The sequence below is a fragment of the Drosophila suzukii genome, chromosome 2R, assembly GCF_043229965.1.
Source record: "Drosophila suzukii chromosome 2R, CBGP_Dsuzu_IsoJpt1.0, whole genome shotgun sequence".
Classification (NCBI taxonomy): Eukaryota; Metazoa; Arthropoda; class Insecta; order Diptera; family Drosophilidae; genus Drosophila; species Drosophila suzukii.
Window position 1 is genome coordinate 12,905,798 of NC_092081.1, and position 144,179 is coordinate 13,049,976.

Below are 144,179 nucleotides of genomic sequence, written 5' to 3' on the forward strand. Positions count from 1 at the left end.
TGACGTGAAAGGCCGTAATGACGGTGTTAAATTTCGTGAAACCAGAAATTATAAATAGTATAATAAATATCAAAACAATATGACAAATTTGGCTGCAAGAATTCAAAAAGTTCTTTGAATTAAATGGTGTTCATACTTATACTCAACCTTTCCATTTTATTTTATTCTTAGCTTATACAAAAATTAAAAAAAAATGTATCACAATTTTTGGATGTAAATATACAAGCAGAAAATGAACAATTCTCTTTATTTCGGCAGTCACACCTTTTGGCTTGAATGATATCTTTTGGTTGGGTGCACACCTTGCATAGAGCAAAAAGAAGTTTCATCAGATCTGGAGATTAACAATTTTTATTCTTTAAAAAGAAAGACCAACTGTCTATTGACGATCTTTTCTTGAAGTAATTTAACATGAGAGTATTTCAGTTTTAATCAGTTACTCTGAGTACATTATAATCGCTAATTGGGTAACTAAAAGTACTTTTTTGTCTTCCTAATTTGGAGTGCACCTTTACTTCCCTGAGGTAAATCAGAAAATATATGTAAACGATCTAGCTTACGGGTTTTGTGTTGTATTTCCCGTAATCAAGCAGCATATTTTTCCCTTAGTCGTCAAACGATGGAAAAGCAGATTAGAGCAAAAGTCGTCCGTGTTGACAAATGCATATTACAACAACGTGCAACTGGCCGTAATAAAAGCCACGTCTATTGCGCCATCTGGACCACGAGAAGTGCGGCAGCCAAAAGAGGCCAGCGTCAGTATCGAAGCAAAGCAATCGAGGGGCGAAAGGTAGGAATTTATAACACAAATGTTGTAAACATGTTCATCACTTTTTGCCGCTTTTGCTGTTGCCTTTGCTGTGGGGCTTACGAGACAAAGGCCAAAAGCAGCCACATTCAACGTGCAGTGCGGCGAGCTCACGTGTTGCTGGAACAAAACAAAACAATGCGAGCGCATTGCAGGGATGCAGCTAAAAAAAGAGTATTGTGCCCAGCAAGAATTGGTATGGGACCCATTAAGTAGGAATCGACTGGCCAATACCCCGGAATGAGTATTAATTGTGGGAACATCCGCCTTAACCCGACAACTATACCCATCCTCCAATGGCATTGGTTTCAATGAACCCTAGAAACATGTAGAACTGAAATGTATATAGATATCAAATTTTGGGAGATATTTAAACATGTTCCTAAAATAATAAACAACAATTCGGTTGAACAATGATATAAATATAAGCAAATATAAAGGTTTTATGGATACCATGTCCTGATAACTACCCCCATCCTCCAATGGCATTGGTTTCAATGAGCCCCAGGAACTTGTAGATCTGAAATGGATACAGCTTTTATATTTTGGGAGATATTTAAACATTTTCCTATAATAATTAACAGAACTTTGGTTCATGGTTGTCTAATACTATCTGCTTTGAATAATGATATAAAATATAAACAAATATAAGGGTTTTATGGATAGCATGTCCTGATAACTATACCCATCCTCCAATGGCATTGGTTTCAATGAACCCTAGGAACTTAAATGTATACAATGTAGAACTTAAAAGTATACAGCTTTCATATTTGGGGAGATATTAAAAACTTCTTCCTAAAATAATTAACAACAATTCGGTTTAAGGATGCCTAATACTATCGGCTTTGAATAATGATAAAAAATGTAAATAAATATAAAGGTTTTATGGAAGCCCCTGTGATACCTCTCACCTGATGCTGATGCTCAACACTTATATGAGACTGAGAGCTCTGTGGCGCCGGTAGCTCCAAATAATAAAAGGATGATAGTCAAAGTTTAATGACAGTTCAAATGATGTTGCCGCTGCAGCTGCTGCCTCTGCCGCAGTCGACGTTACTGCATTGCTGCATTTTCCGATTGCAGGTGTGTGTTTTTGTTGTAGTTTCATATTCGATGAGGGTATAATGATATAGTCATTAGGGATGCTATACAGGTCCACAAGGAACTATTACAAATATTTGCAGAATTCGAATGGCACAAGAAAACGAAGATATTCAAAGTTCGTATCATATTTAATCATAGAATCCATATTAAATATGAATATATATCGGAGAGAAACAATGAAAGGGTGTGGAATCTTCAGATGGATAAAAACTGAATTTCCATCCAGCTTTTTAAACATTTTTTATGCATCGCTTTGTTGTTGCTCTGTGAGCTCTGCTGCCGTTGATATTATTATGATGGTTGCAGGCAACATGATGTTGCAACATGCGCTTGAACATAATACATTTTTATGCATGATTTCTCACATTGCATGTGATGGCTGGCACTTGATGTGCCACATGGGGCGTATGCGCGACGTTCGCCGACTGAAATATGCATTTACACTTTTAAAGTTGTACACAAGCCTTTAAATAACATATAGTGTGCACACAGATGGAACCCGCTTCCTTAATCCTTCTCACCGAATGGTAATCTTGATCATCTGCGGTAAAAGACATTGTCATTAATGTCAAAAGTGGGAAAATAGCTTGAAAAACCATTCGCTGAGATCAAAGGCCAGACAAAGACATCAAATGTAAAAGCCAGATGGAGTGCTAAAATCATGCCACTTAACTACAGTGGGTGATTATTAATAAAAAGTGATTTTGATAGTAGGTATGAAGCATTTTGTGTTAATTTTTGTTTTTGAATATTTTGTTCTTGGAAATTAAGCTTTGGTTTTTGTCTTCAGCTAAAGGTAGATTTTTTATATAGGTCTCCATATACAAATACATATCTTTTTTGACACCTTTAAGAAGACCACTGTGCATTGCCCGAATAAAAGATAAACGTTCTGCCATTCGTAGACAGTGGATTCGGGGAGTGGGAATCTAATGCCCATCCAAACCAGAGGAGCTCCACTTTATCCGCCGCCCGACAACTTCATCATCATTTGTCGGCGTGCGTACCAAAAACATATGGAAAGATGACTTGGCATCCCATGTTCACCCGCCGATCATCGAGAGGATGCTGATCATGTGGGACTGGGCATTATAAATCGGCCCCGGCACTTGTGCACTATGCCGCTCAATCACTCCGCCTTGGGCTCTTTAATTGCAAAATCACATTAGCATAAATTTGTTAAAAACATTTCAAGTGAAATTATTGCACAGCCCAGACCCCGAGGGAAGCCGGGACCCACTCAATCCTCCGCCGGGCACAATGACATTAATAAGCAATTACGAGTCAGAAATAGCAACTACAAATTACTTCAAAAGGCTAAAAGCGAACGAGGCATCTGTATCTGCATTAGTATCTGCCCGTGGAGGGCAGGCTGCCAGTCGGCGTTGGAGTTATGGTGTTATAGTGCAGCCAGTTCATCATCATATCGGGGTCCCATAGCCCATACATCTTCATAGCGGAGGGACTGCGGAATGACCCCCAGTTAGCTGGCCTGCTCCGTTAGTCGTCGTCATCGTCATCATCGCCGTTGTTTCGCCCATCATGGCACTGCACTGTTATGGCTTCAAGTGGCTCCATTCATTCCATGTCCGTCCGCCTGGCATTTTCCCAGTTTTCTCGCCAGTTTTCCTCGTCGCCCTGCGCATGATGAAAAACTAAAACTGACGCCGCTCCACGACAGGCACGACAATGAGCCGACTGTTTAATGTCCGACTCCAACTCCAACTCCACCTCCAACGGCAGGAGGCACTTTTTGTCCGCCTGACAATTTCGCAAAACAAGAGCAACCTTTATTAGCACGCCAGCAAAAAAAAATGGCAATGTTAGTTGGTCTTGGCCAAGAAAAAGCGCCGCTGGCTGGAATGTCCAATAGACGAAAGGGCTGCCCAACTTATTAGACTGAATAGTGACGGCTCTGTCTGCGGGCAGGATAACCAAGGGTTATGACTAGATTAGGCTGGGACTTGGCAGCTGAAAATGGCACGAAGGCAGAGTTGAAAGTTAATTATTCCAGGCTCAAACACTGGCCAACAGATTTCAACATGATGGGCGGTTCAAAGAATTTTTATAAAATAAAGATCTCTTCCCAGCTTATATTTGCTCTTGATTTGTTGAATACTAAAGCAGTTACTTGTAAAAATTTTGACAAATTATATATATTTCTATCACTTATATATATATATTTAATTTTCCCAAATATTTATTTTGTGAGCAAGTGCTATTGGCCCAAAACTCTTAACCCAAAAAAGGGGTAAAATCTAGCAACTCATTCGGTTACACGTCTCGTATCGTAAAGTTTGCCAAACTCCAGTTCCACCCACAATGGCTCTAATTTGTTTGACTATAACTCATTCAGCCCGGACAGAGGAGAGTAATCCACCGCAGAATTGGAGACCAGTTTCCCGTTCGGGCCGCAAATATCTGCATTTATGTTGCATACATTACGCCGCATTTGGCGTTTCATGGTTGCCACAGCAGCACACTGATTATTGCTGATAATGCCCCTGCCATACGGCAGTTGCCAGAGCCAGAAACTAACCCGAAAACCGAACCGTAGTGCTTCTGCCGTATTGCCAATGCCAAAATGAAAATGGCCAGCCAAAACGGCGGTGGAAGGAGCAAACTATCGCCTCGCCCCATTGCAGTTGCATCCCTGTGTTGCATGTTGCTGCTGGTGTTGCTGCTGTTGCTGTTGCTACTGTTGCTGTTGCTGCTGGCATAGATATGAGCGACAATTAAGTGTCTGCCGCATAATGATGTCGCTGTTTTTGCAGCACTAAGCAAACAGAACTCGCTGTTGCAGTTGCCACCGCAAGTTTTTATCGGCACTAACCCAAGACCCAAGGATGGGCGAATAAAAACATAATGGCTTCATTTCGCGGTTGCGCCAAAAATGGAAATCGGAACTATTGCCTTACAGATAATGATGAGAAGAAAACGGGCTAGACAGATGGCAAAACTTAGTCTTAGAAGTCTAAGAAGACCTCTTAGAATTTGGTGGCTAAAGAAGTTTACAAAAAATCCATAATCGTTTTTAAATTTAATTTGTAAAGACAAGTTTTTAAACATTTTAAATTCTATAATACAAATTTGTTAAGTCTTGGTAAGAAATCTAGGTGAATGAAACATTTAAAGGGTGCTAGCTGTAAAAACTTTGTACCAAAAAGTGATTAATTTCTGAATTTGTGATTTTGAGAACCAACCTTTTTAAAAATTACTTTGAAGAGCAAAAACACAACCTGAAAAAAATCTTAATAGTTTATAATATGAGTTCAATGCATTTTCTTATTTATTTTTAGTTCTTGCTCTTTGAACTTAACTCAATAACTTTCTTTTGTTACAGCAGCTCTCCAGTTTTTCGGCTGACAAAAGCCCAAATGTTTGCTTTAGGAGATTCTTTAGGTCTTTTCCGAAACCGCCCCCGGAAATATGAGGACATCTGCAGATGTTCTATCTGGGGGGCCATTAAAAGTTGGAAAATATTTTGTTAACAAAAATTAAAAAGCCTCCAAGAGCGACTGAGGGCTCGCCAAGTGGGAGTCTGCCGCCGGACCGACCAATTCAATCCAAAATCCAATCTGGGCTGGGGACGATTTTTGAAGTGGCTCATATGTGGCGTTCCCACAGCAATTAAATTCGAGCCCAGGACGCGACAGGATAAGGACGACACAGGAAAAAAAGAAGTTGACATGCTTGGCAAACAAACAAACAGGAGTCGAGAAAAAAGGACACCAAAAGACAACCGCAGACATGCAGGGACAACACATCGCATATGTGGGCCGCCCGCCCCTTTTATTCCACTGCACAGCACCAGAAAAAAAAACAAAAAAAAACAAAAAGACAATCCTGGCAGGACACAGCACTCAGCTGCTCTTTCGGTTTAAAGAAGACATCGCAACGACCGCAAAAAGCAACGGAGCCACAGCCCAAAAGCCCGAACCACTTTTTTTTCACTCGTTTGTAGTCCTAGGAACAACAACTGCAAACTAAAAAGGACAACGGGCATACAAATAACATTAAGCCGGCCAAATCGGCGAGCAGACTCGTACCCACTAGGCACAGTCGGCAGAATCGGCAGGGTCCTCGCCAAAGGATATCATCGGCAGCTCGGAAGGTGAAAGCGCTCCACAGAGCCATGAAAATGACAATATACCCTGCCGTCAGCCCCCGAACCCCTGGACTCTGTCCGTGTGTGTGACACAAAACTGGCATTAGGCAAGGATTTGCGTTGATTATGGACAGCAATGGGTTTTGGCTTTAGCCATTTTCGAATGAAATGACAATGAAAGGTATCGCTCTCTTCGTTTTCCTGACAATAAGACAATAATGCCATAAAAAGAGCTTCGATTCCAGGTGAAGCCCAGTTCTGGATGCTCCGCCCCGTTGGCATTCGACTGATAAAACTAATTACATTTCATGGCTTAGGCGAAATGGTCGGGAGATTTATGCCCCGGGGTCAGCAAAGTGCGGAAATTGATAAGCCGTCGTAACGGCAGTTTGCTTAAGGGGTTCCTTCCTGCCGGCCACGAAAACTGAAGGTCAGGAAATCGAAGCAATGGAGTGGTTAATATCTGGGAAGCAATAGATGAGGGTTCATTCAAGATTGTAATCATTTTCTTGCATACCTACATATATGAGAAATTTAAGATGGTACTATTTCGACTGATTAAATATTTTAATTTTCTTGTCTTTCTAAGTATATAGGATTCTATAGTACTCTAAATCAAAATTTTCTTATATAACCAAATACATTAATACAATATCTTAAATTCAAAATAAATGTACCTACTTTTTCGATAAGAACTTTCCTTAAATTCCTTAAGTTTCAAAGGAGTTTTATAATGAACAAAAATGTGAGGGAATAAAAAAAAACCTTTTCAAGAACAAAATAAATCTGTAAAAGAATAAAGAACTTGGATAGAAAATATAAACATTTTTATTAGGCCCTAGTTCATACAATTTTCCCAAGTTCTATGTAAGTTTTCTTTGTTTTCATAATTGCCATTCCAGCTGAAACAAGTTCCAGTCGTTAAATTTCTTAATTTTTTTCTCCAGCCGCATAATTTGCCTTTTGACATTAGACATTTCCTCAAGTGTTTCCGTTGTCAGTTTGGACAGACGTTGCCATCATTTAAGCGAGCATTGAGATAAACATATTTTATTATTAATTCATTAGGCTGTTTTTTAATGGGCGGCATATTTTTTGGTCTGGCACTTTAATTGTTAATTAGTTTAATGTTCGAGACACGGCCACATGGCCCAGCACCCAAAATTGTCACTCCCCGGCCAGACTATTTATTGGACGTTCTAATTGGCGGAGTGCGTTGAATTGGAAACCACAGAAATTGGTGTGCTGCTGTTTGTGTCTGTCTGAAGTCCCCCCTCATGGCACCCACTTCCCAGGGCCATAAAAAAGCCCAGCTAATAATTAAGAGCCGCTGACTCACCCACACCACCCGCCATCCAACAACCACCACCCACCAAGCAAATGAACATAAATGGGCGCAAATGTCGCCTTGGTTTCTGGAGGGGTTCCTTCGCTTTAAGGGCGTGCTAATCGTAAAAAGAAAACACAGCCGAAATTATGAATTTGTTTGGCGTAATTTTACGCGCCCAAGACAACAGACCCGCGACCCCAAAAAAAAGGCAAAAGAGAAACCCAAGAAGACCCGAAAACCATCCAAACCGAATCGAACGGTGCTGCCAATAATGACCCAATTTGGTGCATCAAAATTTATGTTTATTCCCTAGCCTTTCCAATATTAATATGTATAAAATTAACGAGGGAGGGAAGTCGGCGACGACGACGACCGAAATCGCTGCGCATAACAGGAAAATTACTTTTTAATCTTATGAGTCATTAGAAGACGTTTTCGACTTTTCAACAATAATGCTCGGTCGAAAGTGGAAAAGTGGGAAGTGTGAAGACTACCCGATAAAGCCGAAAAAAGATGTGAACCCGAATTTAGATACAAATTTCAGAAAAAACACACCTAAGCGGCGTTGCTAAATGGGGAAACTCTTTTGTCTAATTTGGTGATGTGTGAACTTCTCTTGTGAGTCTCTGAGTGATAAGAATATGGAAATTGATCTGTTCCAGGGCGTATTAGTATAATGAAGTCTGCTTCCCGATTGCAAACGCGTTTCCAATTCGATTTGAAAAAGTAAAATAACCTTTTAGTTGCAGCTGTGTGTCCAAATCTGATGGTATGTGGCATATGTCATGTGCCCCGCACAAAACATGTCACTGCCCATTTCATCCTGGTTTCCTGCCACCTTTCCCCGCCCGAAACTCCACCATTTGGACACACAATGCCACAGAACCCGAACGAACATAAAAGAAATTAATCAGATTTTTATTTAAACGCCCTTGGAAGGGCGTCACCCAGCACACAGGGACACATCGCAATGGTATCCTGACCATTGTCCCTACCCAACTGAAACCTTTGACTCGAGTCCCCGAGCATTTTGTGTGTGCAATTTTTGTCAACATGCTCCGGCCATTGTCTTCGACCCCTTGCCCAAACTGTCAGTTTTGTCAGTTTTCTCTGGAACTGCGAGACCCATGAATGATTTTAGCAGATTTTTATATATATTCCGCCCTTCCTGCGACTATCCCTCTCACTATTGTGTTCGCAAACCCGTTGCGTTCTGCGTGCCATCCGTCGTCTCTAAGCATCCATACATCCAGCTATCTGTCCATTCCGCAACAACATCCACCGACCCATGTGGTTAGTTTGGTTTTGTCATTACAATTGTTTGCGTTCTCCACCATCCAGAGCCGGTCCTTTGTTGGATCGCACTTCGAATGGGCACAGACAAAGCATTTGGCAGTTGTGGGATGCAAGTTTTTCAGTTGCCAGTTTCCAGATTTCAGCTGAAGCGGAAATCCCAAGGAAAGTTCTCTCGAAACGCAACATTTGCTGCTCGCAGTTGTTGCGCAACTATATTGGATTAAGCATTTTTTTTAAATGCTAAGCCGAATTGGTATTTTATATAAAAGCACATAATACCATCTAATATCTTAGAATCTATTTTACTAACGTTTTTACATAGGTTTTAAGCAAAAGATATTCTGTAACATAGTCTGACACAGTGATATTTATTTTTAAAAATATTGTAACTTTACAAATTGACATGATTATTCGTAAATTAAAAAAAATTGCAATTCGCGAGTCACACAATATAAATATTTTTCTATGGATTTTCCATTTATATGTACATAACTGCAGTGAGTATATATTTTTATCAATTAATTGAATTTGTAATTAAACTAAAGTACTTAATAAAAGGTGTTCGCTCTATAAAGCTATCATTTTACCATTTAAAATTTGTCTTCTTATTATAACTGTTTTTTTGTGTGGTTTTCGTTATCCTTTCAACCGATCTCATTCACAGCCCCATCCACCGCAGACAAACTGATTGCAAATGTGTTTTTGAACCAAAAAGTTGCCAAAACGGCAGGAGAGATTTCGCCCCCAATAGATTCTCACTTATTTTACGGCATATTAGTTATGTGCCATAAACAAGATGCGGCGGTCCAAGTGGCGCCAGGAGCAAAACTGCAGCCTGAAGGAGAATGCCAGCGAAGCACAAAATTAGGGAAGCCTCCCACTCCAGGGCAACCTGGCCATCCTGGAGGTCCTCCTCCTCCACCTACCATCATCATCAACCTGCGACAACTTGCAAAACACAAACGAAATTGTTCAATGGCGCCGCAAAAATGACCAAAATGCGATGCCAGCAGACGCGCCGCCATTTTATTTGCAGCACTGCCACTTCCGGCGGCAAGTAGTCTCCGCCCCCTCCCCCTGCCCCCCAGCTGCTCAATCTCCTCTGGCCAAAAGCTGCAAATTGATGGCGACTGGCGCACATTCAAAACGCTTTCATTATTGTCATAAGCTTTTGGCCGCCTGCGATAGCGCTGAAAAATTCCTCAGCGTACTTTTCGATTTCCGCTCCGTAATATTCAAGTGATTACGATGGCCAGAAACAGGAAGCAGCAAAGTGCGCCGGCCTGGGCAAGTTTTGCGCTGACGTGCGCTGATTTCAGGACTCCCAAGGCACAGGGAGAAAATCCTGGAGGTCAGTACTGAGATCTACTTGGTCAGTTTCATCTAAGGACGCCTACACTACCTTCAAAATATTTGAAACCATTTAATTCTTGGGCTTGTGTTTATTTTACGATAATAAGAGTTACATGAAAAAGCACCTATACCCCAAAAAAATTGTGTATTTCTTAGTTTTTTGAGGGTCATTATAAAAACTTCCTTTAATTGTTAGGATTCAAAACATGACGGAATGAAGATACAATTTTTTCCAGTCAGATTACTATTCATTGCAACGGCTTAACTACGCTAAAAATGCTTTGAAACAATTTTTGTTTTGGCTATGTGTTGGTACTATGATAATATGAGTTGAAAAACTAAGCAACTAAACTTTAAAAAATGAGAATTGCTTTGTTTTTTGAAGAGGTACCTATTTGTTATTTAGCGTAGAACCATTATCATGATGACAAATACCTCTTATTGTAATGTAATTATCTAAAACGTAATTAAAGCATGCAAAAATGAGTTTTCTATACAATTTAATCAATAATTTATTCTGCTAAAAATGTATATTTTAACTAATATTATTGAAATATTTATCATAGTTCTTAAAAAGTTCATTTTGTTTTCAACTTCATAATATCCCCAAATTGTCACCGTGTAGCTAAAAGACCTTGCCGCATTATTTGTGTTGCTAAGTGTGCTGGGTTCTTGGTTCCCGATTCTCGGTTTTCGGTTTTCGGGTTCAATGACAAAGTTTACTACCACTAAGTATTTATAACTATTATTTATGTAGCCATCGCCCCCGACCCCATTTTAAATGTTCAGTGATGCGCAACGAATTTCGTAATGGTGCAATTTGGCGTTTTATGTTTGAAGTTTAGGCGAATGGCGATTTTCAGCAGTGGCAGAGGGTCCTTCGACTGTGTCCTTCTGCTTTTCCAAAACCGTTTTTTTTCCTGCCCGCTATCGGTACGTGCATAAAGTTTTCGCAAACAATTATGGCCGCCTGGCAGACGACCAAACCAACCAACCAACCGACCACCGGAAGTAAGGCGTAGGGCGGGGCAGGATCATGGCTGGAGGTCCTTCAATATTTGCGGTTTTTCATTAATTTCATGGTGTTATTTCCGCACCACCGTCTGGCTTCCGGCGCACTGTAATCGCACTCTGTCGTATCTTATTGATTTGAAAATATGTTTTATGATTCAGTTTTGGGGGAAGAAGAGCTGGTAAAAAAATCACAGAATGTAGTGTGGGCCTTTTATAGCAATCCACAAATACCTTAACTGCATTTCAGTTGGACAACCATTAATGTATAGAATATATACACAATACAGTTTAAAATGCCATTGCGAAACCAATATACTCAACACTTCGGAGCACTCGGAATGACAAAATACCAATCCGCAGTGATAAAGTTGCACAGCCAATGGCCGGCGTGAAAAATATATTGTAAAAAAACGAAATTATGCCAAGCACTTAATTGATAAAAAACATCCGACACTTTTGACAATGGCCGCCATCACGACACCTCAAATCATAACGACATAATGAATATGTGATTTTGTGCGAGTGTACGTGTGGGCGATCGCTGTGCAAAGAATGAAAATTAATTGAAATTGCATTTTGCATTCCATTGTCTTCAATTAATTTTCATTTCGCTCACTTCGAAAAGCTTGTAATTCGATTTGCTGCGAAAATGTGCGCACTGGGACATTAATTCATATACATACGTACCGTTGATAAAAGGGCAACTGAATCGTGCATGGTGTATCTTAAAGGGCCGCAATTAATTCTGTACATTATACAATTATGCTCGCTGCCGAACTTGTTTCCATTTAATCCGAACTACAAGCACATCGTTCCTCCGTTAAATGGCCTTCACCATGGCCATCGGTTTAAGCCCTGTGCATAATGGGCTCATAACTAGTTGAACTAACAGAACTCCATTATCCAGCAGCTGCAACCATTTCGCATCCACAATTTCCCAGTTTGCGACCGAGTCACCAGTAATGTATTCAAAATCTTTAATGTAATTAATGCTGTTTGTTTAATGAAAGTTGTCTGAGCCGCTTTTCGCCCAGCACATATGCCATCCCCACCCAGTCTGGTAGGGAATATTTACCAAGTTCAGCCAGGACATTGCAATATGCAAGCTTGTTGCTGCCGTTGTAGCGGACATGCAACAACATGCACCCAGGACCTTCGAATCCTTCTGCTGCTGCACCGGTTATGCCACACCACGAATCGTGATATGGGATTATCGTGAGTTCTGTGGGGCATTTACCGAATTCAAAAATGCTCAGTTAAGAACTGCACAAAAGAAAACGTTTAAAAATATTTAAAATAATATTTTTAATTCTTAAGATCAACTTACTTAACTTTTTAGGTAAAATCTGTATATACCAAGGATATATAATACAATACAATTTTGCGTCATTTCTAGCCAATAAATTAACCGAACTAAAGTTATATTTATAAAAAAAATGTTCAAAATAATAGGGATAAACTATTTAACATATCAGTTAAAGTATCATATATATAGCAATGAAGTCATGTTTTCTCTCCGTGCACTGTGTAAACAGGGCCTTATTGCACACTGCACTCGTATTCTCAGTGGGCTTCTAATCATCATCGACAACTGTGCCATAGATTTGTCCGTCTATCTGTCTGTCTGGCAGCCAGACCATCCAATTCGGGGAACAACCCTCGAAACTCCGAATGTGTGCGTGGGTTCTAATGCGCTAAAGTGCTTTTCCCGAAAAACAAGTTACACTTTGCAATTTGCACTAAATCCCACTTGGATGTGGATGTGGATGTGGATGTGGATGTGGCCAGGTCAGCCGTTCGACTGACTCCGGCTCTCGACTCCCCACTGGAGTATCCTGGCTGCATGGGCAGGCCGAGTTGTTTAGTCCTTCCTCTTCCTGTTTATGTCTGTCTGTGTGCAAATCCTTTGGCCGTTGCGTGGCAATTAAAAGGGATTTTCATGGCTAAAACGTATTTATACAACACACACTCACATACCCGACCCGACTTTCCCCCCATCTTCTCCCCTCTGACTCTTCTTCCAACTCGCTTAATATTTGATTTTTGATTTGTGGCTGTACTGTAAGGGAGCGGGGGAGTGGAGGAATATCCTTTCCCGCCCCATCCATCGTGTCCTCGTCAAGTACTCTTATTAATTACTATTGATTTTGCCTCCTGTTCGGTGTTAATGAAATTGATTCGAATGGCCGCCGACTGCAGGCCACGAAACTGTGCGAGAGCCGCAAGGAAAATCGATAAAATCGCCGCAGTGGCATAGTTTTCGGGAAAGGTGCATTGAACCCCAGAACGCCGGCATTTCCTCAGTTTTCCTGGGTTAAGCGAGAGCGTTCACAGTTTCACAGTCAACGGTTCGTCACGCTATGCCATTCAGGTGGCCAAAGGAAGAGGGGTGTGGCAGACAGCATTTAGCACTATGTGTTGGCACCGGAATGACAATGGATTGGGGAGCAGCATTTAGATATAACATAAAGAATATTTTAGTTTTGGGATGGGATATCCTAAAGGGTTCTTCCAAATTTCAAAGGGAATAAATATATATATATAATATGGTATAATAGCTTATTTTTACAGAACACGGTAAAAATATTAGAAAGGTTTCCCAAATCGAATTGTATAAGACTAAACTAATTTCAAAATCAATTTTCTGCAGGAGCTTTCTTTCTAAACATTTCATTTTAACCATATAACAAAATTAAAAGCTTAAACCTTTTTTTTAGATTTACGTTTGGCATTTCGTAGTTAAAACCGACTAAAAATATCATATTTTTTTGCCACAATCCTAGCTTTCCCTCTCGAATCACAGCTTTGTGTACCTGGCATTCAAAGCCCATTCAATCGGCTGGCCATTAATTATGTAAAGTTTGCGAGCAAATAAAACGAAAATCGACCAAACATATGACAACAAATTGCCACCTGTCCCTCGAACCTTCGCCCGTCTCTATATTTTTGAAAAGCTGGCAGCGTCAATATTGAATTTGAAATTAAAACGCCCCCGAAAATCGGCAAAAATGGAAAAGGGCAAAGGGCCTGGATGGTTGGCAACAGTTGTGCCAAATTGGCCAGCCCCGTTTTTCCACAGATATAACCCATGCCAGCAGATAAAATCTGCATGTGTTAATTACCGATGCCATGGACTGGGCCGCGGTCAAGGGTCAGAAGACCGTAGATTGGGGATGAGGGGTCACAAAGGCGGAACGGAGGCCAAAAAAATTGTCAACATGGCGGAGTTTTGGCCCTAGAAAAGCTGCCAGCACAAGCTGCCGCCCAAGCGACGCGCATTTGATTTATAAACCCCGGCGGAAGGGGCGCGTTCCACCCACTTGAATTTGCATTTACCTCCTGCAAAAACAAATAAACGTCTAATCGAGTCGGTGGTTGGGGGGAATTGGCCAGGCCAGCATCAACTGTTGCCTCTCGCCAGACAGACAGCAACAAATAATGTGACGTAACAGCTGCCTAGGGGGCGAGCGGCTAGAAAAACTGATGTCCGCCATAAACAAATAAAACTCAGTTCGGTCGAGAAATTGATTTTTTGCGCCTAATCAAAAACGAATTAATTTCGTCAGCATGTGACAAACAGCCTCCCATTGAATTGTGCGTGGTGGTTTGGATTTAGATTCGAATTTGGATGCGGATTTTTTGGCGTTTTCCCCCTCCCCGGAATAGTCCAACGATAGCCCCAATTGATTAAATTGGCATGAAATGAAATTTATGTAAGTGTCTGTTCAGTTCGGTGGTTGCAAGGTGTTCTTCTTAACGGGGGTGGCTAGTCTTTCGCCGGAAGTCCAACTTCATTTGGACCCAGCCAAGGGTTGGTACGAAACCCTCCACGGAGTTGCGGCCAGATTAAAGTGCCCACGAGAATATTTTTGCGGTGACTCTAAAAGAACACGACTCCACCAGGGGGAGCAAAAAGTCTTTAAGATTCTGGTGGAAGGAAGCAGGAGCTTTGAATGTTTTTTGGAACCCTAATGGATACTGCCCACAAAGGGAGGATTAATTGGATTGACTCATAGCAAAATCGTCAGAGGGCAGTACTCTTTTGAGACCTCCGAATGGTAGGTTTATCAAGATCTTTGATAAAACGGGTAATAGAAGTACGATAATCTAGGAAAACTTAAGGCCAGTCAATGATTTTTTATATATTTTTTCAAAGCTGCTCCTTCATCGTCATCAATGAGGTCAAAAATATATAATATAATCTTTTATATCATATGTCAAAAAGTAAGAGTTTTACCATTTCGTTATATATTTTACGCACTTAAATGTGTCACTGAAAATTCAGCGATTCGGCTGATATTTTTGACATGTTCTCACTAAAAACCCCAGAAATCATCTCCTGCAGGAAAACACTGATATAATTTGGTTTTATTGAAAGCGGATTTGAATCTGTCATCGAAACAAGGCCATACATTGTAAAATGCATTAAAAATGCCAAATACTTTTTAGCATTTCAATCGATACGCTATGCCGATTTCCCCTTCATTTGGCAGATACATTTTTAATGTGGGTCGCACGCACATTACGCATACGCCGCGTGCAGCCCAAAAAATATGACTGAGCCGCCATAATGCTGAGCAAACTTTAAATAAATGGCAGCCAGAATGTTGCAAAAGGAACGGCCGCACCAAAAACAGACAGTGGGGCACCCACTCATCCATTTGTGTGTTTCGAATACCATAAAAGGCAGTCATAAAACCCTTTCCGCAAAACGGAAATCCCGCTTCAAAACAAACGCCATTAAAAACGAGGTCATGCTCAGTGGCAGGGCCATAGGGACACATGGAGGATGTGCAGGATACTGGGGGGATGGGTAAGGATATGGAATTTCGGGAACTGGAGTGGCAGCAAGGATGAGCTGGTGTTTGGGCAATATCGCATTCAAGGACTGCCGAAAAGTCAAACAAAATTTACAGTCTCAAACTGCACAAAAATTTCAAAAGTTGGTGCCGGGGAAAAAAAAGTGTACAACAAAAATATAATATTTTAAAAGTGCTCATAGGGAGGTCGGTATAAAATATGGGCGCAAAAAGTTCAAGTTTACGAGGGGGTGGGGGGAATATATATATATATATATATATATACACATACGAGTGTGCCTTCTAAGGTATTTATTTTCATAACGCAGCACAACATAAGGAAGCAATAAATTTAAGCTGACTGACGACAGTTTGCATGTGGATGGCATGGTATAGGGGGGTTTTTTGAGGGGGCTCAGGGGACTCAGGGGCTAGGGTCCTGGCAAGGATATGCTCTGTTATGTCTGGCTTTGGCTTTGGCTTAGGCGGCCTGCTGTTACGCCCCCTTCTCGGCATGTGTCGTAGGTAAAATGCCAACAGTCGTGTCTGCACATATATCGCATAGTTATTGTTTTAAAGCTTTAGTTACTGCCTCCCCCGCCCCTCCGCCCTGCCACTTGGTCTGCGTCATTTAAATAAATTTTATGCAATTTAGTTAAGCTGCTCCTTCGCCCTGTCCCCGTCCCTTTCGCACACACTACCCCCCTCTCGCTCTGGCTGCTGCACTTCGGCTGAGTGAGTAAATGTCATTTAAATTTCTTGTGCCTTCTCGCTCGTCAGCAGCGTATGTGTGGCATTCCAATTTCTTTTCGTCCTGTATCGCACATATCCCTTTTACAATCCCCAGCACCGCTCGCAATAAAATATTTAAGAAGGGGCTGGGAGGCGGATGGGTGCAGCACTGAAAGAAATATTAGGGATAAATATTGACGATGGAATAATAAAAGAGATATTTTAGAAAAGTTTAAGAAAATGTTTTTTAAAGATTTAATTTAGCTTGTTTTTATATAATTATATAGCCCTTTATTTAATTATTTATAGAACTTAAAGGAATATTTTATTTATTTGAACTTGATTACATCTAGATCTTGAAGGAAAGTATAAATGTAGGTGTATTTATTTGAACACATCTAGATCTTGAAAGAAAGTAAAGATATAGGTATATTAAATGTATAATATAATATATTTGTAACTGGATTAACATTCAATTTATACTTAAAATAAGTTATATGTTAGCATTACATCAGCATTGACATTAAATTTAAGCCTAAAATAAGTCTAACAAATTAAAATTGCAACTGCATTGACATTGCATTTAAACAGAAAATAGGCTTAATAGCTTTAACATTTTTGATATTCAATATCTTTTTAATGTCAAAGATACAATGTTCCATTTCTAGTTATACAAAGTATTCTTTAATTTTATTCTTTAATTTTAAAACCCATAGAACATTTATTCTTTCACATTTCAACAACCTAAAAAGTATCATCTTGTTTACTCAATAGGTTCTTTCAGCCTAGTATTGACCAGGCAACCCATATGTTTGATCCTTCATCCTTTTTCTGCCTGTGCTCGAGCTCGTTACCTCCCATTTGTGTTTTGTGTTTCGTGAGTTTTTCCTTTGGTTTTTCCGCCCACCCCCCGAATCCTGTCGTATGTCACCGGCAACTTGACTGAGTTGTTAGTTTTACCGTATTTCTTGTCTCCGTTGTATCTGCTGCATATGTTGTATCTGTTGTTGCTGCTGCTGGTTCCATCACATCATAAAAACGTGTGTGCGATAGCTTTCCTCTCCAGTTTTTGTTGCCGCCGCCGCTTGTTCAGGTTATTTATGTTTGCCATGTTGCGTTTGTCAAGTTTTTGCATTTGGAACAGACGCGCTTGAAAGCATTATGACTTAATTCTTATATGGCGCTCAGACATGATATGGATCCATAATCCAGCAAGGCCATACCCGATGGGAAAAACGACACTTTAGGTTCCTATACTTTTGGGAAACATTTGAAATTACATTTTGCAACATGAAGTATTTACATGGCAAATTCAATTGTTGTCAATTCTGTTGCAAAACCAAAAACTTCCACTGCAGAAGCAGCCTATGTTGCTAATTGAATCAAACTTAATTAAAAATGTCTTGACATGGCATAAATCTCGAGGGAGTCTGCCACCTGCACAGGTGAATGAATGAAAGTGGAGAAAGGCGAGAACATATGCCAGCAGCTGTTTGGCCCTAGGGCTGCCTCAACTATTTATTTGCACAAAAAATATAGCAAATGTCAAATGTGTGTTTACACAGACCGAATGCGAACGGCAAAGGAGCTCTACGCTCTGAGCTGCCTTAAAGAAACAAGAAAGAAAATTGCTTTAGTAAATCCTAACGAAAATAAACAGAAACACACAACTTGAGTAGCAAAGCAAACAGAACCCTCCTCATACAGCCGGAAAAGGTGTGCCCAGGTGGGTTTGGGTTTGGGCTGGGGGTTTGGCTTTGGTCGGGTGCTTTTCATCTAGGGGTGGGTGGTGAGGTGCCTCGAGATCCGCATTTGCAAAAGTCAAAAAGGGTTAAGGCAAGCTCCAAGTGTTTATTATGTGTGGGTGCGAATGAGCTACCCCTTCTTCTCGTTTCCCGAGGTTTTTGCCTCAAACGTGAGCGCTCTCATATTGCCCTGCCTTATGTATGACACTTAAACATGCAAAGCTGCTTGCCAAGATGATTTATATTAGCCATGATTTCTGGCAATTTTTAGCGCTCTGCGTACACCCCGTTTGCTATTCTTCGCCAGGCGTCGGAGGTGTTGATTGTTGTTGAAATTTCTGGCGGGACAGGGCGAAATAAGTGCTGTGACATATTTCGGGCCATGATAATAAAAAGTTATTTGGTTCCCCTTCTCTCAAAAACACAGTGATTACATGCCAAGGATATTGTGCGAGTGACTCTAAGCAGCATTAGGGCAAAAAGTGAAAGGCTGACAGGAATATTTTCCCAGATAAAAGGTAAACTTCTAAAAAGAATGGCTTATATACACCAGAAATTAATAGCTGTTCAGTGCAAAAACGGCAAAACTTGGTACTCATAACTATGGCTAATGGGGGCCAAATGTTGGTCAACTTATCCTTCAGTGGAAACCATTACAGGCCGCAAAGCAAAATCGTGGGCCACGCTACGTATACGTAATGCGGTAAAAAAAGGGGCGGATGGGAGATGGCACACACAAATACCCAAACACACTTGGGCTATCAAATTAAGTAATTGCATAATTGTTTCACTAGCATTTTACTATGCCCACGGGTGGCCAAAGTGACGGAGACATCCAGCCATCTAGCCACATATACCACCCATCCACCCTTCTCCTTCTTGGCTTTTATGTGTGTGCCAAGTTTCTTTTATTTGCCTTTTGGTCGATGGCTAATCCCCGCCCCCTGCCTTTTGCTACGTGCCTGTCTTTCGGTTTTCGTGGCTCCGGCCACGCCCACTCCGCCTCGCCGCCCCTCATAAATCAGCGTCAAATCGCCGAGGACTTAGTCCGGAGCCCTGAGCTCCGTAGTTTCTAATTGTTTTGTTATAGACACATATCCGTGCGGTAGCGTGGCCCATTCGAATGCAAAATGCAAATGCCTGCAGACCGCAAATGTTGTAAATGCCCGCCGCACCTGCCAGCAATCCAGACCCCCCTCCCCCAATATGGCTCACCTGGGAGCAGGCGATTGCACCTGCGCACGGTGGGTGGAATATCTGAAACATATAATCATTATTTTTAAATGGATTATATTTATATGGATTAACTAAGTGCCCTTTGCCCGTTCATCAGAGATCATTATATGGTTTACTCAATAATATATTGGTTCCTAACTTTTTTTTAAGTTTTACTGATATACTAATATACTTCATATATTTCAAAGGTAAACTTACAGTACCAAGATATTATAAAGGTTTTTTTTTCGAACTAATTTTAGATAAAGTATTTGTTTTCAGTCAGAAAATAAATAAGCCAACATTGTTGGATGCTCCCAATATTACTGAATAATAGTCTTTAAAGAATGACATCCTACTTTTACCAAAATTGTAGGTTCAAAAATATTTATAATGTGATACAATAACACAAATTAAAGATTAATTTCTTGGGGGAACTTTAAAAATGTCATATTAAGTTTAGATTATTAAAATAACATAAACACAGGTATTATATGAGGTATTATATACAATAGATGAAATATTATTACAACTGTAATAAGTATTTGAGACCTTTTTAGCCGACTTACCCCACTGTGCTGCGGTCAGGCAACTTTGTGGTGGTCACTCAAGCCGACTAGTGTGCTCGGCGTGATAAGGCCAACAGAGCGGTCAAATATGGCGCTAACATTATTACCCTGAGCCGAAGGATGTCTGTGTTTGCTGGTCGGAATCGGATCGAGCGTGTGAATGCGGCAAGGTAAGCATAAAGCTACATATAAGGATTTACTAGAGCGGGTTGCCCTACTGTGGATATTGGTTGAAAGAAATGTAATAAAGAAACCAAGGCCCTTGGCAAACCATTTTCAAATTAAAGACATGGGCCATATATGTAGTACAAATTTATGGAACTTAATCCTGTACTCTCATAAATAACTCAATGGATTCTCCCAATTTCGTCATTCTTACTCTTTTCTTTTTGTTTTCCTCTGCACTCTATTTTTTCCCGATTTTTTGTCAGTTTTTTCATTGTCTGTTTATTTATAACCCATCCATACACTGCAAATCGAACATATATCATTCCTAATTACTGGCACTAAGCTCTGATTGATCTACTCCTCCCGAGACTGAGGACGTGCCTGTGGATCTGGATTTATAGTCGGTGGGGCAGCAGAAGCACCCGATGGAAAGAACAGCCCATTTGCCGCGCCTCGTTGCTAATTTTAATATTATTTTTGGAAATCTCATAAGAGATTTCCCCCTTTTTGCTGCGTTTTCCTTTTCATTTTTTTTTGCCTAGCTGCCTGCTTTGATGCCCCGAACTGTTGATGTCTTTATTGCAGTTGGTATGTGCTGCTGCTGTTCGCATTATAATTTCCATTCCGCCTTCATTCAGCAGCAGCTCAGCCCGCGGATCTTCATCGGATCGCTGGCATCTTCACGGGGCTTTGACTGTCTATAATTGGCTTGTCTGGCCCTCCATCTGACAAAAGGGGAACTCGTGTGCGGGTGCGGACTTTTAATCAAGATCAAGCGTGATAAATTGAAGTCTCCATGGGAATCGAGGGGCCCTGGCATTGATTGAGCAACTGCAAGTGGAGCCCTGCAACTGGAGTACTTCACTCACCGGGAAAGAAATGCAATTGGACAATTAATCACAATTTCAAAATGTTACGAACGGCAGGGAAAATGAAAGTTATTTATTTCATTTGATTATATAAATCTATAGTAAATAAACATAGCGCAAGATGATCTTGCAAGTTTTAAATAAATCTTCTTCATGTGGATCAAATACAATTAAACAAACATTATTCAGTATATAGAAAATTTACGTACTTCAGGGAAAATTTAAATTATTTATTTCAGTTGCTTAAATAAACCTATAAAAAATAAAAATAGGGCAAGATGATCTTCCAAATTCTAAGTAAACCTTCGCCTCGTGGAACAAATACAAAGCATTATCAGTACATAGAAAATCTACGTTCTTCAGGGAAAGTGAAAAATATTTATTTCAATTGCTAAAATAAATCTATTTTAAATAAGCCTAGTGCCAGATGATCTTGCTTATTCTAAACAAGAATTGGCTGGTTTTAAGTTAGTCTGTCAAAAGTTTGGCTAAATTATTTTAAAAAAATATTTTTGAGAATTGATAAAAGTGATTTCCTGTGATTTTTAAATTATCAACACGTTACTTTCCAGTAGCTGAAGAAAGGATCAAACGGCATAAAGCATAACCCGATTAAATATACTGCCGCTAAATCTCCTCAAAATGCTTTATAGGTTCATTAGCGGCATAGAATTCTCGTTTATTGCAGATCGGATCCCTGTGGGAGTGTGCTATATAAGACCCTCACTTATATTCCTCGATTCCTTGACGTATTTCGCAATCTGGCGATGCACAGGCCATAATAATGAGCCGCACATCACTCGGAATGCGTTGGAACAGAAATCAAAAACAATACTGCTGCTGCAACATAAACAAATGCGATTATAAATCGTGGGGCTCACAGCCGACAAAGAAACTCTGTGGCTCTGAAAATCCGATTGTCAGTCAGCGCCTTTTTGCATTCCAAGGCGTTTTTGAGCGTCTGAAGTGGATTCTAAGAAACATTCGCAAATGTGCGTTGTGTATTCTGCATATCAATGGCGAGAATACAAAGATATGCGACTGACTGTGTGTCAGTTCATGAAACAATGCAGTGCGGGGACACAAAGGCCCCTTGACAGGGGCTAATAGCTAGGGTCAACAATTAAACTCATTCTGTCCGTCTCGAATGACTCCCCCCCGGTACCCATTTTCCGGAGTTTAGGGACTGGGACTGTCTATCCGCGTGGCTGACAACTGCAGCGCCATCTATTTGCAATGCATTAATTTTAGATCGCCCCGGAAAATCGACCCTCGGCTTTACTTGGGGGCACTGGCAGCAGAAATTCAAATTCAAACACAGGAAAAATCAATCGCCCGCACTGTCAATGTGCCCGCATTTTCCGTTTCACTCCGTTCTGGAGCTGCTCGTTTTGTTTTCCCTCGTATTTTCATTTGATTCCATTTGATTTTATTTTGGGCACGGGCACGGGCAACCACATTTCACCTTCCTGGGGAATCGATGGCGCGCCAACTATGTAAATATTTGTCACGACCGCATGACAATATTTGTTCAGACTTTGATTCACTTTTTACGCGGACAGAACTTGATGGAGTTGTGTCCAGAGTGACAGTAACTAACTGAAGCATTTATGTTAAGGTGTCGCTTAAGCAAATATTTATCTGTCTATTAAAAATTATTATGAAAATTAATTGCGTTGCATTTCTAAATTGCCATAGAGTAAACCACAAACGTATATGTTTATTCATAATAAATATTCATTTTAATATTATTAAAACTATTTACTAATTAATATGAAGTCTGAAAGATAGAAAATAATGCTTACTAATAAATTAATATTAAATAATATTTTCTAAACATTACATCAGACAAAAAACATTTTGGATATAATTGGTTGGTTATAATGGTGAAATAATAAAAACCCGACGTTCCTAGTTTAAAGTGATTAATATTCAAGATTTTACATCTGCACTTTCTGCCGACATTGTTTTCTTATGTCTTCTCCTAGAGAGCACTATATAATGAAGTAGATCTAGAGGCCCTCACTTTTGTTTGTTGTTTTTGCGCAGTCGCTTGTTGAAATGTGTATCTTGTCCCCAGTGCACTTCCGCCCGGAATGCATCATAAAAGTATTTCAAATTAACAGTAGTAAGTCAGGCAGCAACCATAAAGAGAACTGCGAGCGGGCGGGACAAAAATTGTTGGGTAAACAAATATCGACATCAGCATGCGTGCTGGTTCTGTGATAAATATGCATTTTCCCCGCCCAACTCAAAAACACCATTCGAAACGGCAGAAGACCGCGGAACGTCAGAAATGCAGCGATGCACTTGTCCGGGAAATCTGTCACCGGTGACAAATCCCAGCGGCAGGTGATTCGAGTTTCAGTTGACGAGGGCGGGCTGAACAGCAGTGACACACCGCAACCGGCGGCATTGTCTTAATTTAATTAATTAATTCCGGTATATGATACGATATAAAAATTAATCTAAACATGTATTAGCTGGGCTTTACCACAGCATTTACATACAATTTGCTACCACAAAATAACTAACTGATTTTTTTACTTATTACATTTTAATGATTACCCCAACTTCTGAGGAAACGTTTGGAAATATATGATTTTTTGTAAATTCCTCTGACAATATAGGAGGAATTTAATTTTAGGCGGTTCTGAATTTCAAATAAATTTAACAGAACGAATACCCTTTGGACTACTATTTAAGATAAACATATATATGCTTTTTATCCAAATTAAAATTAGGTTTAGTAGGTGTAGAGGCATTTATCTAATTTTCCCCTGCTGATCTACACACAATTTCCCACATTTGAGCATCTTAAATCCAAAATTCTTCCATGTTTTCGAATGAGTCGTCGCGAACTTTGCCCCCACAGCCGCCGAAATGTCCGTGCCATTTGCCAGATCGTCAGGACTGCGCTGAGCAGAACAAAGAAATGCACTTGGAGTTCCGCCGACTGGACATCGAAGACGTGACCGACAGCGTGATGAAGGTCATGCGGATCTGCGGTCTCCGGCCTTGGGAGGTCAAGCGGAGTGCGGGGGTCATCAAGCGATCCCTCCAACACTACGAAGAGGTCGTCCAAAGGATCGATCGGATTCCTAGAAAGCGATTCGCCAAGGAAAGCTTTCTGCACGGAATGGCCTATGAGGCACAGATGTCCCGCATGGATGCCCAGATGGCCTACGCAATTGTAAAGCGGGCCTTCAAGGTAGGTCCTAAAAAATCCTATGGTTTCTATCCGATTTTTAATATTAGACAGAAATATAATGATAAAATATGATGACCTTTATGATCAAGTTCAATATCAGTTATACCTATGTAGATACGAATCGTAAAGAGGGCATTTGAGGTAGGTCCTTAAACAAAAGTAGGGTTTCAATAGGATCTTTAATTTTAACAGGGAAAAAAACTATTTGATTATCTTTTTGATTAACTACATACATGATTATTACATGATATGATCGGAATATTATAATTTCGAAACCTATTTTTAAATTGACACAAAATCCCTCCAGAAATAATTAAACTTATTCTTATGCATATACTTTAATTCTTATACCTTCCCAAGGCCTTCTACCATGGCACGGGTATGGGGGGTCGTCGCTACTACTGCCTGCAGGACAAGGTGACCCACTTGTCGGAGTGCCTTTGGTTGCATGCCGCTCGACGCACGGCGCAGATCCATGCCGCCCTGGCCGGACTCATGCACTCCGAGGAGCTGCTGTTCGAGGAGCGGATCGAGTGCGTCTATAAGAACCTATACGACGTCCTGCAGACGCGAGTTCTGTGGGCGGACAACATAACCTGCATCTGTGGTCAGGGTACGGCCCCTCAGTCGCATGTGGTCTCCAACACGGGTTCCTCGGTAACGACTCAGATGGAGGTGCTCTACGCCAGGCACAAAATGGGCGCCAGCAGTGCCCCCTCGAAGACCTCCACTCGGGCAGGGACCCAAAAGCCATCGGCGGCTGTCAGCACCGCCTCCTCGCGGCACAATCACAGCCTGAGGAGGGGCGACCAAACCGTGTCCAATAAGAGGACTCCGGTTAGCGGCAGCAGCACCACCTCGGCCAGCCAGCCCAAGTGCAACTGCCCACATTTGCGATGTTGCCGGGAATACGGAGAGGCCAGGGAATCGCCGGAGATCACGGCGGAATGCAGCCAAGGACCGTACATCTGCCGATGGTTGCCCTTCACCGAGGAGGACGAGGAGTTCCCCGAGCACCAAGTGCCATTCCCGCCCTTGGAGTTGGTGTGTCCACCCTGTCCCAAGGAGGATCTGTCCTGCGACTCAGAGTGCACCTGCACATGCCAGGTGTGCACCTGTCGGCCGGCCTTTGATGATGGGGTTGGTGAGCAGGAGGAGCAAATGGGCGAGAAGTTGTCCAAGACAGGGCTGGAGGATCAGGACACGGACTTCTGCTATGTAGGTCCCTTCCGGGGGAGCAGTGTCGAAAGGATGGCTAGGCTGAAGGAGAGGGAGAAGCTTCTTGAAGTGGAGGAGGAGCTCGAGGAGGCCGAGGAGGAGCAGGACATCCAGTGCGGCTGCACCTGCGAGTACAAGCAGCATGCCTATCCACACCTGTTCACTTACTTGACGCCCTTCAAGATCAAGAAGGAGGTGGAGGAGGTGCCCCAGCCGAAGGTGGAGAGGGTGAACCTGGTGGAGGAGGAAAGTGAAAGTGAGGATCTGCTCTCGAAACCACCACCATGTGGCGTTTCCCTGGACACCTACCGCTGCTGGGTGAAGCCCACCTCGAGCAGCCACTCCAGTCAGCAGACGAAGCCACCACTTGTTGTGGTTCTGGGGGAAAAGGCCAAGCCCAAGTTTCAAATCACGATCAAGGAACAACACCATTCCAGTCAGAAGACTTCTGCTTCACCAGCTCCTCCACTTCCCAAGGCCCCTGTGCTGCCCAACAAACCAGCTCCAACTCCGGCACCCGCAAAACCTCCGGTAGCTCCCCAAAAGGCTGAGGAACAGGATGAAAAGCTCACCAAGGAGGACATCCTGGATATCATTGGCTTACGGTTTCGATAGACGAGATCTTCTCTTAAACTGTCATCTCTAGCTGAATATGCTTTGGTTAATGTGTGTAAAATTCCTTATTAAAGTAATAAAAAATGTTATATATTCTAGTTAAGTAGGCAAGTTCATACGAATTTTATTGGTCTTTAAACAAATTGAAATGGCTCCAATTTGTATATATATGTATCTAGATATTTACTAAGTAGTTCATGGCCCGAGCAGCTTATTATAAGCTTCTTTGTTAGTTTAAGTTTTGGAAAACATTTCTAACATCATAAAAATAAAAATATACAGAAGTATAGCCCCTCACATAATTAAATTTTAACAACCTTTTTAAATTTACCCTTGGTCTTTTATGGTATGGTTGGATTACTATTCATCATAAGAAAACTTACCCCACAACTAAATATATTCTCCGATTTATTTTTATTTTAAGCCTCTTGTCACTAAATAAATATTTTTGGCTTGATTGAAAATTATAGTATTTCAAATAATAGACCTCTTAGAAGCACAAATGCATACTAGATTCACATTTAATTTGATCGGTTTCGAATCCAAAGTCCCCACATTGAGTGACAGTTCAAAGGTTGTGCTGTGGGCAAGCCCAGCTGCGCACACAAGCACTCAGTTTCCGGCACTCAACTAATGTCATGGGGAAATCGAAGTTGGCCAACGCAATTTGCTCTCGAATAGTTTTTGCCAAGTTATTTGATATTTTATTCTATATTTTATTGTCGAGGGCTTTGTTGCATATTTCTGCGTTTGGCGAGTGCGTGTTTGCGTTTGTGTTTCTGCTGTTTTCCCAACGAACTGTCAATTGATTGTCAAATTATAAAGCGAAAACGGTCAGTTGGAAAAGCGAGCAGAAGAGGGTCCCTTGAAAATGTAAACTGTTTGCTTTGTCGCCACTTTGCAACAGTATGCTGACAGGATTTAAGGGCGGGGCTGGGTTCGAATCGAACCACTTCAGCTGCGAAACTATGCGAAACATTATACAACACGCATCGCTGACAAAACGTTTTCGAAGGACCCACAATAGAAACCAGGGACTGAATCAATTCCTGATTTCTGACACACTATATTTCGCATTGTGTGTGGTAAATAATAAGGGCGGGGCCACGCCCCCTCCAATGGACAGCATTTAACATGGGCAGTAATTTAGAGAACACGATACATTCGGTTTGTATTTGCATTGTCGATAGTTGCTGCCGGTTACAAAATCTCGTTAAAACCAAATCACGTAGGAATTTCATTTTTGAAGTCAGAGCAAAGCGAGAGCTACCGGAACTTTTCCGGCTGTCGTAATTGCAGACAAATTGTGAAAAGTATTGCCTGACATGGGCGGCACAATGCGGGATTTGTTTGGCTTGACAAGGGGCGCTCGAAAGTTTTGTGACAGACGCTTTTAAACAGAAAATTGTTTGCTCATAACTTTTGACATTGCTTTGGGGACGGTGTGGTGGCATTTTGAAGCCCATCAAGTTACAACAATAAAAGGGTAAAAGCCGACGTAGGCCTCAAAAATTGTATTTTATTCGAAGCAATATATGTTTGATGGCACCAGCCACAAAAATAAAATAAAATGTCGGCCTCTAATGACTTGGAAACGTGAATCCCTGTAAGTCAAGCCGGCAATGGTAGAGTTGTACACTGGGGAAAATAGGTAAATCACTTATGATATAAGAAAAAATCTATTGGAAATTGATTTCCAATTTTAAAAATGTAAATTTGTAGTGCCGAAAACCTCTAACCAAAAAATATTTACCATATTTTAGAGTTATATAACAGTTATAGTCCCTTTTTGAAAGTCCCTTGTTATAGACTTTATTTATAACCTGCAACAGAAGCTAAAACTTTCCTATAGCCACCTCACACTTTTCTGTTTTACCACAAATCGCTAACTTTGAGTGGAGGATCCCTTTGGCTTTCATAAACTTTAAGTGAGTCTTCATTGCACAGCCCGTCCGATGGCCATAAATTTCTAGTTTACTTTGCGCCCGGTCGCAGAAGGCCATTAAAAAATTCCTGGTCGCATCGAGTGCGCCGCACTGGAGTGTCTGGAGCGCTTGTTATGACCACGGGATGATGCGCATTGCTCATTAACACGAAACTAATTAATTGCGCCATTCAGCTAAACTATCGTGTTGCGATGGGGTAGACATTACCCCGGCTCTTGATTGATCGCCCGACGTCGCCTGCATGATCTTGAAGGGCTAACGAGCCGGACCTCAAGACCCCAGTGCCCAAGAGTCGGGGAATCGGAGGAGGTTGGGCTCCGCCATTGCATTTTAAACGCTAATTTATTGTTAACTGCACCATGTTGCCGGTATGCAAAAATGTTGCCCAGCATATGCAATTAATTGTAACAAGGCCCGCTAGTCATTCGGCCAAGCGAGAAGGCTTTAACGAGGCTGAGACAGGGGTACATTTAGAGAAAAGGGTGTAAAAAGAGGGTCGTATTTGGTAAGAAAAGGCGATACGTTTACGTGCTAAATTTATAGTTCTAAAATAATATACCTATCACTTAGCCCTGAACCTAAATTCTTATAACTACTTCAAGAGATAAAACAATTGGGGATTCCCTTGACTTATTATTCATTAATTAAGTACCTAGATCTCTTAGTGGCTTCAATAAAAGTAATCGAGGTATAGAAAATATTACTCGAGCGTTTTTAGAAAACTTCCTACAAAATTTATAGCACTGACATTTTTAAATGAGGATAATTAAAATAAATTTAATCAAAAATATAGAAGCTCCGAGACTTTTAAAAATAGTTTTAAAAAACATTTATATTAATTTGTTGTTGGTAAAACAGGGAAGAAAATACTTCGCAGGTTGTTGAAAAATACATTAGGTTATATCTTATTTGCTTAGCTTTGACTTTTGATCTTGTTTTTCTCTCTGCAGGTTCAGCAACTTAAACTAAATCTGAAACGGAGACAGGGCATTTGGATTGGCAACACTTTCCAACTGCACTCGAACGCGTGTTAACCCGCTGCAATTTACGTGTTAATTTGGAGTCGTGTCTCGGCAAATGTTTGGCTGCTGCCCCCGAAAGACTTCTGGCCAGTGCCGGCAGCCTCACTTTTACCCGAGCAAATTTCGGCGAAAGTTTTGGCCAAGTTAAGTACCTGGCCAGTATGCGAAGGTGGGAGCGTAATGCATGTGTTGCCGGTAATTGCCGGTGGGCAAATGCAGCAGCTCCAGCTGGCACAATGGCATTAGGCCGGGCCAATTCCGGGGAAAGCCGCCACTTACACACACACGAGATTGATATACAAATCAAATCGGTGCCCCCTTAAAGCCGCCATTAGCGGGGGTAAACAACTCGAATTGGCCGACTACCTACTACTAAATTTGCCACAAAACTTCAACTATTCACTGGCGAAACAAACTTGAAACAAAACAACACTTTGATCGCTTCGCATTTCATAAAGCTCGGCGAAATCTCACGAATCCACTCGCCAAAATCCAGAGGCAATAAGTTCTATGGCAACTATGCAACCATCAATCAGACCAACTCGCTCGCAACTATTTTTAAAATCAATAAATACCCATAAAGTTGTTTGCGAAACTTTGGCTTCAGCAATTCTATATAAGTACTAGCATTTATCCATCCAGCAGATGAATGCGGACAGGCCAACTAGTTTTTGAATACGAAAATGCTTACCATAGTTCGGCGAATGTTTCGAAAACTTTTACGCAAAATCCGTGCCCGAAAATGGTAGCCAGAAAACCGAGACCCCAAAACCGCAAAACGCACAATGCCACGCCCCCAGCTCCAGCTACGGCCCCCTAGTTATCCATAACATCTGGCTCAGCGAAACTGCAGCTTGTTTGCGGTTTCAAGTATCTATCGGATGCAGTTGCGAGTGCGATGCCAAGATACTGTGAGCAGTACTTGCAGTTCGCTGGGCTTGTTTTTTTTTCCTTTGGCGGTAAATAGTTGAGAGTCGGGAGTTGAGAGTTGAGCATGTTGCAAAGCCTGTCGCTGCGGCCTGGCTAACACACACACCGACGACAAATCATTGGGCTTTATGACACTGGCAACATGTGTTGCCGCTCAAAATATTTAACCGCAGCAAAGCTCTTCGAAAATCAGCAGCTACATTTTGATTAATGGCAGCATTCAGCGACGTACAACTGCATGAGCGTTTTCAACTGCATGTATCCATCAGATACGTAGTTTGTCAACGACGCTTTCCACCGACATAATCATCAATTAATGCGCTATTAATAGAGGCTTTTCCCCCATTTTCAAAAAGGGGATGGGGGCCTAACACTTAGGACCCGACATGTGTTAGTGTCAACTTGATTGAGCTGGGACCCCAAAAAAAACTTAACAAAGAAATGTTGTAGAGAAATGGGCAAGTTGAAGCAGAAATACCCTCTGTATATATCAGTATAAACCATCCAAAAACTCGTTGGCTTACTAACCCTTTTAACTCAAACGTCAATCCTCCAACCCGTACCTACACTTAATTGCTGCCAAATTAGGGTGCCATTAAAAATTCAATTCATAGCCCAGTTCGATTTGAATTAATCAATCAAAACCGACATACTCTGACTTATAATCGAAAAAATTCGAAGGTCGCGCCAGCTAATTTACTGGCCATAATTAGCATGGGCCAACGAAATGTTTGGGAACATTTTACAGTATTTCAAGCTGCTGCATTTGGTAATGCGATGGGATGGGCCGTAGATAGATAATTTTCCATGGCATTGCCGGAGTGAGTGTGTGGCATATGCATTAACCCCTTGATTTCGGGCTCTTAACTGGCACGCAACGGCCTTGTTTCGATGGCTAGGGATTTCTTGGCGGAGCTTGGTGCACTGGAAAAAATATTACCGGAAAAAATCCATAAAATAAAAGAGATATGTTCGGAATATCATTTTGGATGCACATTGTTCTAATAAAAAGCAATACTATCAATAAGTCAAGAAACATTAAATACTTAAAAAAAATGGTATTGCTTTAGAAAATATAGTAATTCATAAGTTTCGACATTATAATATTAAAGATAGGTGAGTTTCTAATAAAATACGATTTCGTATTAACTTTTTTTATGGGACAATCTCAAGGATCAAAAATATAACTAAGGGACCATTTTTTAAGGTACCTTAATCCTTCAGTGTACTTGAGTATTTCTACTGCATTTTATTATCGTGGGTTACTTAAAGAAGTTTTTTTTACAGTGTTTCCCGTGCGATTACAGTTGCAGTTGCTCTTAAGTGCGGTTCTGACCCGAAGTCTTCGAAAAGAATTCTTCATAATTAACCGGGAAGGGGCTTATAAACTGGATGCTGAATACTTTGTAGCATTTGCGGGGTGATCAGTGGATGCCATCATCATCGACCTTCCCCTGATTCTGTATGCAGCCCAGCCAGCTGGGATGCCATGAACTTTGTACAAACACCGCACGCTCATCCTAAAGATGCAAAAACTTTTACATTTAACCGCATTTATGGGGCCGCTGCCAGCTGCTGCTTCTCGGGCTTGGGTTTGGGTTGGGGTTTGGGTATGGGTTTTGGGGGGCAAAAACCTTTGGAAGCTTTCGAAAAGATTTTCACCTTTTATATTAGATGCCGGGCGAAAGTTTATTGTTTTCCTCAAGTTCGCGCTAGGCAGGCGGCACTCCATTTCCAATACCGCTCGCTTTTCCATTTCCATGCGAAAGGATAAGCCAGGACCTCGGGCCAAAAGGATGTGTGGGTGTGCGATATGTAAAATTGATTTGCCAGCACACCCAGTGAGTTGCTGCCGTTTGTTTGCTTTGTTTAGGGATAATCCCATACATTAGACCTGTGTAAGGGGCTTGTGTTTTTTTTTTGTATTTTTCCTCCGCTCCTTTTTTATTCGTCCTGTGTGTTTTTTGGCTAAAAACTGATTCTCAAGGTATTTGTGCATTCCGAGAAAATTTTATAGCCATAAATGCGCCAGATTTGCGTTTACTCGTGAGGATTACGTCCCCATTCCCCCGAACGGGGAGCGAAACTTTCCGAATTCACATAAAATTAGCAAATATTACATTTGCGCCCGGGAAGAGCTCCCAAAAGGTTGAACATCCTTCTCGGCTCTCAGCTCTTGGCACTCAGCTTCTGTCTCCCGCAGCCGGACTCGAGTTTATTTTGTATATTTTATGAAAACTTTTTTATTGCCGTAAACAAAGTTTGCCACGCAACGGGGAGTTATTTAACGGATATAACTAAAAAAAAATGAAAGAAAGAGAAAGAAATCCTAGCCAGCGAAAAGAACGTCTGAGGAATAAGTCAGCCATGTGGAAAGGCTCCTTTCCTCCCGAAACCTCCAGGATCCCTACTTTTGGCCCGGCTCACATGCTCGATGGCGCTGATTGACTTGCTTTTTGGGGGCAGGAGTTGGGCGTGGCCTGCATAAATGGGTCCCAGACAATGCCGCCGATACGCACGCAGATAGGTTAATGTTAATGTGTGCGGCAGAAAGTTTCCAGTTTGGCTGTTGGCAATTTACAGTTTATCGGTTATGTCATCTAAATGGGCGCCATGCGATTTGCTTCCCATTATCATTTACCGCAGATGATAGCGGATCATGGAGGTCGGGAAAGTTGATATAACGACCTTATCAACTTGTGGGACAGAGTGGATAGAGTCCATTATCCGATGTTGGTCAGATAGAGTTGGAATGGAAAAAAATGTTAAAGATAAATTTAAATAATTTTTCTGAGTGTTTTTAAAGTATGCCTTAAATAACGTATTCCAAAAAATTTAAAGGTCTAACCACTTTGATAAATTAGGGATTGCTATTTTCTGATTTATACGCTTTAAAGACCTCCATAGCTTAGTTTAGTTTTATTTTGTTAATGCATATTAAGAAAACATAGACGCATTTTTTTCCCATATCAAAATAAATGAAGTAATTTAAGGAACCATTTTCTTCATTAAGTGTTTGATATTTCGCACCCATCAATCGGGACGCACATAATCACTCATGTGTCCACAGATCGCATCTCTGATTTATAACGACTTTAAGCAGAACATAATGCACTCAGACTTGGCATTATCTCGACTGCATTTGATGCAGCCCCGCGAGAAGAAACCAAATTAATTACAACAGTTTGTAAGACACACGCACAACAAGCTGGCACCGTCCCCCGGAAAATCCCCGCTCCCCAAAAGTCCGCGCTTATCTGACGGTTTGCTTCCTCTGTTGGCCCTTGTGGGGTGGTGTTGTTGGTGGCACCAGTTGCAGTTGCAGTTGCAGTCGCTTATGCAGTCGGATCTATAGGGTCTGGATGCTAAGGTCTGGGCCTTTGTCTTGCACTTGCCATGCATCCGTCAACACAAAGTTGTTGTTGTTTTCCGCCAGCTCACGACTCCAGCGGACACAAAGTCCTTGACTTGCATTTTTGATAAACAACGTGTCAACTTTGTCGACATAAACCATAATCTTCAGTGTCAGTTTGACTTACAACTCGTGTACTTTTCACTACTCCAGCGACTGGTAATCACGTCTGGGTCGGGACTCAGACACTGGGACTTTGGACCGGCATCCGTGGGTGGAGGTATATGGAAGGCAACCTGAAAGTGAAGTAAATTCTTCTTAGTCTGGCAGCTGCGGGAGGAGCATTAGTATTCGGTAGTAGTTTGTTTTTCGGGGACGCGGGCACTCTGCCCTTCGATTAATAAGTGGCAACTGGCAACTGGCAACGGGCAAACTGCTCCTGGAGTGGAACCTACTCCCAGATCATTAGCGTAATTAAATGTGGATGAAAAATTTCACTTAATTTAGCGTGCGTCTCTGGCCTTGCTCATAACTCGAAAAACCGAAATACAATTAATCAGACGGAGGAGGCATGTGGCCGTAGAAGTCTGGGGCATGTTTCCCCTCCCTCGACGGCACCTAGGAATTAAAGTAAGTGTCGGGCGGTCCGAACGAGAGACCCTGCCACATGACGCACGCACTTCTGGGACCCCCGACCCCCGGATTCTCCCATTTTCGCTGGCAGATACCCCCATTTCGATAGTCTGCCACTGGCGGCTACTGTTTCTGCCTCGGCCTCCGGATGACAACAGAATGTTGTCAGCTTAATTTTTTAATAACGCTAAATTTAGCCAACAGAGGGAGCAATGGAGCAACCGGGGGCAATCAACAAGTCCTGGCAGCCATGTAATTTCACTAAGTGCAAGAAGCCAGCGATGCGAGGCGTCTCCCCTCCAGAATCTGGCCCTTTTCAGGTCCCATATTTTCCGCGAGTAGTGCGAATTTATCGTCACTTGCTCGAAGCGTGACATTGAAATTGTAAATTAGCAGGGCATCGGGAGGAGATGTTCTAGGGATGAGATTGCAGGTCATTTTGGCGCCAGGGAGTCGGAAAATTATGGATGGAAATGTTTTACCGGCAGCTGTAGATTATAGTGGTATCATCATTTCGACAAGATACAACGGATTTTTCTGGTGTGCATTTAATACAGTAGTTCACTATAGAAATGTCTGTAAAATTGAAGGTAGTCATGAATAATAAGGAAGGCAAATAAGTGCATTATTAAATTTGAGAATGTTGTACATCTTTAAAATAAAGAATTTCATAATAAAATTTAATATAACTTTAACAGGACCCGCTATAAATGAAAAACTAATCGAAAAATATATAAATTTTATATATAATCGTTGGATAGACCTCGTGTTCTTTTTAGTGTTATAATAAAAATCATAAAATTTGGTTGAAGATAAATTTAATGGTCTTGGGTTGCGCCGTTTCATTAAACTATATTACATAGGTCAAATATTTCACGTTGTAATTTTCTGGTTTTTCATATAGTGTAGGAAAAACAACCAAGGATTTTTTATTTTTTTACTTTATATATTGCGCTACTTACAGTTGCAGGCGATTATAGATCGAATGGGACAGCAGCTGGGGGAATAGATTTAAATAGAGCTAATCTAGGGTCTTGCGATACGAATCGGCCCGTGTAATCCCAGCTGATGACTGATGAGATGAGAGGCGATGCGATGACGAGGCGTGCCGGGCTCAATGGATGGCTGGAAGAAGGGTCGCCGAGCGGAACCTACTGCAGACGGGACACTCGGCCGTCGGAGGCGAGTGCATTGTGCTCTGGAGTGCACTTAAAGGATTTTTTACGAGGCAGCGCGACGAAGGAGCTGAAACGAGCCAAGGCGGAATGAAAATCAACAAATGATGACAACTACCCGTCCGCAGGACCACCGGCTACAGCTACCCCCGATGATTTGGTTTTGGTCCTTCGCCGGGCTGCTCGCGTTTCGAGTGGGTTTGTCCTTTCAAAATGTTTTTCTTTTCTAGCGACTTGAGTGCTTGGCGTTCTCTACTAATTTTATTTCTGTACGCCCCTTGGTATCCCGATTCCTGTTGACAAAAATCTCAAATGTGTGCTCGACCGTGCGCCGTCTGTCTGCCATAATAACCATCCGACAATCCATCCATCCATTTATCCAGGTCCCTGCAGCGATCCCGAATGAGCAGGTAGTCCATCATTGATTCCTATTCGCGCGTGTTTAATTCCCAAATCAGCGCTTCCAGATCTTGAGATCCTCGTCCTCGAAGCGTTGTCATCCGTTTGTTTGTTTTGTGTGTTTTTTTTACTTTTATTATATCCAGGGTTTGCGATTCGCAGCGCTTTGTTCGGGGTTTTTTCGCTTTGTCTTGTTTTTGTGCGGCAGCCGCTGATCTTATCAACGTTTTGTTTCGTGAGGCATTAAAAATTTGTCATTTGTTCCCCATTGAGTCCGGGTTTTGTGTAAGCTCGATTGTCGCCCGACTTGTCATCGCATCTCCTCCATTGAGTCGGGCCAACTGTTTTTATTTTTCCTCGACGAGGGGCGGGGAAAAGGAAGCAGCTGGTGGACCTGGTCCGCTTGGCAATCGGATCGACTCTCATTGGATCTTTTGCCTTTGAGATGCGGCTGTCCGAAGCAATTTAGTAATTGCTACCTCGAGGCGAGCGAAGTATCTTAACTGCTGAGCACAATCCAATTTGGAATTTCCAACATGATTTCATATGATTTTTAACCTCGAATTCATGCTGAGTACGTTGTATTTCGGTTAGATTAGATTGATTGCAATCAAACATTACCGACACCTTATTGGGCGGCATCCAACGCAATTGTAATCGGACTATAATCCCATAACCCACACACCTCATGGCCATTCGATTCAATTCTGCTGCACTGGCATTTATTGCCGGTAGTTTACCTCGCATCTGAACCATCCAAGCCATCCCATGCCGATGCACTTCTGTATTTGCAAATACTGATTATGTTTACATGCATACATCCAATGCCCAGTGTCCAAACAATGCTGGCAACTCAATTGTCCGGCCGGCACAATGGGTCGTATGCGTAATGCCATATGAGCAATGCTCCAGATGCGTAATGAAAATTGGCGCCGTCTGCGTTCTGTTGAGTTGAGTTGAGTTCAGTTGAGTCCAGTTGAGCTGCCAGGACACAGGACTCATGTCCAGGACACAGGACTCATGTCCTGGCTTGAGTAGACAAAATCAATTTGGTTTTGCGGTTTTCGGGCTGGGCATATGGAGGCCCAAAGGGCGCAATTGTCTGCCGGGCAGGAGCAATTTGCATTCCAGGACATGCAGGTCGCAAATGAAACCGATTCGGCGAACGGAACTGCATGGACCGGTGTGACCCAGCTGCATTTTAGTATAAATGCATCAAAGTCAAAGCAAATTAGGGGGAGATAGGGCCTCTATATGGCCCCCAATTTCCAGGGGAGAAGGCCTTCGAGGGCCTCATTGAAAGTTGTCAGCTTCAGCAAAAAGTTGTCTAAATAAAACTTATGAGACTTGGAAAACAAGCCGAACCTGGAATACATTTTTAGTTATGATCCAATGACACTTTATCTTTATTTATTTGCCTTACCTATAAATAGCACAAAAAAGCAAAACTCATTTTTCTTGTAAACTTTAATAAGAGTTAGAAATCCATTATATCTTATTTTAAGATTTCTGACAATATCTTTTTAAATAAAAGCTTATATTTTCTTTATTTTTTCCCTGTGTGTTTAAGTATATTTTATGTATAATCCAAATTTTCGTGAGTATTTTCAGAACATCGTCAGGATTTTTAGACTCGGATTTCAGAGCTCAAGCTCTCAATCTGTAAGGGCATCTCGAAAGAAATGTTCCAAGGCCTTCGGAGGGCCAAACTATTATTTGCAGTTGTCAGCCAGCCACCTCCTCGACGAATTTTCTTGTGTTATTGAAAAACTTTTAGCAGCAGGCATGGTCCTGGGATGTCCGCAGAGGTCTCTCCATAGCCATGCTTCAGATTTAAATGAAGTGAAGTGAATTTAATGGTCAGCAGACATTTGTGCCTGGCCAACCAACTGTTTGCCCCGCTTGGAGGGTCTGAATTTCGCCCACATCCCTCCTCATGGATTTCCTCCTTCAGTCGAGTGGAGTTTTCCGTATCTGTGCTATATTTGCATAGTATATGTTTCAAGGGCCTGTCTGTCTGCGTGGCGCACATGGAAGTTGGTTTGGTGTAACTATCAGCGCAAATGTACTTGAAAATTGTAATGAGCTCTAAGCTCGAGCGTCAACAACAAACAGTTTCAGTTTCGACCCGTTCCGCAGGCATCCATATGCCCGGATTATAGTGGCCAGAAATGCATGGGAGTTGGGAAGGGCTAACAGTTTGCAGTTACATTTTAGAGTATTACATGGAAGTACTTTGGTTCGATTAAAGAGCGCTCAGAAGCTGTTCCGAAAATACAGAGAGTTGAATATTTTTCGATTTCACTAAATGATGAAGGCCCTTTTGCCTATTTTCCTTGTTATCGCATTATATTACACCCGAAGGAAAAGTACTACATTTAAGTAACAAGTTTCTTCTATATTTGAAAAAATCACATGACGGCGAAAGATCGTCGTGTGTGAGATACACTATTTATACTTCCATTTTCTTTTTAAATTTTTTAATTTTATCAGTAAGTTTATTTCCAAAAACGAATTGGGAATTATAAGCAGGAAGAAAACCAAATACCACTTGTAACCTCGAGATACATTATAGCAACATTAAATTCATGGAAGATGGGTTAGCAGTTATGGTTTTTAGCCTTATATTATTATGGCATATGTCTTTTTTTAAGCATAGTTAGAATTTTACAAACGCCTAAGGTATAATCTTTTTATTGGCGATAATTTTCATGTCTTCAAGTATGCAGAAAGCGGCTTAACTTTTTGTTTTGTTCAATCCCACCTCCTTATGACACTTTTCCTTAACAGGTAAGTCACTTGAGTTTAAAAAGTTATATTTATTTAATAAGGACATAGAAAAGTTAAGAAGTGAAGAGTTTTATTTTCGTTATGGATGGCTAATTGCTTCTCTAAATGTTTATTTCTTTTTGTTACCTATAAGTTACAAGGTTATTTCTGTGACATAGTTATAACGTTGTTATAACCTTGTTAATTATAATTCCAAATAAAATATACTTAAATAAATTATACCTTCCAATAAGGTTCTTCAAAACTCTGGTGTAATTAAGTAATTAAGAGCGAGTTCTTTATTTTCTCTTCCATAATACTTATAGTAGTAATCAAACTTTTAAAAACGTATACTGAGCTTAATAACTGAGTGAAATATTAACAAAAAAAATTCTGATTTTAAAAGAAGAATCTAACTAACTCTCTGTACTAACGGAGGTACACATTTGCTCAGATCTTAGTAAAGATCATAATATAAAAATCGAGAGCACACATAAAAATTTGCTTGGCCAAGATGTCCAATCATAAAAGTTTTATAACTTGAAATAAATAGTATTTTTGGCTTGTGCAAATATACCACTAATAATTACAGGACGAAATCCATTTAGCAATAAACACGAATGCCTTTTGTTAAACGTTGAAATGGAGCTACCACTCATTAGCTTCCATAAAACACAATCATTGCACCCGGGACTGGTGCTTTGAGTAGTGCATCGGGAAAAATGAAATCACGTCGCGCCACTGCAACAAATTCAAGTTAATTGAATTCCAAAGTAAGCATACTTCCAGCCGGCAGCAGTTTGGCTCTAAAAGCGAGCACACACTGTACGGCAGGAGGCATGTTCCTGCAAAAAGTCGACAGTCAGTCAGTCGAGAGTGAAGGGGTAGGCATTTAAACTAAATTTAGCCTGAAATTGCTTCCTTTTTGCTGTCGGTTGTTGGCCATTCTGCTGCCGCTGTTGCCTGACGGTTGCCACTTTGCCGACAACACAAAATTCAATTACAATTGGCAGCAAAAGCAGCAGCAGCAGCACAGCAGCGGCAAAAAAGAAAACGAAAGTCGCGCCTGAAACTCAAAAAGCCAACGAACGATCGAGCTGGCCAACAACCGGAGTGGATTGGCAACAGCAAACTGCAAACTGCGAACTGCAAGTTTAACTGAAACTGAAACCGAAACTGGAGCTAGGACCCAACCTGAAGCTGCAATCCGGTTTCTTAATGTTTTCAGCACTTGCAATTATTTCATGCCGCCATCGTTTAAAGTGTCGGAAATTTGGTTCGGTAATTAAATGAAAATCAACGGCGACCAACGCCTGGCCACCGAAAAAACCAGGTGTCTACAGTAGTTTTAATTTGGAAAATGGAATATACTCTTATAAAGTGGTAAGTCTTTTTGAAAAATATAAGTAAAATATACTTTTGTGTTCAACACTTCCTACGCTTTAAACTCTATTATATGTAAAGTTTTCAGACAGAAAATCTTTCTATAGTAAGTTTATAAAAAAACCTTCACAAAAAGCTCTCTTAATATAATATTAGTTAAATAGATAAGCATAAAAAGTCTTTTAAATTTATTTCTATGCTAATTTTACTGCATAGCCCCTGTCGAGAACGAACGTATCCAGTTAAAGCAGTGTAAGCCTTTCAGAAAAATGGTCTGTAACATGAAAAATATGAAAACTCGGTTCGTCTAGCAGCTGCCGCCAAACTAGTTCAACTTGTTGTATTCGCTTTTCGCTGGCGTAATAACATAGGCACAAATCACACAGTCCCAATGAGCAGACCTCTCTGCACGGTAATCAAAATACTTGTGGCCATAAAAACAACACAAAAACTGATATCAAAGAGTGAATGGGGGCCTAAAGCCAAGGAGAAACCATAACAAATCAAAGCTCTAATGAATATTGAGAGGCCACTAAAAGGAACACGCGGCAGGAGCCACAAATTAATATCGAAGAAATACCAAAATTCACATAATAATAAATGCAACTCGTCGGGGAGTTGGGCTAATAAAGGGCCAGTACAAGGAGTACGGGGTGAGGAGCAACTTTTCCAACAGGATAATGAAGTGGCTGTGGGCGGGGTTAGGAAGAGAACACCTGCCTAACAACTGCAGGATCGGAATGGGAATGAAAATGGGAATGCGAGCGGGCCGAATGAAGGTAATAAAAATCGTATAAATAACCAAAGCTAAAGACAACAGCGGCAGAAGGACTTACAGAACGCTTGAAATATTATACGCAACGCGGGGTGGGTAAACTTCCCGGGAACTGGAGTTGGGGAGGCTCGTTAATTTGCAATAAAATCCGATTATAACCACAAAAATGCTCCCATACAAGATATATACTCTTTGGTCGTTATACTTAACCAAACCAAAACCCTCGCACAGGTGGAAATAAAAAGCCCGGAAGTCAAAGCCAACTTGTATCAATAAGTACCAAGTGTGGGCGGGGAAGGCTTACATTGATATTAAAGCCCCGCTATAAATAAGACGCCCTCCAGGCAGGCAAAGCCCACAAATTATAGCCCAGGTTTTCAGCAACGGGGTGAGTTTTCTTCCCCAACTTCTTTTTCAAGGTAGTGGTTCTCCGCCAAACCAGACAGAATTGAGATAGCATTCGAATTTGCATTGCCTGGCCGGAACTGCAAGAGACTCCTTTCCAAAGGGCATCAATTTGCCGAACTGCTTTGGGACCTGTCGCCCTTTTCTCCAATCGACTTTCTCCCACAGGAATTTTTTTTATCTCTGCCGGGGATGAAATCCTTTGAAGGGGTGGTTACATGGTGGAATCTTAACGCCTCTTCTCACTTTTATTTTTGGAAGGAACTTTCTTCAAACAAGAAATTACGTTATTATGAAAGATACTTTCTTTATTTACTATCTTATCTTATTAGTTATTAAATATGTTCTGCATATGCAGTACTTTATTTACTATCTTATCTTATTAGTTATTAAATATGTTCTGAAATTTTCAGCTTTTACTGAAGTTTTATAAAGATTTAACTTTTATTATAAATAGATTCTTAGTTTTGGGAATAACAAATACGCAAAGGAACTAGTTTCACCAGTTTTGGGTTAACTCACCTGTTAATTCATTACTGTCTTAATGATATTCAGTTTTTATTAACTTTTAAAAGAAATATGTTTTTTTATTAATTAAGAAAATTCTTTTCGTGTGAATAGCATTGCAAGGCCCACGAAATATTAATAGTTTAGCTTAAGCTAAGTCAGTATAGATGTTAAATGATGTCTTCAACATCATATGGCTTTCCAAACTAAATTAACACTTCTTTTTAGCACCACAAAATCCTTTTTCGAAACCCAGGATTTTCTTTAGTCTCCCACCAAAACGATTGAGCTTTAATTTAGACATTACTCAAAAATATCTGCCCTTTCCGGGGCCGCGCTCTGGGCAGAAAAGTTATGTCTTCAGCTAACCCTTAGCTCGGCGTTTTTCTCCCTGCTCCACCCAACCGCAAAACAAATAAAAGTGTAAACACTGATTTGGCACGCGCCCTTCTTAGCCGAAAATTTATGCATAAAAAGGCCGAACCCGATCCGTAGCTCCAAGTCGAACCCAGCCCCATCTCCATAAGACCTCCCCCAAAAAAGCAACCCCAAACACGGTAATTACCTGAGTCCTTTGCACGCACACAACCATAACATATATCCTGTGGGCGAGTCGGATGCAGAAGTTGAAGGTGAGGCATTCCCACTAGCGGCGCTGTCTGGCAAACTTTTCCTTTATCATTATTATCGGAGCAACATGCATATGAATATGGCCCTGCCCCGGAGTCATGTCTACCTTGCCAACCCAACCCAACCCATCCCATCCTGACTCCGAATCCTGTCTGTTCGGAGGTGTTATGGCCGGCTTCCGAGAGGACTTAACCGCTTTTGTAATGCATAATTTTGTGGGCTCGCAACCCCGTATATGCATAAATAATTTGAGTATTTTCCCCGTTGAGTTTTCTGTTTTTTTTTCATACGCTCTTTTTTTGCCAGGTTAGCATGCGGAAAAATTTGTCTGCTGGCTTATTTTAAGCAAATTATGTGTAATTATTCACAAATTAACGAGCCAACATGGGAAAAGCGGTGGAAACATATTAATGTTTATTAAATGAACTGCCTGCTGTGGTGTCAGTTTATTGACTTCGCTTAGATCGCTTTTTGGCAAGCCGGGCATTTATAATAATTTCGTCATTTCCACAAACAATTTTGCATCAATTTAGTTAATTTATAGGCAGGCCTGCGTTTGCCTTAGCCTTCGAATAGCCGTTAAATGCACAAAGGACACGCAAGTCGCCAGACACAAAAGGGCCTTCCCCAGCAGCCTCTCCACTCCAATCCCGAACCAATCCAATCCGGTCCCATCCAGGTCGACGGACGACGGCAATCAGACGATAAACTTATAAATGTTGCAGACGCCGCAGAAGCCGGGGCAGCCATACATATAGTAATTATGGCTATGGGCCATATTTGCCAACCAACTTCGAGTTGGGCTCTCCGGCATAACAAAAACCAGAAAGTTTAAGCGCAGTTTGTCGTTGCCAAAGGACAACTAGAGCAACTTGATGAAGAAGTAAGCCGAAAGGGTTCAGACTGCCTTTGGAATGGGTCTGAAACCGTTTATTAACTCAGACAATAAGCAGTTCTTCTCTGTGCGAATCGCATCCACAAATTAACGGAAGCTAAATCAAGTTAGGAATGCCTTTCAAGGGATTTCGTTTAAAGAATGGTTAGCTTTATAAAAGAGCGAAGGTGTCTTGCGCATTATTCTAAGAAAAGAAAGAGGTTTGGCATATCGAACCCTGGAGTAAATTATTTCGTTTTAAAAATACGTGGTAGGAGTGGAGTAGGAATAATACGGCGTTTATTTAATTAAAGATTTGGAAATATATAATATAATAAATATAATCGGCTTAACAAGACAAAAATAAACGGTTTCTTAAAGTTAACTATTTTTTCAATACTTATTTTATCTAAATTTTCTTTACTCTTTGGGAGAAAATAGTAATGGAGTAAATAATTTAATTTTAAAAATATATTCCCGAATTAATTTGTTAGGTTTTTCAAAAATATCCATTCATTAGGTCGAACCATAAAATAAAAAGTGTTTTCAAAAGGTCAATGTATAATTATTTTGAATCTCTTATTTAAGTATTTTTGGGGTAGACTGTAAAGTTTGTAAAACTAAGACTAACTTAAGGTTTCAATAATACTTTGTATTTTTTAAATGTTCCTAAAGCTGGTGCACCTTGTAACTTAACTAGAAACAAAAACTTTTTGACAATTATAAATCTTGAAAACGATTTGTGTATTTTGCCAAATTTGTGATGACCTTTCCACTTTAAATAATCTGTCTATTAATCTTCGGGCTTGTATTAAATCATTATTTAATTGCCCACAACGAAGATTTACCAATTTCGTGGGGCATTCCACTCGGCTGGCCACCGCATTTCATCAGTGAGTTCGATTTGGCCATACATCATCATCGAAGCCGCAAGTGACGAATACCGGAAAGGAGGACGAAGGCCGGGGAGTCAGTCAGTCGGGGGAAAGCTCTTAAATAAATGACTGTGCGGTCAAAATGGAAATGAATTATGAAATATTTGCGGAGCGGACTAATGAGCCACAGCCGAGTAAAAGTAGCTGTCACATTAGCACCTTTTCGCGATGTAGACCCGAGATAAGCTAACGACAGGTCAGTAGACCCCAATGAACCCCGTCCCATCGAAGAACTGCCCAAGGGGAGGACCAGGCACACACTTTTATTTTTCACAAATGGCATAAAAAACATTGACAGGTACCGGGAAAATGATGTGATAACAAGAATATATACATTCGCAGTCACAAGCTGATGCGATTCCTGGCAAAAAAGGTCAAAAGTGCCCGGGGACATCATAAACGAGAAGGTTCCACAGTTCTACAGTTCTACTGCCAAGACGGCAAAACAATAACTGCAGGCAATTTGGCCGCTCGCAACTGTTTATTTGTCAAACATTTTTCTCTTTTTGACATCTCGACTTCCAGCGGCGAAGAACCCGGAGTCGTGGGTCCAAGTCGTAGAAGCACTGGAGTCGAAACACGCGCCGTCCTCCAACCCCGGGAATCCGCCCACTTTTTTGGGATCCAGGGACAGGGTCCGGCTAAAAGTGGGCAGCCAACTGCGACAAGTTGGGATTGGAGTTCCCTTTTTTGGGTGAGATGTCCGAAAATTGTTATCGATGTTTTTGTCATGTTTGCCTCAAATTAAAATCCCCAATAAACGGGCAAAACTGACAGTTGGGCTCACTGATATATTATTGTCCTGCCTTTTCATGCTAAGCAGGAATTGTCCTGCCTTTGGATGTCCTGTGGTCGCTTTTTAATTGGCTCTCGTGTTGTTGGCCTGGAAAATTGAAGATCAAACGTAAGCCAGCCCAAAATCCAAAGACTGTTCTTGCCAAATCAACTAAAAGAAGGAGGTTTGTGTTTGGCAAATACAAAAGGACTCGTAATACCCATCAAATATCAAGAAACCAATGTCCTAAATGTGGGTAGATACAATAGGAAAAACTAAACCCACATATTAGCCACCAAAAAAGAATGTTTTTTGCTTATTTATAGAGTGATTTATATTTTATGTAAGTTCCAGAGTAATTAGGCATAGTTATAAGGAAATACATTCCTACATTACTGTTTCTATAGCAATAGACTCCCCATAAAAGACATAAATTTAATTAAAATCCAGCATAGAGTCTTAACATTTCCAAGAACTCCCTGTTGTTGTTTAGCATTAATTTATTTTGTTTTCGTTTCGTGATAAAAACAAAACGATAATCCCCTCTGCAACTCAGTGAATGATTCATCTCGTTCGCTTGCCCAAAGCCAAGATACGACCACCAATTTGATTATGGCCATAAGTAGACAAGAAGGAAACTTTGGTGGAGTCACCAAAACTCCATAATACGAACAATCTTGACAGAGACAGCTACCAAAAAAAACATATATATATATAAATGGCCTTTGAGATTGCAGCTTCATTTACTAATTTCACTGGCTATCTTCTAATCGAGCGCAAAATAAGCAAAAACAAACGATGGCAGACGAGGAGGATGTCTGGAAAATGGCAAGGGCCATATCGGGTTGCCAAGAGCTTGGCCCGAAACTTGGGACGTTAATTATACGAGCCAAGTTCTGTGTCTACGCACTTGTAACAGAATCGGGCGGCGATGCACATTAATTAGTTTTTATGATTATTGGCGGGCATTGAAATACAATACGCGGCCATCCGAGGGGTGAATTTACATAAGTCAAGCCGAGACGGCGGCAGTATGTGGAGGATGGCAGTTGAATTTGTCAATTTCTAATGCCGGTTTATCGCACCAGGCTTATTTACGAGTTCGGATGGGGAAGTTGGCTTTCTGAGGAGAGTGAGAGGTCTTAGGCGACAGTTGGCTGGTTCCCACACACTCACACACACTGGGTGAATGGGGATCCGACTCCACTATAGACCCATAAATATACAGGAGCTTGTTGTTTTGCTGGCAAATCCATTTGGCTAAATAAATGCCATGGCTGACATAAATAAAAGACAATTAAATTAAGATAATCGTTCTGACTTTGTTGGCTCTCGGTTTAGCCTGATGCCAAAACGAATGAATTGGGAGTCCCCTGGATAGTGGCTGGCCCGCTTAATACGCTCTCACATAAACATCAAATCCCTACCCAGCAGCTTTAAATGCGCCACGAATTAATGGCAGTCTTCCAGTCGGTCTCCCATCCCGGCCAAATCCAGCTTCATCCACGTTTAAGCCCCACTCTGCGACAATTGCCATGCACTTTGATTTGGCTTTGATTTTTGCTTAATTACTCTGCCAACTCTCGTTCGCTGCTGTTTATTGCCTCGCAGTTGTTGGTTGCGATAGAAAATTAAGCAGAACAGAACTCGAGAATAAAACGCTCGATTGCCGGAGACCGCAGAGAAAAAAGTCCGGGGTATGCAACATAAAATCTAATTACGTCAGGCTCGAGATTAATGTTTCCGACAAGATTAAATTTGATTTACACTTTTATTCCTATTCGTTGGAGGAATATGCTCCATAACAATAAAACAAATCAGTTCCTAGCCATTAAATCAACTAAATCTTTTGGATTTAAATGGGAGTTCTTTCTAATAAGTAGGGTATCTGTTTAAACTGAAAACATTTTCCCATGGCCACGGAACACCCAGAAAACTTAATTATAGTGTTAAATATAAAAACCAAATCAACATCACCATTTTCGATTTCAAACTAAAATGTTATCGCCTCGCCTTTCAGGTTCCTCTTAGGCCGAGTTTGGAAAGTGAAAAATATTCAAATCATTTTCACTTTATTTATTGGAAAACTAAACATCGACCTGCATATAAAATCCGCTGGTGGGCTGGGGGTGAAATCTCTATCGACATTTTAGGCTCACACAAAATGAAAACATATTTCAGCTAATAGATTTGCATAAAACATGTCGTTGCAGTCACATAAATTTCCTCTAACCCGCCGGAGCCGAGAAAAGATAACTCAATAATTTATTTGCTTAACAAATGTAGATACAACGGCTGTTTATGTTCGAGGTAATTAATAAAATCCGTGTTTTCTGTCGCACTTCGTTCAGATTTCAGTGCCTCTCTGGCTGCAAAATGCAACTGCACTTCGCGCTGAACTAAACTGGCATTTGGCAAATCATGATTGGGCAATCCGTGTGTGTTTTTTGGGTGCAACACCTCCGGGTTCTGGCCGCTGAACTTTCGAATCTGACGTGCCGCAATGCCACAAATGCCCGACACCTAAACGATCTAACTTACAATATATACAAGTTTATACACCGAAAATAATAGAGCTCTGATTAAATTTAAAAGGTTACAAAGTGTTTTTGGTCCATTAGCAAGCAAGTTTTCATGATGTTTTTTAAATAATTTAAATAATATTTTAGGCACACTTAATATTTATTTTAGGTCCATGGTTGCTTAGTAATATAAAATCAACATTTCAATTATTTCAAATATATGTAGTGTGTTAGTGTTTTTAGAATCTACTACTGAAGAACATAACTTTCAAAAACTCTATCTCCTGGGAGGGTAATCTAGACATCTTTAGCTATCTTAAAAAATACTATATATATATATAAATATGTTATTTTAATTTTTGTGTTTCAATTTTTGTGGTTTTTTTTAACAAGAATAAGAATAATTTTTTCTTTGCCTATTAAAATGTTTTATAAAATAGGTTTCTCTGTAAGATTAGCAGAGAGTGGAAAAATGTGTGTTTGGGTCACCAGTTCTGCATATGATTTCGTTTGGGGGCAACTGGTTTGGTTTCGCCTCGGATTTTGGTTTTCTCTATTTTTTTTTTTGGGAACCGTGCAGTCGCAGTCGCCAGTTATCTACATAATTAATGCATGTCTCGGGCCACACGAAACATGCAAACAACTGGCATATTGACCCAATATCTAGGCAAAGGGCTTGACATTTGTGGAAACCCAGCTGGAAAAGGAAAAAACCGAAAACGATGAACGAAGTCAGCCAAAAGCCAGGCAACATCGCGTGCCAAAAAGCCACAGAGCTTTATTGGAATATTTATGCCTCTGCAAGTCAGGCAAATAATTAAAACGAAGCAATGCCGCAGAGCAGAAGAAAAAACCCAAATAATTATGAACGAAGACCTGGGAATGACACAAAACGCAGAGAGACAGCAAAATACATTCGGGCTGTGATTGATGATGGGTCGTGCGGATTCGAACAGAAATATATTTGTTTTAAATTTGTTATTCATTTATGTCAGGGCGAGCGAGGAAAATGTTTGCCGGACGGCACCTATCGGGTTTCATCTGTGGAGTTGGCCCCAAGGAAGGCTCCTTCGATCACGAGCGACACCCACTTGGCCAACCAAAGAATTACGAAACCCACACTTAAACTGGGAATCGAGAATCAGCGTGGCATCATCAATAAAGTGGTTTATTATATTCAAGAATTTATGAACACAATTGATAATTGCTGTCGTCTGCCTTTCTTCTCGTTTCTTCGCTTTTCCATTTACCATTTCTTCAGCCAACTGGAGAGCAATTAAAACGGTCCAAACGACGATTTCCAGAACGCTGTTTTTTATACAATTCTTTTATGCTTTTGATGACGATTTCGGCGCCTCGTCGAACGACTCGCAGGGGGGGGGGGGGCAGAGTGCTCCATAAAAATAAACCATATTCCGAAGGGTCTGAAAACTCAATTCCAATCCGAATTCAATTTTTCAACAGAGTTGTTGGCCCTGCTTTGTGACACCTCCATAAAATCAGAAATGCTGCCCTTTACCCACCGGGGAGGAAGCTCTGCTTCAATCCCATACCATACCATACCATACCATACCATCTTCCATCCACTCAACCCATCCATCCAAACTGGCGCCGATGGAAGTGAATGAGCCATATCCGCTGGCTGGCCAAGATGGTCATGCATAAGTTAGGAGCGGATCGATCGGACAACAAACACGACCAAATTGAAACAAAATTGACCCCCCGTGGTAGAAAAATTAAAATTTTATTTGTTTTGCAGGCGGCGTGACAGCCAAACACAAACGACAGGTTCACCGCGACCCCGACAAATATTAATCAAATTCGTAATACAAACAGCACGACAAACAATATAACACTTTCGAAAAATCCCAGAGCGCAAATCCAATTAATAAAATCAACATTGTTGTCGCCGTATCTGTATCTGTATCTGTATCTGTATCTATTGCTATTATTCTCCACCGGGGCTCTGGTTTCGTTCTCGGCGATTTAAATATCACAAGTGGAAATCACTGGCCCACGCTGAGCGTAGAATTCACAGTTGAATACATATTTTGTCCATTAATTCATTAAATTATGCTTTATATATTCCCCATTTGAATAAACTATTTTTTTTTGGGTAGTCAGCTTGGGGTAGCTCTATTGTTAGATTAGATTTGTAGATTTTAATTACATATGCCATTTCATCGATTTTTTTGTTTTACGTTTGAAATATCAATCAATTTATGCATTTATACGGAATATATTACTGCAAAAACCTTGATAAAAAATTATCTCTTCTAAAATTGTATACAATGCTGTTGATAAATTGGGTAAAATATATATTTTAAGGAAATTATTTATGTGGTATTCATATTTTATCAAAATAATTATATCGGAATAACTTGCTTCAAAATCAAATTTAAATTAAAGAGTGTACGAAGTCTGTGCTAAAAACTTGTAAACTCTTTTTTAATTGGCTTCTTTCCTTTTTCGGCCGACTACCAAATTTGACTCAAATTGTTATCGCTAATTTTTATATATCACCAAATTATTTAAATCATTAAGTCAAAGCAATTTTTTAATGTCACTAGCGAAATTAACAAAATTGAGCCCCGGTATTTGATTAATTAAAGGAGGAGACACACACACACATATGGCCCAGACAGACGGGCTAACACGCACACAAACAAACACACCTGTGCTCAGAACTTCGGAGTCGAGTTTGTTGGGCAAAGTTGAGCGTTGCGGGTTAATTACCATGTCAAATTCAAACAAAAACAACAAAAGCCAAGTACGCCAGCGAAAGGAGGTAGTTTATCATTATACCAACAGAAAGAGCACAAAGAACTCGGGGAACGGTAGTCAACGAAAATAATAGGCTGGCAAAAGGTTCAAGGCGGCAGTGCGTACGGCGAGGGGGCGTGGCTGGGTCAGGGGCGTGGGCGATGGAGTTGGCCTAAGTAAAACCTTTTCTTATCATAATTACGCACAAAACGCAGAGACAGGTAGACCGAGGTCTTTCGAAATATAATTGAGCAATGCGTAGGAGAGAGATGGGAAATAGGGAAACTAGAAGGAACACGGAAAAAAATATCAAGAACAATATGTTATAATATATTGATATATCATCTAGGAAAACATCACTCTACTATTTAAAAAATAAATTGTATAAAAAAAGAAAACATAAAGAACACGGGAAAAAAACTATCAAAAACAATAAATAATGTCGTATTTTTATATAATCTTGAAAAACATAATTTTACTTTTTATAAAATAAATAATATAATATAGAGAGAATAAAAAGAGTACCAAAAAAATTTCATGAACAACAGCCGTGTCATTATTTTTGTGATGTTGTCTTTACCTAAAAAACATAATATTTAATTTTTTATAAAACAATTTATACAAAATAGAGAAAACAGAAAAAACTTGAACAACATAATGTTATTTTTTAAGGATTCCTGGAAGGCTTTCATTGAAATCATAACTTTTTGTAATGCATTACTTTATTTTTTAAAATCATCCACCAGAGCTAACCACCTATGATGCAATGATGTATAATAATATCCTCATTCCTAACTTTTCCCAGTGTACCTATGAATAGAACCCAAGTTCAGACAGGGACAAATGCAAATGCCCGAAATGATCGTCTTTGGGCGCGAACCCATCTAAACGGAAGTCAAACACGGGTCGACTAAAAAGGTGGGAAGAGGGGCAGACAGGGGGGATGCACCCGCATTGCAGCTGCCTCTGTTTGCCCCGTGGGCGTGACACACGCCCAACTATCCAACAAACTGAGCCGGACTGAATTGAGCTGAACTCACCCACGCTTCGCTGGCGATTTGCGCACTTAACAGACATCCATTTATAATCGCCGGCCAGCCGTGCGGACAGCCACCATCCTCAACGAACATATATACACAATGTATATATATAAATGGATGTCCGATAGGAATGGGACCCACACCCAAGACAGAGTGCGTAGTACATTATAATGAAATTATGCATACAAAACATCGCTCATATATCAAGCGAGAGCTCGACGACGACGGCGGCCAAGTGACGCCGCGTATTAAAATAATGACTTAATTTCGTTGAGAGGCCCTCAGCGGAGAGCCCTGCAAACATTCCTGTCATTTTCCGAATGCCCCACCGCTCCTCGGATCATAAACATAAACCATATGTAGGCAGAACCACTCCACCCCCGAACTTGGCTAACAGTTGCATTTGACTTGGCGCGTTAATTGCCATTTGGCTGTCCAGCTAAGCGGCCAGTCATGGACATTTGGACATGGAGCCGAGGGCCTTATCAGCGAACATATTTCGATATTATGCACGACAATTGGGCGCGGAGAATGGCGCATAATCTAGCTGCAAAAGCGCCGGGAAAGGCCGGACTGACAGATGGATTGCCAGATTGTGGCACTTAAGCTGGCAGTTGGAGAAAGGTCACGTTATAGTGACCTGGATTCAAGAGTACACTCATAATGGTTTGTTCGATAAATAAAGCTGACTTTCAACTCAATCGGGTGATATCGCTCATTTACTAGAACACGATTTTTGAGTTAATGAATCGGAAATATTCTTTGTGCAACAATCTATAATGTGTTGATATCATTAAGTTTGACCGCTGTGCTTGAAGACATATGTATATGCGTATAATAATATAATAATATAATAATATAATAATATAATAATATAATAATATAATAATATAATAATATAATAATATAATAATATAATAATATAATAATATAATAATATAATAATATAATAATATAATAATATAATAATATAATAATATAATAATATAATAATATAATAATATAATAATATAATAATATAATATAATATGTATTAATATCTAACTCTTAACGTTTTAATAAAACTTATTTTTATAAGGGATTTCTAATGAATTGTTCTGTATGCCTATGTGGGGTATATTTAGAAAATGGGTGGGGAAGTAGACCGTAAAAAGTGGATGATACCCTAAGATAACTATTACAGTCCAAATATTTCTAAAAAAAAGCCTAAAAAGTGGATGATACCCTCAGATAACTATTACAGTCCAAATATTTATACTCTTGTGGATAAAATGAATTCCATACCTTTTTTATTGACAGATAGTGGTCAAAGCGATAATCGATTAAGTAGCCTAGAATCCCAGGCAGCTGGGTTACTGAAATGTACCAGACCTGTTGTATAGAATTCGTTAACCTTTCCAATGTTCTTTGAAGGCAACCTGAGTGAACTGCCCACACCGCGGTTGGGGTCAACACATCTTCCAGTCGAGCAGTTGTCACTTTTGGTCTGCTTGACCCATTTCATCATCTCGATTCAGCGTGGTCATTGTCGCTCTCCTCGTAGCCAGAATCCATCCATTCCATCCAGCCTGTCCGCTTCATTTTCCAGCCGAGCTTTTGGCTTTGGTCTTCGCTCTGGCACACTCAACTGACAGCTGTCATAATTAATTTTGACTCTCTGCGGTAATTAAATATTTTCGTGCAGGTTCTTCAAGTGCCAGACAATGGTCGGCAGGTCGTCGGGTGGTCGTCGTCGCTCACCGTTTTGAATTTCAGGCCAGTGCCAGCTCTGATTAGCCCTTTCAAGTGTTGCATGATGACGGAGCAGAGCTGAGGAGCTGAGGCCAGCAAGCCTCATTACCAGGGCCCGGCTTATCGGCAACAACTCAATAATCACCCAGAAACCCGACCAGCAGAAGCCCCAAACCCAAAAAACCCCATCCAATTCGAAACCCGGCCATCAGTCAAAGGTGCTTAGAACTAAATTGAAATTGCCGACGAGCGTCCGTTTGTGGCAACTTTTTCTTTGCGGCCAGCCCACAAAGTGGGTTTTACTTAAAGACCCCCCAACCTCCCACACTCGTAAAGGAGTGAGTTGGCCAACATCAGCTAACCGCATTGCATTGTTTCGAAGGGTATGGTATGGTATGGTGTGGTATGGTGTGGTCGGGGGTGGTATCGTATGGTATGGCCATATGCACGCGGCCGGAAACGACCTTGGCACGTTATCGTCGAGTTTTCATCACTTTCATATTCATACAGTTTTCGGACCTGCCCAGAACTCCAGTGCTCAGGCATGCATACCACTTGGAAATGGGAGGTGGTGAGTGGATGGGAAGGAAGTACTGAGTCTCGGACATTGTGGGCCAAAACCACGGGTATCTGTGTCAGGGAATCTCGACTGCCCACACATACTCTTCTGAGTTTTCTTTGTTACCCGGAGCACTTTTAATGGGGGAGTTCACCGTAAAACCTTCTCCCTGAAATCTGCTCGAATTTCATATTTTTCGTTGTGACAAGCCAGGCCAGTCGAGAAGGTGCCAAGCAATTGACAGCTAAGCGGGGCCAAGCGGTAACAGGATACTTTCGAGCTGGCCACAAATGAATTCAGCATTTTAGAACTTTGTTCTCGGACAGGAAGTTCCTGAGAATAGAGTGCAAAAAGGCAGACCTCACAAACTACGGAACATACACACAATTCAAATAAGTGGTTCAACTAGGCCACAATTAAAATGCCATTAATTTTTGGTACTCACCGAGTGAGAGCGAGTGTGTTACCATTTTGGGGTTTCTGGACGAACAAACCCCATTTTCCTGTTGCCAAGTTGAGCGTTTGGTAGCCATGGCACCTGTACCCCCGCCCGGACAACCAGGATACCTGTAGCTCACGGCTGTTACTCCTAACTGCCGCACGTTAGGCAAACAGTTATTGTGCTCGGTACGCAGTAGTTGGCCATTAGACTGACACTGACTGGCAACCCGGGAGGGGAAAGTGAGTGGAGGAGCCCACAACTTGTCATTAGACAAATTCAATTTTATGCCGGGACAACAACCAGCCAAACAGCCAACTGGCGACCACAACATTTTTCGGTGGGTGCTGCCATACAAATTCTATTTAATTTTCTCAGTCCCTCGCTCCTTTCGGAACCCCTTCTCCGGCGAGAAGGAACTCCACCTAATGTGCACATTGGCACGTTCGCTTTGTTGACACAACTGTACAACGCATTCTGGCGGAAGGGGTTGGGGGCTGTACGAGTTCGGGCACGGTGAAGTTTATTTCGAGTGGAATCGCCGCTTTGCCATATCTCAAAGGACATTACAATGCAGATAGACCCGGGCAACTGAGTGACTGGAACGGCGTTCGGGCGTTCGGCACTTTCAGAGCACTACCGAGATGAAGATAGAAATGCCGGCCGCAGCCATATGAGTGGGTTTAAATGCCAAAATACAGTGGGTTCAGCAAGGGTTAAACAACAGGTTCTTAACTTCAAAAGAAGCTTATGAAAATTGCAGATACTGAAAACACTGATTTTACATAAATAAATCAAACCAAATTCAAAACTCCAAAAGAAGTATAAATATTGCAGCTACCATTAGGCCATTCTATGGTTTTAAAGACACCAAATCAAAAGACAAGAATAAAAAGTTTTAAGAAATTTAAAGAAATTGAGTTTATGGTACTTTAAAACTAAACATTAAAATGTAAGCATTTATTTTAGAATTTGTTAGATCGTTTTGGCCATAAAATTAAAATCTTCGCCAAGCCTTGTTTTTCCAAAAATAGTATATGTTTTTCAAAAGTATACTATACTTAATAATTTAAACAATCTTTAACTCACAAATTTTTTTAGGCAATATCATTTAAAGGGTTTACAAATTACGAATTTTATTTTGACTAAACATATATTACCGGAAATATTTTTATCGCTTAAATAATAAAAAAAATAATTTTTAAAAGCTATATTTTATTAAACTTATAGGTTAGATTGGTTAAAAAGCATTACAATATATTTATTCGATATAATTATTGTTATCTAATGCTATCATATAGTTAAAACTATAGCCTAACAGAGGGTTTATTATAGAACTATAGCAGCCGTTGGCCATTGTATCGTTTAAAATATATAGGTTAGATTGGTTTAAAAATATCTCCAATATTTTCTGAAATGTAGACTGTTTACAGGGAATTGATATACCCAGCTCCACTGTGCGGCTTGTCAAGTCGCGAGTGTTGCTCCAGCTGACGGCTGCCTTACTGTCTGAATGTCTGACTGGCTGGCTGCCTGAATGGCTGACTGCTGCGGCAACGGGTGGCGTCCTCTTTGGTTCAGTTAGTGGCATTGTCACGACTTCTTAATGTCATTTTATCAAAGGCGAGTCGCGAGGACCCTGGCTCCAGGACCCCGGGACCCACGCCCACACATACACAGCAAACGACACAGGACACACAACACACACAGAGCACACGTGTAAGGCAGCCGCACAACGCCGCGTATACGTGATGGGGTTATTATTGCTGCCGCTGTCATTGTGTGTAGTTGTTGCTGCCGCTGTGTGTGTTCGATATGTTTATATTTGTTGCGCGGTTTTGCGTGTCCTTTTTACATGAGAGCAACGTTTACATTACCAACACAAACACAGGGACACGCACACAGACACATTATTACGACTTCATAATGTGCGTGGGTGTCACTTGTGTGTGTGTGTGATAAGCGTGTGTTCGTATCAAACGACATTTGGCGAAAATTTTATGGCGTATACCCAAAAATTGCCAAAGCCCTCGAACCTCGAACCTCAACCACCTTCTCCCCAGACCATGTCATCCCATCCCATTTTGTGTATCTTCTTTTTATTATGCGATTTGTTCAACTTCATTTTATTGCAAACACACTCGCACAGACACACCCACACAGATACAAACGCAGACAGACTGATGCTGATGTGTATTGGTATTGGTGTGTTTAAAATTTTATAGCAAACATTTTTATGCGCAATCGATCGAATGGTTTCATTACATTTTAATGAAACGGACCAGAATTTCGGCTTGACTTTGGTTCGAAAAGATATTTTTGCCAAATTGCCAGGTAAAATGCCGAAAGTTAGAGACACATAAAGGGAACTGAATGGGGTTTTCGGCGACCTCCGTTTGTCGCTCAATTTGCGTAAGTTTATTTCGACCCCCGCTTATTTGAAATTTAAATGCACTGGTCTTCCAAAGCGGGGGGAATATATATTCTTTGCAAGCCTCTGACAAATGACACTTTAATATAAACGGGCAGCAGCGCCGGCGAAGCCTTGACATGCCATTCAAGTTGAGATACTTTGCCATCTCCCAAATGCACTTAAACATTTAGTAAATGCACCATAGAAAAATCACTTTGCGTGGCACAAATTTTATATACCCCCTGTAAATGCGCACATAACATATGCAACTGACACACATTTTATGTGCTGCCTTTCCGTCATATATAAACGTATCTATATATGCGAACCTATATGAATTTATGCTATTGCCAACGACTGTCAATTCGCATAAATGTCACGTACGTCAGTTTGTCATTTGCGTAAAGGAGGTCCTGTTCGTTTCAGTTTGGCTTCGGTTCGGCTTGGTCCTGCCCTCCTCAGGATCCCCGCTGCAATTTGACTGACTGCACACGAGAGTTCTGGATACGAAAAACAGGGAGAAAAAAAAAATCCTGGCTGCCGAACGACAGCCGCAATTCCATGTCTCATATCTTATACATATGAATAACGCATACGCACTGTGTGCCGGCAAAAGTTTTCAAAGAGTTCAAATTGCTGGCATGCGTCGTACGTATATGCACAGGCGACTAATTAAAATTTTATGACGCCCCTATGGCAGTGTTGTGTGCGTGGGCAAATTCATAACAATTTTGCCAAAACGCTCTCGAGCTATTTAAATATTATATGAGCTCCGATTTTTGGACAGCCCCTGACAATTTGGCTACTTAAAAAATTTAAAGCGCTGGGGCTTCATTCTCTCACTTAGCCCGCAAGATGGTTTAGGACGTTTATTTTATTTATCAAATTTCAGAGTTCATTACACTTTTCAGCTTAGCCTTGTCGATGCCAGGCATTAAGCCGCTGATAAACGGCAATGTCTCCGCTTCAATTGTCAATTATGTTAAACAAAGTTATTAAATTACTCAAAAATAAGGCAGCCAAGCGGCAGCGTCAAGTCAATGGGATTACACATACGCAGAGTGGGCCAGGTGGATCTGGATTCTGGTTTCTGGATTCCAGCGACAAATCAATAAGCTCAGGTGTCGGGATTTTCTACTTTGAGGCTGCTGCTGCCTCCGCCCAAAAGGCAAGCTGAAAATTTCCATTTAGCATATAAAACCCGCGCTATTAACGCAGACGGAGGCTGCGGGGCCTTCAGACACAACACCGGGAATTACGCCACTCGGCAGCACTACACACTAAAATATTCAGAAAGTGGGGGGGGAGAAAGTAGCAGGACCCTGTAGACGCTTTTTAATGTACCACGGCGGTGGCACAAAGAATGTCTGCCCTCGCCATAGACATCATAAAAATTCGTTAAAAATAAAACACAAAGCGGCAAAAGCGGCAGAAGCTGGAGCAACCCGCCAACGACTTCCGTGAACTTAAGCCCGATGGTCCCCAAGTCCCGCCCTCCATTTTGTAGCTCTTGCGTTGGCCACGTTTACCGGCATTTCGCATTACGCATACGCCACCGTTTCGCCTCGGTCCGCTTTTCAACAGGAAGCTCACATTGTTTTGGCCATATTTACTGGAGTCGGCGGCTGGTCGTGCCCGGAGGCTGTTTGTGTGCCAGGCGCCATAAGTAACAAATTTTATAAATTATTTAAATTTTTATTCATGCAACGTTGTAAAGTTAAGCCCGCTGACAGTTAGCTAGTTTGGGCCCGCTGCTTTAAATTTTTTTTTGTAATTTTCCCCCACTCCTGTCTGCGTCTCTGGGTCTTTTTCCCCGGCTTGGGCCTTTTGTGACCTTGACTCGCTGGCTTTTAAATATTGATAATGTCCTTTGATCTCAGCCAAGCAGCCCTGACAAGCGGCATTTGAACCAAAAGACCGGATCCGACCTGCGTATTTATGCAAATGCAGGAAGAAGTTATGCCTAATAAAATTCTGGGGGACCGGGCAATGTCTTTTGTATAACAATGCAATACTTTTGCTCTCATATTTTCGCATGATTTATGAAAGGAGGCGTACAGCAAAGATGCGAGTCAAGCGGGGCAATAAAAAAGAATGTCGCAGTTTTATGAGCCCCGGCAAATGGCCATAAAATGTCGAGGCACATATGAGAAAATATAAATAAATCGAACGATTATTGACAATTATAATGATATATGGATGCGTACTCAAAAGTCATAAATTGGCAGACCGAAAGAAGGGTGCGCCGGAGGAGGAAGTAATAAAAGGATCCGGCTGTATTAGCCAACTGGGTAAGTGGAACTTGCGAACCGGGGTCAGTGGAGCTAAGTGGGTGTACAAGGCAGTTATAAGATGGCAAGTGGGAGGAAGCCAAATATAAGAGTTGGCCGGCATTAAAGGCCTTATGACACTGACTTTAAAGTAGGCTAAATGTGCGATGGAAGGCATAAAAGTGTTTGTTTTAGTTTCTAAAAATATTCATGTTTCTTAAAAATATTCATCTCTCAATAATAAATTGCAATTCATCGACAGACTTTCTGTCTCTCAGATTTGTATATCATAAAATTTAAAAAGTCAACTGAAGTCAACTAAAGATTAAAACTAATTGTGCGATAAAAAAATTTAAAAATTATATTAGTTTTTATAAATGTTTATACTTGTTTCTTAAAAATATTAATCTTTCAAGTGGCAAAACTTTAATAATAAATTGCCATTTATCGACGGATCCTCTGTCTCACAGATCGTATATCATAAACTGATTGCACTGCTTTAAAGTCAACTATCTGTGCGATGGAACAAATTAAAAATTTTGTTTAAGCTTCTATAAATATTCATCTCTGTTTTTTTTTAAATAATCATCTCTCAGGTGCAAAACATTAGCAATGAATATTAATTTATCGATAAGTCTTATGTCTCACAGACTTGCATATCATAATGTTATCGCACTGCTTGCTTTTTTACTGCCTACCAGCTAGTCCATAAAGTGCTATGTACATCTTAATGAAGTTTTGCACCTATTAGCAGCTATATTTTTCACATCAGTTAGAGCATGAGTTCTCTGAATAGAAACATAAAACACAAGGCCAATTTCCAAATTTAAGCCAAATGTCATAACTGTTCAAGCAGTCACCCTGCTTTGTTTCCCTGCAAACACAACATCGCATTCATAGTCCATTGAAGACGAATTCTCCTCGGGGTAATTGCCCTGCTCCACTTCCCACCCAACGGTTCCCATCTAATTATCAATTTAGTGCAATTTGCTTCCCTGGCCGAGCGAAGACGTAATTTCCATATTTGTGATGCATTTTATCTTTGGCGAGTCTCTGACTCAACAGCCTTAATTTGCTCTCGTATTTCGCCTTTCTCTGGCGGGCTTTTAAACTATTAAAAGTTGAGTTCTCTGCCACCGATAAAGACTGCTCGTCAAACCCAGCGGGTTAATTCTTAATGCAAAGCCAACTCCGGACTGTTCTTTCTGTTTGTTGCAGGCGGATAGCAAAAAGCAGTTTGTTAATAAATTAAATTCTTAATTCACTGGTCATTATGGCAGACAACTCGCATTTGTGTATGTGTCGTTAATGGCCCATCGCAGAGTTTCCCAGAAAGTTTGTTCATGAAGAATTTGCAGCTCGTTTATTAAGTTTAACTTGGTGGGCGAAAATATTTGATTATTTAATTGGTATTGGTTTAAATGGATCTGGCTGTTCGTCATAAATAAGGCTAGGTGGGGCATTAATTTTTATTTATGTATATGTTTATGAAATTTTCATGCCGACAGTGACAACAATAAAAAGTTCGCCCATATGCCACTGACAGACTTTTTAATAAACTTGATTTTTTATTCAACCCTTTTTGCATTTTTTTACTCTTGTTGGTCTTAAATTCGATGTGATAATTTGTTGTTGTTTTTGGTTTATGGCCAGCTTAATTGCAAAGTTTTTCAGCATTGGTTAACCCGATGGCGACCGTAGATTTATGAAATATTTATATGGAAATAAATAAAGAGAGCATGCATGCACATTTGGTAGATAATTTAAATCAATTGCTGAGAACTGCAATTAGCAGCCAAAGATAAAAATAAATTAAAGGCCTCCGCATAACAAATGGGCCATAATCGGGGCCACAGCGAAATCCAACTGGAATCCATTATATATGTACCGCTACGTATTTATATAGCTGCATATATATATTTTAATGGCCCAGTCCCCATAAATTATGCCGCATTTACTTTAGAGATAGAAAAAAGCGCCGCTCCATTCGATAAATGGGTTGCGGTCGAGCCTTGAATCCTTTAATTTGAACTCGGACCGCCCTCCACAGCCCGTCAACTTTGGGGCAGCAGTCGCAAAGTCAAAGGCACATTTCAAATGTCGAAAGCAAATAGAAGCGAAGTGAAAAAAGAGTCGGGCTGAGGGCATTAAAATGCATGTGTGTAGTCTGGAGAACTGGAAAAATATGGCCAAAGCAAATTGCTGACTACGCCAGAGTTGAAAACTTAACAAGTAAAAGTGTGAAAGGCTATAAAATCCCGGATACCCAGTTTTTTTAGTAATACAAATTTGTCGATAAATAAATTAGTTTACTGATAAAACAAAAAAGTAAATCCAAGGATTTTATATTTATTTTAAATGTATTTCGCTATGTTTCTTATCAATTTCATGTTTTATTTACATTAAATATATAAACATTTAATTTTACAGATATAGTTTTAATTTTATTTTTATTTTATTAAAAATTTTTTTTTTTTTTTTTTTATGTACATCATAAGAATCAGATCTAATATTTTCCACCTTGATTTAAATTTTTCAAATTAAATCACTCATTTTATTATTTATTGTTGTTTAAAGACTTAATTTTAAAAAAGCTTTTGCTATGTTAACGTAATACGAAATTTTGATTATATCCTTTAGGTGACCTCCCTCGGAAATACATTTTATGTGGTACACTTTCAAAATACCAAAATTCCGAATATTTTTTTACCCAATTGAAGTGGGTATGACCCTAATCCTTGCCTGTGGATCTACGAATAATTTAATTTTTTTTTAAGGAGAATCCTGGTATTCCATCTAACCCTTTGCTACCTACCAAAATGCGCACAGAACTTCAGCTTGGGCCCTTGGCCAACAGCGCTGCTTCTTTTTAAATAAAGAGCAGCAAAACGCAAATATCATCGAATGGAATATAATTTATGTGCTCCATTTGCAGTCGGCAGTTCGCCACTCGTACACATATGCTGCTTTCCTTTCAGATACCCCCATACCATACCATCTCTTCTCCATTTCCCCACCTCGACCTTCCCGCATTCTGGGCACTTTTGCATATGGGATCCGGGATGCCCGAAATGGAATGAAAATGGTTTGGGTTCGCAGTTAGCGATTCCCCAGTCGCATTTTGTGAATTTTTCTCGTTGCGTTCATCTTTTGGCAAGGTTGCGCCTCCGATCCATAAATATCCGCTGGGCACTTCGGTTCCCGATCCCTTGGCTAGCAAAAGTTTTGCCCCCACCATCACCACGTATTTGCCAAATTAAATCGTTAAATGCTTGTTAAAAAGTTCGACTTGCCTCTGCCTCGCAGTGTGTATCCGCATCCATATCCGATTCCGATTCCGAATTCGAATCCGAATCTCTATCTGCATCTGTATCTTTGAACCGTTTCTGGGCAACTCGCCGACGCTTATGATTTATGCCAGCGCATGTTTTGTAGTTTTTTGGGCACAGGTTGCCTGGCCCAGTCGAAGAACGTAAATAAGCAGCGGCCAAAAGGCTAAATGGCCAAAACGGCGGACTGGCCAAAAGGGTTGCGGTTCTCTGTGTTCAGCTTTCCGCTTTCAGCTCCTTTTTTATTTATTCTCATACGTTGCCGGTTCGCTGGGGGCCATTAAACAATAAATTAAACGAAAGAGAAATTAAACTAAAGTCGGATTAGTCATCGATGATTGTGGGTTCGCATGAGATGCGAAAAAAAGGATCCAGAAGTTCCTGAGAACTGCTGAACATCCTGGGGGTATAAATTTCAGGGGTTAGTCAGAGGATGGATAGGTTTTGAAGATATTTATAAAATCCAGATGGTCATAAATATGGAAACATTCCTTTAACAAGATATTTTAAGTAACGATGGACTTTAAGCAAATAAAAATAGGGAACCAAATCCTATTTGGGTGAAAGTTATATGTAAATACTTTAAAAACATCTATGTAATTATCCCAGCAAACGATCCGTTTATAACGAGCCTGCACTAAAGACTGTGTAACGATCAATAGATCAAGCCAAAACACGCCTCTATTGTATAAAATTATAATGAATGATCGGCTATAACTAATAACTTGTGCTCTTTGCCCTTCCAAATTTCATCCCCTGCATCTGCAACTAATTGCTCCACCTGCATATTTAATTGTTGGCCGAACATGGCATCTATCATCTGCAGATGATTAACGCACCGCTTCTACCCTCGATTAATACATCAAGATCCAAGCGGAACCTGCAGCAAACAAGGGAACAAGACGATGCAACAAACAAACAAAAAAACGCTGTCACAATAAATTTAAATAAATTGTTGACAAACGCCAATAAACATAAATTTTTGGTGTGCAGCAAAGCAAAGCGGAGAATTGTGATGGGGACTTTGGGTAGAGAGTTGAGAGGGCCGGAAACCGCACTGTCAATCAAAAAACGTGGAAGTGTGGAGATGCCAAGCGGGACTTATATTTGTTGCATAACCCGGCGGAGGTTAGTGTTGCATAGGGAAATAATATCCGAAATTTGGGTCACCTAGGTCAAAATTAAGCTATTAAGTCTTTGGGATAAGCAATTATCTTCTGCGTTCCGATTTAATATAAAATATTAACTTAATTACAGTTGTGTCTTTGTGTGAATGCAAATGTTGTCTAGACAAAAAGCTTTTAAAAAAATAGCAAACTCTTATAAATTGCTTAGTTTTATATAATCTAACACAGTAAAGAGAAACCCAAGTTAAACAAGCAATTTAAGGTCTATTTTATTTTAGTTTTAGTCATAAGAGTTATTTTAAGCTTAACAAATACTTTTTAGAAACTCTTTAACGTGCAATTTTATTGTAAGATCTATATAAAAAGCGGGTCTATAAACATAGTTTTCTATTTTGTAAGAATCTTATTAATTCTAATTTTAAAGTTAACATATTTTTTCACTTTTATTTTGTTTATTTTAAAAAATAGTTTTAGATATATTAAAAAATTCCAATTGCTAAATACATTTTGTTCTTACAGTTGTTTTATAAATATTAGGTAAATATATATGAAGTGAAAATGTACAGAGTCGTGAAAGCTTCTATATAATGTTATATTCTATTCAATTTTTAATGAGTGCGTTCTCAGAAAACCTGCACACTTTACGCTTGATTTCAAGAACACATGTACTACAAAAAGTGAGAAGAACGAATACTTAATTCAAGAAGATTTGCTCTTGGTTTTTTCTTTCTCTACATTTCTCAGTGTATTAATTCACATTTAAAATTAGGATTTGAATACTTTAAAAAAATTTTTTATTTTTATTATTCTTTTTTTCCCAGGAATGCTGAAACTTTGTATTTTCTATGTGCTGCAGATGGAACGCACGTGTGGCGCTGGGCGATAATTGGACGAGCTGCGTTGCGTTTGTTTATGCAAATCGGGATACGTAATAACTCAATTAGATGTTGCAACTGGCGACGGCGGGCTGGAGGGCTCCTTTAGCTCGCTGATTGCTCGAATCGAATGCGGGCAACTGGCACATTGACCGGGCGAACTGCTCACATGGCTATTGAGTGCTGGCCTGACTGCGTCGAGGGTTTTTAGCTTTATTGATGTCCCGTTGCTTTGTGGCGGACAATTGTCGTCATCGACAGCGACCTCGTCATTTAATTGTAAGTGAAACTACGCTCCGTTGTCGTATAATAGTAGATGGTATGGTATAGGAATACGCTCCATGTGTTGCCAGTATGTGGTGCGAGTTTCCCCCATTGTGCGAGGTCAACAACCAGAGAGATACGACCACCACTCGACGTTGTCATACTCCGCCAATCCAAACCAAGTACTGTCTCTAGTGCACCAATGTCTTTTTTTGTACCCCATAGCACTCTCCATACATACATTGCGTAGCAATACCATCGGAATCCTCGGCTGTTGACAAAATAAAACACACTTTAATTGATACATTTGCATTTTATTATAAATGCAGCTCTGGGACGCGGCGCTAGCAATGAATATTTATGCGGCTTTTATGGGTCAGTGCAGCGCTGTTGCAGCTGATAAATATTTGCCAGCATCTGGCAATCGATGACAGCCAGCACGAGCTCAGATATCGATTACACGCGAACAGGTGCTGGGCCAGAAATTAATTATTCAGCCTCGTTGCAATGCATTTCTGGAGTTCATTTGCCAGCCTGAATGGCAAAAAACAATTATGGGGTCTTGAAATATCAATATACGCATCATGTGATTTCAGCGAATAATTGGTTCGGAATTATAAGCTTGGAAAATGGTACACTTTCATCGGATTGGTTATGTAGGCCATTTAAATTAAGAATGACGTTTACTTAAATTAAAACTTTAGATGCAAATATGTATAATAACTGTGTATATCATAAAAAACTCACTAGTTCGAAAACAACAGAAAACTTCAGGGACCGAACATTATACTTTTTTTTTTTTTTAAAGAAATACGATGGTTGAAAAATTAGTTTTCCAATTTGGTTGTTTTTCTACACTTTAAGGACAAGAGTAATTTGAGTTTTCTGTTCCTTTTTTTGAACAAGAATTAAAATTGTGCAATTTTTTACATTCATAAGTCAATATAAAAGTAGTTTTTAAAGGAACCAAACTGTGGGTCTCTAAAAAATTCTAACATATCATTTTTATTACATATTTTTACTAACATTTTAATAATAATTTTAAAAAATGTTTAGCGAAAAACATCAAACGAAAGAAAAAGTTTGTAGACTATGGAATCCCTAACACATTAGATACATAAGATAAGTTCGGATCCTAGATTTGTTTTATCCAATCCAATATATTGGAAAACAGTAATAAATAAATGTTCGAGGTCTAGAAACAGCGGCTGTTCTTAAAAATATTTGTATCTTATTCAAACCTGCAGCAAAACACCAATCAGTGTTCGTATGTAAACATCCACATATCAGCCCAAAATCAGCGGCTTACACATTAGATCCCAGCTGGAGTTGGCGTTGAAGGTTGTGTCGACGGAGGAGGTTCTTAGTGATCTGATCTCAAGGCACCAGTCACATGACTAACCCAAAGAGTTCGTGGTCTGGGGGACACGAAAGTGGCATAGGTGGGGTCTTGAGATCACCTTGGTGGGGGAACCAGAGCTTATCGTACTCCATTTTGCGTGTGAAATTCAATAAGTTAAGGCGACTGCAGGCTGTTTAGCATAGAAAGACAGACGGAGACTAGGGTCCACGAACCCCGTCAGTCGATGCATATCTACCACTCTGTGTATATTGACTAAATTGTTTGCTGGGTGTGGCGCAAAATGCACGACAAAAGTGTTCGTGTTGTTGATTTTCAATTTCTGGCTCTGGTTGTTCGTTGTACGGCATGTTGTAGTTCAATTTATGATGCTTGTAGCGCTTGACTTTTGCGCAGGCGTTGAAAGCCCAACAAAAACTCGAAAATCAAATTGAGCTGCTACGAATATTTTTTGGGCCGTTCTCTCGGTTTGTTTGCTGTTTTATTCGATTTCGTGTTAATTTCCATTGAACACAATACGTCACAGTCGAGGGCCCAGAGTCACAGTTATGTTGGCTGTGTTTACAATTCCATTTAGTGTCCAACAACCCAGAGATTGGTCTCGCTTCCCGGCTCCATTCGATCTATTTGGGCATGACAAGTTCTGCGATCGATTTGATATGTTTACACGGCCCCGGGAAATTGATATGTCAAATAAAACAGTCGTCGGGCGAAATGTTTCCTCTATTATTGTAGAATTGGTCCGGCGGTTGGAAAAGCACAAAGCACTCTGCTCAATTCACACCGCAGACTGTGTTTTATTGCCCAAGTGGGGAAGTCGTTTCTCCGAATGGTATGTCTTAATTTGAGAACTTCCTACACAGACCAGACCAGACCCATTGACCTGATTTGCTTGCATTTATATTGGGCATTGATTTGTGGGTTCCCACAGTCGAGCAGCTGAGTTATAGATGCACCGATTTAATTTATCCAATAGATGCAACTCCTTGTCTCTAAAAATCACATTTAAATTATGTTTTCATAGTTGCAAGAATCAACAAAGGTGATAAAAATATGCAAGGAAACAAAACCAATTAAGTTTCTATCAATCACACTTTAAGCCTTGCCATATTTTGCAAGTCAGATTTTTATTTGCAAAATAGAAACACCAAATTTTAGTCAAATACATTTGCATATATAAGAAATGTAACTTTGAATTAAAAAAAAATGTTCTTGTTCTATTCGAATTAATCAAAAACTTTTAAAAACAGTTTCGTATTTCATGTATTTGTATGCAAAGCGTATAAACATTAATTTTTAAGCTTTGAAAATTACAATCTAATTGTGTTTCTACATGGAAAATAACACATTATACGGCCCAAAATCGGTAGCAATTGACTTCGCCACTCTCAACACTTCTATTGGCACTCAAATCCAATACTCTGAAATCAACCCACATTCGATGCAAAAACATAATTGCATCTGTGTCTGTCAGTATCCATTTCGCTTAATCGCTCCACAAACCTCAATTCAGCCGACGTTCTCCAATATCAAATCCATTAGCCATCGGATTGTTCTCCAATCTCCATTCACACATTCGAGAACTGCAATTGGGCTGATTCCCATTCAATCGGTGGACCGCCGAATCGGTCTCAATTGTCATAATTACACCCACTCAGATATATTCTGCAGCCGGTATCTGGGTATTATATCAATTTTGTTGTTTTGTTATTTTTTTTTTTATTATTTATATCTTTTGGATTGCTGCCGGCCAATTCTTTTGACAAGGCGCTAAGCAGCCGCGACAGCTCGCCGATTATCTCCGACAATTATTTGTTGTCTTCCGCCACGGCGCAACCTTGAAATTAAATATAATTATGAAAAGGCATTCCCATTCACACAGGCCCATCGAATGATATTTCATATAGTTAGCTCGGCGACGTGCCTCAAATGGAAAATAATTTAAGATGCCGGCGCACGCACACTTCAAAAATAAAAATCCGAGCGCCGAATCAATAATAAAACAAGGAAGAACGCTATAGTCGAGTACCTCGACTATCAGATACCCGTTACTCAGCTAAATAGAGATATGCAAGCAGCAAAGCGAGATTAAAATGCGCCACCTACCGGCGGTATACAGATTTAAGCGTTATGGGCGTTAGAGTGGGCGTGGTAAATTTTTTTTTTTAACCAATCGATAGGTATTGACGAGATCAATACATTTCAGTAAAAATTTTTGTATCTAGCATGAAAATTGTGGGCGTCACAGGTTTTCGCGGTTTGTGGGCGTTAAAGTGGGCGTGGCAAACTTTTTTTTGGGTCAATCGATAGGTATTGATGAGAACAATACATTTGAGTTAAAATTTTTATTCTAGCATCAAAATTGTAGGAGCCACAGTTTTGGGCGGTTTGTGGGCGTTAGAGTGGGCGTGGCACTGTGCTGAAACAAACTTGCGCTGCGTAAGAAGCTCAGGAATCTGCACGCCAAATCTCAATAGCCTAGCTCCCATAGTTTCCGAGATCTCAGCGTTCATCCGGACGGACAGACAGACGGACAGACGGACAGACGGACAGACGGACATGGCTAGATCGACTCGGCTAGTGATCCTGATCAAGAATATATATACTTTATGGGGTCGGAAACGCTTCCTTCTGCCTGTTACATACTTTCCGACGAATCTAGTATACCCTTTTACTCTACGAGTAACGGGTATAACCACCGAGACCCGCCCCCTTCCTCCGGTCCAGCCCACGTTTTCCAGTCAACCAGGCAACCTTTATTTATTTATTTTTTCCCCCTCATTGTATTTTTGCCCAGGCAATTATAATTAACTTCGCGGCGAGTTTTGATTTCTTCTCTGTATTTCTTTTCTCCCTTTATTTGGTTCTTCGCGTTGCCCATGGGCTGATAATTTTGTTCGCACCTGATCGCGTTACTCAAAGATCAGGTTTGTCTCCCTCACTTTACACGGAAAAAAATTATGATAATAATAATTTTGATAGTAATTTATCGATATTATTATTATAAGAAATAAAATTCATAATCATAAATCGCTTCAACGGAACCTTTTTATATTTGATATTAAAAAAGTTGACTGAAAAACTTAATAATTAAAAAAAAATAGTAGGTACACCGAAAAAAAGTCCTAGTAAAACAACTGTTCTTACATTGTTGCTACACTATTGAGTATCGATTTGTCGTCCATAAAATTAAGAATTTTTATAATAATTTATCGCTATTATTATCATATCATAAATCGTTTCAACAGAATTGTTTAATGTTTAATATGAAAATATTTGAATGGAAAACTTAGAATTTGAAAAAAAATTTAGGGGTACGTACAGGTACACCGGAAAAAATAGTCATAGACACGCAACAATAATTACATTATTTTTACACGATTGACTATCGATTTGAGGTAATACGCATCTTGTATTAAATTAATATTTTCCAAAGTATTAAATTGAAATTAACTGGAATAAAAATAATACCACAAACTCAAATTCTAGTCTTGAATTTATTCTTTAATTTCAAAACCACCTCTGGTATACTTTTAATGAAACTGGTATAAAAATATATCTTTCTCTTTTTTTTCAAAACCACCTCTGGTATACTTTTAAAAGAAGTGGTATAAAAATAAATCTTTTTCTCTTTTTTGGTGTTTTTAAACCACAAAAGAATAGAGCTAAGCCACATTTGTCTTTAGGTTTACGATTTCACTAAGTTACATATAACTATTGTAAAAGAACTTTACACTTTTTTAAAAATGAACAGTAAAAAACAATATTTTTTTCAGTGCATATGTATTCCCCATCTTTCTTTGGAGAACTGCGTGTAGATCATTAACAGAGCTAAAGATCCCAACGCAGATGTGAGAATCAGTCAGCGTCTGCGGTTGCTCAGTTTTGGTTACTTCTCAGTCGGACAGCCGGGGTTCCTTAAAGCCATTTCCCAAACAATGAAAACTTTCATTCGTCTTCGGGTTTTTACTTTTAAACTAGATCCAACGAAAGTACTTTAGGTTAAGTTAATAGGCTGGGCCTAATGGGTTAATGAGTGCCAGCCGAGGGTAATTGGAAAACCAGTTCCAGATCTTAACAACCAATGATCAATAATAAGTTTGGGCTGGGATTTTGTTAAGGTCTGGCCGAGTTGAAGAACCTAATCCCGGCGGACTTAGCTCTTAAAAGAGGGTTTCTTTCATAAAAGTAAAGCGAAAAGGGTTAACCTTTAAAATTTACAATGTCCTACGCTGGTTTTATGACAGGGCGGCCCACAAAAATGAAAGCTGTGATATAAACCCAAGAGAAAAGCCGAAAACAGCGCAACAGAACAAAAACAAACGGAGAAAGGATGACTCGAAATGAAAATAAAACACAAACCGAAGCAGAAACAGAATCTGGCAGCGAGCGAGGAAAATGGAAATGGCAGGAAAATTCAAATCACAAACTCGGTATTTATTTGCGAAGCGTAAATGATTACCACTTAAAATGTGCTCGACTGCCACCTAAAAACCAATTGTTGGAAAAAGCACAACCGAAAAGGAGTGGGTGGTGGACTGTGGGTGTCCTGAAGGACATGAGCGAAGAAGGAGTGAAAGGACCAAAGGCAACATATGTTTTTTATGCCTGAGCTGTCTAAGTGGATACGGGCGGAACGAGTGCTCAGATGGAAAACCCGGGAAGGCTGAGGAGGATGGGGCTTCTCGCTGGGCGAGAAAACTGCGGGACAGCTGCCAGAGCTTGTTAGAGTCTCCCAAAGGGGGAATTCCCTGGCACAGCGAAATATGGAATTCATTAAACGATTCGGTATATATAGAATAAATTGGATTGGAAAAGCAAATACCCTAAACAAAAGTGGAGCAAAACTTGTTTAGCTAAGAAAGTGCTGCATTTCATTTTTGATTTATCGGATTTGAGATAGGGCTGTATATCAAAGGATGGGAATTTTAGATATTGGATATTTCGGACTCGATATTTTGAACTTGGATTTAAAAAGTGATAATATTTTCTGGATTGTTCGAATATTTATTTCAAAACTATGCATCGGATATTTCGAAATAGGACTTTAAAAGCGCTTAGATTTTCTGGATACTTCAAATACATGTTTTAAAACTATGAGTTAATTTTTAAAATAGGAAACGCAAATACGCTAAACAAAAGTGGAGCACAACTTGTTTAGCTAAGAAAGTGCTGCATTTAATTTTTGATTTATCGGGTTTGAGATTGGGCAGCTTACCACAGGCCGATTCTTTGAGATATTGGATATTTCGATCTTGGTTTTCAGAAGCGCTTGGATTCTCTGGATATTTAAACAGATATTTTAAAACTTTAAATTAAAAAGTAAAAATACCCAAAACAACAGTGGGGCAAAACTTGAAAACCTCTAAAATTGGTGCACTTCATTTGTGATTTACAATCTAAGGTTTTGAGACGTTGGGTATTTTGAATTTGACAATTTGACAAGCCGATTTTTCAGATACTTAAAATAATTATTTCAAAACTATTATTTTTTTTAATAAACTCAAGTTGTAAAATTTTACATTCTAAGGATATGATATTTTAAAACATGGCTTTTAAAAAGTTTTTAAGTTTTTTTTGTAAAAACGGTTTGATGTTATGGATACTTAAAACAGTTATTTCAAAATTATGAGTACTTTTTTAAAAGGGGGTTTAAACAAATAAAATTTGTAAATTTTATATTCTGGAGACTTAAAAAACCTCAGGTTTTAAATAAATATGTTTAAATATGTCACTTTTGACGTTGTACATGTTAATATTAACTGTTGAATAAGCACTAAAAATGTAGATTTTGGTTGACCTTTAAAATACAAAAATAATTTTAAAATGTTTATTTCCCACAGAGTGTTTTAGTATTCGATCACATAACACTAAACATCGGTTACCATTTAATATTTATCCATTGTCGCCATAACTTCTTGTTCAATTTAAGACTCCGCGTGAACGAAAGAGAGAGTGGATACTGGGGGAAGTAGAACCCACAGACAAAACAAATATGTTAATGTATCTTACACCCAGCGACACGTATTGGTTTCAGTCTGCAATCGTTAGATCGCATATATGAGTGAGTTATTCCAGAGGGGAGGCAGTTTTCCGGGCTTTCCGGGGAGGTGGCTACAACAAATGGGCGGCCTGTGCCGGCGTCGCCTTTTTCCTGCCTTTTTATGGTCGTCACGGACCGCCCGCAGGACGAGGAAAAAGGATTCGCATTTGGGGGGGACACCCAACCCAGGATCCACCCACACCCGCTTTGCTGCACGCCCAGCTCGCACATTATTTTGCCACTTCTTCAGCTGAATTTGAATTAGATTTGTGCAGCGTCTGGCGCGCGTCTTGGTATCGTGTAAAATAATATATATATTTTTATTTGCCACACGCACACAGACAGAAGGAGAAAGTCCAACCCCAGGACAACCCGGCACAAAAAGTGTTTTGTTTTCCTTTCAATTTGTATTTTTATTATTTTCATTTGTATTATTTTTGTGTGCTCATGAATAAAAAAGGAGTAGGAAGCGACAGCGATAGATGGCCCCAAATTGTATGGCTTAGCCCTTTTGTGTGTTTGCCTGGCCTGTTCCTGGCCCCAAGAAAAAGTTAACAAATTTTCGCATGAATATTTCGCCTTCTTCTTGTCGAGCGAGGGTGACCAGGAGAATCGGAATCGGGGGAACCAGGACGACCCTTAGATCCCTCCCCGAACCCATGTTCCGGGCAATGTTGACATTGTTTGCTGCTGACAGCCAAGTTTTGAGGAATTTGCTTTTAATGGACAGGCCAGACAACAACGAATTCAGAAACGAGAGGAGAAAAACGGGCGTGAACTTGCCATTTAAATAAAGCGGCGGCAGCGGAAGTCTATTGATTTTTTCTCTAGCAGCCGCTGACTTGGCTTAAAGCCACAGCCACAGTCGGCTTTAATCAAAATATTTAGATAAATGGCAGGGCAACTGAATTACTGAATTACTGAATTACTTCATCAGCGCTAACAACTCAGGTTGTCGGCGGTCATCAAAGGCGGCCTTTGAAACAGTGGAACAGATCCGGAGCAGATCGGCGGCAGTTCAAAGTTCTCGGAGGCGGCTACTTTCCAATTTTCACTGTGTTACCTAATTTTAATTGTCATGCCACCTGATGGCCATGATGAGGCATCAAACTCATTCTCAGCCTCTGCCGCTCTACCTGCTTGAATATCTCTGGGCCTTCTTCTTCTTTTAAGCCCGGTTCATTGTTTATTTGGCCGTCTTTGGTGACCTTTGTTGCATTGATTGAAACTACTTACGTGCGGCGATTTCCTACTGCCACTGCGCTTTTGTGGTTTGTCGCTTGTTTAGTTCCGATACTTCCCGGAATTTAATTGCCCTTTTCTTGTGTGAATTGTCTGGCTACCAAAAAAAATATATAAGAATGCCCTGCCACTGTACTCTTTGGCGAATGGCCCACAGAGTTTTTGTTTTGGTTTGTATAGAGGTTTTACGGCCGATCAGCCAAAACAATGCCTCGGAAATTGCAAGAAATTATGGGAAAATTGCATCTTTGGAAGCATTTCAGTTGCAGATTTTGTGGCTGCGGCCGGGGAGTGATTCATGAGTTTGGCAACAATGAGCTGAGGAATGCCATTTTTGCAGTTTGTGTAAATCCTGGAGGTAAACAAATTTTTTGAGCAGATGCAGAAGAGATTTAAAATATCGTTGTGCAATGTTGCGATACATGAAGATAATAATAATTTGCAAGCTAGAGGTATTTTGTATTTTTTCATGAACTCAAATGTTTTCTGATTAAGAAATTGTTGGAGCATTCTAGTATAATTAGTTACAATAAATATCTTTACAATCACCTTCAGTAGACGCTTAATTTGAGCATTAAATTAACAATAAAAACATATTGTTGTAAAAAATATTAACCCGTTTCCTGCATCGGTTTTATATAGGTCTTTATAGTACACATTTGATTTATAGTATCTTTTACTAAAGTAAAAGTATACTAAAGTTTTTAAAGAAAATGGGTATTTATATTACTTATGTTGTTTATTGTTATTTTTACCGCAGATGTCTGTAAACCTTTTTATGTTTGACGAACGTTTAGGTAGAGGTAACTTTCATTATGGCCCAAGACCCTTTAAAGGCCATATGTGCTTTCAAATCAGATGCCTAATAGAGTTCCTGGGGCCAGGGTCATAAAGTGTCGAGCATTACTTTCGTTTCCTGCCATCGAAGTGGCAGCCTTAACCCCTAGATGCCGATGCATGTTGCCAATGCGAGTCGTAAAACCTGGGCTAGGTTCAGTACCTTTTAGTTGTTTGCACCTTGCGTTGTGAGGGGTTGGATTGGTGATGGCAAAGGGCCTACATATCAACACTCTGGAGACCCGGTCGGTTGCTATTAGCAGTACATTTCATACATTTTGTAGTGCACATAAAAATGCTCCCTTTGCTTGCTGTTTGTGTAAACTGTTGACAGGCTGCGCCACCGACGCCAGGGGTTAAGGGAAATTTTGGGTGGGAGATGGGGGCGGGGTGCTAAGCAAATGAGCTGCAGTCGTAAAAAAGACAATTGAGCTCATATATTCTACACGTTGGCCTGCGTTGACAGATCGTAAAAAGCCGTCAACTGAAAACTCCGAACCGCCTCGATGCCAAAGACTCCCACATAAATATTAAGATCCGAGACCGAAAGGCATCGTAAAAAACGCCATCAGATACCAGACAGTCAGCACTAGAGACCAAAAAACAAAAAAAAAAGAATACAAAAAAAGGGCGGAATAGGGCACCCAGAACACGAACAACCATGGCGATAATGAAGAAAACCAAAATTGATTAATCTCATTAATAAAATGCCAACCTGCATGGTCCGTGCAATCAACGGCTCTACTTTGAGTATCCCTATAAGTTGGGACAATAAAAAAGGCCATCGTAAAATATGAAAAAATTCTATGCAGTCCGCTGCATATAGAGTTAATGCATTTTATGGCCAAGCTTTTGGTTAATTTCCCCCATGAAGGGGGTTCAACTGTCACCGGGCATAAATTTCAATAAAAACCAAAAACTCGGGCATAATTTTCATAATTTCTTGTTTTTCCTTTTCAGGCCGTTTTTTATTTTTATTGCGCAATAGCTAATTAAAATTTCAATACTAAAATGTTTGCTCATTACGAGAGCTCTTATCACTGCCTCCCCATCACCGTCGTCATCAAAATCATCCAGCGGGTCTATTAAACTCAAACATTTCCTCAACTTTGACTCACAAATGAGGCTGCCCAGTTCGGCATGGATGGGGGTCTTTTAAAACAGGGCAGGTGTATTTTATTTCAGTGTATGGGCAAGCAAATGCTTTGTATCTTACCATGTTGAACTAAATTAAATAAGCGAATATAATGCACATTATACTAAATTAGATATGTGCGTAGATAGCAGGCCAACAAAACTGCTTCATTTGCTGATCAAGGTGGAGTGATTTAATTAATTGCAGCTGCCCCGTAAGCCAAATCAGTCGAAATAGTCTGATATTATGCGGGTCTACGATATCGTTGCTGATATAAGAAATTCCAAGGCAGAGAGTTGGGGATTATTAATTGTTCCACATTGTTCGGGGCTGCAGTCAAGGTCCGTAGAAAATGAAAGACAATTTAATAGAAAGTGAAAGGTATCAAAGCAAAAGATGATGATTAATATATAAAATTAACATGGATAAAAGGTGTTTAATGTGGGGGAACTTTCAACCAGCATTTGGAGTTTGTAAGCAAGAATTTCAGATTTTATTTAAGATATCAAAATATGGAATTTGGGTACAAAAAATCCACTGAAATTAAAGCAAAATGGGCTTACAAATTTCAAACACAGAATTTATGAGCCAAGAACCATCATCGATATTTCGGTTTAGGGGAAAATCACAGATAAGAAATCATCATCGTCGTTTCCGTGGCCATAAAAACTTTAGTCGTTTCCTTTTCCGCCATTCAAAAAGGAATAAAATTTACCACTTAACTGCGTTCATATTCAGTATTTAAACTTTCCAGGCCGCAGCTGGCAGAGCCATTTTCATTAGCTTAGTTAACCTCTATTATTAGCCCTAGCAAAAGCCAAAGCAAAAGCAATGACCCGAACCGCAGACATGTAAGCTCATCTTTGCCATTAAGAGCCCATCACCCACCGCCTGTATCTGAGAAATATATATATATATATATATTTATATAGTATATAACTGCCATATCAATCAATGGCCAAGTAGGTTCGCTAGCTTGGCCCCCAGATGCTTATCGGCCACTTAATAAATTTCTCTGTGGGGGAGTCTCCGAGTCTTAAGTTGAATCCGATGATGAAGCTGCTGGAGATGGCATTTCATTTTAAACGGTTTGGCTACGCGTGCTGATTTTATAACTTGCTTGGACATATCATTTTTTATGAAATCAGAAACCCAAAGCCGGCGATTTTGGGCAAGTTCATTTTGTGGCTTGACTTAGGTCCCGATAAGATCTTTACCCCCTAAAAAACAGACAAGAAACTTGTTTCCCTGGCGGATTTGTCATATAACTCATTCGATTTGATGCTGATCATAGTTTTGTCCAATGATTTTGACAGGCCTCGATAGCAAGTTCTTGAGTAGCGACCCCAACCACACGGTGTTATGCCATCGGCAATCCATGCTCCACTTTTTATGAGGCCCATAAAGTTAGTTCAGAGGCACACACTCGCACACAGGCCATATAAACATTTATGGCCTTTATTTAAATAAAAATAAGCATAGTTAAACATTTTGGGCCAGAAAATAGGATTTGTGGCACGGCGCATGCAAAATTAGCTCCGGGCCGAGCTCTCCGCTTATAAAAACTAATTATGTGGTTATGGGTTTATGCATTTTTAATACAAACAAACACAAAGTTGGGTAGGGCGTTCAAGAGTGGCGCATAAAATGTTTGATTAGACGGGACACGTTTTGTTTCCACCATAAACCGTTATATCGTTTAATAAAATGTATTAATAAATACTTGGAATGAGCTTAACGGGGCATTAGAACGGAAATCGAATCAAAGTTTTATAAGCACGCAGTTTCCCATCTCCAGAACCGAACCCCTACCCTTTTTTTATTGTTCCAGAAAAAAAAGCAAAGGGTTCAGGTTCGGCAAGTTAACACTTTATAAAGTGCAGCCCCAGGGCGGGGACAAACAACATCAGAAAATATAAAAAAAATACAAAATAAAAACCCAGAAGAAAAAGTTTTTGTGCATGTAAATAGGCTGGCCCGAAATTTGAGTAAGCAAAGTAAATGAAGTAGAAACGAGCTGGGTAACAGAAGGAGGAAAAAACACTGAGGAACTGCCCGAAAATGTTAATTACTTCCTTGTTTATTTAACATGAGAGAGTGTGAAAGGGATAGGTGTAAGGAGCGAGTGAGATGGAGCACTGCACGTGTGTACTCAAGAACTCTACTCGTATTTGTGTACTTCAGAACGCCTTTGGCAGAAAGAACTAGGATAATGAGCTGCAGTGCCGGATAGTCATCTGGGGCCCTGAGATTACCTTTCAAGATCACACTCCCTTTCAGCACTAAAATTGCATTTCAAAGGGATGTATACTTGGGTATACAACGTGAGGTATTCGCAAAGGATTTTTGTTTGATCAGTTCTTAAACTCAAAATGCAAATGGGGCCATGGGATTACCTTTCAAGATCACACGACCTTTTAGCAGTAAAATCCCATTTCAAAGGGATATATATTTGGGTATACAACGTGAGGTATTCGCAGAAAGTATTTTAAACATTAATGATTCATTAAAGAGGATATCCGTTAAGAAATCACTTTAAAAGGTCCTTGAACTCACTATATATATGAGTCAATGGGTTTATCTTTCAAAATCACACACCTTTTTAGCATTAAAATACCATTTTAAATGGATTTATCCTTAAATATAAAATATGAAGGATTCGCAAAGAGCATTTGTATTATTAATGATTCAATAACTTTATCTCTGTTGATCGGAAGATTTTCTTTAACAAATTACTTTGATCAGTCATGGGATTACCCTTCAAGATCGTACCCCCTTAATACATTAGAATACAATTTCAAAAGGATATGTTTTTGGCTTAATTCTAAGGGATGAGGTAGCTGCGGAATTTGTATTATTAATGATTGGTTAATCCCTGTAGGTCGAGCATTTTTTTGAAGAAATGACTTAAATTAGTCCTTGAACTCAAGATATATTCTATTGTATTATTACTTTAGTTATTTAATATTATTTCTTTCAGCATTGGCATTTTTTAAGTTTCTGAGTATAAGCCATATGATACTTGTTCGTATTTTCTCTGCATTATTAAATACCGTAAATATATTAAAATACTTTTCTTTATAAGTACATCGTGATTTCTGAATAAAACTACATTAAAGACTAAATATTTTAAACACAGTATGGAACGAACTGAATAAAAAGTTCTCAAGAACTTCGAATGGTAATGTCAATGTAATATATTAATTTCTGTTACCGAATGCCTGCTGAGTTCTTCACTTTTAAAGCGATTAAGTAAATTAAACACTGAATAATATTCCCCTAGAGGACCAAGGTCCTGTGGTTTTTTTCCACTCCTTTGCAGTAGTGATTAAATAATACTCCCCCAGCGAGTACCTCGTAGTCCCATCGTTATTATCCTTTCGCTGAACTAAGCCTCTTGCTGCTCGTGTTGATTGCAGTCGATTACAAAGCACTTGAGTGTAACTCTCCCGAGCGTTGACTCGTCCTCCCAATCCCACCACTCACTTCACCCTTTGTCAGACGGCATGAGTACATGGGGCCATCATTAAACTTTAGCTAAAGTCAAACAAAATTAAGAAAGCTGTGCCATCTTCGAGGGCTCTGGGCCACTCGGAACTAAGTAAAGCGAATTAAAAAGCACACGCTCAAGTTGCCAACGCACAGAAGTAGAACTAGAAGTAGTAGTGCTATAGTACGAGAAAAGCAGGAAAGACGTCTCCGATAAACATGTAAATGGAAGGCAAGGATATCCAGGGCAAGGATGGCTCTGAAACTGGAGCAGAGGAGCAGGGTCCTTTAAGGACATGCCTGGCCAGCGATGAATGAATGGAGCATGTGTGTGTGTGTGCGGTCAGTGGTAAAGATTATCGATCGGTGATTTTTTTCAATTGAATTGTCTTCAATCTTATTGGTCGTGACCAAGTCGTTGCTTTTTATGCCCTCATCCATGGCCAGAGTCCTTGATATCCTGGTATCCTGGCTGCTTTGCTTTGTTTGCTCTTTGCCTGGCTGCAACTCACAGTCAAGTCCTTCGGCACTTGCTCACGAAATTTAATAAGCACAGGACATGTTCGGTGTCGTTGCGTGCAGGGCGTCCATCAGCCAAAGGCAGCCTGGCTCATTAAACCGGTTTTTCCAGCTCGATTTTCCCAACCATCTAGAGCTCTGGCTTTAAAGCTTTCTGGCCCCACAGCGAGATATTGATTTTCGCCCTGAGTAAGATAAATAGTTCTGGCCCGAAGTGTCTCATAACGAGGGATCTCTGAGACTCCTGCGAAGCAACCAGCTAAATCCAAACACCGGGGACCCACGGGAAAAACAATTAAAAAGGGTAACCCTAAACTGGGCCATAATTTGTAAATTGTTTGAACCCACGCCAAGACAGACAATATGGCCCAGTGACAACAAAAACAATAACAAGAACAGGACACAAGTGTTACCGCTTTTTATTATTGTTTTGCGGAAAGACAACAAACAGAAATTAAAACACATGTGCATGGGAGACAGGCAAACAAACCAAAAAACACATGCAAAATACATACAGCGCGTGTGACTCCTTTGGGGTATTTTCTTTTCGGTGGAGTAAATGAACCCAGCAAGCCAAAACAAATAATTACGGCCCAGGAAAAGCAACAACAATGGGGCCAGGATAAAGCATAAATGTCGTCTGCTGTCCTTTCAGTCCTTTCAGTCCTGGTTTTCCCCACCACCCAACTTTCCCGGCTTTCCCGCCACGTTGAATAAATGCTGACAATGGACGTGAAATTATGACAAACTCACATGTTCATATACAAATATATATATATATATTTAAGGATATATCTGTGAGGCTATATATTCCCACAGCTGCTTCAGCAATTCATTTGTTGGCACTTGTGACTTTTGCGTTCTGGCCGCATTATAGAGCTTATTACGAGTATAAACGCAGGCGAAAAGGTTTCCTTTCTTAAAAAAGGTTAATTATGTTGACTAGAACAATACTTCAAAGCATGTAGCTTTGTTTCCAAGGCATCATATCGTGCTGAAATCAATTCACCTTTATTTTCCCAAAAATTTCACCCTAGTGTCATAATAAAAACATTGCTCAATTTGAACAAGTATAATTAAAAGTGACTTTAGATTATTTTTTTCACCAAAAGAACACAATCAAATATGTGAGCCAAAGCCCACTCAAGATTTTCAATCATTGTCTGGCCCAAATTGATTTTCCCCGAAGTAAAAGTAACCAAAGGAAATAAAACAGAAATAAAAGCCAAGAGACACTTTGATTTGCAAGCTGTCAGAATGAACTTATCTTCTTGGCGTCGTTGTTTATCAGCTAGAAAATGAAAACTGCCGCCTATATAATATACCTACGTATATATATATTTGGGTGTAGGTGTATAGAAAAGCCTGACCAAGCATTTCGTTTCAATTTTCCCGCTGCTCGCACAGATTTATTTGCCTATTTCTGTGCGCTCTACCGACGAAAACGTGACGAAAAGCGTTTTCCCACTTTCCCCCAAAAAAAAAAAAAAAATATATATATATAGGGAACGCCTGAATGGCTAACTGAAACCTGACATTGAGGAAATCTGAATGACTGGCCCACATTTGACACAGCAAACTTTTGCCAGGCCAGGGAAAATATTTTGCTGGACCTTTTTTATTACATTTAAATAATTTGATTGCAAGTGTAGGGTCCTAGGCGTTTAAACTTGCCCCTGAGAACTGGGCCCTTTATCGGCAAACAGTTTTCAATTCAATTTAATTCACTTTGGGCCCTGTGTGTGGGCGTCTGATACTTTTTTATTTAATTTTTTCTGCACTCTCTTTTATTTCTTGCAGCATAAAAATTTATTATCATAATAAGCGAGGAAAGGCCGATGAATCCTATATATTTTTTTTACCTCCTCCTATGCCATGTATACCATGTATGTAAGCCGACAGCAACCCTCGATGTTTTTTACGACTGTTTTGTTTTTGTTTCTGTTTTGATGGAAATTCGATATTTGCAACACGTATTGAATTTTGATCAGGCAATATGAAATATCTTTTCAGCAGGCTTTTGCCTTAGCTTCCTTGGTTCCACCGTAGAGCATTGATTTAAAGAGCTGGCTATTGATTTTTACGGGAAATGCCCCAGAAAATCGGCTGAGGGAAAGACTTTCCCCGAAGGGAATGCCACTCGACAGCAGATGCGTATCTGCAAACAATTAAGAAATTGTTAAATGAAATTTCCCAAAAATTCCTCAACTAGGGCTTCCGATTTTTCCCCAATGCCCTCCCCCCAAATGCTGTTCTCTAGATACACAAGTGTGTGGGATTGTTTCTTTGCCCGAGTCTTGTAATTCTATTAGTTACAAGTTGTGCAGTGCGAAAGAGCTTTTTGCTGTGGGAGCCACCTCAAATGAAAGCAAATTAAAAAACTTTGCAATTGCAGTTGATCGGGACTCCCCTATTTCTGTCTTTATAAATCGTTTCCCCCTGGGTTTTTATGCCGGAATGTATGGCAATCGAAATCGAGTGCAGTTGATGTGAGAAATTGAGATACCGTAGAATGGGGTTACTCGATTTGTTTCACCGGGTATACGAGTATTTACATGCAACTCTTTGGCCCTTGAGCTCGACTTGGCCTGGCATAAATGCCAAAAGCGTCATAGAAATCCACTCCAGACGCGTATGGCGTATGCTCCACTAGGTATGAGTGTGTTTCGGTTACCCTTCAAATGGAAACGGCCATCATTTAACCGCCAGACAGATAGACATGGAGACTGGGGGACTGGAAGACCGGGAAGTTGGGTTTTTGGAGGCGCTACGTATGATGATGGACCAAACTGGATGGAAAAAGGGGGGTGATTTGTATGGTACTTGCGTCGCTGCGCATTTGTGTGTCGGTTTATATATATATACTGTATAGGAAAACAAAGAAAAAAAAAGAAAAACAAAAATGATTTATCACTCGGGCCGCTTGTATCTGAGCTACGGTTTGTCCGTTGACTTTGACGGGCCGCCGACCAAAACTCCGACCAACCCCTCCTCCCTCGACGCCCCTGACAATGCGTGAGGATTACAAAACAGCAACTCATGTGCATGATGAATTAAATTAGCAAAAAGCCAGCTGGAAATGGTAGAGCAATCCCGCAAATCCACAAACCATTTATCGACACAGTTTTTGGTTTTTGTTTTAAAAAAGTTGTTCATTTCATTTGCATTGTTCGCTGGCGAAACAGAAAAATATCTTTGTTGTTTGTTGTTGTTTGTCGTAATAGTACATAGATTTTTAAATGTATATATAGTATATAAATAGTTGTATTCACAAAATTGAATTATCCATAGGGTTATACAATATCGTAGAGCTGCGTTAGAACTAAACTTAGGGCTGATCATCGTATATTACAAAATGATAAAAATAAATAACAGTTTTGGGCTTTTATACTGGTACAAGTGTCTTATGTGAGGGGTGTTTTGTGTTTTTTTTTCACCCCGATTCTTTTGAATCTCAATAGTTTCAAACTGATTTGCTTAATTAATGACGAGTAGGCGAGTGTGTGCTGAAATAAATGCTCTCTCTTTTCGTACGTTCTATAGGCAGTTGTTAAACATTTACTCGTATAATATATGCGTAGATATACGTACTTTGGGGGGCCATACATATGATGTATGGATGTATATAGAGTGTACCTCATACATAGTAGTTCTTTAATATCAGTAGTTTGCTTTACTTTACACAGTCACGTACATGCAGACACGCACATTGATATATCCATGAATGTACTATATGTACTATATATAATTAGCTATGCATATTGTGTATGTGCCACGCCAGTTTGCGAAACTTTTATTACAATTATCGTTAGTTTTGGTAAGCGTAAGTGTTTAAAATGAGCTTTCTGTTTCTGTTTCTGCTTCGGTTTCGGCCTTTGTTCATTTCACCGCCCATATTATTATTACGTTGTAGTTAACCGCGGAAAATCTTCCTGGTTCTCTCGGTTTGCTAGCTAATTATTTATGCTTTTTACATACAGGTTACAGATTACTTGACAAATGCATTTATCGATTTTACGGCTGTGGCATACAATTTACATGTGTACTTGAATGTGATTATTGAATTATCCCCATACGGTTACAAATTTGTATCTCTGTATCTATATAAAGGTGTTTCTGCTTCTGTATCTGTATCTGTACTTGTGTATATCTATGTTTGGGCAGTAAATACGGTATTGAGAGCTATTTACAAATTGATGCAGGAGAGATGCGTGGATACATGGACAGCTATTCCGGTTTGATGGCAATTACCAAGTCAATTATTGAACAATCAATTTGGGGTACACTAAGTCTCTGAGGGATGCAAATGCAGCTTGGCCCTGGGCAACTCCATTGGGTACTCGGGAATCTTTATACTCGAGGTTCTGGAGTCCAACTGATTAAAACCATATTAAAAAGTTATCACAAATTCCCCCCTCGGGCAATTCTCGGCTAGGCAAATGCCAGATGAAGACCAAAGTTCGTGCTCATGTGAGGGAGAAAACTAAGTTTTGCTGTGGTAAAGTTTTGAAACTTTGAAATGGCATTGTAGTAAGTAACATCCCTGCTTTCACTTTCTCCCTTTCTCCCCTCCTCAGCTTGGGTACACACACTTGACATGACCAAGGCCCCAACTGCATCTGTATCTTGTATCTTGGGGCTGTGCTGTGTGTTTGTTTAGTGCATCTAAAATGACTTTACACTGGATAAACAAAATGATATACGTTAAAATCTGGCTGGCTAGTCTCAACTTCCGCATCTCGTTTGTTTTTCCCCGCCTTTCCCTTAGCCTAACTCGCACATGTATTTTAGTAATTAAAATTATGCACAGGAACCAGTCCCTAAAGAAATCACTGTCACTCTCCCAGAAAGCGGTCGGTTTCGCCCCCTCTACACCAGATACGCCTGGACATGAGGTCCTTGCTGTTGGCCGGAAACGGCTGTCGGATTTTGCTGCTGTTGCTGCTGTTGCTGCTGTTGCTGCTGCTGCTGCTGGCTGGCCTTGGAGCCCAGGGTTCCGGCCTGAGCCTGTTGATGATGCAGCTGCTCCCGCTTGGGCCGCCAGGTCTGTGCCCTCTGGGCAGCCTCCATGCCCAGGGCTCCCGCTGCCGGCATCATCAGCATGTGCTGCTCGTTGTCCAATGTCGAGTAGTCCGAGTCGATGCTGGAGTATATGTGCTCCGAGGGCGGCCGCATCCCATGGTGCTGGTAGTACTGGGCATGCAGGTGATGGTTGCCATTCCCACCGGATCCCGATCCAGAGACCGATCCCTGTTGCTCACCCCGTCTCTGAGGCCTGGGACTGGGCGTGGCCGTGGTGGCCGTGGAGTAGTTCTGTTCCGCCGGCACAGAGGCGGTCACAGCCACAGATTGTGGAAGGGGACTTACCCCATCCGCCGGTCCGCAGTAGGCGGGTGGCGGGGCCTGGCGGTACAGCAGGCCAGGACTGGCCGGCTGCTTCACCCGCTCGTGGCTGTGATGGTCCAGCTCCAGCGTGTAGTTGTTGCCCCTAAAGGTGGGATAGTCCACGGGCAGGGCGTAGCGCAGCTTCTCCCAGAAGTGCCTATCCGAGCGGCGGATGCGATGGACAGCCGATGTCTTTAGGTAGGGCAGCAGCTCTATGTCACTCTCCGCCTCGAAGGCCACCTCGGGCTCCTCGATGATCACCAGTTTCTGTGGCCTCCCACGCAGGGCGTCGTGAACGGAGCGCCGGAGTTCACAGCGTGCCCACTCCGTCTGCAGGAAGTTCCGGGTCAGCAGGATGACCACTCGCCGCGAAACCCTCGTGGCCTCCAGCAGCTGGTAATGGGTGGCATCATGGGCCAGATCCCGATGCTGCAGGCAGACCCTCAGCGGAGGTCTGCCCGTCTCCAGCTGGGCAGCCAAGTGCTGGCACACGAACTCCGAATCCTTGGCGGAGTGGAGGAGCACGGCATCGTACAGCTTCTCCGACTCCTCGCAACGTGGTCCAAACACTCGAACTCCATAGTGGGCAAACAGCCAGATCCTAAGGGATTCACGGAAGGCGAAGACCATGGCAATGACCACCAGCAGGAAGACAAGAGCCAGTGCAGCAGCCAGCAGGGGAATATAGGATTCGGGAATGCCATGCTGCAGCATGGAGCCACCGGAGTAGTAATCCGTGCAGGCAGCACCCGTGGCATTGAAGTCCAGCTCCCTTTTCTCCAAAGCTCCCCCATTCGATGGGCTATCCTCCAGGCCGGAACCTCCAGTTCCCGAACTGGCTGCCATGCAGTAGATATCCTGGGCATCCTGGACTATCAGGGCATTATCCGCCACATAGGCGGTGAGGGCCTGAAGGAACTGACACCGGCAGCTCCACTGATTCCTGCCCAGGCTGATGGAGCGCAGTCTTGTGCCAAAATGGGTGGCATGCATCTGCCAGATGGGCAGAGTAACCAGACGGTTGCCATCAATCCGAATCAGCTCCAGGGCGGCCAAAGGAGCCAGTGTGGCATTCTCGATGGTTGTCAGCTGGTTGTTCTGCAGATACAGTTCCCTCAGGGAGGAAAGCTGCTCGAACTCGTAGCCATGCAGGGTGCGCAACTTGTTGTCCGCCAGGTGGAGCAACTGCAGCGAGGCCAGGCTGGCAAAGGTGCGATTCTGGATGGCCGCCACCTGACTGCCATTCACATACAGAGCTCGCAGGTTCTTTCTGCCGATGAAAGCATGATTCTTCAGCACTGGGAAGTTGTTGCCATCCAGATAGACCACACTCGAGTCCATGGGAACGCGACGTGGCAGCTCCGTGGTCTGCTGGCCACCACAATCGACCACATTGGTGGACCAGATCTGGTCGTGGTAGCAGGTGCAATTACTTGGACATGTCATTTCGCAGTCACAGGCATCGAAGTCACAGCAGTGACACAGGGCGAAGCAATGTGACTCATACCGGCAGAGGAAGTCCTGAGGACGCAGTCCACTCAAAGGACGAACTGCAGCACCGCGGGCATGTGGCATTACGCACTCAATGTTGGCCATATCCATCACCCGGGGATGCTGACGAGTGGTCAGGTTGTTAATCCTCTGCAGCCAGTCCATGGTGCAGTCACACTCAAAGGGATTACCGCCCAGGTAGAACTCGGGCAATGGCTTGGGAGCCACCACTGGAGCCACTCGCAATTGCTGCAACTGCAGCTTACTCAGCTGATTGGCATACAGATCCACTCTGGCCAGATTCGCCTTATCCACAAACGCATTGGGCTGCACATTACCAATCAGATTGTTGTTGATGAACAGTAACTCGATGGTGTTCGGTATCGACATGGGTCCAATTTCCGTGATGCGGTTGTGCGAGGCATCCAGGGTCTTTACCCGAATCTCCTCCTGTAGCTTGTAGTAGTTACCCAAGGCCTCGATGTAATTTCCATGGATATCCAGCCACTTAAGATTCGAGGGAATGAAGGCGTAATCAAACCACACCAAGTGATTCTCGGAAAGATTTAACCACAGCAGGGAAACCAGAGTGGCAAACACTCCATTGATGTCCGAAAGGAAATTCCTGTCGAGGCGAATGGCCTCCAGTTCGTAGTTCTTATCGAAGGATCCCCGTTCGATACTCTGGATGCGGTTCTTGGCCAGATTCAAGACACTCAGACGTGGCAAATCCTGGAACATGCCCACGGTGATGTTGCCAATCTGATTGTCTATCAACCGCAGACCCGTCAGCTGGTGGAGATTCTTGAAGCTCTGGTTGTCGAAGGTGCGGATTTGATTCTCCCCCAGGTCCAGAGTGCGCAACATGGCCAAATCCTGGAGGGCACGAGGAACCTCATTCAGCTGGTTGGAACTGAGGTCCAATTCCTTCAAATCCGAGCAGTTCTTGAACACAGCCGGCTCCACCACACTAATTAGATTATTATTCAGCGTGAGCTTGGACAGCACATAGAGTCCATTGAAGAGCTTGTCGTCCAGGGTGTGCAGACGATTCTCGGCGAGATTGAGGGTATGCAGATTGTACAGCGGCAGGAAGGCATTGTCCTCGATGTGACCAATGGAGTTGTTGCGCAGATTTAGGATCTGCAGGAAGTACAGCTCCTTGAAGGTGCGGTAATCGATCCGAGTCAGAGCATTATGGGCCAGATTCAGCACAATCAGCCGTATCAATCCTGCAAAAGTGGTGTTGTCCACGTGATTAGAGGTCAGCTGGTTGCCCGACAAGTCCACCACCAAAAGTTGCTCCAGTCGATGGAACAGTCCCTTAGGCAGTTCGTAGAGCTCATTCTGCTGCAGGTGGATTTCCCTCAGCTCCTTGGAGCCAGCGAAGAGTCCTTCAGGCAGGGTCTCTAGGTGGTTATTGCTCAGATTTACTATCCTCAGAGAAGCCAAGCCGGCTAAAGCTTCACCGGATAGTTCGGAGAGATTATTATAAGCCAGATTGAGGTGCTGCAGCCTCCGGAGCCGGGAAATTCCCCAGCTTTCGCTCACGGATCTCAGCTCATTGTGACTGGCGTCCAGGACCTGAAGCTCACTGCCAGCACTTCCTGTACTTCCGGCTCCGCAATTCATGTCCGCGAAGCCCAACTGCTCGGCAGTGCGAATACGATTGCGGGTGAGATTCAGCACCTGGAGATTGCCCACCGGACAGAGGAAGCCAGCGGGCAGCTGTCGCAGATTGTTGTCGCCCAGGTCCAGATCCGTGAGCTGCTTCAGGCCGCCCAGCGAGTCGGGGAAGAGCTCCAGGGCCCGCGTGGGACCCCATTCGCTGTTGTGGGTGCTCAGGCGCAGCGATTTCAACGTGGCCAATCCCTCGAAGGCATTGTTGGGCAGCTGGAACAGCTTGCACCCATCCAGACGCAGTGCCTCCAGGGTTTGCAATCTCGCAAACACGGCAACCGGCAGCGAGGATTCGAAGAGGTAGAGCTCGCTACACTGGATGGTCAGCTGACTGCTGCCATCGGCGCCCTGGAGATCGAGTCCTGGCTGCCGCTCGATCAGGCGGAGGGCGCAGTGCACCGAACTGGTGCCATTGTACGACCAGGAGCACTGGTTGGCAGGACCATTGTGCGAGGGTGAGACCGGGACTGGCGAGGCCACCGGCACATTGGACAGCAGCGAGGAGTAGTCCCCGGACAAGGAGACCGTGGCAGCGGCTCCTGTTCCGGCTCCCAACATGGCATTCGCATTCGACGACTCAACGCTCTCCTTGGGCGCCAATGAAGCTCCGGTTTGGGGCAGGAAACTCCAGGACAGCCCCAACAGGAGTAGCGGCAGGATCGCCGCCATGATGGGGTAATGTGTGTTTGGGAAGGGGGTCCTAGGGTATCTGTATCTCGCAGATACTCTAAAAGGGGTGTAGCTGGCGTTTTTCGTGGATTTATCTCTCACTCTTGGTCACCGCGAATTGACATTTTTCCGAGCCACTGTTGTTTCACTAAGCGCACATTTTAACTTGGGTGTATTTGGATTTTTGCACAACTCTCGTTTCAGCGCTATCGTGTAAAATTTCTCTTTCACTTGTTCTGTTTCTCTTCTTTTCTCTAAGATATTTTTTTTTAGTTAGTTGACTCTGCGTTTGGCGAATTGAATTGTGCGTGGCCCACACGTCCGAACCGTACGGCACTCGCACTCGAACTGTCTTCACGTTTGCCACAAACTGACGCTCGAGCCTCGAGTTTGCCGCTGCCGCTGCCACGGATGGCAAAGTATCTCGCGGATACGAGTGTTTCCACCGAGCAATGGCGCATGAGCCCTGCTCTCTGCTCTCTAAAAACGCAAAAAGAGAGTGTTTTTAGTTACCTTCTCTGCCGCTGCCTGGCGAAATGGCGCCACTGTTGCCGAGAGAATCTGAGAAAATGAGCGAGAGTATCTGTTTGAGTGAAAGAGATATTTTTGAGTGAAATGGTTGTCTGAATTTGTGAATCAAACGTAAACATTGACTGCGAGCAAACAGGAACTTGAAATTCAATTGGGAATAAAATTGCGTTTGTCAATAGGTAGTTAATATCACATAAATCAACAATTATTGCTAAATTAAATAATGTTTCTTTTAAGGGTTTTTAGTCATGACTCATTTATTTCAAAAGAGCCTTACATTTTTTTTTTGAAATTAACCCATTTAAGTAAGGTTTATTTTATAGGTGTTAGGAAGAACTTCCAGGTTTAAGAACTAGATTTGTATGTACTTAAATGTCGAAAACTGAGTATTCTTAAAATGTTTTTATAACAAATCTATAAATCTACATACTATTATTTACTATACAAAAACAGAACTCTACACATCAGAAGCATAGGCTGCTTCCATAATTTATTATGGCATTTTGTAAGAACATTAAAAGAATGTTTATCAATAAATAAAATCCATACTCATTTTTCTTATTAACCAAACATATTTAAATTATTACCCAAACAAACTTCACAAAACAATTTAAATTCCTGATTTTGGTTTACTGTGCTCTCCGCTCTCCAGCTCATTCATCTCCCGTATCTCGCATCTCGTATCTGAAAACTCTCCTCCGCTCTCTTTCACTCGATAGTTTAACCCGAGATTCTCGCAGAACCATTTCCCTTCCCCTCGAAACCCCAGAGACCCTGCTCTATACATGGAGATTGTTATTGTTACCATTAACTCACACGCGCCGCCAACAGCAATCGCCGCATGCATATCCGTCGGATACTTTTCCCAGAGTTCTGCATCTCGGCATCTTCTAATTGCCGCAGCTGCAGCAGATAATCAAGCGGCATGCCATTTTGTCAACGCTAAAAGATGTTTAACACATTGCCCCGATCGTTGCACTAGATGGATATCCACTATCCGAAAGATACGCAGAACGCACTGCAAGATGCGACTATTTATAGAGCAAGATTGTTTACACAATGGGCTGCAGTTCGTGTTTAGACAATTCGATATACTTAGGAGCAGCTAGCTGTCTAAGGCCAAGGCCGCCTGGAGAAGTTTTCGAGTGGCGAGTGGTGAATCGTTTGCCACCTCCGGAGTTGCGTACGCAAAATGTAATATTTATGAATGCTGCTGCCCTCATACCAGGCCAGCCATAAAACATTCTTTTAGGGGGTCCTATAAGATGGAACTTTTGTTTGTATGTGGAAGTTTCTCTAATGCATTTATTATTCATAAGAACTTTTTCATTAGGAGGCTGGGGCGGCACACGAGGCAGAAAAGACAATTCCTAGTGCCGCAACAAATATCCTAGGTGGTCGAAAAGGCACAAGAACCCCCAAGTTTCAACCAAACGCCACCCCCATTCTTCGGGTGTCCATCCTCTGTGACAATGAGAGCGAATGTAACTAAGTTAGTACCTTTGACTTGAGCTCGAACCTGACTCCCTGCTAAAGACACAACACACAGCACTGGCATTGTTTTTTCGAGGTGTCGGAAACTTGTTCAACTTGTTTTCATTTTACTATTTTTCCCACATCTCCTCAGATGAGTGTGGAAATGCTGGGAAGCTAGAATAGCAGCACATGTGTGTGTGAGTGGCTTCTGGGAATGCTGCAGGACACTTTGTTATCGTCCAAGGAGTGAGTCCTGTACTTACAGGGGTATTAAGTCGGAACTCAGTAGGGAAATAAGTAGTGAAGGGATAACGATTGCGTATCATTAATCCGAGAAAAATGTATTCTTGAATGTGATTCCAATGCGTTTCTATAGTAAATAAATAAATATGCAAGCAAAGGAATGGGGTTTTTAGTAGTAACAAGGAAAATGAATGCTTTAACATGATGTCAAAGATATCCTAAAGATATTTTAAATATATACAAAAATCCATATCAGTAGATACAAGTGATACGAATTTTTCAGATGCAATTCCTAATATTTAGTTGATAGTTCTTATTTTTATTTATTTTTTTAAAGTGTATTCCTAATATTTGATAGCGTAAGACAGCAAAACAAAGAGATTCCTTATAGTTCCAGGGTTATCAGGGAAGTCTATAGTTCATAAAGGCCCTTATCTCCTGCGATGCCACCAATAAAGTCATGTTTCTCTCTTGGATGTCTTAATACTTGAGGGCAATGTTCGGAATGTATTTATAATATTTATGTCTGTAGCCAGGCCAGAGGTTATCCCGCTGATATCTCTTAATTTCGAATATAGTATTTCGATTTATAGTGCGCAACTACAACCGAACAACAGTAAATTTAAATATGCATTAAATTGCGTGATAAATTGTCAGCTGATTGCTGGAAGCGCAGTCGTTGATGTATGCATAAATAATTAGAGAGCGACAATAAAATGAGTTGGCAAAGTTTAATTACTAAAGTGCGACGAGCTGGGCACAACTTTTCGATTAGTGGGTCGACCAAAGTCGATTTCCATGGACATGGACCATTCTGCAGGGTCAGTCAAAGGGGCAAATTGGCAAATTGGAATGGGGAATGAGAGATGGCAATCCCAAACAAATTGTGAAATGGCAAATGCTGCACAGACCGATATAAAATATGCCGGCTGGACACGGGATTGCTGGCCAAAAACTGAACTAAAAACAAATTTCTGGTGCCGCAGCAGCAGCTGAAATTGACAGTCTGGTCGGGGTTGGATGAGGAGGTTGGAATCCGATTTTTGGTAGGATGAAGGATCCAGGATGGAATCGAAGCGGTTGCCGGCACTGTGGAACAGCTTTGGCCTTTTATTTTCCTGTGAACCATCATGTGAGCCCTATCCGCACCGAATTGATGGAGCTTTGACAAAGGAAACTCCCCTTTGTCTCCTTTTTGTTCATTAACGGTCTCGTTTTGCAGTGCAAAAATGCAGCATGAAATGAAATCGCCCTGATTGATGAAATTCTCCAAATTGCATCTACTCGCCTTTATTGATGGGTTTTCCATGACAAACGCAACATGACAACAAACTTTGTCCAGCAAGTTAATCGGATCAATGTTGGCCAAATGCAGGTCGTTATTCGGCTCGTTTGCTCCCAAATTGGAATTAGAATGTATGCGATGGGAATGGCTGGACTTTTAAAGCGGAGGTATGTTATCGGATAAATCTGCATTTAACCTGATATTTAAGTGCGTCGAAGAAAGGGGAAAACTTACAATTGAATTACTGAAACGATGGAATAGGTATTTCACTGAGGTTTATAGGAGTTAAGTACTTCAGCTTCCAAACTAAATGGTCAGTTAACATAATAGTTATTGGATTTGGTCGTTAGGGATGGTTGTGGTTAATTAGAAAGGTATTTAAAAGCTTTATACAAATTGGCCATGAATGTTAAGAAACTGTTTAGATACTAAAAAAGTTATAAGTTATTAATGCTATCCGTTGCAAAAGAAATAAGTATTAATACTGCTAACGTATTTTTCAAAATGTTCTATATATATTTTAAAGTAAACATACTAGTGGAACCTTGTCAGTTTTACATCCTGACAACATTTTATTATCTATCTATCTAATCCCAATAAATGCTTAATCATTTCCGGAACTTTTATTTTTTTTTAGAAAACTGATATCCATAGCAGCTTCTTAAGTTCCTCTAACCCATTGTATTGGGAAAATTTTTTTGAGAATTATTACAAATTTGGAAGTAACCCGAGATCTATATCAACTTCTATATAATTAATTTGGTTTAGCCATCTCAATTCATCAAAACATACCTTTAAGAATTATTAAAAATTTGTAAGAAAACAGAGAACCATGTCAACTACTATACAATTAGTTAATTTCAGGCAACTTAAGTCCTCATACAACGTGTCATTGTAGCACAACACAACTCAGTTTTGTTGGGGCGATAGCAGGATGCCTGGATCTTGTTGTCAGCTTCCCAATACCCCCTCCCCTCCAGCTGCCGACAAGTGTGAAGATTGGGGGCTGCTGTGGAGGCCGCTGCTCACTTGTTTGCTGCTCCCATGATATAAATTGCACAGCTGAGCGGGCAGCATAATCGCATGCAATTATGCCGCACACAATCGCAACAGGCCAACCAGCCAACCAACCAAACAGCCAAACGGCCAAACGGCCAGCAAGAAGTTGGCTAAACTCGCCGGGCAACTCAACTCAACTGGGCTGGAAGTGGAAGTGGCAGTGCCAACAAGCTGGCACTAACAGGTGAGTGGGATGGGCAGAAGACTCTGAATTGGCAGGAGGAGATTGAGAGCATGAGGTTTTTTTTCGAGGAGGTATTCCATGCCCCATGCTCCGCTTTCCTCTACAATCGGGCTCCAAAACAATGCAGGCGAGAGCTGCAGTTTTTGCTGCCTCTGTTTTGTTTGTTGCACAATCTTGTCTAACTTTGTTTAGTCATCGCCCGGACTCCGGATGGCTCCTCCAGTTCAGGTTCTGAGCCAGTTTTCTGCCTTCTGTTGACTTTCGCCTCATAGTCCTGGTGCCTGGCTGATTTTTGAGGCCGCGTTCGCTTGGCCATATTTTGTTTCTTGTGCCGCTTCCCTTTTGCTCTCACTCTGATGATTGCAATTGGATGCACAAATGCTACGAGCGCGCCTCGTGTGCAGTTTTGATCTATTGATTGTTTTCGCCCATATCCATACCGAAATGCCTCCCCCTGGCTTTCCGACTTCCGACTTTCCGCCTCCGAATCATGGCCACTCCAATCCGGTCTCGAGCGTAAGCAAATATTGCATTTTGCGTTTTCCAATTAAACTTGAACAAGCGCCGAGCAATCGAAGCCGGACTAGAAGCCTTTTGTCTCCGGGGATTCCGTGCGATGACTGTGCGAATGTGTCGAATGTGAATCGAAACAGTGTTACCAAGTGTTAAACGACTCTTGGCCAAGGAGAAGGCAAAAAGGCGAGCGGAAAAGCAGTGGAAAAAGTCTGCAAAGGCTTACCAAGAGTTTTAACAGCAAATATAAGATTTTGGGAGTGTTGGTAAATCGGGTTTCGGCTCTAATCGACTGGAAGTAACGTTTTATCTAGCTAGAAATTGAGTAAAAGTAGCAAATAAATGGTAATAGATAATTGTTATATAGAGCATTTGGTGTGCACTTTTAATCTAATATTTCTAATCTAAATTTTAGAACATATTAGGTTGCTTAGATAGATTTTTAGGTCTTCCTGGAAAATTAAACGATGTGTTGTGTTGTATGTAGTACAGTCACCATGATGAAAAATATGTAGGCCTACCCAATAAAGTTTATAATATCATCCATATTAATATCTAAGAATATCTTAAAATATATATATAATAAATATATCTATGAAAATGTTCATACCGTCAAACAGTCATATAAGCAGAGAAACGGACATGGGAAGTTTGAGAAATAATATAGCTTACAGGATTGGTAGCTCTTACCATTTACATAATTTTGCAAATATAAAATAAAACGTTTTATTTTATGACTTCCGGAGTTAAGTGTTACCTATAACTATATAACTATACACCTAAGGCCGGTAAATAGTAACTTCAGTTCGAAACTTATACTGCAGTTGAATGAACTCGGTGGGAAAAGAGTTTCAGAGATACGAATCACTTGCAGCTGCCCAGTTGCAGTGTAAAACGATGGGCATAAACTAGAGCCCAGAACGACCTCCATTAAATTGCGTTCAATGATTAAAACCCCTCGACTCAACTACTCATTCAGGAAAGCCAGGCAGCACGGTTTTCCCGGGAAAGCGGCAAGTATAAGCCATAATTCTAAAAAGGCCTTAGACGAACCATCTGAACACAGTGAAAATAATAGCAATTACATACGAGTGGGCCAATAAAACCAGCAACTAGATAGGCGGACTTCAGCCAGGCGCACTCGAATCGCATTTATGGCACCACTTTAAGAGGGCGATAGGAATTGAGAAAAGGGGGTCTTTGGTAGATGGAGTGTGCCTTCAATTCGGACACGTGCAAGTCCCTCACTCTGAAGATGGACCTTGGAGTTTTCATTTAGCGACTTTCTGGCTGGCTGGTTGACCGCTTTCCCAAGAACTGTTACAAGGCGTCACTAAACTAGTTTACCGTAAACCCTGCCCCGAACTAAGTCAGCGTATAATAAATTACTCAGAATTTTCAGCCAGAGATATATAATTTCTAGTGGAATGCCGTGCACGTCCATAGCTCGTTAATTCGAAGAACTCAAAAATCATATGTGCGAGAATTTCTTATGCAGGAACAACTCCCCTCGAGGAACAAAAAGCATTCACTCGAACAAAACCCAAAAAACCGAGACAATTAAAACATATTTTTTTCGTTCCTTTTGTTTTGTGTTATATTTTTTTTCGATGGACGCCACACGTAACCTTGGCTGCATTTTAATCATCTTCTGGATTCTCCTGGGTTGAGTTGTTTGACGAATCTCAACGAGTCGGTTGCACGTGCTCGGTCTCTGCGAGCCACATCAATCAAAAATAATTTATATGAGAGCGGGCCCAAAGCTTGGCCATCTAAGATATGGCCAAGACACGTAGTTCAGCACATACCGCAGGTAATTCAAGCCCAAATGCATTGGACTTGTTCATTCAAAAGTTGTGTGTGCTTCGGAACATTTATAATTTACGAGCTCGGTTTTGGAATGGTAAGGTGTCCACAGCTAATTGATTTATGCCAGAAGAGTGTGAGCGGGAAGTCACTTCTAGAGAATTCAAATTTTTACCAGATATACCATTTATGGAATTCTAAAAGCAACCTATTGGTGGGTAGTACGTGCAATTGGGATGTCACGATTTGGTAGATAACCATTTTCAGCGCCTTTGCTCATGTCAGCTTTTCGGCTCAAAGGGTTAATACCTTTATCTTGCGGTTGCTTTAGGGCTGTACCACATTTTCTCTGGTATTTACAAAATATTTATGCCAAATGTCTGGAATATAGAACAGTAATTAGACAATCGAACAATTGAATGGCCTTAGCATCAAGGCAGGAAAATCAATAGCACCCTCTCTCTTTAGGGCACAAAAGAACTTGGTGCGTCCATTAAATTTGTCACCCGCGGCTAAGCTAAATGTCAAATAGTACTCACGGCCATTCCAGGATATATATGGTATAGACTTACACACACACTATGACTGGGGGAGAACAATAACAGCATCAATTTGACACGTACAGGCGCTAATGATGGGAATGGCCAGCCAACTGAACGATCGAATCCTGAATCCTGAATCCCGAGTCCTAGAGTCCTGAAGTCCTGTGCTGCGGACAGACCGCTCAACATGCCCACAATTGAACCACCCGGACTTGGTCCCTTTAGGAACTTTGACATCCTGCCGTTTCGAGCAGTCGAAATCCCACTCACTCATACCCCTCCGATTTTCACTGCTGTCATTTCCTGCTGGTGTGAGTTGACATTCTGAGAGTCGACGACTGCCAATTTAATTCCCATTGACAAAATGCACAATTGCCGGACACCATGCCGCTTTTCCCCCTCCCTTTCCCCCTTCAAGGAACTGAAATCGCCCTTTGTTCGCAATGTAACCGTTCTTGTAATTGTAATTTCTGCTGGTGACAGCCACAGAATCCACGCACACTTGCTATTAATTATTTTAGAAAATCGCTTGTAATAACAATAAATTCGCGCAACCCACTTTCGCAGACGTTTTCCTTTGCGCACACATCGTTTTCCGCCCACAACTGTTCAATTTTTCACGACATTCAAATATTTGCTATTTGGCATTGCCAAGGCCAATGGAGAATCGTTAGTTGTCGAATTGAGTGCAATCAAGGCAAATGTTTGCACTGGGCTTTCGACTGTCTGACATCGCGGGGAATTCCCAGCTAACCAATCCCAAAACCCATTCCCCATTTTCCCCGACCTGCCATACCAAACCACTTTCAATTTTGACGGCATATCGATTTAATAAATTTGCGTGTGGCCCTTGCGACAATTTGATTGACAACTAAGCTCGGCCCCCTCAGACAGTCGCTTGATTTGAGTTGGTTAGCCGAGTTTTTTTTTTACATTTTCCCTGGGATTCCATGGGCCAAGAGTTGGCAGATAGATATATACACACGATTGCCATTGAGATGGCATGGGGAATTGGTTTGGTTTTAAGCCACTTGGAAGGACGAAAAAAGTGAAATGAATACTTTGGAGGGCCAAAAGCCACTCTCTTGATTAGTTAGATCAAATTTTTCCCAATTGAGTGGTAGCTTGCAATGGAATTTAGGCATTTCAATTGCAGACCAACAGCTTAGCGATTCGAAATGAAAGCTTTTTTGTGTTTTACAAGAATATAAAGTAAAAAGTCAAGGCTTTTGTACGCCTATTTTGATGAATAAAATGGAAAATCTCCTCTTTTAATATATATCACTTCAAGTTAAAAGCAATTTCTTAAGACCTTTAATTTATTTATTATTTATTAAGACCATTAAAACCCTAATTTATTAATTTAGGTAGCCTACAAACCATCGTTCTATTGGTATTTTGTATATAATTTAACATAATCTAAGGTATACAAAGAATAAATACACATTTTTTTTTTTAATTTTTATATTCGATTCCCATAGTTTTGGCTTAGCCATTACTTATTTTTTGGCAGCTTGCAACCTTACATTATATTCATAAATCAAATGCTTCTGTGCGATCAAAGACCATAGACAGAAAATTGTTAACATCCGGGTAATTTAAATAAAATTCTGTTACCGTGTATCTGCATTTCCATTCAACAGACCTGGGTTTCCATGGCGGTACAAAAGATACGAATAGGCACCCGAAATAGACGGTGGCGGCAATTAAAATTAGAATTCACCAAAAGTGTATATTTAGGCGCGCTTAATTATGACCCTACCCCGGCGATCCAGGAGCATAATGAAGGTATTGAAAAGGCGTTGACATGCAACCGATAATTAAATACCGAACCCGACAATGAGACACTGGGCCAGTTCCCACATAATAGGGATTTGGCAATAAAACTCTCTTGCATATATAGTATGTAAATTCATCGGGGCTGGCGAAGGGCCCTCCCGGGACTTTTGGTGTGAACTCGGATCGGGGGTCTGAGGTCTCGAGATCTGGGACCTGGATCTGATCGCTAATGCCGTGCCCGTGCATCTTGAGCGGGACTGTGCCGTTAGTTTTCCCGAGCGGGAAAACGTGCACCCGCACATAATGTGCAAGAACAGCAACTAAAGTGTCAACTTTTTGGGCTGTAAATATCAGAAGAACCCCTCCTGGCATTTGCTTTCTAATTTGGGCACACGCTCCTCGTGAAGAGGAAACAATATATACTGAAGGGGAAGTAACCAAGGGTCGGGGGGGAAAATTCTCGCAGCATTTCCGTTTTTCACACAGGCATTTTGAAAGCAATTTTTCAAAATTGAAATTCATTTCATATGACTGTCTATGCTGCCTATGCCATATCCATTATTTTCCTATCGCACACCCGTTATCAGTGACAGCGGATCAGCGAATGAGATCGTTTAACTGCGATAATACTGGCACCGGAGGAAACCCAGCAAGTGTTGAAAATAACCCAACATTCGGGGTGACAATTGTGCGGTTCGAGGGCGGGAGAAATGCCTCTGTGCAGACTCGATTTATCCCAAAATTAGTTCTAGCTTTTGGATCACTCTATCGCAGTTGCCAGATCAAATTAATCCAGGAACAACCCCATTGTATCTGCAGATTGACTTGGCAATAAACAACACAGCCGCTACAATATTTTCCGAGCCACCGCAAACGTCTTAGTCATCCAGCAACCCTTTTAGACCAGGCCAGACCAGGCCAATCCAACTATTCAGCGACTACCAACAATATCCCATTGAAAAGAAGCCTGCTCCATCATCATCCGTATCCATCCATCCCCACTGGCCGGTCTCTTGGTAACTCCAAACAATGAACTCATAACTCAAGTGACACTTTTTAACTTGACTGCATTTCATCATGTGGTGGTGGTACGTCTTGGAGCAGACCGTCTCGGCTCTTTTCTTGTTTCGTCCAACAATATTCAAATTGAGTTTTCCAGTGCAACTGGAGATGGAGTTGGAAGAGGGAGTCCCTCCTCTCGTCTGCGACTGTAGTCATCCATCGTTGGAAAGTTTTTTTGTTGCCTGGTATTTGTTAGTTGATAAAAGGCCAGGCCATTATATGCATGGCCGGGCTGCACAATTTGAAGTGGGTAAAATTTGTATGCATGTGGCTGCCATGACAACGCCCCAACGTCCAGGGTGTCCCCAACTACTACTACTACTACTACGACCCCAACCCGTTTCCCAGCTCTAAACTCCATCACCATCTTTGCCAACTGCCTGCGACCTTTCAATTCAAACAAGAAGCAGGGATTCTTTTTCAAATTGTCATTGCTGGGCTGGGTCCTTCAAAGAATTCTTGGCTTTCTCTTTACGTTCTGCAGCGTTCCGTTCAGTTTCTGTTGTCTCATGTCGCTGGGGCTTGTCAACCTGCCGGCCCCATGGTTCCTCACTCTCACACCCCAAGTATCTTAGTGTCCCCATCTCCGATTCTGATTCTGATTCAGATTCTGATCCCCGGGAATCGAACCCACTCCACCATCCGCCCGGCAGACAAGTGCAATGAACCGCGTTTGTCTTCCTCCATTGCAGGCTGCTGCGGCGTTGATTTATGTTACATCTTCTATGGTTACATTGGCTCTCGATCCCGAAACCCCCTCTTGCCACGATTTTCGCCATTAAGCGCAGCTCATATGTTACCCGAAAGGTATATGAGTGTATAAACGGAGACCAGGGCGGAAGGGTCTCACACGTGAAATGATTTATTAGCGGTAATTGGTGTCACAGTGTTCCAAAGAAAAGGAAAGGATTCTCATCCCCCCCCACATGCCGGGTTTTCCATCCTCTGCTTTCTGGGTTGCCAGGCGCCCGTTGTTTCGAACTTCTCTTTTAATTATCTTGATTTTAAACTTATTAAAATTGACAAATGATTTTCGTAGACAACGCTGTGGTGGCTCGAAGGAAACAGGTTGTCAATGGCTGCTTCCCAGAAAGCCGAGAGTTGATAAATCACGGAATGCTGTAGCAAAGTCATCTCCTTACCTTCGATATGCCTTTTCTCAATCTTACTGGTAGTTCTTGGCCTATCATTCTGGAATTTACTTTGAGCTGGGTTTTGGACAAGCCTAGGACTGCTTGAATTGACACACCTAATCGATTGGTATGCTGATTAGATTATAATGAACAAACCCTTCTATAAAAGGGGTTCTTAGAAAAATAGATAGAATAGAATACTTAAGCAGTTGTGGAAATATTTTTTCTGTAAAATACATAGAAGTCCTGTTTTGGTAATATTATATCCATGTTATAATATAAAGAAAGATGTATATCAATATACCATTTTCCTTTAAGGTAAGTTCCCCCAACCAAGTGATTTCACTGAAGTTTGCTTTAGTGCAACTTGAACAACTTTATTTCACAACATTTACCTGAGATGTGCAAACTCAGCTAATCAACTTTTTAGGACCATTGAAATGCCCTAAGATCTCTAGTGATGTCCTGGCATGGCCTTGTGCTCCTTGAGGCACATGGTGACCTTGAAGGCCGTGTCGCAATCGTTGGTACCCTTGATGTCCTTGCAGGCATTCACCCCCGAGCTGATCTCTTCCAACCTATCCTGGATCTGCGGTATATTCTTGAGGGTATCGAGCAGGGCCTGGGCATTGAACTGGCCATTGGTGAGGTGACCCTGCTTCTCCATCAGACACTTGGTGTAGCACTTGAGGTTATCCTTGGCATTGCTCTGCATTCCGCTGGCCATGAAGTCCTTGAGGTCAGACTCGGTCACCTGGGTGGACTGCATGCACTCCTGCATCATCTGCCGGAAGTCCGAATCGCACTGAAAAAAATAAAAGAAATTAAAATCAAATATAACGTACAATTGGTCCTGTGACTGCTCCTCTTACCTGACCCACGGCCAAAAGAACAGCCAGAGCTCCACAGAATAGGGTGAATTTCATTTTGATATTTGCTTTAGTTTAAACTTTTCCGGATTCACTTGAAAACCTCGAGTGTTGGTCAATTGCTCAGAATCGGTGGCTTTTATACCAGATCAGTGCGATTTCGAATTAGAGGAAATGCAATTAAGGCAATTAAACTTTTTGCGAGATGAATCAGAATTTGATTACGCACAATACAGACAATTACGCCACAATACAATTTCCCTTTTTCGATTGTAATTATATTCCATTATCAGTCCATTTGCAGTTTTTGGGGGGGAGTTGGGCTTGAAAATCAGCAAAGTTAGTCGCAATTAGTTGCCAGGCCCCACATCGAATCAATTATTCATTTATTGTATTTAGATGCGGTCAGAGTTTGACAATTTTCGGCCTTTGTTTGAGCCATTCACACTTTCCCAATTGATTTGCATGCCATTTGTACTGGCCTGGCCATTGCCGAATCCCCAATTGATATTTTAGAAGGCTTTTAATCTCGCATAATCACAGCAATATTTCCGAGTCTGCTGACAACCAATGAAGGTCGGACTCTGAATAATTTACCGAATTAGCAAAGCTCTCGCAACCAATTTGTAACTCATAAATTTAAACATTTGCCAAGCATGAAATGGTAAATTCATAAAAGTAATACCAAAATGCATTACCATTAGTAGTGCGATTAAAATGTTTTGTAATTAGATTAGGTTGCCATTGACAAATATATTAAATAATTCGCTTTGCTGAGCCATAATCGCTTTAATCTTAAAATATCTAATGTTTTTGCTGGTCATCGCTTGAAATAATGTCAGATTAGGTGCATGCAATAGATCTTAAAATATTATTGGAACTCGTGAGTTTAATTACACTTTTAATATCATGATAGAACGTAAATGTTTTATTTATCTACAAACAATTTATTTCAACGCGACAGCTATCAATGCTTTGAAAGGTGATCTAATATATGGCCCCATTCACCTGCAGACGTTTTTAATCGAAGTTACATATTGCCCAAGTCCGCTGTGACTATCCATAACAATTAAACAACCATCAGTCCCCAACCCCCGGCCATGATACAGCAAACATTTGTTTGCCCGATGGAGACGAAGGGTGGTGCGGAAATAAAATAACTTGCATAATTCCTGGGCAAATTCAAATCAATAGACAAACAATAAGCTCGAGTTCGCAGGCCAACTGCCATTTACAGGGCTGGGGAAGCCCATGTTGACAGCACAAATAATTTATGCCTTTGTTATAAAGAGGAGAGCACCTGGCCAAGTCGAAACCGGAGCCTGTCCTGCGCCTGGCCACGCCCACTTTTGGTCCTGAGCCCCTCCATGTAGGCCTGGGTCTGGGTTTTTCGCCAAGAAACAAAAAGAGGACGATTCCAAGTCGAGGCGAAGTGGTTGACAAAAGGCCGAGCGATGAAAAACCGGAGGGAAGTCGGCGAATTGGCTGGCCTGATGCTACCATTACCACTACCACTGCTTGTCATTAGTCAGGCAGGATAAGCAAAGGACATGGCCATAAAAAGGGCAATGCGATGGCGCCCGAACAGGGACACTTGCACAGACACAAGGTGTGTCCTGTGAATGAATTGCTGAGTAACCAATAATGAAGTAAAACTGTTCAAGTCCTGAATGTGTCATTGTGGCATGGGCCAAACCAGGGGGAGAACTGGGCAGACGACAACCGAACACAATTCACTGTCAGTTGCATTGTTTTGACCTGATTTACATGCCCCAGCCAGCCAGCCAGCCAGCTAGCAGCCATCTAGCCAGCCAGCTCAACTGATATTAGGAATGAAGGCTGAAGACTGTTCGGTGGACTTTTATAAATTACAAAGGCCACCGCACAAAAGGCGATAGATGCAGGATGCCTGGCTCGGCTCCAGCTCGCTTTCCCTCTCTACACGCAAAAAAATTGTATGTTAAATTTACTAATATAATTGGTAAATGGGCACAACCAATCAAATTAATAAGTTCAGCCATGATAGATTTAGCCTTTTGTAATACGTTATCTTTAGGTTTATTATAAAAAATAGTTTAGTAACTATACAAAAATTTTAAGTGTTTCCAAACCATGAAATATAGTTACATTACTATTTTTATAGTCAATGTAAAAATAAAATGATAATTTGACAAGTCACAGAAACTAATACGTTTTATTGATTAGGTAAATATCAAATTACCATTTTCCAAAAGTTGACTTAACTTCCAGGTTGTATGAAAGTATGTGAAAGACCTTTTATAAAAAATACTTTCTTTAATGTAAGGTCTTAACTTTTCAAAGTCAGACTTGGGGGTCTTTATACATTGAACGATAGATCCAGTTGGGAATTAAAAGTAACAAATTGGAAAATATTTTATAATGTTGCTTACTTTTATATGAAGGCTTTTACGATAGGATCACTGTTTTTCATAGTTAAATTACTGTTTAAAATAGTTATAACAAAATTATTAAATCCCCTCATGCTGTAAAAGTAACTTATTTAATAGTTGCTTAGCTATTGACTGGTAAACCAATCAGAAACAAAAACATATACTATTTTGTATAGTTACAAGACTATCAGCATTGGTCAATTTGACCAAGGACACTTTTTTGTGTGTATCCTTCCCACTTTTCCTGGCTGTCCCCTGGATTTCCTCCTGCTTTTCCAGACGACAACGATGACAGGACGAAACAAAGGCCAACGTTAATGAGCCAAGAGAATGGCGCAAGCCGTAACAAACGTGGCTAAATAAAGAGCGGGGCAAATTGTAAGAAAGCAGAACTGTGTCACAATGTTTTGACAGGAGTCGGGGCAGGAGTCCTATAGGACTTCCTGGCAGAGCAGAGCAGCCTGAGAAATGGAACAGGACAACACAGGACAACTCGGCTAGTTAAGCGGCCAAAGACAAAGTTGATAAAATTAGATTTGTATGGTAAATAGTTTGTGGGATGGCTAGGATGGCTGCCTAACTCTGTATGTGTGTTTGTGTGAGGGCAAAGTTTAATAAATGTATAAAATTAATTAGCCAGTTGAATGCTCATTAACAGCTGGCAACGGGCTCAAGCTCTGACAACTCTGTTTTCGGAGCCTCCTGCTGGTTTTCGGTTCTTTAAGGCCCGGCTTTAAGCCAGGTTGGGTGAATGTGGAAGTGGAATTGGAAATGGAAATGGAAGTGGAGGGCTTTTGGGCCCGGTCAGAGGTTAGGGCAGCTGTCAAGCTGCCTCAATTAATTCCCAGCAGCAGTCAGTCAATGAAATGTGCCGCTTCCCATTTTCTAACGTCCATCTGTTTTGGCATTTTCACACCTACCGCCCGGAATTTCTCCCATCAACCACGATTTCGATCACCCGCTGAGCCGAATAATGGGGTAAAAAGGAAAAGTGAAAACCCCCAAAAACTGAATGTTGACCTTTCACAATTGCAAGCCGCATGAGTTCTTTGTTTGCTGCAACTTGCGTTTTACGGTTTTCGGGTTTTCGAATGATGCACCAGCGGTTGTGCGTTGACCACAAAAGCCAAGAGCCCAAAATTGGGATGAGAAATGGGGTAGGGCTATATACGAAATCAAAATATATTTCGGGCATTGTGGTAAAGTAATTGGATTTCGAGGCATTTATTATAATATTGGAAATTTCGATGGGGGGGTGGGGAATATTCGGGTGAATAACAAGGGCAGAGGAATGCATATAACCAGAGTGAAACCAAAGGAAATTTGAAAATAAATCCAGTAAAATGTCTGTATGCGATAACTGGTAAAGGACCTAAATCAATATCACAATGCAATTGTTAGTGTGGTTTTGAGTTCTTAAAAACAAAAAGTATTATAATAGAGGAATGTAATGACTATTAATATTTTTGTAGCTCTAAACTTTTTAAGCTGAAAGATTTAAAAAAACAGAAGTTTTAGAGGTACTAGAGTTTTGAGTCTTACTTGCCTTATCCTGAAACCTCCCATCCTATTGACAACTTTAAAACCAAGTCCTTTTTGTAAACAGATTTCAAGTGCCAAGAGTTTCACTCTGACTGCTCTATTGGATGTAAAATTTGTGTAATTTGCACTCGTCTTTATTTTGGACAGCTATAATTGGAATCGGGACTCACGGCCCTTCAGAACCAGGGCCAATCAACTCCCCCCTCACACACACTCACATTCCAAAAGCCGATGAAGGGAAAAAAATTCAAAATGCGAGAGCACTGAGTTATTGAAATTAAACATCAAATGTCACAGGCAGGCACCATCGCAGGCCAATTCGCTGTCTTCGCATTGTGGCAGTGAAAAGAGGACGAGACGCACAAAAGCACAAAGGTCCTTCCACATGCACCAGGATACCAGGATATTAGAGGAGGGGGTATCAGAAGTTCTTTTTTCGGAAAAATGGCTGGCTGACAAGTTGCCAAAGAGCGAGGAATTCGAATTTGTGTGGAAGTTTTTGGCAAAAATAAAGTCGAAGCAGACGCCGCCGAAGACAATTGCCCGAGCAAATGAAATCAAGCACAAGCAGCTCAAGGATGTAAGATGGAGGGGGCTGTCTAAATAGGGATGTGTCCCCCCTGCACACACAAATACAATTTACATGCGTACGTGTGCCAGAGGCGGGGAAAAATGGGGGCAGGCTGCACAGTGCGTCTCTGTGACATGTCCTTAGGATATTTGTATGCAAACAGGGCACAATGCGCTGAAATCGATATGCGGGCGCGCGACTCTCTTCCTCCGCCGAAGGACTCATCGAAGGACTCGGCAAAAGGAGGCTGCATCTGAACTGGCGGGCGGCTTAGACTTCCATCTCCATCTACATCTGCGTCTTGGCCTGGCAGTTGACAGCCATGTGCAACGGCGCAGTGAAATGAAAAATGGTGAGAAGGAGACGGCGACGGCGACAACGCCTGCAGCTTCGAACTCCAGCTCGCATAACAACACTGAGAAAAAATGGGTAACTACCATTAGAACAAATTTATTATACAGAAGAAATCCTCAAACAAACCAGTCCCATCGTAAGAACTCATATAAAAAGATATATAAAACATAATTAACAATAAAATTTTTGAGTTCGGATCAGCTGATCATCAAATTATCCACAGAGAGGGTCACACTGTTTCTTTTTAGATGAGTAGCTAAAGATCAGCTGGTCCAATAATTTGTAAATATAAATCAATCTATAAAAGTAGGATTCTGTGGGATAAGTTTGGCTTGCTTTAAATCATTCGATCGTCAGTTGATACAGAGTGAAGGTCACACTTTTGTGTGTAATTAAATGTTTCTCATTTTTTTATCTAACACATACTATATTACTTTGTTTACTTTTAAGATAACTTCTTAATAACATATCCAGGAAAAGATCTCCGTGACAATACATAGTTTTTTTCAGTGCAGTCCTGTGTGAGAGCCCGCGGCGACAGCGATGGCCTGCTGACAAGCCCTTCGTCGCACTTATGTGCGTGTGTTCGTCTCTATATGGACTGATGGGGAGTATGGGTGAGACTGATATGTGATATTAGTTTGATCTATTGTGATTTCATGCAGGGATGCAGCGTTCCCTGGAAATGGAATAAGCCCGCAAAAGCCAGCAGTAAATTGGTATATTGAGAATTATTAAATGGAGCTTAGAATTCGTGGTCATGAACTCAAAAGGCACAGTCAAGTGCATATTCAAAGACGTATTTCCAGTGGATGACCAACTATAATCAATCATTTTACCATTTTTATTTAATGGACCAGCCAATAAGTGAATTTAATAACAGCTGTGCAGGTTGAACCACCTAATAATGGATTTTTCACCCTGAATTCCTGACGCCTTCCATCAATTTCAATAAGGAACATGATTTTGCCATTTTCAACTGCAACACTTGGGAATTCCATAGCTTGCGTCATTTTTGGAGAGTACTTAACGCATCCCTGGTACATTCGCTGCCTGATTATATCACCAGGCGGCCCTGTTGCTTGATTTGTTATGCACACATTACCCGTCTGATTGTCTACGCCACGTACTGCTCTTTTTCCCCAAAACCCGAACCCTCCCGCATTTGTATCTCCAGCTTGGTTTTGGTCCCACTGCGAGCATCTCGTTATGCTGGTGCGTCACTGGCTTCTTTTCGATTGTGCAACATTGATAAGCAATTTTGAACGTCGTCTTTGTCCTTCCCGGGGATTTTGGGTGCGTGTGTCGCCAACACGCAGATGCCAATGCCAATTGCGAGGCCATCCCCTCCGATAGCCATCAAATTAAGGCCGCCCAAATCAATGCAGATACGGATACAGATAGTAGATATACAGATACCCAGATACTGGCTGGGGTTCTCCAAAAAGGAGACTTTGCCTTCTGCCTTCTGCCGGTACCATCTCATTGTTTTAAGAGCCTAATTGCCAGCCTGTTGTTCCGCTCCTTCTTGTGCCCCAGACAGGTGCAAAATGGTTATGAAAGGTGGCCTGTATTTAACCCCAGCTCGAGACGGCAAATGCAAATGAAAACTTTAAAATATGCCCAGCATAAACCGTAGTTGGAGTTCAGTTACATGGCTGTAAAAGATGTTTTCTTTTCGTTATACCGGGTCCCCTCTCTGGTCCTTGTTTTATTGTATTTTCGGCTGTACAGTAGCAAATTGGTTACAAACACAGCTGTCGACCCCTACGTGGTCATAAAGTACAAGACAAAGGGTTTTTTCATCCGGGCCCCAAAACGGTGAAAACGTTAGAAAGGGGCGAGGCCAGAACACGTGACCACCGACGAATAAGGCCAGGTCAATAATGCGGTAGCTAAACGTAAGGAATTTCGGGTCTGCATATGTGTGGTCAAATTAAAAGGGTCGAAAGGCTATCTTTCCTCATTTATCTGCATATCTGAAGAGTCGAAAGGAAAATATAGATTCCACTAGAGTCTGGAGAATGCAAACTATTCACATAACCGAATAACATTCCTATTTTTCTAAACTCTATCCTTCGGCAGCCTCCTGTTTCGCTTAGAACTTATCAAACACCTGAATTATTTGTTTTCATTAACGATATCGATTGCCGAAACGGAGCCGAATATAAATATTCACCAACAGTTGTTGAAATGCAACAGACAACTCTATTGGGACCCGTTTGGAAAAAGGGCTGCCCGATCCCCACCCCGAACATCTGTTTGCGGCATACATATGTATACAGTTGTACATTCATCAACATTTCCTGAGGCCCCCGGTCTGTTCTCCAGGTCTCTGGAGCTGATTGCGATTGCGAATTGCAAATCGATACGGGTATGGGGCAAAACGTAAAAACCGCACGGTAGGAAATTTGAATAAAATGCAATAAGACAAACACATGTATGATAATTCAAGCTGGGGCAGCATCAACAACAATGCATTCCCCTACATCTCGACTGTCGGCACTTTGGACTGCCCCTCCCGGCTCGACATATATGTAGGTACCAGGTATATATGTTAATTTATAGGTGTGTGTGTGTATATATGGAGTGTATGCAAAAATACCCAACGCAGCTCGTGCGTGTAAACTCGTGATGATGATACACTAAAAACTACGCTGCTAAACAACCAAACCACAAAATACATCAAAATGATGCGGTTGCAAGCTGATGCAAAAACAAGTTCTGAAGTGCCCCCCCTCTTAACCCTTTCAGACCAAGTAAATCAGGGCAAAAAAGGGGGCTACAGGGGGGCTTGCAACCGGCGAGGACTCCATGCATGGTACAATGAACCACTGTCGAAGTGGTTGACTGTTCAAGTGCCCTCCGAGTGCGGTGCAAAAAGTTAGACAAATGTATCTGGGAATAGTTTGCGATAACAGGCCAAGTTGGGCCATCTATTAAGTAAAGTAAGCTGACCGAAAGCAGCGCTTTAATAGAGTTATGATTTCCGAATTTTTGCAAAGAACTACTGAAGATTAACTAATATTTATAGATATGATATAGTTTTTAAAGACTTATTCAGGACATAAGACCTCAAAATCATATGATAATAAACAAAACTTAAATATTGAAAGGATTAGATATCAGAAGTTTAACAGAGAACTTCTGAAGATTAACTAATATTTATTTAGAGATATAAGATAGTTATTGAAGACTTAATCAGGACTTAAGATCTGCAAATCATATAATAATAGGAAATCTTTAATATTGAATTTTTACAAAGAACTACTGAAGATTAACTAAAATTGATTATTTGATATGAGATAGTTCTTGAAGACTTATTCAGGACATAAGATCTGCAAATCAGGCGATAATAGAATATCTTGAATATTGAAGGAATGTTTGTATATATAATTAACTATGACATGAGTAAGAGATATTTACAATATATATACATAAAATGTACTATGATATGAATTTAACTAAGTTTCCATGATTTGCTGTCTGGTGAATTTTAAGGAAAAGGTTATTATATCCTTGATATATATTTTTGCAAAACCGCTGGTTTTGATGTTCTTTCTATTCCACCCCAATATAATGTCCTGAACACCTCGACCACCAGTCAAAAGCCAACAATAGCAATACCCCTCGAGAAATGTTTTCTGGCCACTTACGCAATCCGGGGAGTTTGAAAACCTTGGGGGCCGGCACTGAACTGGCAAATGCAACTGTCTGACCTTACGGGCTGTAAATTATGCATAGATGCATAATTTATAACTTATGCGTGGCTCGGCCAACCCCCGAAACATTTTGCCAGGGCAACGGAGACGCAAAACGAGACGGAGACATAGACAGATGCACAGACAATGATTAGGGCCACACACAAACCTATTATTAACGTTGCAGGCCCGGTCCACTCGGCTGGACAATTGCAATTGCTTGGCAGTAATTTTCAATTTAATTATAGTAATACACCCTCACACTCAAACTCACTAAAAAGGGGGAGGATTGACTAAGTGCAGATTTGAGCGCATTTGCACTTGAGCCAATTTTTATGGCCCGACTTTGCCATAGAGCCATAGGGTTCTGAGGGATCGGATCGCCCAGGCGTAAATCAAATGCAAATGTCCAGGGCCGTAGTGCAATGACAGTAGTGTCCTGTCCGCCTGTCTGCGGCCTGCATTTCGCCGAATTATGCGACGGGTGCGGGGAACAAAAGGGCACTTAAGCCAATGTCTCCAGAATCCCATTTACCCCAATCCCCCCGTTGACTTTGGCATTAGTTTCGGGCAGGTCAACTTTTAGTTCTCGTTTTCGCACGTAGCCCCCGGACGAACATATCGAAATCTGCAATCAAGGTGAGCAGGGAGCGAAATTATGCTCACGTAGGGAGTACGTGCTGTTGATTTGATGGTCAGTTAATTATTATTTTTTGTGTTTATAGAGTTGCGGCGAAACACGAACTTGACTGCAGACTCCGTACCCGCAAGCCCGAACAGAAATGGTTCTCTTAGCCGGGAATTATGCTGTGGATAGTGTCTGATCTTGTGGCTGTAACCGCTAAGATTGTGGTGGTACATGCTGGGTTACCAAGTGTCTTAGCTCCATAAAAGCGACTGGAAATGAGTAGATCAAAAACAAAAGAAGATAAAGAACGCGGTGAGTAAAATAACAAGAAGCAGGATAATATTTTTTATAGATACCTAAGACATTGGATTGTATTCTGGGAAACATAAAACGCATTTTACGTTTAGCCCAACACCATTACATAGGGAGAGCTGTTTTCGTAATTTTTTTGATGTAAAAATGTTCTTATTATTTATATTATATTCTTCTTAAAGAATATTTTTAAAATGTTGAATATATATAGTAATGTTTTTTATGTAGTTATGTCATAATATTTTTCTCTGACATTATAAACATTGCATTACTGCATTTTTCATGAGAAATCAAAGTTCCCAAAGTAAACTGAGGGGTATTTTTCCCTAGTACCTCATTTATGATTAGGAATTTATGTCATAATATTTTTTATAAACATTGTATTGCTGAATTTTTCATGAGAAATCAAAGTTCCCAAAGTAAACTGAGTGGTATGTTCCTTTAGTACTTCATTTATAATTCAGCACTTAACACCCCGACCATGCCAATGCATAACCCCTTAATTACCCAGCATTTCAGCATACGGAAATAATTTCCACATATGATGAAGAAAGTTTTTACCACGCCATGCTAATGTTAATTACCGCTGGCCAGGACCTAATCCATTTCTGAGCCTGGGCCAATGTTATTCCCATTGAGCCGCAGATTGATGCCGCCAAATTAGTTTGATGGGTAGGGAGCGGTCGGTCTCATGAGTGTTAAGGCTGTACATCCAGCTCCAGCTCCAACCGTTCCATATGTTGTAATCAGAGGGTGATGAAGTCGGCCGAATCGCCGACGAATTTCCGATTGCCAGGGCCAATATTAATCAATTCTATGTGGAGCGCATTGGTCCGCCGCCAATGGAGCCAGCTCAATCCCTAACTGGTTATCCTCCACGGCAACAGCAAGTCGAAACTCATTTCGTGTTGCGACTTTTGATTATGATGATTATTACGCGTAATCGCCGCTACATGTGCTACATGCAGCGCCAATGCCTCGCCATCCCCGAAGCTTATTGATGAGGTACGAAGCTGGCATAGCCCCCTGGCCGAAAGTGCCCGGGACACCTGTGTGTATATTATTATTACACATCAACCATGGGCGGCGGAGGGGGCAAAAAAAAGGGGGAAAAGGGCACGGGCATGGGCAATGGGAATTGGACTGGGAATGGGTACAAGTTCGGGCCAAAGTACGGGAATGGCCAGACGAATTTAAGCGAGATACACACGATGACGCTTTAAGTGAACACTAATGTGGGTCCAGGGCATTCGACAGTCGCGGTCAGCTTAGGAAACCATTTCGATTATATACTGAAATTGAAATACAATCATACATCTATTGGAAGAACTAAATTTATTAATTTCAAATTAAAGCCATTCATTTCTTAATATAACATCATATTGTGAGAAATAATACATCAAATAGTCTACATAAAAATAAGGAGTGTGCCCAAATCTATCTACATTGGGAATCCAATATGAAGCGTTCTATTAAAGAAAGCTAAATATTATACTGATTGCAACCACTTCAAAGGATTTTTAAAAAGTGATTTTAATTCTAATAATTAAAATGTAATAAAACGTTTCAGGTTCAATCATTTTCCATTTATCATTAATAATGAATATTATTAAGAAAATTTAAAAAATAAGATGGGATTCCGATAAATATGTTTTTTTAAACAATGAAAATATTTAAGAACCATACATGCTAAAGTTTAATAATTTCCAAGAGAGTTGTTCTCCAAGTCTTTATAGGATGGGTCGCTACTGTCCTCCCAAACGGCGACTCCTTACATGCAAGCTCGCAGGCCGGCTGACGTAACAACAAGTTAACAAGATAATGACAGTAGCGGCGGCTCACCGGACGAATCGACCGTCCGTGGAACGAAGTCATCGTCTTCGTGGTCTTGGTCTTGGCCCCCTCGTCACCATTTTGGCCATGGAACTCGCGTCCCGCTCTGTTATTTAGTGGAGGTAGGTGTGGACCAGCTCTGGGAGTGTGTGTGTGTGTGTGTGTGTGTTAGCCGGCTTTGAGTGACGGGCCGTGAGCATAAGTGACTGATGGCCGGCGACGTCCAGGGACCAGCCCCCTTCTTTCTCTCTTTCTGCCGGCCAAAGACCATAATCAAGTATGCTAAAAAGACGCGCTAACCAAAAAGGAAATTGAAATGAAATATCTGCGTACAAGCTTTTACACAGAAAATAAGTTATTGGTCTTTGAAATTAATTTTAAGAGGCCTTAACTTCTTCATCACATTTAAATATGTATAATATCATCTAACCCTAGCTCAAAGGAACTCGCCCATTGCAGTAAAACAAACTAAGCAATTACAAAAAAATGGAATTAAGCTTAACATGGGTGTTATTTCTGTGGGCATTGTTTCATTGGACGTTATTTCACTAAACGTTATTTCACTGAGCGTTGTTTCATTGGGCGTTATTTCACTAAACTTTAATTCACTGAGCTTCATTTCATTGGGCGTAATTTCACTGTGTGGTATTGAAAGCATCTCGAGTTTTATTTATTTTTCATTATTTTTAGATGAAACAGGAAAATACCTTAATGTGTAATTATTTCATAAAAACAGTGTTAATAAGATAAGACTTTAATGGTTTCTTTTTACGATAGAATAGTTAGCTTATTGCTAATCTTTTCCTTTTTTTTTCTGTGCACCTGTGCGAGTGTGTTTCGTTGTACGGGTGACCGCGTTGAATCGTTCGCGTTCACTCTTTTGTGGTATTTCGCACCTGGAGCGGCGCTCGGCATGTTGAGCACACCGTCGTTAACACTTGAAGCATTGCCGCTGCCCCTCCTGCTACGCCCCTGTCCCCTTCTGCTCCACCTGCCCCTCCTGTAAACCCTTCCAGTTGGCCAAGTTGAACGGCTGCTGCCTGTTTCGTGCTTCTTGTTCTTGTTGCTGACGCTGTTGCATTGCCAACAAGCTCATTAGTTTCATAATTAGCTTTCGTTATGCTCTTCGTGTATTAATTAGAAGTTATTGCTGCGACCAGGCGCCGGACACGGAACCCACTCGACACTCAGCCCCCCGGAAATGTGGATAGCGGGAGGTCAAATGCAGAAAAGACCCCTTTTGCGTCCAAAGCTCCACCCAAACCCCTCATTTTCCAGCTGGTTCGTTGCATTTTAAATCGCTTATCAAGCGGGTTTTCCTCTCGTCAGCCTTTTTTTATACATTTTTTACTCGTCTTTGTTCTCCGCGTTTTTTTTTTGCTTCTGCAGCTAATGCAGAGATAATGATGCTGTGGCTTTGATCGATTTGATAACAATTTAATTTCGAGTGCACGCTCAAGGTTTTTGCCCCATTATTAAATTTTTTTATACTGCGGGCATTAAGCGGCATTGCGATGTGGTGTGCAGGGCACGTAGGCAGATTAGTCGACTGACGATGGATGGAGAGGGGCTGATTGGTGATTGCATTCGCGAGTGCATTACATATTTGGTTAGATAATGGATAATGGCTCATGGGGGCCCACTGTGATGACACTTCGCACAATAGGAAACTATCCGTAAAAGGCTGGCATTGAAATAAAGCCATCGTGCACTGACGGGAATTTAAAAGGTGTCTGCCCGAGGTGAGCGTGAGTGTGAATCAAACGAACTCGTTCGGGCCAAATATGGATTGCTTTCATCGGAACGCTCATCACACCCCTGATTTATCTGTACAGAAATAATAATGGAGTTATTTCACGATCATCAGAGGGAGTTATTCACCTCGGTTTTTTCTATAACTCTATGGGATATAAAGACACCCTTTGCTTTAAATATTTGATCCCAAGACTACTTTCAATGAAATCAACCAAATTGCTCCACATAACTTTCCTTTTATTTCCTAAATTTATCTACCATTTTTTAAATGTAATAAAATATCTTTGGACTTAACTTTTTACAACTTAGTGTTTCATAAACTAATTTTATTTTCAAAATTTGGATAGCAGTTCATTTGTATTTTTAAGCATTAGAATCAAAGACTATAAAATATAAATAGTAAAAGTCTATATTATCTTTGGTAGAATGTATTCAAAGTTAATTTTAAATACTTCAAGGAATATTGACCAGTTTGAAATCAAACTAAAAATTAACTTTTTAATAGATAGTTTTATTTAGATTTTTTAATTTAGATAACAAGTAATTTCGTATTTTTTTAACAGTAGAAGGTATTTAAAGTAAATTTAAAAATCCTTAAAAATATTTGACAGTTTGAAATTTCTGAAATGTAATCTCCCAATAAGTTACAGTAAGTAACAATTAGCAACAGAGTTGCCCGAACCTCGCCATTATTAATCTTACCGTTGATTGATGCTCGAACTCAGGGTCGTAGCCGGTTCAATTTCTCGCAAATCTCGCATAATAAACACAACATATCTGCAATGGAAACGGGGTGAGTGAGGCTGACAAACAAACAATGAAAAACGAAGCAAAAGCGTCAAAAAATGCTGAGTAAACCTTATTAAAAAGGGATAACGGCGCACGAGCAGCGCTAATGACAACGCTCATGGACACGAAAGGAGGTTGGGTTTACGGATGGTGGGGTTCGCTTGGGTTGGGTTGAATAAACGGATGGATGGATGGGTGTGTGGGCTGAATGGCTGGTGCAAACACACACGTCACTCAGCCACGACATCCTTCCGGCGCGGTCTCGTCCTGGGCTTAACGCTGTTAATGACCAAGGGCAACAACAGCGGCACAGCCCTCAACCTCGGCCGAGAAATATCGCTCCTCACACCAACGCCCAGCTCCATATACCCATTCACCCATCGGCCCAATCTCCGAGCGATTTCATTACGTGTGCTCATGAGCAATTGATGCTGCAATGTCATACGTCAGCAGAAGGTGAGCCAAATCAGTACTGCGACTACGGAAGGGTTGCCCTGATAAACACACAGAGGAATATATCCGTACTTACCTGAATTTTAAGAATAATGGATTCTTAAAAATAGGCCAACAATAATATCAAGATATTAAAGACTTATCAAATGTTATTTTTTTGATAAATCAGTAATAGATCTTATGATAACTTTTTAGGAAAACGGTATGAGTTATTCTTGAATTATTCAAAACGGTGTCTATGCAAAGTACCCTTATAAGAAATTTGGATTTACTGATTAAATTTATTTGTATGAGGCATTTGTGTATTACCAAAAACAAGGTTTACAAAGTAAGATACTTCTTACAAGGAATTTCGAATTTCCAATAGAATCTCATTCACAGAGGGAAATATCCGTACTTACCTGATTTTTAAGAACAATGGATTCTTAAAAAAAAATCCTGCAATAAAATTAAGATATAAGGGACATTTTAAATGCTATTTTTTTGATAAATCAGTAATAGATCTTATGATAACTATTTAGAAAAATGGTATGAGTTATTTTTGTATTAATCAAAAAGGTGGCTATGCAAAGTACCTTTATAAGAAATTTGGATTTCCTGATTAAATTTATTTGTATGAGGCATTTGTTAGGGGGTTATACAAAGTAAGATACTTCTTAAAGGAATTTTCAATTTCCAATTAAATCAAATTCTTTACGTGTACTCATCAGCAGGGTTTAAAATCCTGATAACGTTGCCGAACAGCAAATCATGTAATCTGTACGGATTTCCACCATTTGACCTCTGCAAAACAGCTCATGACCCTGTGGAACACTGTTCTTTTTTTCAATAGCGTGTAAAAACTGCTGCATAATGTTTATTTACCCAGGCCGACAAAATTTATGTGTTCCTGGACGTCGTCTGACGGGGGTATTAAAAAACTTTTGCTCAAGAAAATCGCGGGAAAAGGGTTGGGTTACATGGGACCTGGGAATGGGAAAGCATCCCTGCTGCGGATAAATCTGCGTGGCCAATGCAACTTAATTAAATTCCGAAATACTTTCGTTTGCCGGGAATTATGATGCAAAATGTTTGGCCGTTAATTACAAAATTGTAAAACGCAAAGTTCAAACTGCAATTTGTATTCATTTGTAAGCCGCCGCCGCCACTGCCAGGGCCATTAAAATGGGCAGACCCCCCTGGCGAAATTGTAAATTAATGCGGGCGGGTTTCGGGTCGGTATTTGGTTGGCAGCTGTCTGTTGTCCCTCTATCACGGCGAACACCTCGCCGAGGTGCCACGCCCACGCCCAAAAGCAGTCACCCACATAATTTAAATGCATTTCCTTCTGCGCATTAATTTCCTAAGCTTTTGCATACGAAAATCCCACACAAAACTGCGTTCAATGTAATCCCATGAGCTTTAAAGTCACGTGTTTGCCCACCGCCTCTGGCCATTCAGTTTGTGCACCCCTGCCACGCCCCCCGTTTTTCTGGCCCGGGGGGGCGTGGCACGCACAATAAAAGCTGGCTGGGATTTGTTGCTGTATTCGCATGTAATAAATGTATTTGTTTATCCCACTCTAATTTTTACTGCAAGCTAAAAGTATTCCATGGTACAAAAAAAATAAAATAAAAGGAAGAGCGAATGAGTGGAGCTCCTCTATTTGCTTTTCAGTCCGCTTTGTGTGAAGTTTTTTGTTAAATTTACAAATTGTCCTGCGGCTGGTTAAAAAGGGCCAGATGCGAAAGGGTCCTCCATTTCATGGGGACTTTTTGAATTTTTCATATGCATTTGAATGGGTGTACCAATTATGCATGCGCGCTTATTGTGTTAGCCCAACAATGACTTTCACTAGCAAACTGCCAACCAATATTTGTCAGACAAATTAATTTAAAACAATTTAAAATCTCTTTAAATAATATATTTTTATAGGCTCTGTAAAAAATTCGCACGTTATCCTCCTTTTTAGGAGGCTTTTATTATTTTCAAAATAATTTTCAAAAGAATGAATAAAAAAGCAAAAAAGTTGTTTCGCCCAACGTGGGGCTCGAACCCACGACCCTGAGATTAAGAGTCTCATGCTCTACCGACTGAGCTAGCCGGGCACATGGTGGTCTTCCGCAAATGGCGTACAAGAGAGCAGGGCCTCCGCTGTGATTTTGTTTATATTGCTTGGCAAATGAGTATAAATATTTAGCCCCTAATGCAACCACTGTGCAACAGTGCAGCAGAATTATAACTCTATATCTTTAAAAGGTAACGTTTTAAATTGCTAAACCATTTCATAAAAACAATATAAGTGAGATACATAAGTTGCGGATTTTAGTAGTTTTAGTTTTATTAAATATTCTATCATATTCATTAATGCTTTCAAGGCTTTTTTATATAAGCAGAAATTAATATAGATTAAAAAAGGAATTTTTGACGAAGCGTTACCAAAATCTAAAAATAGCAAGAAAAGCACGTGGAAATACAAATGGCATAAGGGATGACGCATAAGCCAAAACTTGTTCTAAAATTATCCACAATAGAAGTAGGTGTAACATGAACCTCTTGAGCAAAATGAACAAAACCTCCCTACAGAGGAGCGCATGGCACTCTCGTACGCTATTTGCTTCCCTACACGTATAGCCCGGCTAGCTCAGTCGGTAGAGCATGAGACTCTTAATCTCAGGGTCGTGGGTTCGAGCCCCACGTTGGGCGAAAAATTTTTTGTTTTTTTTTTTACTTTTTTTATTAAAAGTATTAAGTACTCATTCAAGGAATTCAAAGTAAGCTGATTAAACTTGAGCACCGAGAAACTTTTAATGTTAAATATTATCGTTCTACAGTTTTTGAGACCTTTAGTTCATTTTAAATTCATATGTGTTTATTGTCACATTTTAACTAAAAATCATTTTGGAAGGTGCATAATTCCTCTTAGCCCAATAATTAGCTCAATAAAACCGACTACTATTTAATCTTTTTTTCGGCCAGACATTCTGTCTACTCATTTACAAGGCTGTAGTATTTTTTGAATTCCTTAGTTTCATTCATCAGCACATCTCGACGGCGGCCAAGCCCTGTCAGAAATATCATTACATTTTGGTTCCGTTTCTCACAGAAGAACCATGGCATACCATGCGTAGAAAAATGGTTATTCATAATCATTTGTTACGCTTAATTGTTGTCTTTGCGGTTTACCTCATGGCTGCTTTTGTGTGCTGACCGCAAATTGATTTTAAATTCATTTCTCAGTCTCGACCTGTGGTGCGGCAAATAACAAAAGCCGAAACGGGTACTCCGGGTCTGAGAATTTTTGATTATTGTCATTATTGAGGCAAAACTAGAAATGAAAACGTTTTAAAATGGATTGTGTGGCATAAGAATATTTTCCCACCATGGCCATGAAATCTACGACCTCAGCCTCGGGCTCAACTTTGGACTGCAGCTTCCCTCGTTTATGACTATTTGCTGTTTATTTTTGTGAAATTTAAATCCGCACGCGTTCTCTCCTTCGGTCTTGCTGGTTTATTATCCTTTGGCAGGCACTTTTTTATGAGTTAAGCCAGACGCGGCTTATCTATGTGACAATGCGGTAGGCACCACAAGCGAAATGGCAATGGGTTTCGGGGAGTGTGTGTGGCAACGCCTTTATTGCCAGGCCTACCAACCAACCAAGCCAACCACCCAGGATATCCACAACGCTCCGCCCTTCGCTTCATTCATAAATAAATTAAATAAAAATATTTTTTCAAGCCCGCAAGCCATGCAACAATAACAAATAAGCGGTGCCGGGATAAAGAACTCGACGAAACTCAACCGGCGGCAAGAAATCTGCATAATGAAGCGTAATACGCAAATGGTGTGGAGTTGTGATTGGACCGGATTCCGCAAATTGAGGTAGGCGGAAGGTGAAGGAGTGCAGAGTTTAACTCTGATGAGCCCTATATAGCGTTCAAATCCGCGAATCGAGGGTAAACGAAGTGAAGGAATTTAAGACGCCGGTAAAACCTTTTCAAATCCTTACAAGCTACAACTTTAATGTTCAGCTTAGGTTCTAAAAAAAATAAAACAATGCGAATAAATAAAAAAAATTGTTTAAGAACTTATATTTTGTACATTTTTTAATAGTTTTTTCATGATTTTAAATTGTTACTTGAGTTAACTAAAAAAAACCAATAACCAATTCAAACTTCCCAAGTTAACTTGCCTTTTTCAAACGAAAAAGTAGCAAATGCTTGATCTTAACACCCTTAAACAACTGCTTTCCCCCACAATTTGATTATATTTGCAGCAGCTCCCTTACAATCTTTATTTTATATGCACTACATCAAGGGCATAAAGTCGTTTAATAAAAAGAGTTCATAATTCCCTTTATAGATCCGCAACAAGCGCACATTTCAATAATGGCCATCCAATCCATAGAAGTCCATAGAATCAGGCAGCCCTGAAGTTATTAAAAGATTTGTGGCGCTCAGAGCAAAGGTCAAGGGGAACCACCCCGTAGGAATGAATCAGGAACTCACAAACTCAGGATATCCCCCTTTCAAATCCATTGGCGATATTGGCCAGCCGAATTCGGCACGCCTCTTTGGCAGCATTTTGTTTGGGCGTGTTAAAAGTTAAAATAAATCAAACAGCCATAAATTTGCCGCTTTTGGCAATATGTGGGGAATTCGATACGTTCATCAAATGTAAAAGGGTTCAAGCGATGCGTTTGCTATCTATCAATAAATGTCTCTATATATACACATATATTTGCGGGCCAGACGCCCCCTTTCGCATATTTTATCGTCGGCAGGACACTGCGCCAGGACGATACGCATCCCTTTGCCTGTCTGGCTGGGCCCAACAAAAAATAGAAATCACCCAAAGTGGAGCAGCTTATGAAAAATATGGCGCAAAGGGGTTAAATGACGTATGCATTGCAGCCATTTCTCTTATTCTCGGAGGAACTGACTCTTCATTTGCCTGCCGATGTCTTAGTTACCCAAAGCGGAAGCTCCGAATTTATCATTGTCCCGCCAGGAGTCTGTTTGCATTTTATGAGTGGCCAAAAGGTTTCAAAAATATGTATTTTAGGACGCACACCAAAAAAAAAATGTGATCAATAACGCTTGAGGGTGGAGGCGACTCTCTGTGGGAAAACAAATGTGCTGTAATTTTCGGGTTTTTGGAGCGGGGAAAGTTTGATCTGGCCTGGCACAAAGTGAAAAAGAATGATGGTCTAAATGGAAAGGGAAAGGATAGAAAACTCTGCCGGGCAAGGCTCTGATTAAGTCCGGTTTTCACAGGATGGGGGAAAATGGCATGCCAAACGAATGTTATTTGCCTCACCTCTCAACTGTAAGTCACTTTTGTCTGATTAATGCCAGCAATTGGTGGAGATATTTCATTTAAATTATACATAAGCAGTAAATAGCATACCGCCCTTTGAGCAACCGGACCAAAGCCACTCCAATAAAATATATTGTCCGATTGTCTGATTATCAGCGCAACCGCAAAACAATTTAATACTAAAACCCAAGCCACATGTCGGGGCACGCGTTCCAGTTCCAAATTTCCCAGTCCCATTGATAAGTTTTTGGGGGTTGGAGAGCCACACTCATGATAAATGCACAAAATCTGCAACAAACTGTTGAAAACACGCGCTACATCAGATCACAGATCGGGGTCAGGGGTAGGTACATGGAAACATGGTTTTATGTGGCATATAGAATTACAATCTGAAATTCAGATTCTGAATACATACTTGCCTTTGACAAATCGCCGAGCAGAGTCGAGTTACGCCGCTCTGAAGATCTATGCATATAGCCTGATTCAGATTAGCATTGTTGTCGAGCCCTGCCCACAAATTTGTGCATTTCACTGGCCAGGTGAAAGTCAAACAACCCCAAGCCAACCAAAACCAACAATAACTGACAATGGAAGAGCATAAATCTCCCTGGCCAACAATGCGGGAAAAGGATAATTTCGAAAAACCATTAATGGGCCGCGCACATTAACATTCTGTTTTGACAGGCGGCAGTCAAATGAGCGCAGGACACATGGACAGGATCCCTGCAGGAAGTGCAAGCTGCAGGCCAAGAACCTCAGACCGCAGCTCCTGTCACTGACATTTACACGAAATAAATGTCCGAGATCGATACCGTGTTCCAAGAAATCGCTGTCACCAACCAGGAAGCATTTATCATGGTACGGAACTGAAAGAGGTTTGTTATTCACTGTTGGTGAAGTGCGGAAGGTATGGTGGTTAAAGGTCACGGGGGTGATTAACTGCTGTAAATTTTAATTTACCTCAAATATAAATTATTGCTTTATTATTTCACAGAAGCCAAGGGAGCTAAGTTCTATCAAAGAGTATAGACCTATGTTCCTACTTTTTGGTTCTATTTAAAAATTTAATATATCGTATTAAAGAATGAGGACGTAAGGAGAAACAAATTGATATTATAATATGATCATTTTGATAACATGTAGTTTCAGTTTCATCTAATATAATCTATTATTTTTTTTTTCTGTTTCTGAGAGTTTTAATATTGCTCTCTTGCTCTAACCCAGAGTAATTTTAGGAGCTATCTCGCTCTTTGCTCTCTTCTTCGTTTTTTGGAGAATAAGCAGAAGGGGGATTGAAATGGTAAAAATTATTCTTTATAAATATTCCATGGGGATATAAAATTGATCATTACATGTTATTTCTGTGTATATCATAAGATGCAATCAATCTTGAATATGATGGTTACACATAGAAAGTTCTGACGTTCTCATGTGAGATCAAAATGTTCTTAAAAATTGAACGACATTTTTTAAGTTAAAAATGTTTTCTTTTTGTTTGAATCAAGTTAAATTGGCGGTATTTACATTGTTTATCTCAACAACTAAACTTTTAGTCCAGTTAGGAGTGTTTAATTATCAAAAAGTTGTTAAATAATCTCAGTTTAACTTTTCTCTGCTCATCATTTAAGAACGAATGTTCAAAATTCAAGAACAACGTACTTGAATATTTCTCTCTGTGTACTAAGTATTAAGTTAATTTCGTAGGCAATAAGTCCTATATTTTCTCTAGGAATTGATCCCTTTCAGAAATGTCAATGCTAATTGCAGGACATGAGCTTAGCAACCTTAAACAAAACGTCTAATCAAATCAGGCTGTACCAGCATCTGGGAAAACTTAATCGCTTGATGGGCTTAGGGTTGCCATCGGGCGAAATGCGCATCGCGCCTCCATGAAATTTGTCGACATCAAAGGCATTTCCCAGTTAATAAATGGGCAATCGGAAATGTTATTTATGGCATTATGCCAATAAGACGAGGCCTAATTTAGGAAGCGCGTGGCCAGAAAAAAGCCCACGAAATAGAAGGAAACACAGACAGAGATACGGGATTGTAAAATGCGATTCATTTTTAATCCAATTTGCATATGAAATGACACAAAGCCCGCTAAATGCAACCCTTAATAAGTCACCAAGGGACCTTTGGGCGGCGGTCGCTTTGCGAGCACTTGAAAAATATTGTGTAAATCCCATCGAAACCACCACCACCCTTCGCCCTAACAATTGTCAAGGTTGGGCTTTATTTTATTTCCGGGCATTTCCTCCGCAACTATAAATATGTCAAGTTTCTGGTTACCATGGCCCAGCGGTACAACTTCCACCCCAGTCCAGGGCAAATTTTTAAGTATTGTCAATATTAGTAAATATTAAAACGTGTAAGGGTTGCTCTGGGGTGGCTAAGCCCCCCCAGTGAAATGCTAAATTTCTGTAAGCCGCAAGTATTACAGGCACTAGGGCCTTGCCGTACTGCCAATTTTTCACTTTCCTATGCAATTTGTGTAATTTTTTATTAAAGACATTAGTCAAATAAGTGCATACACACGGGGCCGATCGCTTCTCATATGACGCCGCCGGGCATTAATCTGAAATGGCAAACGCCCATTCGCCGGGGAAACCGGAGCAGCATCCATACCAAAAATTGCTAACCCACCCACCCAAAAGCCATTCATTTTCGGGCGACCCACCGTGTGCGTCATTTGTTACATTTATTATACATTTTATATTTTTCTTTTTTTTTTTTTGTTATGCTGCTGTTGCTTTGGCACTCAGTGTTTTCGATCTAAACGGATTTGGTTACCCGGCACTCACACTTTGCCCATCGCCTCGGAGAAAATTAAACTTTTCGCTTCGCTTTTGTTCGGGGCACAAAAACATTTCATGCACTTATGACACCGAACCATCCAACAATCCAACCACCCCCTGAAAACCAGCCAAACTTCCCCCTTTTCGGGCACTGACTTTTTCGGACTCGGACCGAGCCCAGTTTTTATTGCGGCCCTGCTTTATATTGGCTTCATTTTTAGTTACTCAGCTGTTTCGGTTTCCTTTTTTTTCATTCAATATTATTTCTGTAGAGGGGGTGTGGAAGAGTTGCAGCAATTGTTGCAAGGGGGTTAATGTTGCCATTGGATTCGCCTGGCTGTTATTGTTGTCACGATTTTCACATATTTCATAAATCCAGCCAGATTGCTAATTTGTGCTCTAAATTTGCACAAATGCGGAAATATTTGATTAGGGCTTTCGCTTGGATTTTTACCCGTCCGGGCTCTGTCATTATAGAATTTATTACTTTCTATTTATCAAATTGGATTTTCAAATGGGATTTTTTCTGTGGTTTAAAAGATTGAAAGTTGGACAAACAAAAGTGGCACAATGACAATTATTTGGAAGCTTAATTCGATTTATGATTTCCGTTCCCTCTGTTTATTTAGGTGATTACTGTGTGCCAAGTTACTGATTCTAACTTATTGGACTAATTTCAACTCATTTTTGTCAGTTCTTTTCGGCTTGCGATTTGATTAAGGGTCTCGGTGACTTTTACCTCGTGCGATTAACTTAATTTAACAGTTGCACGTATCACATTTATTGGTTCTGCAGCACACGCATGTGTGTACGTAAAAAATAATGCCATAACTATATCAACAAAAGAGGGACCTCCAAGTATTTACCTTTGCCCTCCACATCGACTTGGACTATTAAACTAATTTCCAGTTGTCATTGACGAGCACGCACAGAGAAACTGCCTCCTCCTTTCTCATTATATATAAACTCTATATATGTAGTACCCAGATCCATTGAAAACACGCATGTGGTATGGTATGGTATGATATCAACTGGGGTGGACTTAAATTCGCCCTGCAGCCTCGAAAACAACTTCTAGAGGAGTTCCGATTCCTGCACTAGGCTGCTGCATCCTGTTTCCCCACCTTTGGCGAAATGCCGACTTTCATGCAAATGAAGTTGACTGGCTGGGCAGGATGTGTCGGGTAGCTACGTCTGTGCTGCCTCGTAGGCATTTCTCCTCAAATTCCATATTTACTGTCAATGTTAATTGCTCAGAATTGCACTAAAGTGTTGACTTTTGTGCCGAACAGGAAACTGAAAGCTCGCTCTGCATGTGAATAACGAAGGCCAAAAGCCCAGAAGTTGTTGTGATTCCATCGAATGAGTAATTGGCCTGCACATTCAATTATGCATTGGCAGGTAGGCCAGAGTTGCTGGTAAAAGAGTTTAAAAACGAAATTACTTGGGAGAGTTCTTCGGGGGTTCGCAAACCTAGTTTCAATGGCTGTTTAAGGACATTTTCACGCACGAGTCTTAGTTGGAAATCAAATACCCCTCTATTTTTTCCACAGCTCTCTGCTCACTTGCCTTTTCAGGGAATCATTTGCTGCTCAAGACAGCCACATATGCCGGATTAGGCATATCCTGCGAACCCATCTTAAGACACATGGCTCACATCACCTTCCTTTTCATTGTCATTGTCAAATGCCGCCCTTGTCTCGTCTTACGCGCTGTGTTAATTACACTAATTGCACTAAATCACTTGAAAAATTTTCGAAAAGAGCTGGCAGAGATCCGTAAAAAATGGAAAATGAAAGTAGGGCGTAGCACATTTCACCTCAGTTCCATATGGGGACTTCAAGAATGTCAACGCAGCCTGTGGGAAAATGCCTTTAGGAAATAGGTACTGGTGTGTAATCCTAGCCATCCTGGCATGTGGTATTTGAGAATAAATTTGAGAATCACTGCCCATGGGCGGGTTAATAAGGGCAGAATACCAAAATATAATAAGCACAGTCTTTTTATGTAAACGTAATTAATGGTTTTAGGTGCAGGCTGCTCACCAAGTGGTGAGAGATTTAAAAAAAGGGAACTTCTGTCAGATTCATCAATTTCAGGGAGGCAGCACCTCCCTTGGAGAGATTCCAAGCCATATTTTTACCCCACCAAGGGGTTACTACATACTTGGCACATCTTTGCGTATGTATGTTCTTGATGCCCACCTCAGACCAGGACAATCTGGGTGATTATTTATCAACCCCAAGAGCTTGAGATGCACTGGGAAAAATATTTATAGTTTTTATAATAACAGCGAGTAACAATAGTTGCCTGTTCTAAAAAATATGTGTTTGTTCATTAAAAATTATAAATTATTGATAACTTTATGCACTTGTCTCCAAAGAACTTAAAAAATCTTATGCCAGTTTCTCGAGTGCCGGGCTAAATTTCTCGGACAGATAAAGTACGAGTTAAAAAAATTTGGCTTTGTCAAGCGTTAGTGTGAGAGCTAAATTTAACAGGAACTCAGACATCCTGTTAAGTCTTTTTCGGCTCTTTAAAAAATTCAGCTGATGTCTCAAAGCCTATTAAGATCACATTTTCAAATCTCAACCATAAAAAACCCAACCAGCAGATGATTGACAGGACCTTGTCATTGTTATTCGTTAAAATAAATTAAAGAAGTCGAGAAAGTCAAGCCTTTACGATAAGTTTATCTTGTGCTTAACTTTTCCAGACAAATAGCTGTCAGGGAATTTGACAGGAAATATATATAAAACCAAGTTTGTTAGTGTGAGGGATAGCCACATATTTGTATTTAACTTCTTCTTAACTGCATTATCTAACTAAAAAAAATAAAACTAGGTATATTGTACTTATACTTAAATATAAAAAAATATTTAATCAAGTCTAATGCATATTTTTCTCTGTACAGCGGCCATTGCAACGGGAGCCCGCTTGCATTTTCGCAGCATTCGAACCAATTTGTGCCCAACGTTAATAACAACGCATGGACTATAACAATAACCCACATCAATACGGCGGCACGTAGCCGCTGCACGTGGTAAAGGACATGGTAATGGAATAGGATGAGGAGCAGGATGAGGAGTCCTCAGAAATTCAGGGGAGGAGTAGGAGCACTTCCACGGGCAGGAGCCCATGCTGTGCGACAAACAAGGTGAGTGGGCCAGACCGAGCAGCGGGGAATGCAATCAGCAAAGATGTGCATGCCAGAGAAATCTCCACCCATCACCCACACCTCGATATGCCAACCCCACTCGGTCCATCACTCACCCATTTCGCACAACCCCTTTCGCCAAGGACGCCACCCCCTTTTTGTTGCACGCGTGTCCAAAACACACGCGCGGCATCTTTTGAGAGCTGTGGAAACTGGGCCTGCCGCCTACCCCTACCAAACACCCAAACACCCAAAACCCTAAGACCCCCAACTCTCTCATTATATTTGTGCATTGACTTTGCACATGCCCGAAAACTGGAGTCGTCTTTCCTATTTGCACAAGTGTTCCGTGCGCTTTGAACAACAATAAAAGAGATTAATAGACATGCGGGCAAGGGGGTTCTACTTTTGGGGCAGGGGTAAGCTGCCAAGCCACATACAATAATTGGTGCCTAAAAGGCTTGCATATTTGTCTGGGGAAGAGAAAAAAGGATGGGATGGGTTGGGCCAGCAGGAACACCGCATACAAAGGACCTCGACTTCTGCCGGCCAGAATGATCGATCTGTAAAATATTTCAATTTAATGAATTGCGTGCTGACAAAGGGTTGAGCGGGGGTGGAAGCTGGCCACAGAGCACAGTGGGTAACAGCTTAAGGTGAATTGCAACAAAATAGATTTCGTAAACTAGTCATATAAAAGGCAATTAAAAATATACACACCGAAATAAACGGTTCTCATCAGTCTCGTTTTCAGTATTTCCGTGCTCCATAGTAGGCCGAGCGAGCTTTTACTGAAACCAAGAACAAGCGCTCTTGATTTGAGAACACTTTTTTGAAAATAGGTCTTCTCAATTTTCGTAAAAGTCTTCTCGCCTTCTAGAAGGAGAATTTTCGAACTCTAGCATAAGTGCTCTCGTTTTCTATAGCAAGGACTCCCCTTTTCAAGAGTGAGTCGTTCTTGATATTTGCAAAATATTTCTGCTATCCAGACGAAACTATGGTTGATTTCAAGAGCGATTTCTGCTTGATTTCAGTATGAAGCGTGATTGATTGATCCTATTTTTACCTTTACGAGTGATTTAAAAAGCTAGTGTTTTCTATAGCCCCATTTACTGCCTTTGTTGGGGATATTATTCATGAGCAAAATTATCCTTTTTAAGATATTCTTAAAATGAATTAATTCTTACATAGTTTTTAAAAGTGTTTTGTGTATTTTACAAAATAGAACTCGATTGCTTCTGGCATTACAATGATATATGCCTAAAATAAATTATTAAAAACTATTTGAGATAATATGCCCTGAACCACTGTGGATTCGAGCTGGGTGCTAAGAGATCTTTGTTTCTCGCATTAACGGTAACTTTAACGCGCTTATCGCTATTAATGAGTAAATATGCAACTCAAACACAGCCGCTCGGCGGGATGATGAGTGCGATTACGATGCGAAGGACGAGGATGATGATTTGGTGGTTGCTGCGGTCTGTCAATCAAACTGCTCCAGAAAAGGGTTGCCATAAGCCAAGGGCCTCAAGTGCCACTCGGCGGTCTGCAGATAAGAAATTGGAAGACGCACCAGATACAACCCCACGGCAATATCTTTGGGGTCGCAATCCCACCTATATTTCCAATACCACAGGCAAAACCCCTCCCCTTCGCTTGTCAGTTATGACAGTTAAATGTTGACGCTCGAGTGGCTGCACAAATTTCCATTCTACCTGGGAAACGCACTTTTAATTTTACAGTTTTGCCCGTTTTCCAGTTTCCACCACTTTGCACATAATTTAGCCATTTCATTCGAAACGCCCCTTCGTCCTCGGTATGCGCGATCTGTCAAATGTCAAATGCATGTCAAAGGCAACATGTCAGAGCCATTTCCAACGCTTTTCTTTCGTAATTTTTTTTTTTTATATATTTTTTGTGTTTGGGTGCCCGCTTTCCTTTTTTCATAGTTGGGCCAGGCGTTAAATGTATTGGACAGCAGTCTGGGACTCGGAGTCCCTGGCACTTTGTCTGGGTTTTGGTCCTGGCTCCTGGCTCTAGATCCTGTTCCTGTTCCCGTTACTGGGGAACTGGGAACTGGGATCTGGGATATGGTATCTGGCATCCTGGGGGTGGTTGATTGTCATTTTTTGCGTTGCGGCAATTTGCGGCTTTTGATTAAAAAATACACACACCGAAAATACGCCAAGGGAATAATGCGAGTCGTGTTGTTGCCATTGTTGTTATTTTCGTTGTCCTCGCAAATGGGTTTTGCATTTTTGGGGTTCTGGCTTTTCAATGGTTGCTGCTCAGTGTTTTCATTTTTCCTTTGCCCTGCCCTATGCAGCATGAATATTGGCGTAGTTTAATTTTTCCAAAGTGTCAGTTGTGGATGATGGCGATGGGAATTGCAGCAACGCCTGTCAGACGTCTCCTAGCACTTAGAATGTTCATTAATTTTTACTGACAAGAAATCATTTGAAACTATTGAAATAATTGTTTTATTGTATGGAATTCATTAATTAAAATTTTTCAAAGAGTTAAAATAACATATTCAGAGAAAAGTATACACGTACATTGTTCTTGAATTGAGAACAATCGTTCTTAAAAAACGGGCAAATATATTTTGAGATCAATGCTCTCAAAATTAAGACGAAAGGGTGAGAAGAGAACAGTTAAGTTATGTTTATTTTACAACTTTTTGATAAGTATACACAACTGACTGGACTAATATTTTATTTGTTAAGATATACAATGAAAATATCGGCAATTCAACTTGATTTGAGCAATATGAAAACATTTTCAACTTCAAAAATGTCGTTCTTTTTAAGAACGTTGTCAACTCAAATGAGAACGGCATAATTTTTTCTGTGTGTTATTAATATTATAATAATAAGGAATACAAAAAAAAACTTAACGTGTCTTAAGTTCTCTCTGGCTAAATTATGACCCTTAATATGGTTTATTATAAACGATAATTGAGTATAGTATTTAAAAATACTTCTTTTTGTATACTTATCAAATGAATGTCTAAACTTACATTTTAGTCGTTATCTTTGGTACAACAAATCCAATCAAAATAGCAAAACCAAATTAGAAACATTGTCAACTATTTTAATTAATTGGGTACTGCAAACATAAGATAACAATTCCTGGTACCATAAAGCAAACCCCTATGGTCTAGCCCTAATAAATTTGATTTGGCGAATCATGTGATCATATTTTACATACCATTTACTCGCATTTGACACACCATGGCCTGTCGGCACAGCTGTTAGCATTTCTTGATCCCCTTTTAGAGGAGAGCTTGTAGAGATATTTTGGAGGGCTTGTCGTTGCTCTAATTGCTCCTACCACAATGCATCCGCAACATTAATCACGGGACTCGCTGAACTCGGCTCAAATGCGGCAGAAAAAATTGGAAATCACAGTCATTTGCTGCGCGATATAGGTCCATCTGCAGGACTATAGGACGCAGGAACAAGGACTCCTGGACTCTGGGAACCCAACCCCCTGTCATTTGAGTTATTGTCGCTGGGCTTCGATGCATTCGAGTGTGACGCGAACTTTTTGCGCCCCGGCCTTTTAGCGACGGGCGGGAAATGGATAGTGGAAATGGGTGTGGGTAGGTGGGGTGTACGAGGAAATAGACCGAGGTTGGAAAGGAAAGTTGTCGCGTGCACGGCCGGAACTGACACAGGAAGCGCCGTACATCAGGCGAACGCGTTGACAATGCAGCTGGGGAGGGGTTGTGGGGGTGGCGAACGGATTCGGAATCCCGACAGGACATACGCAGCACATCGCCGAAGGATCCCTTCAGCCATTGCCGCATTATTAGCTGTCAGTAAACGGAATTGTCGCGACGCGACGCGACTCAACTTTGCTCAAACTCTCGTTTTTCTCCCCGCGGCAACATTTTAACATAATTGGCCTTTATGTCATAAAAGGCCGCTCGGCAAAATGTCCGTGCCCGCCAATCACTTTTTACCACTCGCTAACCAATTTTGTATCTGCAACTTTGCGCTTGAATGCATGCAACAACTTCTCTAGACCCATTTGCCATCTCAATCCCAGTTCCCCAATGCGAATCATCGCAATCCCCTTCCTCCAATCCATTTCGAACCATTTCGTCCTACAGAAGCCCAGAAAACAGAACAGGCCAGTTCGGTTGAGTTGTGTTTGCGTGGCTGCACTTCGGCAGTTAATTTCGCAAAGGCAACGGAAAAAATCATATTATAAGGATGTCTGAGGAGTAGTCTATGCTGTAGTATCCTGTAAAAAATTACTTCATTTTAAAGGAATAACTATGTTGCATGTTGTTACCTAAGAACATATGTAATATTCCTAATTTATTGATTCAGTTTACACTTTAAGCCATTACATAGATTAATATGGAAAATATTTACAGTTTAATCCTTATTACAAAATAAATGATTAAGTTCAGTTACTAATATATTTATGAACAAATTGATGTTACTTTGCTTACTTTACTTTTTATTAAAAAAAATGTAACTTAAAACATATAAAGTTTTGGAATATTTCAAACTGTTCTTGAATTAAGACCAAAATGAACTTGAAAATGAAACGATATCAAGTTTTTTCGATCTTACCATTTCGTTCTGATATTAAGGACAGTTAAATCAATTAAGAAAATGTTTACTTGGGCGGTTTTTAAGAACGAATGTTCTTAAATCAAGAACAATGGTCTTGGTTTTTTTCTCTGTGCAGGCAATGATTATAATCACTATAATCAATAATTATTAATTGTATCAGTTTATTTTTTTATAGCGTCGGAGGCTGTCGTCAACAAATGAGGGTAAAAATTTCTTTAAGTATATTAATTTAAATGGGGTAGATATATCCCATTCCCAAAAACATTTCGATCTCCAACTACCCCGCTTGGTACAGGGTAACTCAGATGGAAAAAAATAAACTCGTTTGCCTTTTCTTTGGCGCACAAAATGGCTTGGAAAATATTTTTCAATCACTTTAATTGTAGCCAAACCCAAAGGATGGGCTTCGTGGGGCTGAGTGCCAGACATCAAATTGCATTGGTATATATAGAGCGTGAGCGGGGGGTATTGGTTGCCCTGCCATATGTTGGCTCAATCCCGCCCCCTCTTTTCCACCACTCCGCCCTTCTTTTCCATAAACAAACTCCGGCAAGAGCAATGCAAATTTAATGTTGTCAAGCTGTCGTATCATGCTGAAATATGCGCATGTGGGGTGATGGGGGATGGGGATGGGGATCCAGGCAGACAGCCCCAAAGGCAAAGGAAAAGTCGAATGTAGTCACATGTCCACCCAAGACGTAATACGAAACGCTACCCGTTCCAACGTAACCCTTGCCACCCGATATGCATACTTATATAGCTTACTTATGTTAAGATAATGCCGCCGAGAAGCAAAGAAAAAGGGTACAAATTTCCTGTACTTCCGCTCCCTGTCACTGGGTGGGCGGGGCTTGTTGGGTGGTTTCAGGACTCCAGGACTCCAGGATGCATGTGAAACGTGGTTATTATCGCCTGCAATGTCGCCCCATCCAGAAGCTTATTTAACTGCCGGGCATTTGTAATAAAACTCAAGCGCATAATTGTTTGCCATATTTCTGAAACCCGAAATGGCAAAGGGGGACAGCAGGATCCCCAACCATCTATTCCCAGTCGAGTTCGTGTCCTTTTTCTCCCCCCCCGCTGCATATCCGTTTTCTTTTTGGGGGGTGCGGCCACGCCAATTTATGAGCAGGTGGAATTTTTAAGTAGTGTGTGTTGCCTCCGGGGAGGTTGGCTTCGGCTTTGGCGTTGAGGTGATTTCTGAGCTGATTGCTTTCGAATTTTTGATGAGGCTGCGTTACGGCTAGCGAGATGTGCATATCGCACCAAACTATACTGCTGAACCCGAACCCCGAACTCATTCGGTTTTATTGGATAGCCAAGTGTGTATGTGGATGGTGGGGGGTATGGGCGTCCCAGCACTTTGTGGGGCAATTTGATTATGGAAATTACGGTCATGGCGGGCGAGCAAATCTCTCTCTAATGATAACAATTTATTTATTTATGGGTGGGCTCAGTTTGAAATCAAAAATTACCTTTGCTATGACTTTTCACCTTTGCCATTCTCTCAAAACGTTTTCCTAGGCTTTTATAGCCAAATAAATATTTTATCATTTTCAATTTCTCTTTCCTAGAAGATATATATATGGGTAAATATTTAATAGCAACTAAGATAGCTTTCTGTAGTGATGAAGCCAAGTGTCCTAAATCATAAAAATAAAATTCCCATAAAACAATACAGCATATTTCAAACTGTTTTCTATTTCTAGTTTGTGTTTTATTTATGCTTAAACCCAGTTTAACCATTTTATTTTATAAAAAACATATGGAAGTCACATCGAATTGTGTTCCTTTTTCCTGCTTCAACTTATCTGCTCCTCATGCAGCCTCTACCCTGAAAGTCTTAAGTCCTGGAAGTCCTTGCTTGCTTACAATTATAAGCATATTTGATGCCTGCCTAACTCCACTACCCATATACGTTCGTAATTCCTTATCTCATTGGCGCCAAACTTCAATCCAGGGCCAATCAATGGCGTTACGCATACGCCGCGTAAGCCGCAACAACATCCTGCCTGCAAGGACAACAAGTGCGGGGATCGCAAGGACCTGTCGTCTCAACATCTTTTGGCTCACAAAGGCGTCGCCAAGTCTTGCCTCCGGTGCCACGCCCCCCATGCCCCACGCCCCCAGCAACGAACACGCCCTCTACGGCGACACTTTCGCGCCCCTTTTGTCAAGCGGCTGACAGACGGGCGGCTTTTAGGGCTGAAAGCTGCTTTATATGCACACGGCGTATTCATCAAAGTGGTTTTTATATTACGTGATATTTTCTGCTGCCTTTTCCGCTTAATTTTTCTCCAAGCTTTCCGTTTTTTTCTTGCCAAACAACAAAATTTTGTTGACAATATTTTTCGCCTCACTTTTTGTCTTGGCAAAACTTTTCACTGTTTTTTGTGGGTGTGGCTGGCGCAAGTGTTTTTTAAGGTTCCCTAACGAATTCATAAATATTCAAAACACATTGAAAATTCTTTCTTTTCGCCGTATAATTAGGTTTTAATCATCATCAGCTTACATTTTATGGGACGGCCTGCCAATAAGGCTGAGAAAGTTGTCGCTAAGACTAGTGCAATCAATTCTGACAAATCAGGCCAAATTGACGAGCCCATAAGCCTGACAGAAAAGGAAAAGGAATATATATATATATATTGCGAAGTCGTTTCCTTTTCGGGCTGACTAATAAAATGCTCTGTCGCAGTAGTCGTCTCCTGAAAATTGACGATATTTCTTTCCCCTCCAGTTGGGAACCTGCAGCAATCCCAAGGACCAAAAAGGAGAGCAGGAGTTCAATCCACCATTTCATCGACTGCTCGACGGCTTATCATCTTGGCCGTGTGTCAGCAGCCGGCTGATGCATCGCATCAAAGGTTCCGCTCCACTCTGTTCCGCTGCGCAATGTATCAACCTTCATATTGACTTTCATTTTGGGAGCAGCTTTCAGGTCGTCGCATCCGAGGCACCTGCAACTACACACTGGAAAAAACTGTAAGGCATTCCTAACGTGATTTATGCATTTTATATAAATCTTTGCTATTTTGCAGAATTATGAAGGCTAAAGATAAAAGAAAAACTATTCTTTCTTCAAACCGAACTGAACCCCTAACACCAAATATTATACATATCCACTCTTCCTTAAAATTCCTTGAGGCAAAAAACGCAACAAAAATGTTAGAATTTAAAAAATTTGAGTATACAATACACGTAGCTCCTTCCATAATAATAAAAAAAATTGTTATATATAATTGTATACAATTAACAATTTAACCTGAGAAATACATACAGATTTTTTTCGAAAGTCCCAAAAACTATAGCCGAAACCTTCCTGTACCTTAAATTTTTAACTTTAGGCTATAGTGTACAATAAATATATACATTTAATTTAAATACAGACTGAAAGTCTCAATAAGTCGAATCAATTTTACTTACAAAAGTAAGAAATTTATTATGCAACTGAAAGTCCCCTTAACTTTTTTGTTTTTGTTGACAGATAATGGGTGTTAAGAAGTTCTAAGGTATATCACTATGTTCTTGGCAAGATGCAGCTATGTGTCTGACCATGAATATTAAACAATTAAATCTTTTTGGGATTTTTGTAACGCATTATTTTCTTTAAGATATATTTAGATCTCAAGCAAGATATCATCACTTTAAGATGTAGTATTATTCAAAGAATACCGTCATCTGGTCACTTTTTGAAACCAGAATTTAAAAGACAGATAAATAATTTTCTTTTTAATTCGTAAAAACTTATACAAGTTATCTTAACAGTTAGATTTTAGATTTTATAAAGAAAACAGAATTTAAATGAACAAAGGACTGCTATTTTTATAACTATATCCAAACAATAACTTTAAAGTTAATCTTTCTCCCTGTGTATATCCATCTGCTGGTGCATCTGCAACTGAGGGCGGTTGGATCCCTAACCCGGCGGTTTTTTGATTGAAATTGGAGATTGCAATTGCCCCGGCCATGTGCCCCTGGCTTTCCACGTGATTGTTTCTGGGTTTTCGGGAGTGTTTGGCTGCACGGCGGAAATTTGACTACGCCGCGAGATGCGACCAGACAATTTAATACCCTCCGAAACGCCCGACGGCGGCTCAAATGCGGTTGGCAGCCCTCCGCCGTCGCTTTCGTCTGGGGACATGGGACATCCCAAAAGTGTGTAAGGTGCCAGGCTCCATGGGCAACCCGAAATTAGTTTCTGATGGTTGCCAGCTTTTTGCGCCTCCGCCATAACACTGAAAGATGGAGATTGAATCTGTGAAAACACGGTGCAACACAGAACGAATTGCGGCCAAAGAAAATGGAGAGATCAACGGAATAATTTGGAAATAAATTATTACAACCATTGGACTTCAGAGAATATGAATGGGGGGCGCATAAATAAATTTGCCAAAAATCTAGAAATCTGGAACACAAGATGGCACTTTGCCAGCCATCATCTAGGTCGGCCACCCATGGCCAAAAACCATTTGCCCCATCGCTTTAACTTCACTTTTCATTAGCCACTCCAATGCGAACACACCGTGCATTTTGTAATTTAATAACTCACGCAAGTAAATTAATTTAAAATCATATTTATAGCATTTTAGTTAATTAAATGCGCAAAAATGTGGCCATCCTCCGTTAATTTCCCCCTCTTTTCAGCTAGGTGAAAGTGTCAAATGCATGAATGTGGTTACTAATGTTGCTTTTGTTGTTGTAGTGTCTGCCACACACACAGAGACACACTCGCTCACGCACACACACCTCTTTTTGCCAACCGCCTGCTTGCCGCGACATTTATGAACTTTATGAAGTCTGCTCCATAAATCATCTCTCCCGTACTCTTTTCTATGGCAGGGCTAGCATTTTGCTTAGGCGAATTTAATGAAAAAATGAATTTCGTATTCTCAAGGGGTAGTACACCGAAGCAGTAATGCTCTGAAGGGGGAAAGCCTTTCAAAATAATACACCAAAGCCTTAAGCACTCTATATTATAATCCTTAAAGTGCAAGAAAAAAATTGTAAGACGAAAATATTGTAGAGATTTACGGAATATTATACCTTTTTATTGTAAAAGATTTATAACAAATCACAAGTATTTTTAAATCACTATTGAAGAAATCTTAAAGTATGCAATGCAATCTGAAAGACGATTTCCATTTCTCACAGCATTCTTTCAGGCACCTTTATAAATGTTTTTAAAGTAATAATTCTCTGAGACTTTATTTTTGTTATCTAATCAAATACTATTAGTAAGTTCGTAAATTGGTAAACTCTGTACAAATAAATGAAAAATTATTTCTTTTTAATATAAAGAATTTCGTAGAAGTCACAGGGATTTTGAATTCCCATTAAAAGTAGCCTAAAAGTATAGCATAGTAGTAGCCTAAGTATATAGCATAGCACACTTTTAGACATCTTTATAATTGCTTTTAAAATACTAAATAATTCTTTGGCACATTTTCTTTACTGTATATTTAGTTATTATTATTAAATTTGTAACTTAGTAAGTCCAGATTTCAGAAATATAATTCCTCTTTACCATGAGGAATTTCTTAAAAATCACAGATTTTGAAGTCCCTTTGAAAGTAGCCTAATAGTATGCAATACAATCGGAAAATCGACTATCATATTCCTCAGCACACTTTTGGATACCTTTATAAATGTTTTTTTAAATTGGCTGATTCTCCGACTGCTTTTCTCCGATGAACTTTTACATTTAACTGTGTACAACTCCCCGAGTTTGACCTTGCACTATCAAATATTCCAACTAACTTTACCTTTGTGAAAGGGTATTCTGACATTCCCCGGTCCGTGGATTCCTCGCGTAAGTTGTCTGCACGAAAGCGAAAGATGAAATCATGCGGTCTGCGAGTGCCTCCAAAGGTGGAGCACGGATTTGGGGCTGAGATAGGTGACTGGGTGGTTTGGGTGGCTCGGATGACTCGGCGGCTGAGTGGTTGAGTGGTGCAGCATGTGTGCCACATGGCGCATTGCCGTATCCACGGCAACGACGACTGTTTGTTTGCCTCTTTGTTTATATTTTCTTCATCTCATTTTTTTCCGCTATTTATGTTTTATTTTTGAGACTGAATGGTTTATTATTTTGCGCTTATTTCTAATTTTTTCCGCATCATCTTGGACTTTATTCATCTCCTGCCGTGATTTATACCCAATACACAAAGTGTGAGTGTGAGTGTGAGTGCTCCTGAGGGCTGCAAGTTAATGTGGCGCATTATGTAGCCACATAGTTTCAGTTTCGCTGGGATTATGCAAAGTTATGCGGCCCCCAAAACTCCCCCACTCCCCCCGTAAATCTGGCCAATAAACTGCAGAGCAGGCGGCCAACGCACATATAAAACAATTTGCCTACAAAAGAGCCGGGCCGCTGTTGCCTCATTTTCGTGGGCCGGCAATTTAAAATTGTTTATAAAACACAGGACGGCAAGGGCAGCACACATGAGCATAAAACTTGCATGGAAAGATGGCTTGGATCCTGTTGCTGGATGCTCCTGTTGCCACAATAGCTCCCCGAGGTCGGCATTAAATTCTGCTGCTGGCCTATATAAGCCGGGTTCGGGGTTTGGGGTTCGGGGTTCGGGCCATGGCCCTAACTACACCATGGGGACAGCAATTGATGATAGTCTAAGACCCAAGATATGTAGCCCTAGCTGAGGCTATAGATGAAAACTGAGGCTGAGGCTGAGGCTGAGCCGTAAGCCTAAGCGAATGCCCCGGGATATAAAAGGACTTAGTCGCATGTTAACGCCACGCCTACGCAAATCCATGGCAGCAGCGGCAGCGGCAGCATCAGGATCAAAAACAGGACCAACCACCCCCGCAATGCACTGCATCCAGACCATCGTATATCCTGCGGGGTGAGATGTGGCTGATGTCTCCCCGAAGCCACATCCCCCATCTTTGGCCATTATGAAGTCATAAACGCACATGCAGCCAGCCCAAAAATTGGAAGAGCCCATTGGGGATGGGCCCGAGGCCAGCTCCATCTTCATCTGGCCCCGACTTTTTGGCCGTTTCTGTTTTTTTAGCACATGTAAAAATGCTTGTTATCAAGAAGAATGAGAAAGGAAATCACCCAGTACGTACTGCTAGTCGAAATGGGGGGGGTCGAAAAAAATTAAACAACGAAATGTGGACAATTTTCGGGCACAGCCCCGAGCTTAAACTCTTATTACCAGCGAGGAGTGGGCCGTCTGCTGTTTATGAGTTGTAAAGCCCTAGTCAGACAATGGCCGAATAGCCGGCAACAGCAACACATGAGCGCTAAGCCGGCGGACATATTATGGGCCTGGTCTAGTTTGCTATTTTAAACAGCAGGACAAATCGGGGAAGCACACCCACACTTCCTTTGCCACTCCGACTGTCAATGGTCTGTGCTGGCTTCTTATGCCTGGCTGCATTTTATATTTATCCTGTGCCAGAATTTGTGGGTTTTTGCCTAGGAGGTGTTTAGTTGGTTGGGCAGGGCAGGGCCTCCCAGGTGAGTTATATAATTTCGATTGCGCACTTTTCAGTAGGCTCTTGAAGTGGACCGTCGCTCTAGGGGAAGCAAAATTTCCAGCAAGAGAAAGTCAAATCTAAATTATATATTTATTTTTAGAATACAAGTTTCTATGCAGACTTAAAATGACAGTGTTATTTTAATATTAAATAAACTAAACTTAGACGTACAGTTAGTTTACTAAATGTTTTTAGCAATTTCATTTCATAAAACGTTATAACAATGAATGAAAGTACTTTAAACATATTAAGTGTACATTTTAATATGAAATGAGTAATGTGTATATTTTCATTAGTTTTTCTAAATTTAGTGATCGGCAGCATCCTGTTGGGCGGGCCTAGGGAAATGCTCTGCCTGAGCTCTGTCGCAACACGTACAGTGTAGAGCAGCGGTCGGTACACACACATCGACGAACTGCATATAAATCTTGTAATATAAGTTGAAGCGTTACAAATAAGAAAATGGTAACGAAATAGTATATACTTCCTCTTTTTATGTAAGAACATAGCACCACTACGATATTTTTTAAGCTTTATTCTCAAGATAAATTTAGACGTACCAAATCAAATATTTTTCCCTATTGTGTAGCCTTTTTTCAGCAATAACTTATTTGTTCATCAAACTTAAAGTAGCAAATTTGCTTTAAATTTAAAATTATCCAGCTGTAAGATGAACCTCGATTGCTGGCAATAATGCCTTGGGGTGTTAAACTAATTGAATCACCGCCCCTGCCCACCAAAAACACTTTTTGATGAGCCTTCGATCTCGAGTTTCCTCGCCTGGGCGATATCACAAAGGCCACGCGTCAATTACACTGAAGTAGATGTAAAATGTATTTTAAAAGCTTGTCCAATATTATTTTACCATGCAGACTGAATTTCGACGGCAGGCAATCGCGTTAGCTATTCGAAGTCCGGACTTGGGCGCGTGTTCCTTCCGGTTTGGGCAGCACGTGCCCGTGGAAAATTGTGGAACTTGGCCGACATTCCGTTCGGGGCTTAAAGAGCAACTTTAAGGCGGGTTTGGCCAACTACTCGCTCGGGCGGAGTGAAAAACGGAAAAACGGTTCGAGCGTTCCCAACACATTTTTGGCATACTTCACACAATCTACTGATGAAGTCAACTGGAAAACTCGCATAGCTTTGATGTTTCGACAGCAATTGCAATGTGTACACACGGATATACACGAATATACGGATAGGTAGTACCCACCCACACAAATGCTCAAAGGATGCCATTTGTTCGAATGTCCTTTGGCGCATTTCAAAGCCCGCAACTTCAAAGCCCAAAAATGACCTTTTGTATGCCGCAGATGCTGTGGCCAACTGGCCCATGCGAAAGGGGCCACTAAATATTAATTTACTAAATTAGTTTGTTCACCTAATTACCACTATGAGATGGCAAGCCGGCGAACTAAAGCCGACTCCTTGCCAGTTTGCAGAGAGCTATTAAATTTTTTTGCAATTACTCTAAAAGGATTTCAATTAGCGTTTGCAATCGCATTAAACTAAATGAAAATGTGCGCAGTCCGCAGCAAACAAAAATAAAATGAAATATATTATAATCATAATAGGGAATTTAAAAACATTATCCGTGGTGCTTGGGCAGAAAAGCTAATTACCGTAATGCCATAGAAATGCAATTACAAAATATCCGAATTATGTAACAGCTATTGGAATGGTTCATATTTTCAGCAAATCCCTTTTTTTCCAATTAAAATATGCACAAGGGTGAGCGTGCAAATTAATCAAGGTATTTCCATCACAAATTGCAATGGACTAAGTGGCAAATAATTTAGTTGCCCATTCGTTAATAGCCCTCGCGCATTCTAAACAAATTCATTCCGATAATATTCAGCCGAAAATGAACAACAAATTATGCATAATTAGGCTATCAGTACTTATTAAAAATTGTAATAAATGAGTTTTTAGTCAACCAGACAATTGGCTGCCCTGCTGACAAATTAAAAAAATGAAAAATAGCAGGTTTCTAATTTTTTCAATATTAAAAAAATATATGAAAGTCTTAAGTTCTTATAACAAAAGGAGGAGACACTTTAGACACCTTTTTAGGAAACCAAACAGTGCGTTATTTTATTTGTGATAATCAATATATTTATAGAATATGTTATTTAAAGAATATATATTAACTCGAAAGAATCCTTGAGTGAGGGAATTTTTTGGTGAATGCGAATAAGATTTTTTATCAGCCATCAAGGTAAATAAATAAAGGTCAAATTTTGTAACACAGTGATATTAATATTAGATTCATGCCAAAAATGGTTCAAATTGGACCATCCATTAAAAAGTTATAGTCAAAAAAAGAAATCGACGCAGGATGGCGCTGTTGCGAGGTGTGACATCTTGGGAACAGTCGCTTTGCTGCTTGCATATCTCCATCTCCCTCGCACTGTCCTTAGCTGAGTAACGTATGGTTTTAGATGTATTACTAGTAATAAGGTTTGAAATGTTTTAGTAATTTATTTTCCTACATAAAATTTTATATATTTTTGAGAGTTTGTTACTTAGTATTCATAGTAGTTTTTAAAAAACTAAGCGACTTTCTAAGCATTCAATTTTTTACGACCTGCAAATCGGTAATTAGTACACCTAGGTTGCACTAACTTTAGGAGTTAGTCACTCAGCGTGACAGATGCGTCTCTACTTTTAGTGATAATCAATGTATGAGACAACAAAAAACTGACAAATTCAAAGCGTCACGCAATGTGCAGAACGAACTATAAAAACCGAAGTAATTTCAGCGAGCGATTAGTTAACGAAAAAACTAAGCAAAATGAGGGCTACTCTGGCATTGACTCTGCTGCTCAGCTGCCTCACAGGGATTCTGTCGGTAAGGAAACCAGTGCAATATATAATTTGAAAAATATTATGAAAATCTTTCTAAACAGCAAAAAAAGTTGGATGCCGCGGTGTCCAAGGCAATGGTGGATGGTTGCATGAAGGAAAACGGCGTAACTAAGCAGGATATAGAGGACTTGCAATCGGGCAAGATGAAACCAGAGGATGCCAAGGACAACGTCAAGTGCTCCACCCAGTGCATTCTGGTCAAGAGTGGCTTCATGGACTCCACGGGAAAACTGCTGACCGACAAGGTTAAGGCTCACTATGCCAACACGAAATTTAGTGATGCCGTCGAAAAGGATTTGGAAAAGTGCAGCCAGGTCAAGGGGGAAAATGCCTGCGACACGGCATTCAAGATTTTAGGCTGCTTCCAAGGCGTCGAATAGAAGTCCAGCATAACAAGAGCAAGAGAGCAAGAGCAAACATGGCAAGCAGTATACACATATTTAGCAAATCCTTCAATTCAAAATGTACCAAACAGCATTTTAAGTTTAATATAAAAGTTGCAAGAACTCAATTAAGCTGTTTTCTGACAATTATTTGGTATTATAAAGGGTTCATTAAAGTAAGTTACAACTTCTAACGTTTATTTCCAATTATTTATTGAACATTACATGGTGTTATTTGGCTTTGAATTCCGATAATATAAAAACTGTATGGTAAAAATCGATATGTATGCTGAAAGCCTGGGTTATGTTGATACATTTTTGAAGCTTAAAGCTACATTTCTTTATTTTTATAAAATCTTAAAATTAATCGGATTTTAATTTCGACAAATAATATTGATAATGAAGTGCAACAATGTTAAAAACAACTAAGAACCTTACTTCCCATCCTGTTGCTCGTTCGCACTTAACTCAAAAGTCCTTAAACATGTTCATCTTTCATTTTGACCCTGTTAGCCTTTTCGGCGGCTAATTTCCGAAATATTCCCGAAGCATCTGTGAAATGCCAGCAATTTAATTATTTCGAACCGCTTTGGCAAAAAGGCAAACAGAGCACTCATAAAATCATAGCCACCGGCAACAATTTCAATCGAATTGTCAGGGTCGGGACACTCTTTGCTGTTTTCCAGCACTCCAGCACTCCAACCCCATGTTGCTGTTATCGAAGACAAACTAAGTTTTCATATATAAATAGACGCTGCCGGCTGGATACTCAGCGATTTTTGGGGGCAGGCTACATATTGTGTTCCGAGGAATTTTTAATTTCTTCATTGTGAAAATATTTATTGAAACCGAACATTGCCAAAGGCATCGAAAAGTTGACGGAGCACTCGCACCAGGCGAAAAGGGACAAAAGAAAAACAAGAGCCCGAAAATTGCGCAACGCGAGAAGTTCGATGGTATTGGGAAAATCTCTTTAGATGGGAACCCCGAACCCCGAAGTGGAGGAGCCTGGGTGAGTGACTTTAACCGGGGCTCAGTTGCAGCTTAAAGGAAGTTCAGGGTCCGGGTAAAACCTGGACAGCTCCGGTAATAGCCACTGAAACCTGGGCAAACAAATTGAATGAAATCAACTCGTTAAAAAGTAAATAACTCCGATGAATGGCTGAAATGCACAAAGAACTGCAGGTAAGAGGAAAGGTTGGGATCTCTTTTCCGCCTGCCAGTCAATTGAAAATGAAATACAAATAAAAATGCAAACAACCGGGCAACGCATCGGCCACATACAAATGCTGGCTAAGCAGCAGGCTCCAGGATATGCCGCCGACGATGTCTGTGTCTGGACTGTCAGGAATGGCCGAGGAAATTAGTAGACCCAAGCACAAAAGGAGCTGAAAATGTTGAAAATAGCTGAAGGAAATGGGCTGTAAGCCGCCGCAAGTCCAGGAGCCAAACAGCTAGGACATCGTAGAGTTGCAGGGGAAAAGGATCTGGAATTGAAGCTGGAGATGGAGGCTGGGCCTGGATGTTTTCCTTTCACATTCATCGATGAACTTTCAATAACAGAACTTTAGCTTGCCGATTTTTTATGGCCAACGGGCTTCCTTCGCCCCTTTATGTACCCTTTTTTCAAGGATATGACATTGAATTGCATTGGTTGCCAGCTGAAAGTGCAGGGTGGCAAAAGTTTGCACCATGGAATGGTTCCTGGCATGGGCCTGAAAAAGTTGTTGCTAAAAAGTTACTTTGCAAGGCATGAGAGCTCTTGAAACCAGTGGAAAAACTTATCTGGATGAGAAGAGATTTGGAGAATAAGCGCAGGTTCTTTTGGTCACATAAAATATTTATAATTGACTTCTTACTTGGTTTTGAAGGGTTTAAAATGAGTGCACAGAGGAAAAAATTTGGAAATAGATTGAAGAGTAATAAAAGAAATTAAATACAATACTTTTAAAATATTTTATGATGGCCTTAATGATAAAGTGATAATTTCTCACAAGATATACACTTTAACAACTATTTGTTATAAGTTCTTTTTGGTTACAATGAAAATACATAAATTTGTATTACATATATAAAGTATAATTGACTTCTTACTTGATTTTGAAGTGCTTAAAATGAGTGCACAGAGAAAAAAATTGGGAAATAGATCGAATACTAATAAAATTAATTTAACACAATATTTTAAAAGTATTTTATGATGCCTTCGATAATAAAGATATAATTTTTACAAGACTAAACCTTAATCAAATATTGGTTATACGTCCCTTATGCTTATGATTGAAAGGCAGTTATTTTTGATATTAATAAAGTAGTAATATTAAGAACTGTTTTTATTGTTAAGTGAAAATTGACATTATATAGATGCACAACATTTTCTGTGTGTAAAACTCCTATTATAAATCCGTCAGCTTCACACCCAAAGTCATGAGCTTAATTACATTCCAACGCGATTTCAGTGAGCACGATCCTTGGGTTAGTCGTTTCCAAGGCAACATCCTTTTCACTAGCTTCCCCGCCGCTGCTGTTGACAGTTTCCAGGGCGCTGCTTCACATTCAGATTTCGCATCGACTTCACCTTCCGACCGCACTTTATTAAAAGCTAAACAGCCAAGCTGCTGATGCCGCTGCCAATGGCAAAAGCAGGAAATATGAATAAACCGTGATAGACTGAGGGAAATGCAGAAATCCCCCGAAAAACCCAATACCACTCCCCTGCAATCCAATCCCAGCTCGGCAGCAGCCAAGTCAAAACCCATTCAACAACAGTTTCGCATAATTGTAAATTCAAGTGGAAATGAATGAATTTACGCTGAACTCGACAGAAAATACCAGCAAACGAATGTTGCTGTTGCCATCGCTTTTGCTGTGCTGTTGCTTTTGCTGCTGCCGCTTTTCCCGAG

General features: G+C 40.8%; 5 protein-coding genes, 2 long non-coding RNA genes and 2 other non-coding genes across 10 annotated transcripts in view; 5 read left to right on the forward strand and 4 right to left on the reverse strand.

The window, feature by feature from the left end:
- LOC139352570 (uncharacterized) overlaps nt 1-146 on the forward strand; it is a 682-nt gene extending 536 nt beyond the window's left edge. Inside the window, exon 2 of the long non-coding RNA XR_011603796.1 lies at nt 1-146. This exon is cut by the window's left edge and continues 31 nt beyond it. This is a non-coding gene — a long non-coding RNA (uncharacterized lncRNA).
- A 3,280-nt stretch (nt 147-3,426) lies between these two features.
- On the reverse strand, nt 3,427-100,459 carry Obp56h (Odorant-binding protein 56h). The gene is made up of 3 exons (XM_017086371.4): nt 100,332-100,459; nt 99,910-100,264; nt 3,427-3,436 (listed from the first exon to the last, which is right to left on the reverse strand). Exons 1-2 carry the CDS (start codon nt 100,383-100,385, stop codon nt 99,914-99,916), a joined length of 405 nt encoding a protein of 134 aa, XP_016941860.3. The 5' UTR covers nt 100,386-100,459; the 3' UTR covers nt 3,427-3,436; nt 99,910-99,913.
- On the forward strand, nt 23,861-26,160 carry LOC108018772 (uncharacterized). Its single transcript, XM_017086354.4, has 2 exons — nt 23,861-24,321; nt 24,682-26,160. The coding sequence occupies exons 1-2, from the start codon at nt 23,947-23,949 to the stop codon at nt 26,152-26,154; spliced, it is 1,848 nt and encodes a 615-aa protein (XP_016941843.3). The 5' UTR covers nt 23,861-23,946; the 3' UTR covers nt 26,155-26,160.
- Nucleotides 33,010-35,851, reverse strand: LOC139352514 (uncharacterized). 2 transcript variants are annotated; one of them, XR_011603726.1, is made up of 3 exons: nt 35,000-35,851; nt 33,592-33,700; nt 33,010-33,519 (listed from the first exon to the last, which is right to left on the reverse strand). It is a non-coding gene; the product is annotated as an uncharacterized lncRNA (long non-coding RNA). The 2 variants fall into 2 exon arrangements; XR_011603727.1 differs by having other exon boundaries at nt 33,010-33,700; nt 35,000-35,282; nt 35,360-35,847.
- On the forward strand, nt 69,690-69,968 carry LOC108018768 (uncharacterized). Its single transcript, XM_017086348.3, has one exon. The coding sequence runs from the start codon at nt 69,690-69,692 to the stop codon at nt 69,966-69,968; it is 279 nt and encodes a 92-aa protein (XP_016941837.2).
- On the reverse strand, nt 81,746-88,206 carry Toll-7 (Toll-like receptor 7). The gene has a single exon (XM_017086367.4). The coding sequence runs from the start codon at nt 87,844-87,846 to the stop codon at nt 83,491-83,493; it is 4,356 nt and encodes a 1,451-aa protein (XP_016941856.3). The 5' UTR covers nt 87,847-88,206; the 3' UTR covers nt 81,746-83,490.
- A 16,232-nt stretch (nt 100,460-116,691) lies between the features above and the next one.
- Nucleotides 116,692-116,764, reverse strand: TRNAK-CUU (transfer RNA lysine (anticodon CUU)). Its single transcript has one exon. It is a non-coding gene; the product is annotated as a tRNA-Lys (tRNA).
- A 525-nt stretch (nt 116,765-117,289) lies between these two features.
- On the forward strand, nt 117,290-117,362 carry TRNAK-CUU (transfer RNA lysine (anticodon CUU)). Its single transcript has one exon. It is a non-coding gene; the product is annotated as a tRNA-Lys (tRNA).
- A 23,388-nt stretch (nt 117,363-140,750) lies between these two features.
- Nucleotides 140,751-141,407, forward strand: Obp56g (Odorant-binding protein 56g). Its single transcript, XM_017086355.4, has 2 exons — nt 140,751-140,879; nt 140,938-141,407. Exons 1-2 carry the CDS (start codon nt 140,823-140,825, stop codon nt 141,274-141,276), a joined length of 396 nt encoding a protein of 131 aa, XP_016941844.3. The 5' UTR covers nt 140,751-140,822; the 3' UTR covers nt 141,277-141,407.
- The last annotated feature ends 2,772 nt before the right edge of the window (nt 141,408-144,179 follow it).

What these genes read in the sequence shown, in the direction of transcription:
- LOC108018768 (XM_017086348.3), top strand. Translation starts at nt 69,690, where the DNA reads ATGACTCGAAATGAAAATAAAACACAAACCGAAGCAGAAACAGAATCT.
- Toll-7 (XM_017086367.4), bottom strand. Translation starts at nt 87,846, where the DNA reads ATGGCGGCGATCCTGCCGCTACTCCTGTTGGGGCTGTCCTGGAGTTTC.
- Obp56g (XM_017086355.4), top strand. Translation starts at nt 140,823, where the DNA reads ATGAGGGCTACTCTGGCATTGACTCTGCTGCTCAGCTGCCTCACAGGG. An exon ending in GCCTCACAGGGATTCTGTCG is followed by an intron (nt 140,880 to 140,937) that starts GTAAGGAAACCA and finishes CTTTCTAAACAG; the next exon opens with CAAAAAAAGTTGGATGCCGC.
- Obp56h (XM_017086371.4), bottom strand. Translation starts at nt 100,385, where the DNA reads ATGAAATTCACCCTATTCTGTGGAGCTCTGGCTGTTCTTTTGGCCGTG. An exon ending in TTCTTTTGGCCGTGGGTCAG is followed by an intron (nt 100,265 to 100,331) that starts GTAAGAGGAGCA and finishes TATTTTTTTCAG; the next exon opens with TGCGATTCGGACTTCCGGCA.
- LOC108018772 (XM_017086354.4), top strand. Translation starts at nt 23,947, where the DNA reads ATGTTTTCGAATGAGTCGTCGCGAACTTTGCCCCCACAGCCGCCGAAA. An exon ending in TTGTAAAGCGGGCCTTCAAG is followed by an intron (nt 24,322 to 24,681) that starts GTAGGTCCTAAA and finishes TACCTTCCCAAG; the next exon opens with GCCTTCTACCATGGCACGGG.